General features: G+C 36.6%; 1 long non-coding RNA gene across 7 annotated transcripts; it reads left to right on the plus strand.

Moving 5' to 3' along the window:
* Positions 1–2,490: 2,490 nt before the first annotated feature.
* LOC116565188 lies at positions 2,491–101,234 on the plus strand. Of its 7 annotated transcripts, XR_004275309.1 has the most exons (11): positions 2,491–2,587; positions 4,989–5,048; positions 30,952–31,096; positions 31,702–31,810; positions 32,409–32,521; positions 33,193–33,370; positions 34,413–34,540; positions 67,289–67,493; positions 96,757–96,917; positions 97,016–97,266; positions 100,941–101,234. It is a non-coding gene; the product is annotated as an uncharacterized LOC116565188 (long non-coding RNA). The 7 variants fall into 7 exon arrangements; XR_004275308.1 differs by lacking the exon at positions 4,989–5,048; XR_004275320.1 differs by lacking the exons at positions 2,491–2,587; positions 4,989–5,048 and adding an exon at positions 34,951–35,011 and having other exon boundaries at positions 27,965–31,096.
* Positions 101,235–144,179: the final 42,945 nt, after the last annotated feature.

A 144,179-nucleotide genomic window follows, 5' to 3' on the forward strand; every position in this document is an offset into this window, starting at 1 on the left:
TGTATTCAAACATGTTAAGAGCTGAATATTTAAAATTTGTTTGGCACACCAAGCTTCGCTTTCTGAAGACAACAGAAGTGGGATAGAGATACCAAAAAGAAAAAAAACCATAAAAGATAATAACATCTGAATGGGGCCTGGATAATGCTCTAATTAAATGTTCTTACACCTAAGTCTTATCACATGCTTAGGAGTGAGAGCTTAGATGTCTCTTTCAAACTGCAACATTAGAGATAGTCGCCGGGGCCTTGCATGGAAGCTGTCACCTCCACTGTGATTCAGCTCTGTTCTATATGTGCATCTACCTATAATCTGTCCTACTTTCTTTCACCGAGTGGGCTTCTGCTATTTTGCTCTTAAGATAATAATGTGAAATAAGGTTGTCCTTTGACCTTACAAAGATATACATGTTCTTTAAAATGGGCTTGAAAATAATCAGGTCAACCCACTTAGAAGAAGCAGGCTACAAAATTCTCTTGTTTTGTGTTTGGCTTATAGGTTATGATGAATTTAGTCAGAAACCCCGTATACTTTTCTGGTCATTCAGGTAGGTTTTGACGTCCTTTCTTTTCTGAACATGATAGAAGCTCTCCCTGAGTGGAAACCACAAGGCAGCTTTTTCAGAAGTTATCAAGTTAAGCAATTTTTACTTCTGAAAGAGTTTCTAAAGCTTATATTAATTGCTCAATCCTAACTAAATTAGCATGACTTGAAATGTTTTCAAAATGCTGGGATTAGGACAAGAGACAGTATGAAAGGAGGTAACTGTATTTTTTAGGTTGTGTGTATGTGTGTGTGTGCGCACACGCGCAGAGCTTTGAAACATCGTGCAATCTCTTATAGTTTCTTTCCAAAAAATAAAGAATACAAACCCTAGATATTTAGAAGAAGCTGTTTGGCAGTGTGCAGATATGTTCTACATGTCTCATTACCATTAACAGCCATGCATGGCTAAACCTCCCCCTATTGCACTGAGGATTTACCCTCTGGCTTTGTCAAGTGATGCCTGAGTGTGGATTTTACAAAGGAGTTTCATAACCATTTTCTACACTATGCAGCACACCTACTATATCAGAATATGTTTCTTGGGTGAATGGTAACAATTAATGAGAACTGATATTTATTCAAAAAAAAATCAAAGAGCTTGTATATTAAGTGTTTTGGAGAAGGAGAGGTCCGTCTCTTATTTTAACTAAATGATAAGCTATTCTTCTTTTTGTTTTTCTATTCCTTGTCTTCTAGTATTGCTAAACAATCAAATGCAAGGTATTTTGTCTTGTTTCACTCCTTAAAAGAAAATCAATCAATTAATACACAAAGATAAAAGTTAGAAACCTACTGTAACCTATTAAGGTCCAGGAATTTAAAGAATGAAATGTACCTTCTTGGTCTCAGAATCCATCAGTAGACTGTAGAGTAAGTTATTTTTCTCTGACCTTCCCTAATTTTGTTTCACTGCCTTAGATATAATTTAGACACTGGTGCAGTACTGGGGCATGGGAAGTATTTGGGGGTGCTCGATAAAGCAGTGGGGTCTAAAAAAGCGACACCAAAAAGACTCTAGCCTCTAGGGAAATAGGTCTACTGGGATGGCTTTTTGTGTAGGTTTTCAATGTGCCACACCCCTTTGCAAAATGTTGGGACCCCTTTGGCTTCATTCACCTGGTTTGTGTTGTAGTATATATATTTACACTCAGGATGTTTTGAGCAACCCTTATTTCTTTCTTTTCAAATCGGCTGCACTGTTTGTCTTGAATATCAAGGTTTTCCCATACTCGCTAAGTCTTGCTCATGTAATCTAATGCTTCATTTCTTCCCAGAAAAATAAGATATTGCATCAAATTCAGCATTTCAATAATAGTAGCAAAAGTCCCTCTTTGTAAAAGATACAGGATTAGTTTCTGCTGTGAGTTTGTCTGTATCATCTCCATTTATTTCTCGGGGGTGATGAGAAGACCTTGCATTTGACCAAAAAGCACTAGTAAATAAGGAGTTAAAATGAAGGCAGGCTCGCTGGTTTGCTATCTGTCAGAGTCTGACTGGCTGGCTACATATCTGTCTCTGGAACAATAGGTACCTGTATTCTGCACGGACTGCTGGGCAGCACTAGCACTCTGGAGAAGGTCTGCCTCTGTCTGCACTTTCCTGGTGAGAATCCCCAATGACAGTTCCACTTTTCAGTGGAGGAGAACAAAATATCTGTCTACTCTCTTGATGAAGGACAGAGCTTTGATCATTTTTGTTCAGGCTTGACTTGGCCGGAGGTTTTAGGTTCTTAGTCTCAAGTCAGCAGTCTCTCTCTCTCTCTCTTTCTCTCTCTCTGAAAGACACACACACACAGACGCACACACACACACACAAGCACACACATACACAAGCGCAAATCCTCTCTCTTTCTCTCATTTCCTCTCTTAGGTTCTATGCAGGCAGATGAGTGTCACAGCTGTAACTGAGGCACAGAGCAGTACACAGTGTGGAGCCGATTGAGGCACAGAGCAGTACACAGTGTGGAGCCGATTTCCGTGATGGCGAGAGGGGGCATTGGAGGTGACAACAATAACAAGACCGTCCTTCGGACAAGTTTTAGGTAAGAAAATATTTATGCCCTGATTCTTGTATTTCTGCACCTTGTGTCTGCAACATTGAGATAGAAAGCGATTTTGGATAGGGAAATATTTTTGTGAGGATATCATCTGTGCTGTCACTCGCCTGCAAACCTGTGTTCTCGGGGCTTTGTGTTACTGGAATCGTCGGAGGTGAAGTGTGAACGGAGCTGAGTGGAAGGGTGAGCTGCTTTTTGTGTCTGTCTGGTGATATTCGGCATGCTGTTTAAATTTATATCTGGAAAAAATTCTATTTGATGATAGTTAGCAATGTTTTGTGCAACATAGAGCAGCATATGGCCATGCCGAATTCAAGGGATGCTCTTTCATTCTTAATTTGTAATTATTTTTACACTCAACTGTACTGAGGTCAGAGAGTTTCAAAAATTAATGAGATTCCCTGTGGAGTTCAAATAGTAAGATCTACATAAGCTGCCACAAAAAAAGATAAGATTATGATGGTATTTTTTCAACATAGATTTAACTGTCTTATTTGGAACATACTCCATTTGAAATATATATGAACTGTTTAATAGTTTATGGAAGCCTACAGGTTTGGGGGTATTTGTCCTAATTTTTTTAATGACCAGGAGAAATTGACTCAGAATTAGACTTTAGAGGATGAATACTTTGTGTAGAGAGATTACTAAAACTTAATAGACGTTATTGTTATGGCAATAGAGAATATCTCATACTTTCGAGGAAATGAGAAATAATGAATGAGTCGTACGCTACAAAGAAATCTGCAAATGTGTTTTCATTTTAAGTAATACAAAAAAAACACTCAGCAGATATTTAGGGTGAAACATTGCTGGCATGAACAAAGAAACAAGTGCACACATAGATGAGAATTCTTTGTCACAAAAATGAGTCCAGGGCATCGATTCAGGAGGTTAAGTGATTTTTATGTTCTCAGTGCCCCACAAAAGGGAGTCTACTGGGATGAGTCCAGACATTTAAAAATGTACCAAAAACTTTCATTTCCCACAATTTAAAAACATTGTTTATGTTCCTGATACAACACATTGTTTAAATGAGGGGGACCGAAAAGCAGTCTGAATATACAGTAATCGGGGCTAAAGATGGTTTTTATCCCCAGGTCCCCATTTACAAGACCCATTCGGAGCTTCCTGTGATATATTGTTATGTAAATACTGTTCAGCCAGGGAAAGCAGTACTATGGAGATTCAATTTACTTTGAAAGTTGTTCATTATAGCAGGGATGAATGTTATTTATTTGATGTGATTCAAAGGCTGGAAATGACTTTTTCATTGTGGCGCCTTTTGTAATGGGTGCAGGGTGATCTAATCTTTTTAATTTTGGCTTTCACACCAGTGGAGATGAAAAGAGATCTGAACTCATTTATCGGTTGCTAGGTCCTTCTGGAGGCCCAAGTCCTGTTCGTGGTTGCTATGGCCAGTCTGACCTCAATCTCCGTGGTTTTGGGGACTTAGCAGTCTTTTTTTATTGAGGAGCATGTACCTTGATTTATGTCCAAAATTGTGGCTGAACGTCTTTGTCTGCAAGTGATAAATGGTGCCGAGCAATTCATCAGTTCTTACAAGTAAACACTGCTGTCCCACTAAAAATATGTTTTGTTCTGAGTTAATGGTATGGAACAAGGCAGCCTCTACAAACAGCTATCTTTTATTGTGGAGGGGCCACTGAAACTTGGAGCAAAGTGGAGGAAATTGGCATTCATTTTCTTGTACATTAGCATTTCATTTGTGATTCCGATGATGCAGCTCTAGGTGGATTGCCTATGAAAGGGTGAGCCTTCCGTGTCCTTTACCTTCTCTCTAGTTGGGGTGCCTGTGAAACCGACAGGCTCTCTCCAAAAGCCTGGATTCTGCTGGGGGAGTAAGAAGTCAGGAGTAGTTTGTCTGATGATATTGGGCTCTGCTTTGCAATTGCCAAGCGCTAAGGCACAAGCTGGCAGATGTGCTGTGACTCTGCTGCGGGCGGCTCTGTTGCCTTCAGTCGCAGGCTGCTTCTTTGAGGGAAAGTTGTATCCAATATTAGTGACTCCCGGTAATATTCTGCTTGTGTGCTACTTAATGGTCTCTGGGCTTCCTTGCCTTCTAGAACCTTGTTAGAAAGGAGCTGTGGTGATTAACAGGCTGTGGAGCATACAGCCCTGCTTAGCAGATGAGCCCTGATACATTTCCCGTGTCCTTAAAAATGGCTAATTGATGGATGCTGCAGAAAACATCCACTCTGTTAATAAGATGGTGATGACAAAATAGGTATCAGGAAGGGCATTTATTGCTTATAAGCACCATCAGCTTCCTTCCAAGAGAGATTGTGGCTTTGTAGTAAAGAAGTTATTATTACTATTATTATTTTTAAGTAGTATCCTAATAGTTTTGTTCTAAATCGGCCAGCGCTGAATGTCTTCAGGAAAATGGGTTCCATGAGAAGTGACATCCTCCTCGAATCAAAAGGTAAAAATTCAACATTTTTAAAAGTGCAATTTTCAAACCATTTCATCTGCTTCTTACCAGTAGCATTGGAAAACTGCCCTCTAAATATAATTATTTAAAATTTGATTTTTTTAACATTAAAGGTTTAAAGAGAACAGCTTAGAGAATTTGATTGTTAGTCATTTTCTGAAGATTGGCCAGCTTTGGCAATAAAATGTGATCAGGTGCTTCCTATGTTTCCTTTCGATCTTGAAAATAAGCAGCTTTTTATTTCTTTAGAGAAAATGATCATTTGGAGATCAATAAAATTAATCTTTATTTTATGTGGATTTTATTCTAGAACTAGTAAATTAGGAACCAGGGTTAGGTGATGTCAAAAGGTCTCTTTTGGCTTGAAAATTCTTTACGAAGTACCAGTTTTCTGAAGGAACCAATAACCATGACTATATTATTGTAATTGCACTTATTCAACTAATGTTAAGTTTTCTTTAGTAGGGCATCAGCAACAGTTCCGTGCTTCGGTGTACAAATAATAATTGTGGCTTGAAGTAATTTCGAAATAATTAATTTTTGAAGGTATTAAAAAAAACCCTGATATGTTAGTGCTTTATTAATGCTGGGGTTTTATAGAGCTTAACTTGTGGCTCCTTTACTTGGGTTTCTTACTTCATGTCTTCTTGAAGGTAAAATTTTATATAAATGGCTAATTTCCCAAGAAATATTTAACTTTAGGTGTCCGGAGACAAACACTCTTCAGTATGTATCTATGTATGTATATGAACACATTTTAATATAAAATGTCTTATAAATTTCACATTGTGTTTTGCTTTGCTGCTATTTCAAAGGATTTAAGTGAATGGTGGATAGTGCTCAATTTCCTGAAATGATTAAATTCACTCTCTGAAGAATCTGGGGAGAAGGCCTGTAATGACATTTTGATGACTTTCATTTTAAGGTGTAATAGAAATCGAATAAAATGTTTTAATAGCTGTTCTCTAATATCTCGTTCCAAATACAATGTTTTTATTGCTCATTCTAGCTTACAATTTTCTGGTGATAATAATGTTGGCTGGTAATTGTTTTTGTGTAGAAATCATTTTATCCTTATGTAAAAGTTATTTCAGAAAAGTCTTTATGCATTTATCTCAGCTGAAGCAATTTGCATTGAACTCTTGAGATAAAACAGTGAGTATTTCCAGATTGCGCCTACTTTAATTTGACACTTCCTTAGGAGAATTAGGGGTGTCTTAAAGGGAAGAATATTTGATATGATAGTTGTGGTTTAAGGAGAAAAAACAAAGAGGCGTGCAAGTTAGAGAAAGCTAAGAAAAGAGAAGGAAAGAAGGAATAAAAACTATATGCGATTTTACCTTGCTTGGTTTTACTTTGTGTGCCAGATGTCATATATGTTTTAAAATTTAAAATTGGACTAAGAAATAAAAAATATATGTAAATATGCTGTTGTTATATCTTTCTTTATTAAATACGTAAGTACAGAGATATAAACTTAAAAAGATTACAGCTAATGTTACCAGGAACATCTTTGCACCTCAATTCTTTCGGGAGATGTACACAAGTAAAGTTAATCACATAGCTTTTAAAGACTCAAATCTTTTGGGAACTAAAGTTGTGACATATTAGATCAATTTTCATGTAAGTCAAAATGAAATTTTTACATCAATTTTTCTGTGCAAGTTACACAAAGCCAACAGCTTCCAGACTGCATTGTTCTAAATGCTAATTAGATAAATTTTTATATAATTTAACTTGATTATAGTGAATAGTCAGAATATAATACTGCTGAATTAACACACCATTAGTGCAATTTTTTATAAAAGTAGAATTAAGCTCTGACATCTGATTACATTATGCTCTACTGATATGTTTACTACATTTCTCCAATTTTGCTTTCTTTTTGTCATGTGTTCCCTTTTTAAATGTCAGTATTATAGACCAGCTAGTATAATACTTACTTATAGTTTCTTTCTGCCTACTATAATTCTGGCTTTGTCTGTGTGGTGTGCCATTATTCTTATCTGTCACCTAGAAAGTTGTATTGACTTTGAAGCTATTTATCTGACCCATTTGTCTGAATTTGGGTGAGGTGGGGGAAAGGCTAAAACTGGTTTCATTAGAAATTGTGTATGAAGTGCTAAAAGATTTGAGTTGGCCTTGGGATGTTTACAGGATTGATATTAGGATATGGATTTTCTTAGCAGTGGCCGGTTATGTGTGTAATTCAATAAAATATTTTCTTTAGTTCTCTTGGTTTATTTTCCACAAAACAGAGCATCATCTAGGAAATTTATTACAGAGAATGCACTGTCAGGGAGGGACCCTCTTAGATAGCCAGTAAAAATATCACTCCAAGTTAGTGTTCTATCTTGTTGGCATGGATACACAGTAAAGCTTTATCCACAGGTTTTATATTTAATAATCTTCATGATCCTACAGCAAATTTTAATTTGTATCGCTATCATTTGGATAGCCATTGTTTAAATGCTACCAGAATGATTTAAGAAAAAAAGTTATGCTAAAAAGCTTAATTACACACTCTAGCACTCACTAATAATTTATTCAGATTTTAAAATGTGAACATTGTATTTGCTTAATGGTGTTGATAATCTCTTTTTCAAGAGAAGGGCTATATAGACTCATTATGTCCCTGAATCCTTCTAAAGTTGCTAGACTTTATGATGCTAAAATACTATAGTGTATAGTGTACCAAACCTTTTGGCATCCTTAATAATATTTCCAAGCCATGCATTCATGCCCTTTATGTTACTTGTCATTATTTAAGCACAGTGTGCTTGTGATTTATAAGCTGTGAATTTCCTGTGTTTTCCTGACTATTGAGTTCATAGTTCAAATGCAGTTACTGAAGTATACTAGTCGGTTAGTAGTTTCCTTAGAGAGAGACAAGGTAGCACACAGTCATCTGGATCATATGGTATGTAGTTAGTTATCATGATCTCAAGTGTTTTAACATAGTTTACTGTAGAGATCTGAAAAAATACAGAATTTCCAGAACATATTTGAAGAAGGATTCAATTTGCTAGAAACTGGAAACGTGGAAGTCAAATGAAATATTTAAAAAAATCTCCTCCTATATGGATTTAAAAAGCATCCATTCACTCATTCATCAAATGTTTATTCAGTGCCTACCGTGTGCCAGACACTATTCTTGTGGCTCCTGATTTGTTACCATTAGTTCAGTATTTAATATATTTGCCTGATTTTGTAGATTATGGGAATCTTACTAGTGATTTATACATCATCAGTGCATCACACATCGCAATCCATATTATTTTGGAATGTCTATTTCTCTTTTCCACTCTTTAAATGGCTGAAAATATATTCTAGGCATATATACCAGTTTAGTAAAAGGGGAAAGATTTATACAATCTGAAGAGAAACCAGAGTATATATATACCAATTTAGAAGAAGATATTGGTAAAACAGTCAGAATGTGTTTCAGGACGTTTTCTTACTGATATGTATTTAGAAAGTCTAAATTCATCCCATTTTCCTTATTATTCAGGCCCACTCTGCAGCAGACACTAAATTGGTTTTATTGTTTTTATGCTTCCTTCCAATGCTTCCTGTATTATTTTAAGGGATTTCTATTCTAATTATGAATGGCTAACATTTACCTTCTATACGCAAGACAGTGTGCTAAGCCCTTTACCTTCATTTTCTAATTGAATCTTCTCAATCACTTTATGAGAGTGGTAGCATCATTACTCCTGTTTGTAGATAAAGAAACTAAGGTTTCAAGAACTTAAATAACTTCTTCAAGGTCACAGAGCTAATAAGCAGCTCCGATGACTTAAAATCTAGGTCCTTCAGGTGCCACTAACTTTTCTTGTTATTCACCAAATATTATTGAGCCTTTATAATCTCCTGGGCTTATTCAAGATGTTCAGAATAAAGCAGTGGATAGAACAGGCTTTAAAGCCCTGGACTTTATTGCCCAAGTCAATGCCCTTAGAATACAGGTGCCTCGTAACTACCTTGATGCTTTTATTATGTTATTTCCTTCTGCGTTCAGGGATTCCCCAGAGCCAATAGGATACAATTTTAAAATGTCAAACCTTTTTAGATCTCTTACCATTTGGGTTCAGTCTTGCTTTCCAACTATATCATTGGCTATTTCTAAATAGGAGTGTTCTGCACTGTAAGGCTGATTTTTCCTTGCTCCCACAAAGTTTGTCTTGCATTTTCTCTGGTCATTCCTGCACCTGAAATAATTTTGCCACTGCCTTCTTAAAGCCTTCCAACCTTCTCTGTCTGGGTCAAAGCCCGTGGCTCTCAGGAAGCCTGTCTTAGAAATAAAGTCTCAAGATTCTTTGATCTGCATTGGTTATTTGACACATGACATTTGCAAACCTAAAATGATTCGAGGCTAGATAATGCTCCACATTTTTTGTGTGCCTGTGTTTGTAGGTGTGCCCAGGAGACATACTGGTTAAGAGTTCAGGGAACCAGCAGTGAAATAAGAGAAGAATATAGAAAAGATAGGATCCAAAGACTTGGAAGTAAAAGCCCCCACTGCCTAGCACAGTGCCTGGCATAGAGTATGCAGCTGATACATTTTTAGGCCAGGAGAAGGAGAGGAGGGGAGAAGGGGAGAGAGGAGGAAGGGCATGACAACTGGAGGGAAGCTAGCAGGAAGAGAGAAAAACATACTCCAAAAATCACAACCTAAGGCCTTTAAAGACCTTTAAGTATTTATATTAGGGTTAGAGATCTCATTAAGGAATATATGGATATATGCACTACGTTTTTGCTTCTTCCTGGAATAGATTGCCACTTTTATCAACATTAATACATTTGATATAAAATGCACTTTCTGATGTTTCTAAGGGAAAGTCCAATTGTGCTGTGTTTGTGTATTTTTCGTCACAATTCAGGCCTACGGGGCTGTTAACTTCTAAGCTGATTTTGCTGTTTTACACTGTAGATGATTATTTTTCTATTTTCTGTGACATATTTCAGTATTACAAAAGTTGCTGACCACCTGCCACTCCACCAAAAAGAGCCATTTCTTTAACCATCATAAAGTTTTATTAGTTAATATCTCATGTTGCGTTTTTATTTTCATTAAAACCCTAATTCCACCTTCAAACTCCTAGTGCAAATCTTCTCTATCAATAAACAGCACTGTGGCTAGTTTTATTTAGATTTTTGCTTGATTATATGCAAAGGTGTAACCTTGACATCTTAAAAGAGATATGTGTCTATATTTCTATGAAGACTCAAACCAAGTTATTAGGATAGAAATTTTACTTCATAGAAAAATCCAGGTGGATATTTTAAAAAATCGGCTACTACATCTGACCTCTGCTATAAGGCTTACTGGCTGTAAGAGCCAGATTAACGTACATAGATATGAATATAGATAGGGATTCTTTCAAGGAGGTATTACTATTGCATAATATATATGTAGCACGTATTAGTTTTCTTGGGGGAAGCAGCAGAAAAGTTGCTTCTTAAACCAGTGAATGTAACAGGTTGTGTGTACCCTCTAACTTACGTGGGAGTAAGTTAGAGTCGGTCTCATTCTTTGGGAATTCCTACCTACTAGTGGAGATAAGTGAATGTAAAGCTTTCGCCATAAGACTTTGAGCTGTCTTGCTTTTAAGAAACAAGAAACATTTCCACAGTCTCTATTGTAGTAGTGGTAGTAGCTGAACAGCCCATGAGAGTTCCAGAAATGAACTGTGCTCCAAATGCTTATCACATGCTGTGTTGATGTCAGTAAAATGCAGGGGATGAGCTGGGCTCCCCTTTAACCCTAACTTTCTATGGTGCTTTCATTTTGACGCTAATTTCAGGCATGAACCTTGGCACTTAGCTACAGTGTGTAATTGTTGGTATCTCACTGCCACCTGGGTGCACAATGAGAGCAGCAAATGGAGAACAATATTTAGTCCCTGTGATTTGCCACAAGAACATACCACATGCAGTTGGAAAGGGAAATATTTAATCAGCCAGTTTTCTCAGTGTAGTCCCCATCAGTTGAAGATTTTTTTCCTCTGAATTAACGGCTTGTTTTGTCACTGTGAAGATAGATCCTTTGGCTTCCTTTTGAATTCATATTATACAAATTCAGGGACATTGCATATTAATTTAAAGATACAAGCATAAAGAAGATACTTTTATGCTAAATTCTTAGCTCACTTTGGTCAAAGGATTTTTTTAAAAAGCTCCTGGAGTCCTCTGTTTTGTTGGTTGGCTGTGGACTTAATATGTGAAAGGCTGAAAGTGACGCACGAATAATACCATTCCATTTTTAGGCATGTTGTATGATGATGCTGTTGATCTTTAAAAGAAATTCCATTTGGTGACATTTACAGAAATAGTTTCATGTTAGCAGCTTTTAATTTTAATTTAAAAAAATATTGAGAATGGCGTAGCTTTCAAGTGGTGAGGAAGTCATCTAGAAGGTATATATTTACGTAATGGAAACAGGAGACATACATTGTCTCTCATCAGATGTTGTGCTTATAGTCAATTCAGGGAAGCAGTTTGATAAGTAAGAGTATGGTATAGTGCAGAATTGCCAGTATAAACAGGCAGATCGCCTTAAAGACTGAGATCTATTTTATTTTAAGCCTGATGCTTTTAAAGTATTAGAAAGATCTGCATCCAGAGTCGAGTAGTCCTCACTTGAATCCTGCCGATTCAGTGTATTGCAGTCCAGTCTGCATCAATTCACTCAGTTACTTACTGATTGGATCTCTAATATTTATAAGCCTTTTAAACTCCTCCAGTCAATTATCCCTTTGGTAGTATTATTTTATTTTTCGGTTGGTTAACTACAATAAGACACATGGGTACATATGGCAAAGAATTTTTGGTTCTTTCCCGCAAAACAAAATATTTCAGAGTTCAGAATTTCTACATGGTTTGGAAACTTAACATTCAAAATGGGGTAAAAGTTGGTACAGTGTATAACCTTTCAGACTAAAATGGTATCTCTTTGATCCCAATAATCATAATTATTATAACTTTGGAAAGATTTTCAATCATTCATTCACTCAGTCATTCAATTGGCTTTTTTTCTTAATTATCTCATCTGAACAATGTTGCTAAGGGCACTGTGAAGGATTTTATAAAAGGAAAAAAATACAATCTTTCTCTCATCAACTGTAGTAGAATTGGAGAGAAAAGAAAACCTTGAAGAACTAATTGAATAATATAATGAAATTACTCTTAGCAATCATACTTTAGTAGTGTGAAGGGAAAAGCTATTTCCACACAGGTAGAAAGCAGTATTAGCAATCAAATCTAACCTTTAGGTTTAGAACATTGGTTCAGATTATTTGTTGTGAGAAGAATAATGAGAATATTCAGAACAAAGGCAAATTCTTGGAAATGGATTTTAGGATTTTCAATTGACTTCATCAGCAAAAACATAAGGTTTTCATTTTATAAAAACTTTAAAAAGTGTAACTACATCATGCTGTTAGTGATTAATTTAACTGTCTAAAACTTACAAATGTTTTACTTTATTGAAGATTTATAGTTAAATATGTGTATGTATATTGAAGGCTAGGGGCTTAGTGGATTTATTAGTGCCATTATTTAATTTTGCAATAGTCTTCCAAAGTTTGGAGAAGAATGTAAATTGAAATATTTTTAAAATAGCTTACATGATTGCTTGTGCCTATCTTTTGAAATATGTCAACTTCCTTACTATCTTGAGAAGATAGGCTAACACATTCTATGTGATGGAAAACTTTTCAAAGCTGTCTTTCACATCCCAGGATGTGTAAAGCCCTGCCCATAGCTTCATTCTCTGGCAGAAATATTATACCATTTACTCACATAGATAAAAACACTATTCCAAATAAAACCTAACATTAAGCAAAGCGCTTTGGTATTCGTTCAATTCTCGCTTTCTATCTCAAATATAGAAGTTTACGATTTTAAGGAAAAACAACGGTATGCATGTTCATTATCATTTTCCAGGAAAGCCAAAGATTAGCCAGCCGGAAAGAATTGGAAAACTTCACTTTAAAAGCCTTGACATTTTTGCCCTTAGTTACCTGTGTGTTGAAAAGCAAAGGCCTAGTAATGACTTAATTATTCTCTTCTTTTCTCTGGTGGAGTTTGTGTTTTATAGATGTAGAGAAAAGAGCCTTGACTATTTCTGCCTTTTCTGCCCAGGAAAGAGAAGAATTGGATAAAAAAGTACACATTCCTAGCAGACATTTCTTTTTGACACTGTATAGTACTCTGTGAGCCGGGGAAGACAGATGCCCTTTTACTGGGGGGAAGAGGGGATTGTAGCTAAGGACGAATTTTCCTGGAGATCCTATTATGTGAAGGGACTTAGACTAGAGGCATCATGGAGAAAATCATAAAGAAGGTTGCTTAATGAGACCCACTTGGAGAACAGACAGGAGCATTCCCTCCTGGATGCGGCCACTCTCAATTCTCAGCATCTTTGGGAAGCAAGGTTCACCATCCACTTGTCTAAACAGATAATGACAGCAGAGGTGCTACACATCTTCTCCCTGTGACTTGTGAATGCCTTTGGTGCTCCCAAATAAGGAACTCCTCTCACTGCTGTCTACTCTGAGCTGTATTTCATTTTGATAGCCATTTGCAGTAGACACCTTTGAACTCCATGCAATGTGAAAAGATATGGTTGAGAAATTCTTCAATAGGATTTCTTCTCCTTTCCCCCACCCTCTGAGTGATTTAGAACTTGAAGATTGTGTACTTAGAGACAGTATGTCTGACCTACCTTTTAAAATACACATTAAGACTCACATAATTTGAGGAAAAAAGAAACAACAACGACAAAATCTTGAGAAGGCCAAAGGATTGTACATTGGGGAAATATGGTCTATGATTAAATTTAAAAATCAGAAGAGGTGAAAGAAAATATGTGGAAAAAAATTAAGTTTTTATTGAATTACAGATTCAGCTATTCCCAGTTTCACTTTCATTTGCTGGATCACAATGATCATCATGTCCAATGTCTTCTTTAAATTTAAGTTTTAGTGTCTTCCCTCTAAAGTAAATATGTTTCAGAGTAGGCATACTCACTTTGTTTATTGCCAGTGGATGGTACACATCTTTGGTACATCTCCAGTGTACTCATGCATAATAATTTAAGTTTGACATAAATTTCTCATTGCCTTCTGTCTTTCCCCCAATAATGTAACCAAAGTATTTTGAGTGATGTTGCTTCTGAAAACAAATACAATTTCTTAGCTTTCATCTTGAAATATTTAAACGTGAAATCTAAATCAGCGCTACGTCAATGTCCAACAGAACAAAGTGATTTTCTTGCACCTCTGGTGAATCCATATCTTGTCAGTAATCAGTGAGTTTCTGCTTCTGAGGCACATTTTTATTTTTCTAGGCTACAATGATCAGTCATGGCTTCAGCCATTTTTACCTTGGAGTTTGTGCCCTGTGATTTGAGGGCCTTGAATGGCTTTTGATGGTCCAATATTCTAATATTTGAGCATATACTTTCAAGAGAGGGTTATTGGAATACAGGCCTCTATGTCTGCTGGCATTTGGAAGACCTTCTCAGCTGATGTTTCCTTTTCTTTTTCACTTTGGGGCCATAAGAGAAGCAGCAACATTTGTGGTAGGAAGAATACAGCATTTGGAATGAAACCAAATTAGATTAAAATTCCAGACCTACTATGACCTTGGACCAATTGCTTAGTATCTTCATAATACAGTCTATTCTGTAAAATAAGGATTATAACACTCACCTCAGTATCATTTTTTTTTGGATCATTTACCACGTCAGGCATCATTTTCACATAGACTATAAGGCAATCATTATGATCCTTCATACTTTACAAGTTACTATACAGAGGTTTAGAGAGGCTTAAAAAAAAAGGTACCAAGAACACACAGAGTTGTTAAGTAGTGGGTCCTCTTTTTGATTCTCTTATTTCAGTAGAATTTGTTTTTAGGAAAGGATTTGCAGGGTCCAGAGTTATGTACATAATAAATTTAGTTTCCAAAATGTGATTTAGTTTAAGCCCTTGAGTATAATATTGGAGAAATACTAAAATATTAGTACTTCAGTGTTAAAGCTGTAATTTCTATTTCATATTGCTGCATCACATACTGATACTGTCTGAGAGTGTGTTTTTAAGTGGCCGTGGAGGACTGTGTGCCATGAGAGCTGTTTTGTGCTTTTCTTTTTGAAGATGTTGATGGTGCTCTCATCTTGATGAGCACAACTCCTTTTCAGTAAAGATTCTGGATAAATGTCTGTTGCATGGAATTGAATGCTAGTCTACAAGGCAATTTTTATACCTTAGATGAAGAGTGGATGCCATTTGCAGAAGAGCTTGACATTCTCAGGGAGTCATTTTATAGCCTAAAAGAATTTTATATTTGTGATTGTATGACTCTTGATCAAGAATAAAAAAAGAGAATGATTTACTTGGAATTTAAAACTTTTGTTATACTGTGGCTTTATCTACTGCCCATTTGCAGGACACTGATAACTTCAGCTTCTTCTCCTACTTCATCTGCAGGCTCTTGAAGTCTGTGGGATGCCCAAGCGTGTATAGAAACACGGAAATAGCACAGTCCCTCTGGTTAAGAATAACATGTCAGTTTTCTTTTCTTGCTTTGTGTGCTCTCTGGAGCTCACCCATGCATGGTGTTCCAGTAGACTTCAAAGGCAAGTCTATGGTTGGATTAGCTCCACAGGACAGAGAGCAAGGTAAGAAATAGGCTTAGTGTTATCAAGGCCCACTGGGGAGCTGATAGAGCCAAGCTTTGTGGTTTCAAAACTGATTTGTTTATTCATGTCCTCATGGAAGAACAGGCAAATTTGCATAATACTTTCTGTTTTATTATTACCATTAAAATTTCTGCATTTTCAAAATGATGTCTGGACAGTACTCCAAAAGACTGATTTATAGCTGTAGAGTACCTTCACTTGAGGGATTTAAGATCTTAAAAAAAGAGATATAGATATAAATTTGGTATTAGAAAATACTGCTGAAGTCATAAAGGCATAAAATATTCAAATAATGGAGTAATTTTGGGTATTATAAAAGGAATGGAGGAAAGAATTGTGTGTACTTCAGAAATTGCAACTAAGGGATATTTGTTTTCCAGAGGTTGCCAACAAAGATGGACTTTTTATGGAATTCTAGAGCCAGTCATTACTGAAAGAAGGAAGGTGGAAGATTAAATAATTTAAAGACTCAGGACATACTTTAGGGGAAGGTTTAGAAATAAAATAGGAATGGTTAGATGATGAGGGTATGGAGATGACTTGACTGAGAAGAATATGGCAGACCAAAGAGGGTTAAGAGACAGAGTGGATGGGGTAGAGTGAGGTGCCCGCATGCGGTTTGAAGTTAACAATATAAAATATCAATGTGGAAACCTAAGGAGGAAGTAGATCTGATGAGGTGATGAGGTCTGTGGATAAGCAGTGGAAGCCACCCTAGCAATCCTGCTGAGTATTGAACATGGGCATTTTCATGAAGACAGGGAAGCTACAAATACAGATGAAGAGTCTTAATTTTCAGAAATCAAAAGACCAGATAAGAAAGGCCACAATAATCCAGGTGAGAGTGCAGCATATCCAGGACTGAGACCATAGATATGCCAAAAAGGAGGATAAATTTAATAGTTGTAAAAAATTACATTAAACAAAATAACAACAACACCAGCACAATTTAACACCATAAAAGGGGAATATTCAGAAACATTAAGGGCTAGAAAAAAATGGAAAACTGGTTGTAGGTTTTACTTCTCTTGTAGAAAAGCTACTCATAGAGCAGGATTGAGTAAGAATATGCAGGATCCCAGCAAATTTTTAAAATGGGACCAAACATACCTATTACATGGTTTTTCTTCTGTCTCTAGAATGAGGAAGAGAAAGGATAAGGCTATTTCTTTGCACTGTGATGTATTCCATTTTATCTTCAGGATTACAAGTGTGTGTTGCTTAAATTTATATAAAGCTAAAAAGCACTTTTTAATTGTCTAGTTCCCCACTGCCGGTTCTTTGAGGTCATTTTATTCAGCATTGTCTAGGGAGACATGGCAGGGAGAAATTGCAGTCTGTACAGAGTAAAGAAATCCGTAGACTTCGTACGACTTAATGTCAGATTGAATCTCAACAGTGGTTATGTCTTTCTAGTGAATAGAGCAGAAACATAAATGAATTATTTGTCTCCAGAAATTGTCTTTCTGACTTTGCTTTTGGAGACAGTGGCATATGTACCAAAGCTCGAACGATTCTGCTTTGATTTGTCATCAAACACTTGGTACTGAACTTTGAAAGGGAAGGAAAATATCATGTAATTCAAATGAGCTTTTCATTTGAAAACGAAAAGGATCTTTGTTTAGCTATTGTTCCTAATTATTATCAGCAGATATTTCTCTCCTAAGATCTACATCATAATTTTATGACCTGAGAGCTACTCAATATTTGCTTCAATATCTATAAAACATATTTTGATTTAATTTCCTACATCGTAGAAAGTATAACCAGATTATCTGTAGTCTTCTCTTAACTGGAAATTCTGGTAGAAGAGACCATCAAGTGGAAGCATCTCATTTCATTGTCTTAATGAAGGCTGGACTTGGAAAAATGACTTGTTTAAGGTTATACAGCTAGGTAGTGACAGAGCCAGGAAGATATCAAAGCTATTTATACCCAGGTGAGCCTCCTTTAGTTATGATGTACTGTCTCTTCTCCGCGTAGGAGATTCTGAACTGTAAACAAACACCAGTGAATATAGTTGGCATTCCCCAACAAATCAGGTATCAGTTTGGATGTTTCATAATGTGCCCGCACACCTATTACACAAGCATTATTATAAATAAAGTGTAAGCACTCTGAGAATGACTGACAGGGCTTAAGCAGGCATTGCAAAAGAGACTTTTAGTGAACACTAATTATTTAAGAAATCATCTTTTGTCTGATTTCTTTAGGAATTCTAACAAGAAAACAATACATCTGACCTATTTTATTTTGCTTGCTGTAAAGACTGCCATCTTAGAACCAGGGCAAAATGCTCCCAAAGTTTCTCAAATGGAAAAGAGAAGTAGAGCAGCCCCCAATAAAGCTGTGGTCTGGGTTCGTGCTTGGGCACCAATGCTTGGTGGCTCAAGTGCATCCTCATGTTTCTTTTGTCCCGAATCCCCTCTCCCTTGTCCTGTTAGCTCTCCATCATTATTCTGATCACGTTCCTTCCCATCTCATTCAAACCTCTTGAAAATTTGGTGTGTGTGTACTTTGGGTATCTCCTTGTCTTTGCTTTTTTTTTTTTTTTTTTTTTTGAGACAAGATCTCACTCTGTTGCCCAGCCTGGAGTTCAGTGGCACAGTCATAGCCTGCTGCAGCCTCAAACTCCTAGGCTCAGGCAATCTTCCCACCTCAGCTTCCCAAGTAGCTAGGACTAAAAGTATGCACCACTGTACTTGCCTAATTCTGTATTTTTTTAGAGATGGAGGTCTCTGTATGTTGCCCAGCTGTTCTCCAACTCTTGGCCTCAAGTGATCCTCCTGCCTTGGCTTCCCAAAGTGCTGAGATTATAGGCATGAGCCACTGTGCCCAGCCTTCTCTTTGTTTTACAACTCCTAGCATCTGCTTCGGCTCCTACCTTACTAGTGATGAACCAGTCATTCCTGAATTACTAAATCCAATGGACGTTTAAATTATTTCCTAGGTCTCCTTGTGCATTTGACCCTATTGATAGTTTCCTCCCTCTGAAAATTGCCCGTTCACCTGGCTTCCACCATACCATACCCTCAGAGTGATCCTCTAGTTATGCCTGCTCTGCCTCTTTCCTGGACTTCTCTTCTTCCTCTTCCACTGGGTTTATCCTTAGCCCATTGCTCTTGCCCTGTACACTTTTCCTCAGTACTCTCATCCACCATCACGGTTTGTAGCTACTCAGACATTTTATCTGTAGCCCAGTCTCTTGCCTGCAGTTCAGACTCAAATATCCACTGCTTGCCGTGTTCAACAGGCACCATCCAACCTCACATGTGCAAACTAACCTCATCATCATCCCCCTTAACCTGGTTTCTCATTCTATGCTTTCCGTCTCATTTTGTGGCACCGCTATCCACTCATTCATCCAAACTAGAAACTTAAGGATCATTTTTGGCTCTTATTTTTGCCCACTTTTTTTGTTTTTCCATATCAAACCCAGTACCAGGAACTGCTAATTTTTCCTGCTATATATTTTGTGAATCCATCTGCAAGGCTCATGATCAATACCGCTGTTGTAGTTCAGAACTACTGCTACTTGTGATGTTTCATCTCTTGCTTGGACATCTGCACCATGTAAATGACCTTTCTTCCACCAGTCTTGTCACCATGAAATCCACCTAACATACAACCCAAAGCAGACCTGCTGTGTGCAAGCTTAAAAATCCTCTAGCGTTTCCCCACTCTGCCAGATAAAGTACAAAATATTCCCCAGCTAAATTCTAGCCTTAAATCTGCTGCTTCCTCCCTCTTGCTAGTCTTATCTCTAACAATTTCCTGTCTTGCACTTTGCTTTCCAGCTACATGCAACAGCTTAGAATTCTACACATGAACCATGTTATTTCTTTGCAAGTACTGTCTACTTTGACTCTAAGTCTCTTTTCACTCTTCTTTCCTGGCTCACTCCTACTTATCCTTCAGTCAACAGAAGTGTGTCACCTCCTCCAAGAACCTTCCCCTTATATGTCCTGTCCCCAACCCCATCCCAACTATCCTTAGCCTTATCAATATCCCATACATAATCCAGTCATTATATTGATTATATCAGTATCCAATTTGTGTTAACCTGAGATACAGTTCATTGATAGCTGTTAGCAACTTATTTTCTTCAACTAAATTCAGACTACCTTGAATAAGAATTTGGCGCAGAACTGGAAAAATCTTTGTTCCACTGCTTATAATTGAGTCAACAATGCATTTATATATATATTTAGCTTTTAATTTTTTCCTTTCATTTCTTTTGAGGAAGAGCAAACAAGCCACAGATACAAGTATCTTTTATCTTTTCTTATGACATCCATACTTTATGTATATTCTACTTCAAAAAGAGGCTAAAATTAAGGAAGTTGAAGTTATTGGCTTGCGTGGAGCATCATAGTGTAAAAGTGTCACAAGAATCTGTTTTCTGTTTCCAGACCAATCCTCTTACTATTTTATTACCTTGTTTCTCTGTGATTGTTTTAAACATTTAAATGTCTATTTTATGTCAGCTTTATTCAGTCACATACTAAGAACACGGATTTCCCAGGGTGGCCAGTTACCATGCCAGAGAAAGGCTTTTAAAAGCTTTATTTATCCACATTTCAGATATATATTTTTTCATACCGAGAAATAGCATGCTGAGCTTTGCTGTCCCCAAAAATACTACACATGCTATTTTCTCAGGAAGAAGAATGAGGTTTATTTTTTGTTAATGAAATGCCAAACAAGCCTGGCCGATGTGCCAGGCAGAATTAAATTGGAGCATCTTTGGCAGTAGTCTTCATTGCTCCATCCGTGCAAACGTTTTGTGAAAATTTAGCTTAAGCATTGAAAAAAAATGTTTTGGCCAGATTCTTTTTAGAATAAAGATGGGACATTCAGAAATTTGGGCAGTACTCATGATAATATAAATATTTCCAAGACTGGCTAAATAAGCCCCATTATGATCTTACTCATTTGATTCAGGCTGTTCTTTCCACATCCATCTCAAAATTTCAGGCCTTGGCCAACACGAGTATGAATGTAGTGGAAAAGTTCAGATTTACAAACATTGTTTGTAAAGTCATTCTATTTTTAATTTACATTCTCTCAACCTATGTTATACAACACTGTTTATTCACTGTCTCTTTTTGTTCCTCCTAATATCAGAGAAGGAACAAACACACATGGCTTAAGGAATCCCTCTTGGACTCGCCCCAGAAACCAAAGTTTCCAAAAAGCACAAACCAAAATGGAAAACAGACAAAAAGTACATTCCAGATTTTAAGTACATTGTCCGGTTTTTATTACATTGGGGATTGGCAAACTTTTACTGAGCTAGTTTAGTGAGTATTTTAGTTTTTTTGTGGAGAATATGAGGTCTATTGTGAACACTCATCTCTTCTGTGGTAGCTCAAAAGCAGCCAGAGACGATACGTAAAGAGATGAGTGTAACTGTGTTCCAATAAAACTTTATTGACACAAACAGGCAGCAGCCTGGCACTGATCATGGTTTGCCAGCCCTCCATGTAGCTTCCCATTACTCCTCATTACTTTCATTAGTGACTTTTATGTTTTGATTTTTGACATCATGGAAATAAATATTAATGTTTTACTTCCATCACGAGTGAAATAGTAGGTTAGATTAAAGACAAATACAGGAGTTTCTCAAAGATTAGAAAAGATTGGTACTCTTTAAGATTTTTTTTCTCACATATTTATTTTTTTGGTGGTGGGGGGGTTAGTGCAGAGGAACCCAGAAACCTGTATGTTGCCCACCACCTATAGAAAATAGATGTTTTCTATTTTTGAAGTTGCTGCCCACGTAACTGTAAGTTTCCTGAGGGGAGCAAATAGATGAAAATTTGTCTTACACTCTGACTGTGACCAGGTGCATGGCTCATGGCACTGTCATTTTCAAATCAATGAATGAATGAAAGGGCACTATATGCTATTGTAAGTTTGATAATATTGTAGACAAAATATCAGACTTGAGTGTTTAGTTTCTTGGCACTTTGTGCTCTGTTATTCCAAAGGTTTCCAGATTAGTTGCATTAATAAAGGGCTAAAGAACTAGGCTGTTGATGATGGTGAAAGTGGGATGTGCTTTCACCTAAACCCATGTTCTGAAACAGCTACTCATGGAGATTTTCATGGTAAGCATGTATAGATAGGTTTTTAAAAAGTAGGGTACAATTTTTATTTCTGGTGCTTTAAATCTGTTCTGTTAAAAAGAAGAAGGAACATTCCTTTTGCAGTGAATGTGGGCTGAGAGCAAGATGGATTTACTAGTATTTTCTATTCCTTAGATTTGAGGTTAACATGGACATAATGTCCTGGATGAAGCTTTGGAAGTACTTGTGAAGAGTAAATGGCCGTAAGCCAGAAAAGATGCTATGTCCCTCAATTTAAAAATGTTAGTTTTACAGAACAATGTGACCAACAGAAATTAGTAGGCTCAATGATTTAAAAAACTTGTAACTATACTCAGTGTTCTCTATGTGGAAGTGCTATGACTTATAGCTCCTTAATTTCTTTAAAAGAATACTTATAAAGATAATAGCTATATTGAAATTTAAATATGAAAAGGAACTCTACCTCCTCCCTCCCCAATTCTACTTCTTTTCCCAGAAGAACTATTAATAGATTGATTTTTGTCATATTACACTTTTTCTGTAAGTACACTTGTCTATGTGTGTGTGTAAAATCCAAGTGAGACAATAGTATGCTTAATGTTCTACAAGTTGTTTTTTGACTTAATGTACGTAATGTACTATTCCATGCTAACAGATGTAAACCTCCTTCACGCTATTTATTACCGTACTGCCCTTTATATCACCATTTTATACTTTTCTTTCTTTCTTCCTTAAGCACTATAGACTGTGATGTGCTTATATTTTAAAGATACTTGTTAATTAAGGAGATGGAAACAGCTCTTCTTTCTGCGATGGGGAAATGAATATTTACCTTTATTAATCTAGTTCTAAGTGATTTATGAATGGTTGTCAATGGCATTGTAGAGTTTTATAGCCCTCTACCAAATGTGTCCTCAGTTCTTACAGTGATATATTTTTGCATAAATATGTGTGTCTATAGCAATACAACCCCATAGAGCTATGGCTGCACATGCATGCACACTCACAGATGCAGATTTATTTATTTCAAGAAGACAGTTCAGATGGCCATGCGCAGAAGTGGAGATTATTCTGACATGTATCTGCCTTTTGTGACAATGGCATCCTAACAGATATGGTGTGCAAATGCTGAGCTTTTAGAATATTCTACCATCCTACAATAATTGCTACATGCTTTTAGCCATATTAACAAGAGCATCTTTAGCTTCCTATGTGCCGAAACCTTTTTACTATTCAGAGACAGCTATTTTTAAAATTTCAGAATTTGCTTGCTGCCTTATTCTCTGCAAGATCTTCCCATCTATTTCAACTGTGTCAAACTATGATAAAAACAGAAGGAAACAAGGATAGACTATACATGTCACTCACGTTGGCTGAGAAATAAGCTGAGAGAGCAAGAATTAGTTGATGGAGGAATAAATGTATCATCATTTGAAAAAGAGCTCTTCCCTTTCAAGCTATATATAACCCTTCCATTGTAAACTGAGTAAGACTATTAATAGCGATAATTATAATAACACCTTAGACTTCTCTAGTGCCATATAATTTACAGAGTCTTCCTTAGCTTTTAATTCCTTTCATCTTTTTGACAGTCTCATCAATTAGTCAGCACAGAACTTATTATTTCCTCTCTATTTCCCCTTTTTGCAGTTACTTCTTGCTGCTCTTTCCGCACCTGGTGCATCAGGGTCAGAGATGTAGAAGAATTCCCAGCCTTGAACACTACCCACAAGGCATTATGTTTAAGCAACATGCTTGGTGATGTGGTAGAATGTGGAAATTTGTGCTGAGGTTAACATCCCCTTAGGAGAATACAAATCATCAAAAAGCTCAGGTCAGTTAACTTAGAATGATTGAAGTCATGCTACATTTTGGAAATAGAGACCTAGGACTATTAAAAATGGATAGCATGGATTAATTCCAAAGATTTATTCTCAGTTATACTATAGAGTCATTTGCATTCCATCCATTTCTCTAGTAAATTAGCCACTGATAATCATAATTATGACCCTTAGGTACGATAAGACAATGAAATGCCTCCTGAATTATTAAAAAGTGTTAATTTATGTCTACTCTATATGCAGTTTTTGAGTATTTTACTGCATTGCCACTTGCCGAAAATTGGTTGCCTGTATGTATGATAGATACATAAGATTAAATTTTACTCATAGTAATATTTCATTAGAAGAAAGGTCTATTTCTAGTGTTGAGTAAATATGGTTATATTACATATAGATTTCCTCTAGATTTCTGTTTGATATCCGTGATCTTGACTGACTTGCCCGTTAACTTTAGGTAATGACTTAAGAAAAATAATGCCAAGCATCTGCATGATGATGTATTATGAGCCAACATTGTCATATATATTATTTGATTTATTATATAAGCCCCCAAAGGCATTATTACCAACAGTTTATAAAATAAGCCTCAGGAAGCATAAGTGGTTTGCTCAAAGCCACATAGCTAATAAGTGGCAAAGAGGAGACACAATTCTACCTGTTCAAGTCAAGAACGTTTTCCACAAAGCCGCAGCCATCTTGGAAACTAGTCTCTCAGCATTTACGTCAGGGCGTTTCAGCAAGCCTTGGGCCTCTCCATACGTAAGCCCATCTGGTAGCGTGTCTTTCTAGAGCTTGTCAAAGCAGGTAATATCAGCCAACAAACCAGAGATCCAGAAACTTATAATCCTGATTATCTGTGCAAACAGATAATGTCTCCCATAATACATTGCATTCCATCAACTTGGAGAGAGGCATACAGAATGCATCCTTTTGTAGTGACTACTTTATTCTACAGTACAAGCAAGACCCATAAGTAAGAATAGTAAGCTTTGAAAGAAAATATAGGTATAGACATTCTCCACGTCCCTTGGATACAAAACAGGTTTTCCACCTTTGTTTGATAAAAAGAACAGGCAGTGCCCACTCTAAAGAGGCAATGTGACATAAGAAAGAACTCTGAATGGGCTTGATTATCACCTCCTGCTTTTTAAAAAAATTCTAATCGGAAATCTGTTTTTAAACAAGCTGCGCTAATGTGAATAAGTGACATAGAAAAGCCATTACCTTGAACATGCTCCTATGAAAAGTAGCACAAGAAGGTGAGGGCCATCTTTGAGGAAGACAGACCTTTGCCATTAATATTAAATAATTATCTGCAAGGAACAAATGATGTCTGAAGGTAGGGCTGATCTAGAGAAATTGGGAACACTGGGGCAGGTTTCAACTTTTTTGTGAGGTATTACTGATAATGTAAATTTCCAACCAGAATAAAGCTGATAACAAAGCAATACTACATTCATTTATTCTGGAATATTAAAGAGAAATGGCTTCTGTATATGTAAAGCCACTTATAATTATTTCTGACATGCTGAGTGTACTGGGGACAGGGAGAATAGAGGGTGATTGGGAGAAACGAATTTTTAATGGGATGTCAGTCTTCAAAGATTTGAATGAGTAGTCCCAGAAATGATCATTCTTTAAGTATGACACTGCCACTTAATAAACGAACAGAGAAAATATTGAAAGGAATTCTGTCAACATTCTGGAACGACTGTAATTTTGCACAATCAAGCAAAATGACAAGATCAAGCTTGATGTCATGCTATACGACTTGTAATTCTGTGAAATTATAAAACTTGCGAACAAAAGGGAATGAGAAATGTGTAGCATTGGCATGGGAGAGGCAGGGAGACAGGGAGCCTGAGATTCCAATTCTGTCCCCGCTGACCTTGCTGATATGCAAATTGTTTCATTATGTAAAAAATAGCAGGGGTGAAACGATCAAGGTTTCCTATGAAAAAAAATTTCCAGTTTCACCACAGAAAAGATAAGTTTTGCATTTGGAACGTCTGAGAGCATCTGAAGTGTTGTCTCATTAAAATTTATGATCATCGGAATTAATTCACATTCATTTCTTTAAGAGCCAAATCACCTGGGTTGGATTTGTATGTGCAATCATAAAAAAAAAGGATAATGAGAAATGATGGCAGGTCTATGGAGCGGCCAACGAGAGATACTAGGTAGATGTGATCTTTTTGAAACTTTCCGTTTGATATTTGGAGATTATTTGCTGGATTTCATATATGATATGAAATAAGGAGTATCCTTTCTAAAACTTAAATATCTAAATATCTTTAAAAGAGACCCAAACATGCAACAATTAAAAAAAAAATGAAACTGCCACAAGAAAATAAAATTTTTGTATTTTGTTCAGAAAATCTGAAAAACACATTTAATGAACCTCGAGCAGCTGGGGTGTGGGGGTGGGTCATAGAGTAGCAGCAGTAATAGCTGCAGCTAATAATGCTTGTTGAAGATACTGGAGATAACACTGTGACTGACACTGTGGTTAAGTAACTTAAAGATGCTCTCAGATAGGAAATCTGAACATCAGATAACTTCCCCACGTAGTTACTGCAACCGTCCATTCCCTTTGCTAGAGAAGGCTCATCCTCTCAGTGAAACCAGGTTGCCTTGTTCAGCTCCTGGCAGTCTTTGTTCTTCACATCCCCCTGGTTGTCTGTGCCAATAATTCACGGTTGAGGTTGCTGACATCTCTTGACTGTAGAAGTCATTTGTGTCTTTCCTTGTGTTTCCATTTTCCTTCTAATCATTTAATTGCTACGAAGAATTTGTTTCTACTCTAACACTTCAACCATCTCCTTCTACCTCCGCGGGTTTTAATTCTAAAACTGCTGCTCACTCTATGAGACTTTCGGCAGATGGCTGTCTCTGGGACATGCTCTCCTCATCCAGAAACCTGGAAGCTGATGACTGCTGAGATCCCATTTCAGAATGAGAATTTTCTGGCCGGGCGCGGTGGCTTACACATGTAATCCCAGCACTTTGGAAGGCTGAGGCGGGTGGATCACCTGAGGTTAAGAGTTCGAGATCAGCCTGACAACATGGCGAAACACAGTCTCTACTGAAAATACAAAAATTAGCCAGTGATGCATGTCTGTGATCCCAGCTACTCAGGAGGCTGAGGCAGGAGAATTGCTCGAACCTGGCAGGGAGACGTTGCAGTGCTGGGAGGTAGAGTTTGCAGTGGGGAGCCTGGGTGTGCGCAGTTAGGATTAACATTAAGACACATTGATTGTGCCTGGTTTTCAGTCTACTCTCTTTGTCCCAGATGAGGCAACACACCAGCTCCTGTTTTCAAAACTTTAATTCTTGACCAAGGCACTAGCTATATATCAAGGCTTCCTTTATTTCAGGATTGCCAAAGAATATCTGGTCCCCGAGGTACTGGGACATGAGGCAAATGTGTCTCTCTTTATTGCCAGCTTCTTGGGGACCAGCAAGAGGCTCTCAAGTTCCATGGTGACCAAACTGGAAAAAGACAGTTCGGTGCATCCTGGGAATATCCAGGTGAAAGAGTGAGATTTACCTAGAATAGGTTCTGGGCCTCTGGGGTTTTCAGGCTGTCTCTGGTGAAGGTGTCCATTTTAGAACTGAAGCAAAAAGGTTTCAATCCATTTTTTTAATTCTCTCGATAGCACTTACCGAATAGCTCTATGCAAGCTGGATGCTCAGTAATTAATTTTCTCCTAATCCCTGCATTACTTTTTCTTTGGGATGGACATTTCTATTTTATGTGCCGGAGTAGCCATTTCTCACTCACCCATGTGACCTCAAAGAGTTGGGACTTAAATATAAGCCTGAGCACTCAGATTATTGAGAAGTGTGAATTAAAAAATGGACAAGCTGAAGATAACGGACAATTTTACTGATGTTTAATTGCTCAATTGTTAAAATTGAATCACTGCCATCAAGGTCAATTTGACTTAAGTAACTCTGTCTAGAAATATGAATTATGATATAAAAACAAGGAAGCAATGCTTTTATGTTATTTAAAATCTTGCCATATAGAAAAAGCTACTTTCAGGCCAGCTGCAATGGCTTATACCTGCAATCCCAGCACTTTGGGAAGCTGAGGTGGGAAGATCATTTGAGTTGAAGAGTTTGAGACCAGCCTGGACAATACAGTGAGACCTCATCTCTACTAAAAATACAAAAAAATTAGCCAGGCATGGTGTCGTGCACCTGTAGTCCCAGCTACTGGGGAAGCTGAGGCAGGAGGATCACTTGAGCCCAGGAGATTAAGGCTGCAGTGAGCCGTGATCATGCCACTGCATGCCAGCCTGGACAACAGAGAGACCCTGTCACAAGAACAAAAAGGTTACTTTTAGCTTTTTAGGTGATAACATCATAAACTCTGATGACTTTTTAAGTGGTCCTGTCATAATTTGTAATTTGTCTATGTTCTTGAAAATAAGGGGAATAAAATTATTTGTGAAAATATGTCTCAGTGAATTTTTAAAGCCAAATTTTCCCTATGCTGAAAGAATTTCCTGTGAGAACAACAAATTTTTCGTAAATCTCTGTTAATACTTTCACACTACAAGGACAAATTTTAATTGTCAATGCTTAGTTGCAGCTGAAGGCTAGTCTATATAAACTAAATATAATAACAGAAGTTCATACTTATCAAATGCTCACTTATCATGCAGTGGGGTCAGCATTTCATATGGATTAATTTATTTAATCTTCACAATCTTAAACTATAGCATTATTTTCATTCTCATTTTATAGACAATAGAACTAAGACATAGAAAAATAGAACAACTTGTCCAACTTGGAATAGGTAGCATTAGGATTTGACCTCAGTAGGCCTGATCCCATGAGGTTACATTTAGGTACATACTCTATTATTCTTAGGCCCAAATTAAAAATTTTTATTTTTACAGTTCCTTTCTTATTTGATATTTTTCACATTTACAAATATCTTAAAATATAAGCTTTGAAAGGTGTAAAGGAAATCCTGAGTGAGTTTAGAAGAACGAGCCTGGTGGACAGAGTAGTTGAGAGAGTCAAGCTCTAGTTCCAGGCATGTTAATTCCATTCATATAGGAAGGAAATAACCAATGTCAAAATACCACGTTTTAATTTAAATGTCTGTGCGTAATGATATGCCAGCTTCATCACTGTGGCTAGGCCGAGCACATCACCATCTAAGAGAGTATAGACACTGGAGCCGGACTGCGCAGATTCAAATCCAGCTCTGCCATTTACTGACTACATGATCCAGGACAAGTAACTTGCTGTCTCTGTAATCCTGTTTCCTCATCTGTTAAATTGGGCTAATAGTATCTATCTTATAGGGTTGTTGGGGGATTAAATGAGTTTCTATACACAAAGCATTTAGGACAGTGCTTGGCACATAGTCAAGTACCATAAGGACGTTTGCTACTTTTATAATCCCCACCACCACCTCCACCACCATCATCATCATCATCAGCCGACTGAAACATTTTTGGCAACAATTATATTTATATTTATATTTAAACATTCTCAGTGTTTTCAGAAGATACAAAATTCAACTTATCTTAGATGGACTTTGCTACATAAGGCAATTAGAGCAACTAGATTTCTTTTGTTTTATAATTTGAGTGGTAATTTAAAAAACGAATCAGCCAGACATTGCCATGACTCCATCTGAAGTTGGGATTTTGCACCCACTAAAAAAGGATTTGATGTATAAATTGTATGAATGACTACCAACTGAAACAGAGTGACGAACACTTATCTTGAAAATCTGAAGCTGGGATTGGCAAAAAAAGAAAAATTATGAGCTACTCCCATCTGCAAAGTCCAAGTGATTAGGGAAACTGAATTTGTGTTTGACTTAACTACTTTATTTTGGGGAGATATTGATAGAGGTAAGCTCTGATAGATTCCCACACAGTTAAATCTTTACTTCTGCTTTCTTTGATGAATTAAAATGGATGCACTCTGAAGCCCTCTGAGAGCATTCACAGGGATGAGACAGGCTTTATTCCTCCAATACAATTTAGTCCAACTCTGCAGCTCACCTATGGGGAAGGCTGGCAAAATTCCAAAGGTGATTAGTGTTTGTTTCTATTATTTCACAGGGTGGTGTGTGTTTGGATGGATGAAAGGGAAAGCCTATAATTTCATGGCTGTCAGTAGAACATTTCTGCTAAACCACTTTTTATCTAAAACGTTCAAGATGGGTCAAGGGCACGGTACTATCACCAGAATCAAATGTACCTATAGATGTTACTAAATCTTCACTGAGCAAGCTGGAAAAATGAAATATTTTCTCCAGAAGGTTGATTACCTTTTAATCCGTTTTGTTGAGATTAAAATCATCTTTTTAATTACTTAAACTCTGTGAATTTCTCTCTGTAAATATAAGCATTGTGAGCTTAACCTGGACCAGTTAGGAAAAATATTTCATTTTAAAATTGTGCCACCACTGTCTTGTTTAGAAAGAATGACTTGGGTAAAACCAAATGTTGAGTTATCAAGTATTTCAATACCCATATTCATCATCTGCTGTAAGTATAGGCATCTTCGCATTCTTACAGATTCTTTGAATTACATTCTAAATGACTACCATGTAAATAGATTAGAACAACAATCATGTCATGCTATTTTGTTGTCATGGGTCATTTTAATCAATGTTCAGTAATTTCATTGCACTTGTGTAATTAGGTGAAGAAACTCCACCCGAGCGTCCATGGGTCAGCTATGTGGACTCTAGCTGCCAAAGGCGCTTCTCCTTCTGAACAGAGCGCTTTGCTCAGCCAGTGTAGACATGGCCTGATAAACAATGGAACTTCTCCCTTGAGAACTGGAGTTTGGATTGATCTAATTCTTTAACTCAAAAATATGCACAGGTTTGATGAGTGGTTAAAATGCCTGCCTTTTAGTAAAACAAGAGCTTAAATTGACAGTACTGTGAAGAATTCCGTAATTTATAATGAACTTGAAAGGCAGTAGCACTCACTGTTGCAAAAGCTAATCAAGGGACTATCAAATCGAAGTTTTCACATGAGCTTAAATACCTGTGGCAGGGAGGTTGTTCCTGCAGGTTTGTATCTGTCAGGTCTTAACACTAAACCTGTCACAGTGCAACATGGTCCTGTCACTTTTAACCAGGATGTCACATACATTGTGGGAAACACCCTGCTCCATATTTTTTTTTCTAGGATTTTACCAGGAAAAGCAAAGGTAAAAGAAAACATTTTTTTTCTTTTTTTTAACACTGCATTTTTATTTTGCAGATTCTCAGGATGATGGAGTGAGTGTTGGAGTAGGTTGCCAGCTGTAGTTACTCCACTCAGCGCAGAATGGCTGCGGGGAAATAGAATCAGACATGCCCAAAGAATCTGCTCAGGGTGAAACAAATACCTTTGAGGTTTAAATAAGGTGTGTAAAGAATATTGGAAACATGACTTCTTGTTGTTTTGTGTGTGTGTGTGTGTGTGTGTGTGTGTGTGTGTGTGTGTGTTTTGGACTACGTTTGTTGAGAAAAGAGAAAGGCTGCTGCTTTTTGCTTGTTTTTCCAACTATTTTAATGCTATAAAATACACCCCAAATTTAACCCATTCTCTCTTCTAGGATTTGATATGCCCTATTTACTCCCTTAAAGGTCCTGTATTTAATCAAAGCTTTAGATTTTAAAAGCATGATCCTAGTTTTGTATATCCAAAAAGATTTTTATTTTGGAGATACTTTGGGAATTGAACTCAGATAGGCTTTATCATTTTTCTAGTTCCTTAGGAGAATAAATGCTATTTGCAATATAGAAGTTAGGTGCCAGAAACCTAAGAAAGTTATATTCAAATTATTTTTACACATAGATGTTCACATCGCCTTCAAACAGTTGTTAAATGGCTCAGAAAAAAATCGAGCCAAGTCAACATTTTTTAAGAAAAGATAAACCACATTGCCTTACACGATGAGGTTGTGCTTAATAACCTATGCTTAATTCATTCAGAAACTACACAATTTTTGTTGCTATATTTTGTTAGAAAGGAAGGAGAGGCTGTTTCTACAGGTGTCATAGAAAAATCAATACTGAGCCACGGATTATTGGATCCCATAGAACCATCGAGACTTGGCAGTGAAATTCTTCCAAAGGTGAGTAGGAGCATTGATTTTCTTTCCCATGCCTGCAGAAATAAGACACAATGAACAGAGGCTAAATTTAGACTGGAAATAAGTCTGACTTGAAACTGTACTGTAAAAAAATTAGTGATACCTTTTCAAACAAATGAGAAAATGTAAGTAGAATTTGAACATATGTATTTTTCTTATTTATTTTCTTAGATTATTTTCTTTATTCTCTTGATTACTTTTGAAAAATAAACCCCCAAAATAAATGCCTTGACTGACATTTTATCGTAATTCAGATCCTATGATTTCTTTGTGAAATACTTGCATTAATGCAATACAAAAGAGTCTCCCTCTTAAACCTATAACCAAGAATGCAGCAACTGGTCAGTTTCTAAGAAATAGCATATTATTTTCATAATCACAATCACACTCAAAATATGAGCCCATCACTGACCTTCCTTATTTAAGCTATGTATTTTTCTAGTTAATTTGTGCTATAATGTTTAGACACAAATTTACTTGTTTACATATTTTACAGTTTCTTCTAGGTTTCTTAAAGTTAAAAAACTATACATAACGTATTGGTTGTTTGACTGCATTGCTTAGCATTCCATCCGTGCAGGCAGACGGTGTTCCTAGGTTTGGAAATATAAATCCCATGGGAAGTCAGCTGAAGAACATTTTATGCATCACTCATCCTGTTATGAGCCCTGTGCTGTTCCCTCTCTCTACAAGGTAAGAGATTTATTATGAGTTGGCTTCTGGAAGTAGAAAATGTTGCATGCTAATGGATCTTGCTTCCAAGTGGCTTCTGGAGCTCATATAGAAATTGCTTTATAAGCAAAAGAATAATTGGAACAATTCAAGTTACGCACACACGCATGTTCATCTGTCCCCAGGTAGTGTTTGGTTATTCTATCCTGGGATCTACATTCTATAATACCTTCCTCATGTGAAGTGAGATGGTAAATTGTTCATTTTTATAATGAATTTGAGGAGTAGAAGATTCAGGAAAATAATTTAGGTCTCAGTAGAAAATTGACAAATTACCGTCTTGCTTTGTCTGGAGATAGACACAATTTGAGTTTTAGTAATTTGTGGGATCAAAAATGGATTATAAGAAAGTTAAGCCTTGTGTAGTGACTCATATTTGGAATCCCAGCTACTTTGGAGGCTAAGGCGGGAGGACCACTTGAGCCCAGGAGTTTGAGATGGCAGTGAGCTATGATTGTGCCACTACACTCCGGCCTGGGTAGCAGAGACCGCATCCCTATAAATAAAATGACATAAAAAGATAGTTAAAATATAAAATGCTAGCAAGTTCACAGTATTATAAAAACCGTAGTATTGATTTTTGCTGGCCAGTCGAAAATTCTTACTTTTTTTTTCTTATTCTGAACTTTCAGACTGGCTGAAACAACAAGAGTTGTTTACATTTTGTACTGATCACCTAGTTAATACTCTGACTCTGATTAATACCAAAGACAGTGTTTTATAAAAGAGATTCTCTATTAGAAGGATGCTCCCGCATTATTAATAAAATCACAGGGAAAATGCAACATTTTGGATGTCACATCTGATAAGGTAAGATTTTATCATGTCCCATAAGATGTGATTTCATGTGATTTTACTTATGACTATCCCAGGCCCATGAAAGTTTTCATTTATCCATTTGATATAGAAATCTATAATATAAAACTTCATATACATTATTTAAACTGTGACCTAAAAGCCAGGCTACTGAATGTATTTTGTTTCTATGTAAGTCACATTATTTTTTACTGCTTTCCTCATCCTTTGCAGCTTAGAAAACTATAACTCAATACATCATGCAGTATATTTAAATTAAAATATAAATTGTATACATCATTATTCTTGGGGAGGGGTAATTGAGAAAGGCATGCTTCTCTGTAACCCTGGACAAAGTTTGACTTTTGATGTGTGAATTCTTAAATGTGCACAAACCAAAGACAATGGTATACATACTTTGACACGTTCTGAAGTTAAAAGAGGACATGAGGATTGTGTGATAAGTGGCAGCCTTGTGTCTACTATTGTAATGACATAATGTCTGCATAAGAAGAAAAAAAGTACAAAAAACAATGGCGAGATGATGGAGAAGCTGAACATAAGTAAAGGTACCTGCTGATGCAATATGAGAATAAAAATATCTAGCCCTCTGTGTATGCTGCATATACTGTAATCCATCAGAATGGAGGCACTGCCTTTGTGGTCCAAAAATATTAGTGTGTTCAACACTGCTACTTTGTATGTTTACATTAAAATCCCTCATAATATGTAAAATAAATTATCCACGTCTAAGCAATGTGATATAGTCATTCTCTGTTTGGGTTAAGCACATCTTATGACTTTCCTAAAGTGTCACAAAGCAAAGCATCTACCAGATAATTTGTGATTTGTAAAATATCATGACCCTCTGAGGGGAAGTGGTAATTAACGGAAGCCTAATTATCTTCCATGTGAAGAGGGCCTGGGATGCTGACTTTGGGGAATGCAGTGTCTTTGGCTCCTTAGCATTTTCTTGGATTGCTTTGTTGTCGTCCTTCTGGTTCTTTCTGGATCCATCTCTCTTTTGTTTCCATTTGAATCCTCTATTGTATTCCAGTTGGCAGTTAAAGAACAGAAACACAGCAATAAGACTGAGTGGCTACATTTTCCCAGTGCCACCAACTGGGAGTTAAGCTGACTAACATTTTGAAAGCCCAGCCCATTTCATTCACAGCAGGATGGCAGGTAAAAGCATTTCCGTATTAAAGTACACACTTTGTTTCTTCGGGTTCTTGGTCTAATTTCCCTTGTTTGCCAGTTGGGGGAGAAATGAAAGTACGTTGGGGATGAAATGCCTGGGGTATTTAATCAAATGCCCAGCAACTTCTGATTATAGGATGCAAAAATTTCACTTTTGAGGATTAACTATGGTGGATTTTTCAACCCAAATGGGTGTACTCTTCTATCCAGCATGTTATGGGGCTACTTTCTACCACTGCCAAAATAGAATGTAGTAGAAGAATTTCAGGTAGTTTTAATTATTAAAAATTAAATATGTGGGGTAAAATAATCCCATTAAATTTACATGTTTGTGAAGTACCTCAAACATATACGTGTGTTACACAATTTTACATGTCATTATTTGCTCCTACTAGAACAAGAAATTGAGAATGAGTTTCACAGTGTTCTGTTAATTTGATTACTGTGTCCTAAATGGTAAGTATAAACCTCCTTGTGTACTTTGTGAAGCTCACTTAATTAAGCAAATATTATAAAGCACATCACTGTGCTGATCCTTGACCTTTTGGCTTGTCACTCTCTTGTGTTGGATGTCTTTTTCTCCTGTGCATGCAAATGAAGTTTAGGGACAGAAGCAGTGAGGAAAAGCATTAGCCCTGCTCCCTGAATAGCAATGGACTGTGGAATTGTTTTTTGGAGGGGACTTCCCCTGGGAACAGTGAAATTGGGATGAATATTATCAGTTTGCATTGACACTGAATGCATTTTTAAGGAAGCTTAGATCACTCTCTAAGAGTCATCTTGGTTAGGTGAAGGCAATACATAGTTGCAGGAGGAAGACTAAAGTCCTAAGATGTGTCAGATGATGGTGATAATGTCATAACTCATTTTATGAATGAATCAAAAAGTTACTCAGCTAGTGCCTACATGCTCATATATTGAAAGAAATTTTACAAAGCCTTTTCTTTCCCTAAGTTAGAGTCTGCACATGCAGCATCTTACCATGGAATATAAGCCTGCTTTGTTTCGTTTCATATTCTGTGACCATCCTATAGATATTTCTTATCAGATTAGATCAACAGTTAAAAGAGAGTACAGTGGAAAAATAAAATAACTTTTTCAAAGTTTTAGCAGGAAAAATATGAATAATTAGAGGTGAATGCAGGTGCATGTCATGACTGTACCTAGAATCTTTTCAAGTCCTTGAGTCCCTGTCTCAGTAATTAGACGAATTCTGTAGCCAGTTTGGCCTTAAGCTGACAAGGATATTCTATTTATAAATGTCCTTTGGGGCCCATGAGGAATTTTGGATACTCATTTATTTTCTTAAGAGAGATTCAGGATCAATAAGTTCAAAATATTTCAAAGTTACCCTGCACTTCTCTGTTTAGCTGTAGCAGCACTGCCATGGATATAACCAAAATCATTCAGACACTGAACAGGGAAACTCCACCGCACTCTAGTGCACTAAATGACCCCCTCATTGTCTAATTACATGAAGCCTTATGTTTGTTTAGTGCTTTCTGGTTTTCAAAGCCCTTTCCTAAGATAGTCATGAATGCGGGTAAGATTTAGAGAGGTAGGGCACAAGGATGATTTGTCTTTTTGCATTTCTTTTTCTAACTTGTTAAATGAAAAATGCTAGAGAATAAAATGTGTTCTGTTTTTTAATCAAAGAAACCACACAATGTGAATCACAGCATAATTGTCAGGAGAAGGGGAAGGAGGCAGACACCCTTCAGCTACTGAGGTTTGTAGGTGTCCACTGGCTATGTTAATAAGCTTACAGCTCAAAAGAAGGCTGAGCCAATTCTCTCTAATGTGACATGAAGATAACAGATCCCTCAAACAGATTCATCTTTAAATATGAAGATCAAGGATCCATGGTTCAGGTCAAGTACCTGCACACACATATTCATTGAGCAGGCTAGTCCAAATTTTTCAACAAAATAACAAAATTAGGGGAGGGGTGAGAACAAGGACTCCTTGGGTCTAGGGGTGTTTCCCCAAGCAGGTTTCAAGCAAAACCATTTTTGATTAGAAGCTTTGTGATTTAGCTTAGAAATTCACCCTATTCTATTATGATTATTTTACTATTTTAAAAAGTTTTAATAGTAAGGGGCTTTGGCTTCCTTGCTGCAGGGATCTAGAATATTGATATATGTATGAATGTGAGTGATATGATGATAATACTAACACTTAAGTTTGGTGCACAAATGTGGTGGTTGAACCAGAATTGGACTGGTTCACATTCCTGCTCTACTGCTTAGTAGCTGTATAAACAGTTTCTAAACCCGCTTCTTAACTATAAAGTCAGGAAAGTCATCATACACACCCCCATAGAGTGGTTGTAAAGATTAAACAGGATAGAGAGTATAAAGCCTATGGTAAGAGGTTGATGAATCTTAGCAATGACCTTTAATACTGTTGTTATTCATTGCCTGTCTTTGTATGTATACACTTATCCTCCATACAAAATTTTTCTGTATAATGCATTATGATTAGAAAACTATTGCCTAAAATTTCCTAATAAAAATATTAGAGAATTGTGTCAGGTGATCATGATAACTACAGAAACCGGGAAAATCGTGAAAAGCCAGTATTTCCCATCAGCATTGCCAGCCTTTCTTGAGAAGGGGCACTCTCTCCTTATTTACCCTGCCTCTCTGGTTTCCTCTACTGCTAAGACCTCCTTTCAAGTAACGACCTGAAATTCCTCCACACAAAGATCTAGATAACTGAGAACATTTGAGATGCTGCCCTTGCGAAGGTAACTGACCTCTTATTAAGGGTCAAATACTAAGCCGATGAGGTTGCAGGCATCGGTAGCAGCTGGAGACATTTGTCTGACAGAATGATCTACCCCTGGCCTTCACGAACTGTCTTCAGAGTGGTAATGGTTAAGTGGGCCGATGGTTAAGGTTAGCTCTGTTGCTGAAGATGCCCGCTGGGGCTCTCTCTATGGGGTTTGTCTGACATCCTCAAAGGCTGCCTCTGTCTCTAAGCCTGGGCCATTTAGGAATGTCTGTCAGCTTTTTCGATTTTTTTTTTCCTTTTCTCCCATTTCTACCTATGGGTTTTGAATCTAGTTATACCTTAAACACAAGCTGTAATCCTTTGAACATTTTTTCCTAATATTCTTTATTTTTGGATGGACATCAATTGTTTTTTGTTTTCTACCCACATCCCATCCATATATCCATTCTTGGTTGGCCATCATATGTCTTTCACAGAGATCTGTATTCATAATTTAAAGTTTTTCACATATTTGACTATTTTTCTGAGACTTTCTTCTGAAATATTTTTTTTTTTCAGAATGTAACTTGCTTCACCTGTATTTTCTGTACCCGTATTTTGGGATTTGAAGGATTGGGTTCAAGTTTAAGATATACCTTCACTAGCAATGTATGCTTAGAAAACCATTTAATTTCTCAGCTGAGTTTATCAGTGAGGTGGAAATAGAATGCTCTGCCCATAGTATTGTAAAAATCAAGTCAGATCAAAGCATTTTATAAACTCTAAAATGATGTAGAGCTTTTTATGTCTTTTTTTTTTTTTTTTTTGAGACAGAGTCTCATTCTGTCACCCAGGCTGGAGTGCAATGGCACAATCTTGGCTCATTGCAGCGTCCACCTCCCAAGTTCAAGTGATTCTCCTGCCTCAGCCTCCTGAGTAGCTGGGATTCTAGGAGCTAGGCATGCACCACCACGCCTGGTTAATTTTTGCATTTTTGTAAAGATGAAGGTTCACCATGTTGGCCAGGCTGGTCTTGAACTCCTGGCCCTGGGTAATCTGCCCGCCTCCGCCTCCCAAAGTGCTGGGATTACAGGTGTGAGCATCGCACCCAGCCAATGTCTTCTTTTTACTCATTACAACTAGCCCCTTATGCATTTTTTTAAAGATGGGCATGAAGAGACATATTATGTTTAATAATTTGTGAAAGAAGAGATAGGATGATCTCTCTTTGACATTGTTCCCCATTACCTGAAATAGCTATCTGTGCATTCCTATGACATACCTGTCAATGGCCTTCTCCCAGCATTATATCATTCAACATAGAGACAGCAGAGAGGAGAATTTTCTCAGATGTAAATGTTAGAGAAGAAACATCCTCTGGTAAACAGAAGCAGCCTGCCCTGATGGGCCACATCCACAAACTGTTTCTCACGGGGTCCAGATTCTTTTTGAGAGCATCAGTATATGACATGGTCAGACTGAGTTGTTCCCAGTCAGTCAAAATTTTGGACTGAAATCAGGAGGCATGAGTGCTTCAGAATCCTCTACACAAATGAGGGATGATATAAGTTAATATTTATCAAGGGCCTACTATGCCTAAGACATTTTCAATAATAATGACTGCTGACTTGGGGTTTTTGCTAGACACTGCGTAGGCACTGAACTACATATTTTAACCAAGTTATCTGATCCTTAAACCACTGTGACACTGGGATTATTACATCCATTTCACAGTTCAGGAAACTGAGGGCCATTTGACACCAAAGCCAATATTTATTGGGTTTTCCTTAGGAAAATGCAAATATTGTGATATGCATTGTGCAGCTAGAGCCATTGGGACACAGAGTGTTTAAGTAACTTGTCCACATAGCTCTATGTGAAAGAGCTGAAATCCCATTCAGGTCGGCTCGGCCCTGAACATTCCACTGCACTAACTTGCTGAGTATTTCTAATTTTGGGAAGAATCTTTCTTTTTGTTTTCTTTTAATTAACAATCAACTATGGATTGGTGTTTTCATAAAATAATACAATTGAATTACTAGAAAAATAAAATTAAAACCCAGACATATAAAACAGAAACTCAATTTTTATTATTAGATTCAACAAACATAGAGTTACTCTGTCACCTTACTACAGGTGTTTCTAAATGATTGCTCACCATGTCTCTGCCTTTTTTGTGGTGGGCCAGTAACAAAACTGCTGGACTTAGCAGCCAGCCACAGACAAGGCTTTGAGGAGCACTTGTCTAGGACTGTGGAATATGACCTAGCTGAAGATAAGGCAGTTTCCTCATTCATCAGCAGAAGTCTTGTAGGCATGGATTTAATTTCAGTATTTACCAGTGAGGCCCTTGGATCATACCCAGGTAAGAAATAGACTAAAACATAGTTAAACGTTAAAAGTCATTGCCCTGACTTTTTGTGCTTTTTTATCTAGGGAAAGTTAAATGGCATGTCTTAACAATATGCCCACAGGAATTAAATTAATTTTGTATGGAGTGCATATTTGAAGGCTTACTGTCTTGTAACCTACAAAACCAAGAAATGTAGACCATTGTAAATTAGCTTATTTGATAAAGTAGAGATACTGCTGTATTGTAGGTATATTACTTTTTCTCCAGAGGACAGGCTCATTGTTGTGTTGATTAATTAACATTCTCAACCACTGTATCCAAGCAGGTTACAGAAATTAAAAGTTGCAGGATAACAAAGCCAGCAAAGCAAACATTTCTGGTTAGTTCCACAGTGACACTAGAGAAATGCTTGCCACCTGACTCTCTTTGCTGGGCAGAGCAAGTTAGGTCAGCATTGGTCCCCTTTTCAGCATTTGTGAAAGCAGATTTAGAATGGCCATGAAAAATAGCCAGTTAGTGTCATTAAGGGAAAACTGGGACCATAGCAGGTACCTATCTTCACCCCTCGAGAAATATCCACAGAAAATAGATGAGAGAACAAACCTTAATAAACAGACGATGTAAAAGTTGCTCTTTTTGTGCTTATTTGGCACTGGCATATGCCAGATTTCAAGGCAAAACTTAATTTATCCTGTTTCCTGGCCCACCCGCTCAAAGCACATTACTGTTGTTTAGAATGCCATGTTAACTCAGTATTAGTATAAGTTACGATTAATAATAATTGGACTTTAACTTCAAGGAAGAGGTACTAGATTAGAAGATCTGTTTGGACCAATCATTGCATTATATGTATCATAGTCACGTCAATGTAGGACTTTTTCTGCAATCAATGGAGGTAAAAATAATGGCAGAAAGTAGAAAAAATCCTCGTTTGTCCTATAATGGAGACTTTCTTGACCATTAAATTGGTGACCTTAGTGTCCTGAAGTTCAAATGAAACTCCTTCCTTCTTGTTTTAAACAATGCTCTGTCTTGGTGTCAAATCTGTTATTTAAATTTAATGTAATAATTCATGCATTGATTATTCATTGATGGAATGCCCACTTATATACCAGGTCCTGTGGGATTATTGCTAGATCTTGGAGATAAAACTATGAAGACTTGATTTTGCCTTCAAGACGTTTTCACCTTGGTTGTGGAGGCACACAGATGCAGAGATTGGTTTCGAACTTCCGGGGCTCAAACGATCCACCGTCAGCCTCCCACAGTGCTGGGATTCCAGACATGAGCCACCGTGGGGCCGCAATGAACGTAGAACTGACAAGCTCTGGCTGTCAAGTCAGGAAGTGCTTCACTAAGTAGTTGACATTTAGCCTAGATAAGGAAAAATAAATAAGAGTTCTAAATGTAGTAATGGTAAACACATATTAACATTTTTGTGCAATATGACTTCCTTGGGCTCTTTTTATTCATGACCAATTTTCTTGGGAGTCTTAGTCTCCCAGTAGAACGCCTGTTTTCATGGAATCCTTCATGTTGTTTTTCTGCTTCTCCACATCATGTTCCTTGTGTCTGGGCAATAGCTAAAAGTTAGTGTAGTTAAAAGCAAATTTTGTTTATGCTTTCCGTATTTCTCTACTGCCTGTCTTTACCATATTGATTGCCAACAGCTTCCTTCTAGTTTTAAAACCTTAGCATCTATTGATTATTTTAATTTCTTTTTCTCCTACACCAAAATTCATCAGGAATTAACAGGTTCCCAACTTTTAAATAGGACTTCAGTCATGCCTGCCAGGATCTGCAATACAAGACATACCTAAGATAGTATTTAATTTTTTAAAAACAAAAGCTTATATGGACTCAATTTTAGCTATGTGAACTTTGACCACATGGGGACTTTTGTTTGAAAAAATTAAAATGAGTAAATTATCTATAGGGAGATTAGAGAATTTTAAAAACACTCTCTTTCTATTATTATTATTATTTTAATTCCAGGGAAAAAAGGTGAGATGCTTATAAAAAATATTAGCACTTTGAGGACTAATGACTGTTACCATGCCCTACTAACCGGCAAACCAGACGAAGTCCACAGAGAAAAAAGATAATGTTTAACAATGGGAAAATTTCCCCAAGTGAGCCAAATAGGCCTCCTCGTGATGTTTAGCTGCAAATTAGACATTGGTGAATCCACTCAAACTTGGAGTCATTAACAGATGCCAACGCTATAGTAAATGTCAGGAAAGTGTGAAGGGAGCAAATCCCTGCATGCCTCCAGAAAGTGGAAAATGTCCATCTCACATCTTATTTTTGTACAGACACTCTTTCTATCCCTATCTAGAAAACTGAAGTTCAGACATGGATAATGACTAATGCATCTTAAGATGCTCACAGTCAGTGCTAGCTAAATATAAGTCACTATTCATTTATTAAGAGAGACCGATATAATTAAAAGTTTTTTTTTATTTTTTTTTCTGAGACAGAGTCAGTGTGTCACCCAGGCTGGAGAGCAATGGTGCCATCTCGGCTCACTGCAACCTCTACCTCCCAGGTTCAAGCAATTCTCAGCCTCCTGAGTAGCTGGGATTACAGACATGCACCACCACACCCTGCTAATTTTTGTATTTTTAGTAGAGATGGGGTTTTACCATGTTAGCTAGGTGAGTCTTGAACTCCTGGCCTCAAGTGATGGCTCACACTTGTAATCCCACCACTCTGGTAGGCCGAGGCGGGCAGATCACTTGAGTTTGGGAGTTGGAGACCAGCCTGGCCAACATGGCAAAACTCCATCTCTACTGAAAATACAAAAATTAGCTGAGCATGATGGCATATGCCTATAATCCCAGCTACTTAGGAGGCCGAGGCAAGAGAATTACTTGAGCCTGAGAGGCAGAGATTGCGGTGAGGAGAGATTGTGTCAGTGCACTCCAGCCTGGATGACAGATTGAGACTCCATCTACCAAGAAAAAAAAAAAAATGCACAAATGCACAACTTTAATGAATAGGTTTAATCTAAATCTTAAATACTAGGTTATCTAAAATACGTTTCTTATTTTATGTCAGTATTTTCATCATAATATTACAATACTGCCTTAAAAGCATTATTAACTCAGTAATCTTCATGTATAAAGAGTATGAAACCATAAAACCCCACCTTTTACTTTTTGGCTTTTGTATTACCAATAAAGAAGGATTCTAAGAATTGTATTTATTTTTGTGAACGTGAAGAAAAAAGGAGTCCCTAGAAAAATTAGATTTGCCTAAAGGAGTCACTTACATGTATTTTAAATATTTATTTACACTATATCTTGGCTATCCTAATGCATATGGTTTCAGACATCAATTTGTTTTATATCCAGGATATGAGGATAGGGAAAATGAGTGATTTCTCTTTATGCATTGCTCTACTGAGTTCTAGTTTTTGGACACAGAACATGACTCTTGGACTTTCTCTCTCTTATTAGAGAAGGAAATGGTAAGGGAAGTAATATAAGAAGGATTATCTTCCTAGAAACCTTGGTCACCCCTGTGAGTCTCTCATTTTAATCTTGGTGTTATGTTCATTTTTATTTCACTTTGCTAGTCATGGCTTATGAAATATTTTAATTGGAAAATACTCGATTCTTATTTTCTCTTTGGGATTTATACTTTGAAATAGTGAAATTTACTGTCTGATGTGCAAATTATTCAGAAGTGTCTAAAGAAAATCAATATAATGGTTTCTCTTAAGGCACTTGCCAGGACAATTAGAAAAATATTAATAGATAACTCATTATGCTTACAGAATCACACATGAGCATAAAAGTGGTTCTGATTTAAGAATGTCTGGGTAATCAATGATTAATGCCAGTCTTGTCAAATGAGTGGCTGCTTGAAAAGAATTTGGGTTTTGAAAGTTTAAGCAAAAATTGACAGCAGCATAGGGCTGTGTTTGGATCTCTTGCATGGTAGCACACTGGCAGATGCTTAGTTCTGACAACAAACACGAACAGGTTTACAGTGAAACTGAGTAACATTTGTCTTCTGCAGTAATGAATTCTCATTGTGAATCGCAAGTGGTTTCTTTCATGCAAATCATGAATATAAAATGGTGGCAATGCCATGCATTACATGTTTTACTCACTTCAGTCATTCTTACCCATTAACTAACAAAATGTATATAGTTGCTATTTCATATCAATAATGGGATCGATGGTACACAGGTGGCTTCTGTTTTACTAAGATCACTTTTATTTTTTATTTTTCTAGAGCTTTCAATGTAATTCAAAGACAATTTTAGAGCTCGGTTTAAGTTTTGACATCACTGCTATGACAGAGTTCTTAAAATGAATTTAAGATATCTACTTATAAGATTCTTATTACAAAAAAAATTTCAAAATTTCAATTTGTACATTTTCAGATGGGATAGAAAGAAAGTATGGTCAGATCTTATTACCTGAAAACCAGTTTATTGTCTTATACATTGCCAAGAGGATAAATATGCAATAAATGTAATACATGCAGATGTGAGCCATTTAAACTGTTTATTGACTTCTGTATAAATGAGGTCATTTAATTATTCTAAAACCCATATATTTTAATAAAAGTATTTGTTATAACTATTTTAAGTACATTTAATGATGCATTACACTTTTAATATATAAACCAGATAGGTAGACTGAAAAATATAAACATTTGTGACCACATTAGATTTTATATTATAGTATAATTAAAAGGCATTTATTAGCTATCAAGCTATCTTTTTAACTGTCCAAATTTATAACAATTAAAACTTTATAGAATGGCTCAAAACCCTACTTCTTTTATGATTGATTTACCTAATTCATAAAACTAATATGTATTTAATATGAGAGACATATTGAAATCAAAATAATGGTAAGGCTCTTTCCCTATGTGAAATTCCATCATTATTTTTCAGCGATTAATATAAAATATTTATCAAAAATATTTGTCAATGTGAACTGATAACCTCTTATATTCCAGGTACTGTGCTAGGCTCCAAGATAGAGGTGAATTAGATAAATTATCTGTCTTGATGTTGTCAAGTTGGGATGAGAGGAAAAAATCAATAAATTGCCAGACATAGAAGTAGAGAAAATTTAGTGTCAGTAAATCTCTATGGGGTAACTGGGAAATGTGTCACCTAAAAAATATGATATTTAAGCTGATTGCTGAAACATGCAGAATGAAGATATTAGGGGAATCCTTTTTTTTTTTTTTGAGAGTCTTGCTCTGTCACCCAGGCTATAGTGCAATGGCATGATCTCCACTCACTGCAACCTCCGCCTCCTGGGTTCAAGCAATTCTCCTGCCTCAGTCTCCCAAGTAGCTGGTATCACAGATGTGTGCCACCACTCCCGGCTAATTTTTTCTATTTTTAGTGGAGACAAGGTTTCACCATGTTGGCCAGGCTGGTCTTGAACTCCTGACCTCATGATCCGCCCACCTCAGCCTCCCAAAGTGCTGGAATTATAGGTGTGAGCCACTGTGCTGGGCCAGGGCATCACTCTAAGCACAGAAAATAACACCTGCAAAAGTATGCCACAGTTATGTGCGGAATTTCAATATGGAGAAGCTCTGAGTGTACATGTATATGAGGAAAAGAAGGTAAATAAGGAGTTAAAAAGATTGATGAGACCAGGTGGTGGTGATGAACTTTGAATGTAAGGCCTGGATTTTTAATTGTGTAGGGAATAGCTGACCAAGGTATATGGTTGCCTGTCTGCTTTCTAAACAGCTTTGTGATTTGAAATGCTGTGTTGTTATTGGGTCTTTTTTTTTTTTTTTTTTAAGATGGCTAACTCTGCCAACCATGGACAAATACTGGCATGAGAAGAAATAAGAGAGGAATTGATAGAAATATTTCATTATTTTCCAGCCCCCAAAATAATGAGGTAATTTTAGGCATAGTGATGAGAATGAAAAAGAGGCTAGATCCAATAAACATTTTTGAGTTAGTATCTGCAAATGTTAGTGACCAGCTGAATGAGATGGACAAAATTGGAGAAGTTAACGATGGCAGTGAATGTTCTGGTTGAATATATATAATAAATGGTAGTGCCACTATGACTTATACTGGATGTAGACCAATTTAATAAGGAAGGGGAGGGAGATAAATATTGTTTAAAATCCTCTAAGAAATCCTGGTGGAGATCACCAGAGGTTAGTAATATGAACATGGAACTCAAAAGGTTGGGAATGTTTCATTCATATTTAGTATGTCTTGAGACAGATGAGTGTTGAATGGAGGAGGCAGTATTTGTGTGGCTGTAGAACCAATTTTTTTCCCTCAACATCTAACCTCAACATCTTAACATCTAATGAATGAAAGCATGGAAGAACGCCACAGCTGGGCACTTGGCAAACCAGCTGACATTAAAAGGAGTTATAGAATGGAAGAGTGTGTCAAAGGAGACAAAAGAAAGCAAGAGACACTTAGAACAGAGTGACCCTATAGAAACCAAGGTGAAAATGGTTTTGAGCCAGAAGAAACTCTGTGGTATCAAATTTCACAAAGTTGCCAAGTAGCATAAAGACAGACTGAAGTAACATCAGGCTTTGGTTGGAAAAAATGTTTGTGATTATCTCAGAAAGAGTGAATTAGTGAGAATGTAAGTCATATTATAATGGATGAATTAATGAATATGACTTGAGGAAGTTCACAGTCAGCAGTGGGAAGGAGGGAAATAACATGTTATCTACAAGAAGTGGTATGATCAAAGGAAGTCATTTGAAAAAGTAAGAGAGTTGTTCTGAGAAAGTGAGACAGGAAAGATATTTGTAATGAAAGAAAGGAAAAGAAGAGAAACACTACCTAATGAAGCAACTCCTTGGGGAAGTGGAAGAGAGTATGAGCTAATGCTGTGGAGAGAAAAAGTATACTTCCCTCCCCCAAGATTGGAGGAAAGAAGCTAAGCGTGACTGTCAACTGGTAAAATGGGATTTTCTCCTCCAGGTATCTTTTATTCTTTAGGAAGGAGGAAGCAACGTGGTCACTTGAGAGTGGGCAAAAGGAGAATTGTAGAGATTGTAATAGCTGGTTTGAAGAGTAGGGCAGGGAGCTGAGCAGATGCAAGTGAAGATGCAGTGAGATGCCAAGTTAAGACTGGAAACTATCCCCTTATCCTGGCATCAGTCTGTCCAGGGCGTAATTTTTTTTTTTTTTTTTTTTTTAAGCATCGTTGAGTGGCTTGAGAGCAGGAGTAGAGGAAATCTATTGATTGATTTACTCAGATTAGGAGGTTAATTCAGGAGTTTAACAGAAGGACAGGAAGGCAAAATAGAAATGTCTGAAAATAGTAATGTAGTGGGGCAGAAACCAGACAGTCAAGAATTACAACGTTGCTTCTGCTTTTTACTACAATCTTGGAGGTTTAGAAAGAAAGGCTTAATTTATTCAGAGGCAGCTTTAAAAGAAGACAAATATTTAGACAGAAATCAACTTCTCTCTTTTCTAGATTCATCATTGTGGAAGACAGCATAAATGGAGGAAACCTAGACTCACTGGGTTAATTTTCTTGCGTTTTTATAGTAAAATGAGTTCTCAGAAAGTTCATCCTTTGACTAGGATTTTAACCAGGAGACTGTTGTTACTGTGTTCCAACAGCTGTCTGTGTTACTGCTTTCATTCTCCCTTGCATGCTAGTTAGCATGGAATACTAAAAGACTGACTTTTGGAAAGGGAGCACTATAAATTTATTTTTAAAGATTTCATCATAGGCATACGGCTGATAACTTGAGTTTCTCTGATCTCTTGATATCTTAAGTCAAACCTTTAATTTACTGTTATTGAAATTTGTTGAAGTGTGCCTTCAAGTATAAAAAGCTTTTTCATTAGTTTGTTGTGTGGGATATGGCATAGTGGACTATACACTGAACTTGCAAGCCAGGTTGTGCCCTCAGCCACTTAAGTCCAAACACGTCACTTTATATCTTAGGGCCTCAATGTAATTAGCATAAAATAACCCCTGTCCTCTGAAGTTGAGACTAAGTGCCTGCCATGTAGAAGAAATCGCCTTATAATAAAATTCCCTTAGGTGGACAACTACGTGGGTTCTACATTCTGTCCTTCCCTCTCTTTCCCCCTTTCTTTCCTTCCCCGACCCTTCTGCTCCCCTCTCATACTGAATAAAGTCAGAATATTCTGGAGACAAATATAAGATCAAACATCACCTCCTTATCCCTCACTCCAGTCCCCAGTGCAGGTGCCCTAAATTGATGGAGGTGTCCCTCTGTTTTCCTAGTGCAAATATGATTCATTCAATTACACAGCCAGTCAAAAATATTTATTGAATGCCTGTTGTGTGATAGGCAACTTTTTGGGTGATGGTGACATCAGGGAACCTAATTCTCTGTAATACTATTTTTATTTTACTGTGTTAAAATTTTATCCTAATTTTTATGACTTCCCCACTAGACTATAGCTACCTGGGGAAAATAATTGTGCCTTATTTCCTCAAATCGAAATGGTCTAGCACAGTGTTTGACGCACAGTGGGTGCTCAATAAAAGATTGTTGGATAAGTCAATTATTAGCGGATAGATTAATATACATGTACACTGATTTATACCCTGAGATTTATAAGAGAGGTATCTGCTATGTTTAATTCAAAGAAATACATTTAATTTACTTGTTCTGTGACCTTAGAAATGAAGCAAATGTAGGATTTTAGAGAAAGTTACAGTTAAATTTCTCTGATAAACAGTTTCTGAGGTGCCAAAAATAGATAGAGGCATAGAAAAATTATATTCATAAAAACCAGAGGGACAGGTTAAGCCCATAGAGAAAATAAGATCTTTGGTTTTCATTGTTAGATCTAATAAGTGATTTCCATGAGCCACTTATTCATTTTGTAATTGAGCAAGTAATAAAATGAATTGAGCATCCACACTTTGTTACAAATGAAAATGGACCATTTTGTGCTGTTATTTAATATGAAAGTAAATTTTCACGATAGTTTAAAAATTGATATATTGTGTGTTCATAATGCTATTATTCAAATAGGTGATTATCCAGTTTCTTGCAGTAGAATATTAGTTATTCTACTTGAAAGGAATATTTTCACCAAATTGGCAAATTCTTCACTTTATTGGTCAAAGTTGCTGTAATCTTTGATCACATAGGGAGTTACTTCCTCCAGCCCAGTATGTGAAAACAAACATTTGTCCTGCATGTTCACTCTATGTGACATCTACCAAAATAGTCAAAAATTTAAAGCAATTCAGCTAATCACTAGTCTATTTTGACCCTTTCCCACCAATCAAGTAGATAGGCTGAATGTTTTTCTCTGGTCACTTTTTTTTAAAGTTGAACTGAGTAGTTGATTTGTGATCGTGTAAACACAATTTATTCACATGGAGTCTGTGGTTGGGATCTTGTTTCTCCTCTCTGGAACCTTTTTATTACTTTCTACTTCATCAATTTCTGCAGCCATAGTTATGAAAATTCAAATTTGACTTAAATTTTGAAATTAAAATTTGTGTTATTTTTCTTTGAGACTGCAACAGAGGAGGGAAATTACCTCAGGGAAAATGTTTGTTTGGTGGATAACTGTAATAAACTGGGAAATTGTACTTCTCTCTCTTTTTTCTTTTTGAGATGGAGTCTTGCTCTGTCACCCAGGCTAGACTGTACTGGCACAATCTCTGTTCACTGCAACCTCCATCTCCCAGGTTCAAATGATTCTCCTGCCTCAGCCTCCCAGGTAGCTGGGACTATAGACATTGCCACCAGAAGTGGCTAATTTTTGTATTTTTAGTGGAGACGGAGTTTCACCATGTTGCCCAGTTTGGTCTCGAACTCCAGACCTCAAGTGATCCACCTGCCCAAAGTGCTGGGATTACAGGTGTGAGCCACTGCACCCAGCCTGTACTTCTCTTTATTTGAGCACATACAAATTACTCCAGAGGGTTTTTCTTTAGAAATTTGTTGCCAATTTTTCCTTCCATGTTATCTTCCAATTTCCTAAAAACAACTGCATGAGATAGTGAAAAGAATATAGGATTTGAATTCTTTGAGAGAGTCTTGCTCTGTCACCCAGGCTGGAGTGCAGCAGCACGATCTCGGCTCACTGCAACCTCCGCCTCCTGGGTTCAAGCAATTCTCTGCCCTAGTCTCCCAAGTAGCTGGGATGACAGGCACCTGCCACAACCCCCGGCTAATTTCTGTATTTTTAGTAGAGACGGGATTTTGCTATCTTGGCCAGGCTGAGTCTTGAACTCCTAACCTCGTGATCCATCCACCTCGGCCTCCCAAATTGCTGGAATTACAGGCGTGAGCCACTGCGCCTGGCCAAGATTTGAATTCTAAAGTAACTGATTTTGAATCCTGGGACTGGGAGTTACTTTTAGTGTGACCCACAGCAAGTTATTAATTTTACTATACATCGGTTGCCTTATGTAGGAAATAAGTACTATTTTGAAGAGTAAATGAAATAACTAATTACAGCAGGATTAAAAGTGGAATGTCTGACCGATAGAGAGATACTTACTTTGTAGTTGAAACTGTGGGGTATGACAATGCCAAAATGACTGAGTCCATTGTCTCACAGGCTAGCTAGGGCCATTACTTTACAGTTTAATTCAAAGAAATACATTTAATTAACTTGATTTGTTTTTATACATACATCTTTTATACACACACCTTCATGTGTATGCCTCTTGGTGTAGTTTTAGCTATTAGAAACACTTAATCTAAACCAAAAAGACAATATTTGATAGTTACAAAGCCCTATATGGTTTTTAGATTTAAAAAATCGGTTTCATGAATAGAGTATGGAAGGGTTCTGGCTCGTCAGAAATGCAAATAAGCAAATATCCAGCAGCTTTAATGGACTGATATATTCTTATATTCATTTGCTAAATATTTATTGGGTGCCTACTATGTACTTGATGTTGAGGATGGAGAGGGAGAGTCAACAAAACAGATCAGAACTTCTGCCTTCATCAAACTTCTATTTTAGTGTTAACCTATAAATTTAATCTGAAACAAATCTGATGAAGCCGTTGTGAGAGAGAAAGAGAAAGAGGAAATTAGCTCTTATATTACCCATATAGATGCAATTTCCAACTACAGTAAATTAGAACTGTAATGAGTTTTATTTTTATTTTGAAGACACCCATATTCTTATGTTTATTTTTGGTGAGGCAAATCAAAAGGGGTATTCATAAATTGGAGTGTCTTGGGAAGATAACACCATGAATTTTTCTGAAAATCATTGCTATGGTAAATGGTGTGCTATGGGAAATGGGTGAAGGAACTAGATAGGTTATGTCCAGAAAAGAAAAGGGTCAGGAAAAATGATAGCTGACCTCAAGCAGTGAGGAGCTGATTCAAAGGAAAGGCAACAGATGGAGTTTACATTGTTCACTGTAGGACTGGAAGTGAGGAGTGGCAGTTTCTTATAAGGTAGATATTAGCTCAACACAGACCTTTCCAATTAGAAGGGTTATTCTGTAAATAAGAGGTTGGCAAGGAGCAAGAGGTCGCCAGCTTTCTCTTTGCAGAAGGTAACTCAGCAGAAACTGGAAGCACAGTGGCAAGAGTCAAGTCTGTTTAGGAGATTGGCAAAGTGTGCTTTGGATTCTGTGACTCCGAAACACATTCTTGCTCTGTAGTTAATTACTGTAATAATTCATAGCCCAGGAAAGTTCACAGGCAACATATTTCCAGATGACAATGTCCCTGTGGGTTTCTGACCTTTAAGGTTTCCTAGAATTTTGCAACTCTATAATTATCTCTGTATCTGGAAAATTATATAGGAAAAGACAGTAAAGCTTTTCTTACTTGTCAACCATGTTCAAGAAATGTTTTCTGAGCATATGAATTTCACTTTTGTTTTTTAAAATAGTGATTGAAGATTTGCCTTTTTAAATACCACCCCCCCCAACTTCTTTTGGCCAGAATTGAAAATGACAGGTTATTCTAATGCCTGAATATTAATTTCTATGCCATATCTATATATTTCATTGGCCAAACTTCTATAAATTTTCTGGATTTTGATTAGTTTGTCCTGAACTGTTGACAAGCTAAATTTATCTAACAATTCATTGCATTAAATGCCTGTTCATTCTTGGAAGATATATTGATTTTTTTTTCTTAGCAAAGTGACAAATACCATTTTCATGACTGTAATAGAGATTGATTATGTTCTATGGAACACAGAGAAAGAGCTGATCTTAGTGAGACAAACTTGGGGCTTATAAAAGTGAAAAAATTACTTGAATTAATAATGAAGTTAATGAATTCATCTGTTGTGGATGAAATAGAAGTGCTTAGAGAAAAATGAAAAGTTCTGCTGCTACACAAAACACTGAATGATTAAGACCAGTTTCAGTACTTCGGAGGTGCTGATTTTGTGAAACCTTTTAAAAAGTTAATACTCATTGTTTTCAAAACTAAAGCTATGATATTGATCTCTGGCTTACCTAAGCATGCTGTATGATAGTAATTATATTGAAAGACATTTTTCGAGTAAGTTAGGACAAAAGTAAATCATGATCAATGAAAACTAAATTTGAACTATTAAGAAGTCTATGGGGAGCAGGCTATGTTTCTGATATGGTTTGTGCTTTAACATTTCACTAGTTTCCTTTTCACTCTTAACTCTTTATAGTTAGGCCTAAACTAAACCAAATGTTCATGTGCTTTTATTATTTTGCCTTGCTGCTCAGTATCACTTTCCTTATAACTTAAAAGGCATTATTACAAATCAAAAACCAAAAAAATCTACACATCTACCATAGTCTGAATGTATGTTTTAGAGAACAAATAGCAATAAGAAACAAAGGGACGTTGTTTCTTCTCTAAAAACATACATTCACCATAGACTGAATGTATGCTTTTAGAGAAGACCATATCTGAATGTATGTTTTTAGAGAACAAATAAAAATAAGAAGCACAGGGAAGTTTAAGATGTTGAAGTAAGTTGTGGCAGACCCCGAAAACGTTGCATGGGTAAAATACAAAATTACTTTTCTGAAAAATCTTTAAAACAGGGAAACTGGTTCATGTCCGTTTAAAGAACTTGCCAATTTCTTCGTCTTCTATCCCCATCACCTTAGCAGTATACCAAACACAGTATCAAGCACAGAGTAGGAGCTCAATAATAATTGTTAAGTGAATAAACAAATTTCCCCAAAGAAATAAAAATCATCATTGCAATCAATGTTTGTTGAGCTACTAATTTGTGCCATAGAACTTATGTATTTTATCTCTAATATTTGTAATGTTTACATGGTTACAGGGCGGTAAGTCCCAGGGGTGGGGTGAGAAGAAAAAAAAAGAGCATTTATGAAGCTGAATAATATTGAAATAGCTTCTGAAAATACATGTTTATGTATTTGGTATGATTATGAAGGAAAATGGCCATGCCTGAGGATTTGAGATTCACTGGATAATTTACTGTGGGTATTTTTCATCTGTGATTGTACTGTATTTTGAAGTAATGTGCTATTATTTTAAAATATTTTCCAATTGCTTCACATATATACTTTATCACTTCTATAAACTCTTTGTTAGTAATTTTTTTCTTTTTGGTCCTTCCTAGATGCTCTCTGTATCGTCTAACTTTGTATTCAAAGAGTTTCTAAAAATTGTATGTCATTCCTCTGATGAATATCCAGTTTTTAGAGATGTGTGATACAGAAACTATGTCAACAATAGTTGACTGTTTCTTTTTATCATATATCTTGAGAAATCCTTTATATCATTTTTTTGCCTTTTATTGAAATTGTAATTTTGCATTATGGAAAGAAAACTTTTGCTCAAGAACCTAATGTTTGCTCATATTCTCAGAGTTTGTATTACATGGCTTTGAAAGTAACTTCAATAAAACAACAGGTGTAGGTTATGCTAATTGCTATCCCATTTATAAAACACTGCAGTAAATAGTTTTCTTATCATTTCCTATCTGAATATCCTTGGAAAAGCTGAGCATCTCCCTGTAACATACATAGCCAGCAATGGATACATGTGTAACAGTGGTGCTATTAAATATTTGAAAACTTGATTCAATGTGTATTGAATATACATTTATAATTTGTAAATTTATAATTTACTTTTTTTCTTCATATTTCTTACAATTGGGAGTGAAGCTAGTTTAGAACAAATTGCTGAAAAATTGGTAAGTAAACCCTAAATCTAAATAAATCTACCTAACTGTATAGAAAAATTCAGTTCAAAGAACCTTTCTGACTCAAAAGATTTATGTTGGATTTGTGTTATTTTAGAAATACCTAATAGTATTATTATGAGTGGTATAGTCTTATGAAAGGTATGTAATGAATGATCAAGTATCACAATTATATAATTTAGCCTATAAGTTCTAGTATTATGTGTGTATATTTATCTCAGACTCTACTCTTTAAAGATTAGATATTATAAATACGAAGTTTCCTCCTATCAGATGGAAAGATTGATAGATGAATAAAAATGGAAAGCTTTGTGTAACATAGAAGTCAATACATACATCATTCACTTTTTCAAATGGTTTTTAAAGACTGTAATTTCACTTAATTTTGAGAATTAATCAAACAGAAAGGAAGCCAGCTTCTCCTTCATACCATCTTCAAGTGACACTATTTTCTGAAGTTATTTAAAATCCTGGGCAAGCATTTAACAGATTTTTCAAATACTATGTAATATTTTTAGCTACTTCAAAGTTAGATTTTAAGTTTATTGTTACAGAAGAGTTTTGCTCATTGTTAAAAAGATATGAGTGATACAGATGTGTAAAATACCCCATCTTCACTTCTTTTCCCATTCTCCAGATCTGCTAAAGTTTTTCTTTAAAGAAAAGCATACACATATACACATAGAAACATTGCTTTTTCCATTAAAAATTGGATTATTCTATATGTATTTTCCTATAATTTGCTTGTTCAAATCAATTATATATCTTGAACATTATCCCATAATAGGTTTTTCAGAATTTGAGGTAATAACTGCATAGTTTTCTATATTACACATGCACTTGATATAACTATGCCTTTGCTGATGTTCTTGTAAATTGTATTATACTTTTTTCTGTAAATTAATAATTATATGAACATCTATGTGTGTGTGTGTGTGTGTGTGTGTGTGTGTGTGTGTGTTAACTATTTATCAGTATGAGCTTCTGAGCTACTATAGTTAATTTTCTAAGCTAGACTATAGTCACTTTTTTACTGTTAAGGCGTATGTGCATTAAAATTTTTCTTACATATTGCCAGTTGTCCCTTGAAATGGTGTATCGATTTGAACTCCCATTAATAAGTGTTAATTGTCCTTTTCTCAGGATCTTCACTAGCACTGAATATTACTAAGTCTCTTAATTTTTAACAAATATTTCTGTATTTATGAATTATTTGTTAATTTTTCTAATAATTACCAAAAACTTATTTTTGATGAGATTTGGATTAAGGGCTTCTGTTTTTGAGACAATTGAGACTATTGATATTTATTTGGAGCAAAGATGAATATTATTACCATACACGTTGGTTAAAATTTAAAAATTCTCATTTGAATTTCTTGCCCACAGTTTCTTCCTGCTCTCTTAACCTTGCCTTCCCAAAGTTCTTTAGCACTATCCTTTAGTTCACTTCTCTCAAAATGCTTTAAAGGTTTCCCACAGTCTCACAGAAATTAAAAATAATATAATAATTTGTGCACTTGTTCAAAAATACTGTTTCCATGTCTCTTCTCTGAAGATTCAAATTCTCAGTGTCTGGATCGGTGTGATAACCTGAGTTTTCAGTAAGAACGTTAGGTGATTCTCAAGACTATCTTGATACAGATTGGAAGCAAAAGTGTAGCTTGTTTATGTAGTAGTCAAGGCTACTTGTAATTACTTTTGTTACCTTTTTAACTTGCTTGTGTCTCTATCCTCCAGCCAGATGGAATCATACATTCCCTCTCAAGCTCTCTCAGACTGGATTCTAGGCTATTCTGTGTCTGTTCTTTCCCTCTGGAAGACCAATTCCCTCCTTTCTACTTCTGTCTTTACTTTATCGAGTCCTAAATCAAATCCCACCTTTTGCATTTTTTAGAGAAAATGCCTTGTTCTGTCATCCAAGCTGGAGTGCACGGGTACAATCATGGCTCACTGCATTCTCAATCTCTGGGCTCAAGGATCCTCCTGCCTCAGCTTCCAGAGTAGCTGAGACTATAGGCACCTGCCACCATATCCAGCTAATTTTAAAAAAGGATGAGGTCTCACTTTGTTGCACAGGCTGATCTTGAACTCCTGGCCTCAAGCTATTGTCCTGCCTTGGCCTCCCGAAGTGTTGGGATTACAGGTATGAGCCACTGCACCCAGCCAAACCTCACCTCTTCAATGAAGAATTCTATATCTATATCCCTCAATGGTCAGCTTCTGTATCATATATCTTCATCATACATTTGGTACTTAAGGTTTAATATTGTTACTTATGGCTCATGTGTAATTCTTCTCTTTGTCCCTGGCAGTCCCTTATACGTAATGAACATCTTAAAAATGTATTGGCTGGTTGAGTGAGTGATAATGTAATTAGGCTATGAGGGAGCAAGTCAGAGTCTGTACATCAATCCCAGGAAATCACTTCTTGACATTTGGTGACTTGTTCTACTCCAGGGAGATTCCATTGCTGTCACTTCCAATTGGATATAGCTTGTTTTGGTGACTACAACAAAAGCTAATGCTCACCATTTGTTCGAGTTTATTAATTGTGTATTTGAATCAGTCTACATCAAGCACTTGACAAATTTATCCATACAAAGGTTAGAGTTTTAAAATTTTATTTAAAATCTAATGTTATACAGTCATATAATTTTTTCCCCAGTAAGCCTGTGTTCCCAAAGTCCCAGTTTGCTTAGCTTTTTTAAAGTAGTTCAGCTTCTTAAAAGAAAACAGTTTTGATGTTCAGAATCAGTTCCTATCAGTTGCTACATCATAACTTTTTGGTGAGATCATTAGAATAAATACATTTGTCACAGGCACAGAATCCTAAGTGCCTGTGCTATCTTCTTACTATATAGAACCAGGCTATATAATTTAGTTTAGCTTTAAGTATAATGTGGTAAAATTGAAATATACTTCATACTACTAAAAATGACAATATTCTGAGAATGGAAAAAAACTGGCATACATTTACAAATGTTATTCAAGATTGTCTCAAGAAAAGCACTATTCATTTGGAAAAAATAATTGATCATGAAGTACGCACATTGCAAATGCTATTTCAAGGAATAGGAAATTTTACACTATCTACTTCTCTTATTTTGAAAGTTAAGTACTTGGTAAAGTCACCTTGGAAAAATGGAGGTGATTTATTAATTTATTATTTGCCTGGACTGAAAATGTCTTGTCAACTAAAAAGATATCCATCAGATGTATATATTTCTTTCTCTTAAAGCTAACAATTTAGTACATTAGGAGAACGTCTTTGGCCATCCTGGTCTCCTGTAGGTTTGACTATGGAGGAGCAGGTGCGAGCTTCCAAAGTGTCTTTACAAGTGTCACAGTGGGGCTTCCCTCCCATGCCTCCGCAGGAGACAGCTCATCTGTTTAATCCTTATGTTTTAGTCAACCTTTCTTATTATGCAGACAGGGCTCTGAGGCTCAGCTGGATTTTTGACTCTTTGAATGAATTGATGGGGCTCTTTGATCTTAACTGTGTACTGCATCTGTTTCATCTTTCCTCTTAATGCAGTCTTCCATACTCCGATTTTAGCTGGTGCTCCTAAAATAAATTATAATTATACAAACAAATAAAAATTGCCATTATAAAACCGAGACACAAATCCACTTTTCATCTTGGCCTTTTTTTTTCTTTTTAGCGTGATAAACCTTCTCAAAAAATTTCCCAATTTTTAATTCTGTTGCTTTATAAGGGACTACCAGACTTTAGAGTATTTAATTATGTGCCTATGAGTGTGTATGTGTTTTGTAGGATCAGGTTTGCATAAAAAATGAGAACTGCCAATCTTTGCAATTTAGTCAATTGTATGATGGCATGATATCTTTTTAATAGACCATGTTGGAGCAAAAGGCGTACAACCTATGTAGAAAAATCTACCATGGAAACATAAAGATACTGCCGGGCAATGTTCCTCTATTTGATAGGAGTGAGATAGTCTGAGTTGCAGAGAAAAACCGAATAGAACAAATGCACACAGAGAATCCATTCTAGGTCATAGGGTGCTAAAATATCATCTTTCTCGAAACAAATCTTTAAAATGAAACATGTATATTCTTGTGTGAGGTGGGAGTGATGGAATATTGAGGGAACAGTGGAGGGATATTATTTGCTTACCCACCTGAAATCATGTAGTTATGATTAATTGAGCTGGAGAGTATCCATTTGATCTGAGTAATCTTTGATATTCCAATCTGATATTTTGGAGACTTGTATTAATTCTTTTTAATTCTCTAGAATCTTCATTTATCTTTAAGTATACCATGATCTTGTGATGATAATGTAATGTCAAAGCTGTCAGAATAATTTCAGCTGAGCAAAATACTGATGTATTCTAAGAGTCAAAAGCACTTGAGAGAGTTATGAAAAAGTCTCTCTCCAAGAGGAAGAATATTGTGATAGTGGCTTTTTGGTTTATTAAACATTTACTTTATCCATATATATATATATATATATATATATATACTAATAACCATTTATGAACTATCAGTATACATTTTTCCTTAGTTACACTGAGATATAAATTATAAAGAATTTGATTTCTAATCATAACTCTATAATACCGCTGTTTTAAAATATTCAGATAACTATTTTCCATTCAAAGTATCTCTCAAGCCCCCGCATAGTACTCAATTCTGAACTAGGGAGATTTTCATCACTATTTTTGTACTTCCCATATGGAATCTGAGAATAACTGTGCAGGAAGGAAATGTGAAAGGTTACTCAATTCTTCTTTAGGCAGAGCCTCTCTGAAACCCCCTAAAGATAATTTACCCCCCAGTATTCGGCTTATCTGTCTTAGCTACCAAGTGAAATGAGGCTTTATTTATTTATTTTCCCAGTTAAAACTTAAGTTCAAAAGAAAGGATCTGGCAATCAGCCAAGGACACATAGTTGGTTTCAGCGAGCATTTTATTTAGGTTACCTGACTTTATGTTTTAGTTTCTTATCTCACACCCTTGATTGCTGTGTTTCTTCTATTAAAGTGAAAGAAAAATGTCTACACTCTTAGTCTATGATAATTTTGTGCTACTTGAACTTGTGAAAATTATAATCTGGCCTCTTTTGCATAAAGTGGATCAACACACACCATTTTATTTCCATGCTTTCTTGTGATTTATAAGGTCCTAAAAGTTTCAACTTTGTTAAAACATGTCCCTTTGCTCCACTGATGTAACTCTCAGGTAAGTGCATGTTACTACCTGAGAATTTATTTAAAAGCTGCTTAATTGCTCCATGCACATTTCCTTGTATTCATCAATTCTGACCTATATCCATTCTTAACTTGCTTTCTTATTACTTCCTAATAATAACTGGGTGAGTAAATTTACCTCCATAATTCTTCTTAAATGTGAAAAGTGATTCTCTGACGTTGTTCTTCAGAAACAGTAGGAGAGAAGACACATTGGCTATATGGGTTAGATATAATTTCTAGAATTCTTCCTAAATGTGGAAAGTGATTCTCTTACATTGCTTTTCAGAAACAGCAGGAGAGAAAATGCATTGGCTGCATGGGTTGAGATATAGTTTCTAGCTATGGTCTGCCATTAAATGCCCTTGTACTCTCTGATCATGCCTTTTGCTTTATGCTTATACATGGCCTCACTTCCTGACCGTCTCCTATACCTATAAGCTTTCAGAGACTCAACCTTAGGTTCCACAAATTGCCCAAGGCTATGTTACTTTTAAACTCAGAAGTCTGAACAATCCATTAGTGGGTCATGAAATCAACTTAGTAGATCATAACCTAGGTTAAAAAAAGTAATAAAAAGATTAAAAATATGAATGCATTGCATGTTAGTAAGGGTATTGTTACATGAATATATTTTTTCAAATATATTTCAAGTATGTGTGTATGTGCTACTTGGTTGTATGATAAATATTTTCTTACCATAGACCTCAGTCAAAAAAGCCTGAAAAACAAAACACTGAGTTGGATCATATAGCCTCTAATAAGCTTTTGTGTGGATTATGGGCTTTAGAATTTAGAGGATTATTTTACCATATCCAAATTTGATTATTTTTTTCACCAATTATCCTCCAGAAAATCAAGGGCATTAGCTCACAGCAATAGGCAAATAATAATGGAAGCTTAGTAAATGCTTCCAGAATTGTTGTAAGCTAGCTGTATCAGCTTCCTAAAGGTAAAATATTCTTACTGATTGAACCATTTAGCTTTAGGTAGTTGTATAAGAAAGAGACACGAGCATTTAGTTGCACAAACGAAGCATACAGTTCACAGAAAAAGGATTGTGTTAATACCTTATTTTGTTGTTGGGCCAAGCAGAGTGAATATAAACTATGACTGTATACTTGTGTTATGACAAGAAAGGAAATAACAATTATTGCTCTTTTAAAATATCTCAAGATTAAAATCTTTGCCTTTCATGTAAAAACAGCTTTGTAAATGTGACCATTGTTTTTATTGGGAATAATATGTGGGGAATAGGGAGAGATTAGTCAATGGGGACAAAGTTATGGTTAGATAGGAAGAATAAGTTCAAGTGTTATGTTCGGTTAACAGCCTTGTATTGTATATTTCAAAATAGCTAGAAGAGAGCATTTTGAATGTTCTCATCTCAAAGAAATGACAGAGATATGAGTTGATGGATATGCTAAATACTAATTTGATTATTATACAATTTATACATGTATTAAAACATCAGACTGTACTCCATAATAGTTATTACGTGTGAATTAAAACAACAATTATGAAGAGTGATATAATTTTTTCCTTGCCTCTGTATCCACCAGAAGTTAACATAGGGATGAAGTTCTAATTGTACTACTATTGCACGCTTGCGTCTTATCTCATGACTGAGAAATATTTAAGTGCTGTTCAGCAAGGTAAGCATGAGAGAGAGAAGATAAAAATTCACATAACTATATGGTTGAATATCCATTGTGTTCTTTACAAAGTATGTCATTCTTTCTGTCACATCCATGGTGAAATATAACCTTGTTATTACACAACCACCAGCAGCAGCAGCAGCATTTGAGAGCTTAGCAGAAATGTAGAATGTCAAGCTCCATCCTGGACCTACTGAATCAAAATCTGCATTTTAGCAAGATCTCCAGGTGATATACACAATCATTAAAGTTTGAGAAGTCCTGGTATACAGGATAAGTCTTACCAATTGCTGTATAGACCTATGTTAATAACATTTGCTCTGGAAAAGAAAAATTAACCAATAGAAAGGGCCAGCAACTTTTCATACCCTAAATCTACGATTGACCACCTAATGATGTTTAAAATTACGATGCTGCCAATGACACTAATTCTGCTGTGGGTAACACCCATTATCAGGTGCTCCCAAGTGTTAGCCATTTTGTCTAATATGTCAACTTGTCAACTAACCTGTTTAATTATCATCTAGCTCCTGAGTTTTATGCTATATTACAGACAAGGCAGTTGAGGCAACAGCTTGTCTAGCATCACCACCTCCTTATAAATACAAGCATTCTGATTATTAGCATCAGGTATGCTTAAGGTAGAGCCTGTGACTGGGAGCTGAACCTTTTCAAAGTTAGACAGACTATTTGTTTCAGATAAGGAAAAACCATGACACTTGAAATATTCCTATGAATGTGTCCATTGAAATTTATTTAGATAATATTTGTAATGAGCAATATGTTCTTCAATTTGCCTATTTGAAAAAATAAGGAAATCCTTCTGTTTGAAGCCCATATCACATGTTCAGTCTATCAGATCACAATTTGTTACGTATTATGTGCCGTGTGTCAGCTTAAGCCCCACTGGAGGTTCTTAGCCCTGGACATTTTACTGACATCTAAAGGATGCCTTGAGAATGAGCTTCCTTTCTGAGGACAAATATTTGTATACTTGTAACATGGAGAAAGGACTCCTTACTTGAAGCGACTTTAGAATTGTACAGAACATAGAAATGCAGTTTGTCTCTCATGTGCTAAATTAAATCCTTTTAAAGGAAGACATCTTTTGAGAAAGGAGGTGCAGAAATATCAACATTTTGACATTTATTGGGTGACAAAAATCAGCTCATGCAACAAATGGTTTTGAAAATAGCATTGAAATGGGAATTGGAAGCAACAAGTAGTGAGGTCATGTTATGGTACAGAAAAGCAATGCTGTGTGTATTGCTGATCAACTAGGTAGACTTCAGCTGATGGATCATGTCCACTAGCACGGGAAAGGGAAGAATTTCTATAAATGAACTAGAATAGACTAATTGTACATTCAAGTAGGAATAATGAATGTTTAAAAATTATTAAATTGGTTACTGGTTTAAAAGGAGAGCTACATATATAACATAAATTCATGCAACTTCAAAGGGTATACTGTGGAAGGTAGTTCCTTTCCCTCTTCTGTCCCCAGACCCAAGCTTCCCTACTAACACAACCACTATGAGCAGCTCCTTGTATATTTTTCAGAAATATCCTCTAAATACCTCATAAAGAGATATGAAATATCCTCATAAATAAATATTATATGCCAAATCCTTGTTAAACAAAAGGATAGTATACCAGGGGTCCCTAATTCTTCCCTGGCCACAAACCAAAGCACATGTCTGTGGCCTATTAGGAACCAGGTCGCACAGCAGGAGGTGTGTGGCTGGCAAGTGAGAGGAGCTTCATCTGTGTTTTCAGACACTCCCAATCACTCGCATTACCACCTGAGCTTTGCCTCCTCTCAGATCAGCAGCGGCCTTGATTCCCGTAGGAGTGCAAACCCTGTTGTGAACCGTGTATGTGAAGGATCTGGGTTGCACGCTTCTTATGAGAATCTAATGCCTGATGATTTGTCACTGTCTCCCATCACCCTCAGATGGAACCATCTAGTTGCAGGAAAACAAGATCAGGGCTCCCACCGATTCTACATTATGGCGATTTGTATAATTATTTCATTATGTATTACAATGTAATAATAACAGATATAAAGTGCACAGTAAATGTAATGCACTTGAATCATCCTGAAACCATCCCCCACACCACTTCTGGTTCATGGAAAAATTGTCATCAATGAAATTGGTCCCTGGTGCCAAAAATGTTGGGGACTGCTGTAATATACAATACACATTGTTCTGCACCATTCTTCTTTCCCTTAAAATATATCATAGAAATAATTTCATATTGCTACTCCTACTTATACTTTATTCATTTTAATGGCTCCATGGCATTCCACAGTATAAATTTAACATATTTTATTTAACCAGTTAGCTTTGGTGACATTTTAGCTCAGTCTCAGTCTTTTGCTATCATAGAATAGTGCTGCAGCTAGGATCCTTGTCCATGTATTATCAAGTATATGTGACGATATATATGTCCAGGTCTTCACATTCAAAGTCGTGATTTATTTTTACTAAAACTGGGTAAGCAATGGGGAAAAAATAACCAAGTAGCATAGGAGGCATGGTAATAATAATAATTGAAAATAGTTTCTACTATATGGGAAGTAATTTATAAGTATACATTGAATTCTTATAAATCTGGAGACTATATTAATTACTATTATTATTGTCATCGTTATTACTGATTTAAGTGAGAAAGCTAGGATATGAATTCACCCAAGAAGCTTGGCTTTCGATCCCTTGCTCTTGTTTGCTAGACTGTTTCTTGGTGATTCTGTTGCTACTTTGGCAACGAGAGTGCATTTATTGGCTATCTGCCATGTGCTAAGCAGATGACATGTGTTAGTCACAGTCTTCATGACAGAACCATGAGATGTTGTTGTTGTTTAACAGTCTTAATAAGGTTTAGTATCTTGTCCAAAGTCCCAGAGCTAGCAAGCAAGGAGGTAGGAATGACCTGAAGGCAGGATGTCTGACTCTTGAGATTAAGGCACAACAGAGAAGGGAGTTTCAGGTATTGATTCAACATCTAGCAGGCTGGAAGACAGAAAGAAAACTAATCTACATATGAGACTTAATTAAACATATTGAAGTGATAAGAGGGATAGGAAGGGCTGTCACAAGGACCAATGAAAAACAGTTGGTGGCACAACAATAAAAGCATCTGTAGCGGAGAGGAAGGCTTAGTGGTCCCTGTGGATCCAGAATGGAGTCTTCAGGGGAAATGTTTCCAAATCTAGATTGCTTTGTTCTCACCAACTACTTCATCCATTAAAACATTCCACACCTGTACATTGTATTTATACCTTCAACAACTCATTGTGACATGGTACTTGCATGCCCTAGAGAAAGAACAGCCTTAGATGACTGCTCTGAGTTGGACTTTGTGGCCATAGGGAGCAAGTGCCCACATTAGAAAAAAGTAAGAGTGCCGAGAAAAATAGAGCACTGAGATTCTTCAAGGCAATGCCAATTTCTCCAGGTCAATTTCTTGTATTTTAATCTCTGTTTCCAGCAGTTGTGCATCTTTGTAGGTGTGCCATAAGCAGCCATTAAAAAAGGCAAAATTGTTAAGACCTACAGGTCTAGTAAAATTATAAGTCATGTAGATCTTATACAAAGTATAATTTTAACTGAAGTCTTCTATAGCTGTTGGTTATTATTATTGCTGTTATTATCTTATAAATCAATTTTAGTATTTAGACCAAGTTTCTGTGTTTGGCCTCTTAAGTTTTGAACACTGAATTTTCCTTGTTTCAGAATATCTTATTTAATGCAGTGAAGTTTTGGTAATATATAATAGAAAAAAATAAAAGGTGTAGCACAAATATGCCAGAATTATTTGTATGCTGGTTATAATAAAAATAATAACTAAGATATATAATGAGTGTTTCCTGTGAGTCAGATAATATGCAGTTTTATATACATTATGTAGTTTAATATTAAGAACCTGTCAGGTAAGTATTACAATTATTATTATTGTTCCCATTTTATAGATGGGGTCTTTTATTCTACATTTTGAGAGTAACAATTAGAATGGCACTAAAGCAAACTTTTGTAAAAGAAGAAAATATTTTCTAATTCTACAAAACATAGTTTCTAGTTTAACACTTCTCCGTCTTTCTTCAAATATACTCAGTAATCAATATGTGTACAATTTTGTATTCTGCTTTTTAAATTCAGTATAGTCATAAGAAGTTGGTTTTATCTGCCTTCCTTATTATCATATAATGACTGCCTATGATTAGTTGCCAAAATTTACTTATTAATTTCTTTTTTTGGAGACATTGTTTCCATTCTCTCTTATAGATATGATTGCAATGAAAAACTTTGTGTACTTAGCATATTTTATTCTCTGGGAATTTCCTAGGAAGATGTTCCCTCTAGCCAAAGAGCAAAGATCTTTCTGACTCATTCTAACTTCCTGAGTCAAAGTCATTTTCACAGGAACAAATAGTGAGCATTATTAATGCTTATTTTAAAATCTTAAAAGAAATGTCTACTTTGAACTCTTTAGGAATAAACTCTTTCCAGTATTTTAAAGATATAATTTTGAATAGATATGTTATTAATATATGGTAATCCATATAAAACCTAAAGAGTGAATTTTTGCATCATTTAACTTTAAAAGTAGGTGAATGGGCTGAGGAGGATGATATATGCAAGGTAAATATTTATTCTTCATTGACATGTATTTCCTGAGAAACTGCTCTTTGCCAGCCCATATAGTGGTTGCCAAGGCTATGATAATGGATGGGATACAAACAGCTCATCTCCAAATAGAACATCACTGAAAGTCATATCACGGATTCTTTGTCCTTGACATTGTGCCACAGCGTACTCTTGTCCTGACATTTCTGATTTCTTTGTTCTTTTGCTTGTATGGAATCGGACTCATTTCTTACTATCAGCCCAAAACATGAAGGATAAAGAGTATCTTACTCTCAAAAAGATATCTTTATCTATATAGATACATAATTTTTAAGAATTTCTAAAATCATGTTTTCTTTCTCCCATGCCAGCTCTGGTGGGACTTTAGAAACCCTTTTGTCTTCCCAGGATGAAAGTATCTTGCTTCATAGTTTTAGGAATCCCTAAATCGTCTCATCTTCATTGTAGGTATCTTAGGTTGTGTCTACATACATTTATCGGTTTATCTTTGCAGCGCTTTAAGCTAAACAGAGATTTTGGGTTCTCCATGGCAGGGAAGTCCTCATGTAAAAATAAAATGTAATTTAGGATGTGTATCATGAATTATTAATATAGTGCACCATAACTGCGTTTTCACAGATAGAGGTAAAACATTTTAGGTTGTGTTCAGGAGCCAAAAACACATAATTCTTAGGTAAAATCAACTTCAGAATTACATTTCAACTTTTCTATAAATTTCTCCATCCCAGAAAGACTTACTAATTTGTTGATAAATAGAACTTTATTACTGTATGATACACAATTCTCTTTCAAATTCTGCTGTGCAAACTTTTTATTTTGTTGATACTCAAACACTTCAGTGGTAATTCTTTAGTAAAAATTGCATCAAGGTAATGGCTTACCATGTAGATCAAGCCCTTTGCTGCTCCATTGGATGCTTTGCTCTGAAAAATACTGTTATAATATTTAGTAGGTATGTTTCTACTCATTACCTAATATATATTGAAATTTCAGTAAATTCATTATGCATGTGTTGTGTATATAGATCAACCAATACATACACACTTACATATGATTTCAGTAAACTGACTTTTTGAAGGAAAAATTTGTATTAATATAATGATATCTTCCCCAGCTTAAATTTGCATGTTATTTTTAGCTAACATGCCTAAATTAGTTTTCTCACATTATTATATAAAAATATGATTTGAACTTTTAGGAAAGATAAGTTTCAAGAATTGGATTTTATAGAGTACTTGTCTTCACAAAAAAGGGATAGATGGAGATAATTTCCTTTTTTAAAAAAAATTCATTTATTATACTTTAAGTCCTGGGGTACATGTTCAGAACATGCAGGTGTGTTACATAGGTATACACGTGCCGTGGTGGTTTGCTGCATCCATCACTCTGTCATCTACATTAGATATTTCTCCTAATGCTAATTTCATAATGTCAGAATACTGATTCCACAGGTTGACTTGGGCTACCTCATTGTGAAACTGGCTCTGCCAGATAACAGTCGACTCATGGGCATCACCAACATAGCACAGAGGTAGAGAAGAAAACATTAATACAAGGGCATCTGAAAAAGGAGCTTTGATCGATTTTTTAAAACTTTCCTTAAATTTCTAATATCCTGTAGCCTTAACATTGGGATTGAAGTCCTCCCTGTTGCAACTTAGCACATACCCTGCTGTCTGAACTCAAAACCCTAGGAACTACTGAGATTTGAATGTATTCTTGGTTCCAAATCAATCTTGTCACTCCTTGGAAAGCAATGCAAGATAATAAGTAGTATTCACCTGATTGCTTTCCTGCTCTGAGACAGCTGGTGACGCGTGTCTTCCTGATAACCATGAGTTTCAGATCTAAGGCAGGGATAAAGGGAAACTGGAAGCTCTCGGAATCTAAATGTGACAGTCGACGGCTGAGGAGAGGGTCAGAAGGAATAGAATCTGTGACACGTATGAGAAAGGAACAAAATTTATCTGCTCTGGTTGCAATGATTAGATGTCTCTTTGTCTGGCTTTCCTTACAGTGGGTGACTGATCGTACCCGCCAGCTGGCTAATGTCATAATTAACAAAGTTGCTACTACATCTGCAAAGTTTAATCGAAAAATTTGCCAGTGATACGATGGCATTGTCTCAGAGATCACAAGGGACATGGAGTCGACTTTTGCTCAAGGTGGAACGACAGAGCTGTGTAGGCAAGATGAGAAATTACGAACTTGTTCGGCCAAAGGTATGTTTCTTTCATAATTCCACATCCTAGGTTTTCTTACTAAGATTTTTGTTTGATGGTTCATGGTTTCCTTTTTTGTTTCTTGACCGAATTGAGTCAGAAGAAGATCCAGATGCTTTTTGGGCATTTACAGCATATTCTCTGAAAGCTTTTTATTTTTCCTAAATCTGTAAATTTATAATATAACTAAGCAGCTTTTGATGATGAAAATGGAATATAAGGCAATAGTTTGCTTGTTGGGTCTAGCTAATCTTTGTCAGTTTTCCGAATAAGTATTTGGTAACAGATATCAATGGTACATTTAGATTGTGTAGCATCGGATTTATTTTGCTCAACAATGTAAAAGCCGTTGCTCTGCATTATTCTATTGTGTCAACCTAGTTCTAGGACAGGAAAAAAAGCAAGTGTAGTTGTGGAATATGTAGAAATTCTATTTTAGTTTCAATATGTGCTCAAAGGAAGGCTAAGGTCTTGACTTTAAGTTGCACAAAGTAATTGGGGCTTTTTAAAACAACATTTATAAGGATGACTATCTCTTGAAATTATGTGCTATTCTCCACGGTCAGTCTGGTCATAGACTATTTACGTGCATTTTCTTTTTACCTTGATTTGCTTTGCTTGATTGAGTATTCAGGCTTTGAGGAGTCTCCCAAACCATAGCCTTCCTGTATTGCTAATTAATGAATGTGAATATTGATGAGGAAGGGCACACATGTCTGTGTATGTGGCTGTGCACTTAATCTAAGTACAAAGAAGGAGGAAGAGGTCTCAAAAAATATGCAGAAAGCAAGTTTGGGTTATTTATGCCATGTCACACCACTGTTACAGTACCTAGGCAATCAATTTACAATATAATTGGGGACATGCATTAAGGTTCTTTCCCTCCGTGGTCATCCGAGCCACTATATCACGGCAAAATGCAATAATTTGTCTTTTGCCTATTACTATTGTGGTTTGTGTTCACAGCAGTTTTTAAATGTCATGAAATAACATTTTGGAAACAAATTTCGCACAGCATGTATATTTTAATAAGCTCATTTAAAGTTTCTCATGGTTTTATTTCTAATCATGGGAGACTAGATATTATCAATATATTCATTTTAAAATTTGAAGATCACATTTTATATACTCAAATAAGAAATGAATCATTTTATGAGATTATGAATTTTAAAGCCTTTGGGTGTCCAGATAATTTTAAACACTGTTTATCAAAATTTTGGTGGAAATTTGACTTCACACATTTCTAGCCGTCGCTAAAATTTAATGACATTGATAAGAGAAACTGGAAGTGGAGATTTAAATCATTATTTTATTATATTCTGGACACAGTTTTTACAGGAGAATGTTATTCTTGTGATAACTTTGTTTCTCTTCTTTAACTTTGATTCCCTACCCCTAGCCCAATATCTGGCACATAATAGGCATTCAGTAGGTATTTATGATGAATAAATCAATGAATTTAAGTATTTCCACTGTTATTCAAAGATGGTTGACGTTTGCTTCCTTCAAATCTGTAACTTCTGTATGCAGCAAACATTGTGAATAGAAATAAGTAGATGAAAGGCACAATCACAGACAATAGGGAGGATTAAGTTCCTAAAATCATATATTGTTATTTTAATCTAAACCACCATAATATTTTGTGTAATTGAGATTTGGTATTGTCAGAAGTCTGTTGGAGTATTGAAGGTCTATGAGGATTAGAAAGTGCCCAGAAAGTGGTTCACAGCTGATGTCCCGTTTTTTTTTTTTTTTTTTGCTTGTTTGTTTGCTTTGTTTTTAAACAGGATTATCTCCTGAGATGTGTAGAAATGAACTGTTGTCAGAGTTTCAAAGGAATTAATGTTTTTTGGTAAAATGTGCTAATGTAAAGAGTTAGAAGATTAGTGACACATAAGGAAGGCAATGCGTTCTTTCGCATGGAAATAGGAATATAATAAATGTCCTGCAGGTGACTGGGGCTGTAGCAATTTTATTGAAGATTAAAGTTTGATTGACCTTTGTTAGGGTGATTCACCCTTCTGAAATTAAAAGCCAGAGCTGAATTATTCTGCTCAATTTAAATGCAAACATCGAGCAGGTCCTATGTCATTCAAATAATAATAAGAAGAAAACCTTCCTATTTTAATTCTCATTTTTGCACCTCTGAGTGGTATGCTGCTTTAGAGGGACCGTAGCTCTGACAAAGGCATCCTGGTGGCAGAAAATATACAATAACGTTATAGATAATTGGGAACATATAGGAAGAGTTCCAAGCACTACTCTCTGCATTTGAAACATCTTAAATCACCATCCCAACAAAAGCAGGGAGCATGAAGCCAATCTCTGCACACTGAAAATGCATGCTCCCAATAGAAAAACAACCTAGGGATGTCCTGAAGGGGTTAGGAGTAAGTGACAATGGCCTCTCTATTCTAATTTAGTGCCAACCGCTAACACTGCAGATCATATCCATGTTAAATCTACATGATGTCTCCTGAAAATGCGTGCTGTTTGGTACAGTTGCTTATGAAGCAATTTCTAAAAGTTGATTATTTCTGATGTCTGGAATTTCATTCTCCATGATCTCTGATAGTTTCTGAATGTATTCAGTACTTTCATTAAGTTCAAAAATGCTATAGGAGACGCTAACTAATTATTTGCAATGCCATTTAATGGTTTATTTTTATTTTTCTTTGTTACATTTTCTAAGCCTTTATGAGTAGTTGTGTATTCACATTGCTTCAAAAACTGTTTCCATTTTTCTTATCATATTAATTTTTTTTAGTTCTAAGTCAGTGAATATTTTTAGTTTTAGTTTCCATCATATAGTGAATGCGTCTTCCTTTTATGTGTCTGTGAACTATTAAAATGATAATAAAGGTTCTCTTCCTTCCACATGTAATTTATTTCTCTCTTTTCATCAAAGAATTCACTCTGAATCTGTCAAGGTAGAAAAGTCCAAGGCATTATAGTGTAAAAATTAAGAAGCCTGAGGTGCTATAGTTTATTTTTACGCAAGCTTTTCATGTATTCTTTTAACATCCTTCTGAAAGATAGGCTTCTACTCCAAGCCTGTGAAGAAAGTCAAAGATGAAAAACTTGTGATAGAGTGACTGAGATTATTCAGCGGGCAAAGTCACTCTGGCATCCTCCAGAGAGCTGAATAATACCTTGAAGCATATATTAATAATATGTTTAACTAAGATCTGTTTGCTGTACGGATAATTTCCTAATTCTTAATTGTGGGACAAGTATTCAACCATGAACTGTAAACAAATACGCTGTTCTGTACCTTGTCTGATAAAGTGTAGATTATCAGTTTTAGCTTCAGTACATTGAATTGTTAAACTTTAAAAAACTCAGTTGTTTCATGATAAGACTTGTTTTCTTGTTAAAGACAATTTTAACCTAAAAGATAAACATGACCACTAAATTATATCTCTAAAATATAAACACTATTAATTCTTCAGACATAATTTTATTATCTTCTTTAATTTGGATTAATCTTATTTTACCTCTTACCAGAACTAAATAAAAATAATCATCAGTATTAAAATTTGCTATAAATACAACATTCTCTAAAGTACAAAAAGCTAATGTGCTGAACTACATCCTTCTCTACACTGTCATTAACGATTCGCAGTCTTTTTATTCAAGAAAATCATGGGTTTGGAAAGTGAAATTCATATTGTCTCAGTGTAGAAAAAAGTGTTGGTGAAAGAGCAAAGGAAAATAAGATTATATTTTGCTAAATCCCAAATCCAGTAATTTATTTTGCTTCAGTGTTCTTCGAAGACATTTTATTTCTATATGTTGCATTTGTTTTCTATCAATCGATTTCTATCTAATCCACCCAGTCCCAGTCCTGACATTTTCTCTTATAGTTGTGAAATAACATTCTTTGTTATGAATAAGCCAAGATTAATCCATTTGATATTTCATAGACTGCATATTTTAGCTGGCATACTTCTGTTTAAAAAGCAGACTTTTAAAAAGTGACTAATGGTGTTATTTTATTGGTTATGCATTGTTTATGAGTCAGCAATTTAGTTAAATATTACAGAAATTTAGAGTAGATGTATTATGAGCAATTTTATTCTGCTAGACTAAGAAGAGATAGTATCAGATTCAAGAATTTTCTAGTTTTTTAAAATTATTCATGGTAAAAAAGTAGTCACATATGAATTTTCAAGATTATCCTCTTTAACAGACAATAATTTTAAAATAAAATATTTGATTGATAATGGCCAATGAAATTACTTCTTGTAATTTGTTTAATACAATAATAATAAATGCTCTAGAAACAATAAGTGTCCCATTGTTAACTTTCCAACTTAATTAGGAAGATTAGTTTTCTAGGGCTAGTTTTCAAGTGAGTTGAAAGGTGACCTAATATAGTGTGGTAGTCTATGGCCTATTTGATACAATCTATGCTATTTGTATTAAATTTATCATACTATCTCTATATATTACTTTGGAATCAGAAAACTTTGTAAAAAGATACTTTTATCTCAAGTGTCTTCAGCATTAGCATTTCTAGAGCCATCATTTACTAACCTTTATTCAGTTTCAACAAGCCTTTATTAAGTACCTACTATGTTTCAGGTACTCCCCCTAATCCAGTGAGGTGACCCTATGAGCCATGTATAAACAAGAAACTCACACTCAGATTGGTGAAGGTTTTATCTGAAGTCAGATAGCTAGCCAGTGGCACAGCCTGGTTTGGAAGCTGGTGACATAGCTCAAGCCTTTCCTTCACCAAAGCTGTCTTTGGGATAATCATAACATTCCACTTTGCTAAAACTTGACCATGAGAACAGGATTCTTTAAACCCTTTCCCCAGAAAAAGGAATTTACTAAAACTGAGGAACTACAAAGAGATAATTAATTCTCTACTGATTTCCTCTGGAGGAAGTAAGAGAAGAGGGGGTTTAGAGTGCTTTGAGCAATACACTGGTACACCCATGCAATGAACATTACTCAGTGGGCTCATTTCACAGAGAGAAGAAATTTTCCTCCCCAAATATTAATAGTTTAGTTCATTGAAAACCAATCATTAAGCTCTTTAAAAAATTGTCTTTACTCATGCCTGTAATCCCAGCACTTTGGGAGGCCAAGGTGGGCAGATCATGAGGTCAACAGATCGAGACCATCCTGGTCAACATGGTGAAACCCCATCTCTACTAAAAAAATACAAAAATTAGCTGGACGTGGTGGCACATGCCTGTAGTCCCAGCTACTCGGGAGGCTGAGGCAGGAGAATCGCTTGAACCCAGGAGGTGGAGGTTGCAGTGAGCTGAGGTTGTGCCACTGCACTCCAACCTAGCATCTGATGACAGCACAAGACTCTGTCTCAAAAAAAAAAAAAAATGTCTTTAAAATCTTTTGTTTACCTATCTTTTAAAATTCATAAATAATGTTGTTTAACAGAATCTTAAAGTCAGAGGCATCTGTCCTACCTCATATGGTTTCGTTGGTGTGAGCAGTTTGACAACCTGTTGATAAATGTGTCTCCATATTTTATAGTTCCTGCTCTTGAAACTGAGTATAAGTGTGTTGGATGTCTATGCTGTGAAGAATTGCCCAATTGTTTATGACAAATGCATTTAAAGAAATATGTGGAAAAATTATTTTTGATAAATACCAAAAAATAAATATAGAAGTACGGTATTGCTGCATTGTGGGAAAAAAAAGAGATCATGCAAAATAATTTTAGAAACATTTTTTCTCCTTTTCTGACTTATGAGAATAAAAGAATTAACCTGAGTTATGCAAAAAATAGACTTCTGCAAAATTTGGGATTGACAGTTGCAGTTGCATTTTCACTTAGTGATTTCATCACCCTTCTCATTGTTGATTCTCATTGTTGGTTTGTAAACTCTCCGAAGTTGACACAGAGAAGTGTGATCAGTCTAAATTCATCTCTATATTTATTTTCAGGGCCTAGAAGAGACCCTGATATGTGGTAGACACTGAGGAAGTGTTTGTTAACTTGGATTGAAAGTTACCATTAAGATAAAGCTAGGGACACTGAGCCCAGTACTCCATTATAAAGGCCTTGTGCTTACACTTAGAAATAAACTTAAGCTTCAAAGTCTGAAAGAGAAAAAAGAAGCAGGAATTTGTGAGTGTGTTTATTATATACAAATAATCTCCATCCTAGATAATTTGTTTGTTTTTGTTTGTTTGTTTTGTTTTTAGATGGAGTCTCACACTGTCACCCAGGCTGGAGTGCAGTGGTATAGTCTCAGCTCATTTGCAACCTCCATCTCCTGGGTTCAAGCAGTTCTCCCCCCTCAGCCTCCTGAGTAGCTGGGATTACAGGCACCCGCCATCATGCCCAGCTAATTTTTTTTTTTTTGTATTTTTGTAGAGACGGGGTTTCACCATGTTGGCCAGGCTGGTCTCGAACTCCTGGCCTCAGGTGATCCACCTGCCTCGGCCTCCCAAAGGGTAATTCTTGTATCTACTTCAGATGCTTTTTAAAATGATCCAGGTTTCTTTACTTTAGTTTTAACTTATGCCCCTAAATATCTCCCTAGCCAGAACTTGTTAGTCACTAGTTAGGCACTTACTACTTCACAACAATAAAATTAGTTTTTCTGAACTGATTAAAATATTTAATCAAAATGATCAGTTTGGTTTATGTTTGTAGAGAGAGAAGAAAAACAGCTTAGAGTCTTCATTCTGAAAATGAATGAAAAAGTAACTAAAGGGCATTGTGTAGAATCAGAGAAGTTGAAGAATATTTGCAGGAAAATAGATTGCTATTGTGATTCTAATTACAAATGAAAGTGTTTTGTAGCAGAGAAAATTAAAGCATGTAATAAAATGAAACATACTGAGAGAATCTTCCCGAAGAGCTGCTAGACAAGATGGAAGAGCAAGTTTGACCAGCATCCTTTCTAAGTATATAAATACTTGAGAATTCATTAACCATTTGAGTCCTGCTTGATGGTTAAACCCTTAGGCAGTTTTGAATCAACTTTACTATGTGGAAACATTGAGGAAAACATTTATGAAAACTATGATCCAATTTCTGGAAATATAGGCCAATTAAAGACTGAGATTTAATTTAGGAATTTTACTCTGCATGATGTATACATTAATGATGATTTTCTTGTCTCATTCTTTATCTTCACAAGCAAAAGGAGGTTTTTACTTATTGACATATTACTGAAGAATCTCGCTTTTTTTTGCAAAATTACACATTTTTTTGCATAAATGTGCCCAATTACCTGAATTCAGTTTTGATTAGCAGTGTTAATTGATGCAGCTGTGGATGGTATCTGTTTACCCAAATTACCATGTGCAAACAGCAATATGTCTGGAAGTGAATATGCTAAACTGAAAATACTAATTAGGTAAGACAGATTGTTATTCAAGTCACATCGTGGAGCTTTCTAATGAAAGCCTGGATGTGTCAGGGTTTCATGATATTCAGACAGAAATGTCTATATTATATATGATTTCTAAATTTAATTCATAAGAACAGATGGGATGTCAGCCAGAGTTCTTCTGCCTTATTCTGGTATTAATGTGAATATTTTGCTCAACTGGAGATATATTCATGTGTTTTTTTGTGGGAAACTCATCATGTGCTTTGACAATATGCCAGCCCTGTATATCCAGACACATCTATTTTTTGATCAATATATTCGAAGAATATATCCACCTACCATCCCAAAGATGAAGATGAATAAGCCATCTTGCAAGCTTAATCACATCAGCTGGTTAATTTAATAAAATTAAATAATAGAAAGGTTAGTTAAACAGGCAGCTTAACTGAATAATATTTTATGGATGTTTTCCTTTGCACACCCCAAAAATAATGATAAATGTTTGATCCTAGGATTCTTAAGAATCAGTGAGCAATTCACAGGACACAGAAAGGTGAATTATCATGGACTTCAGGTTGTTTTGGATCTTTAATCATTTAAAAATGGACAGCAAAACAGTGCTTATTTTCAAGTGCCCAGTTTTATAGTGTTAACAGCCATTTTTGTTTTTGGTTTCCATTACCTTTGTCTTAATGCATAACCTGCTTTGCTTAAAGTTATTCTTGAAAGAAAGCATTAACGTTTACTTTCTGCTGTAGCACTTAGAGCTCAGTAATGGCACTGTAAGTTAGAGGTATCTGAAGCTTAGAGTACAAATCCTGCACATCAGATAGTGAAGACATAATGGACCCATCTTTCCTCTCCTAAGAGGTGAAATAACTGTGCTTAATGCATAAAAGTCTCCTCTTCCCAAAGGCTGTGAAAATAAGGCCTCTTGACTCAACCTGAAGAGTTTAAGATCCCTATTAGATATTTTAAGATGCCACGAGCTAAATGGGGGTGATTTTCATGATGCAAATTTGAACATAATTATAGTTTGGCACATTTAATTTAGGTTTAAGTGAGAATTATAATTACCAAAAATTGAATTATTTCAATTATGCTAATTTCTATCCCCAAAGTTTTGTGTAATTTGGGTTCTCTAAAACAGGTTTAGATTCTGCAGAATTACAATTGGAGTCTAATACTAAAAATAAAAAATTTGTGAAAATGATTCAAAAATGATTCACAGCTAGTCACACCTTAGCTACCAAAATGTTGATGTACTGCTAACGGGCCCAGGAAAACTGGAGGGTCTGGAAATGGCTTAAATCAAAAATAGAAATAAAGGGCATTATGTGTTAACTGTTTGGGCCATTCGATTACCGTTTTCTACATCAATACCAATTTTAACATATTCTTGCTATTTGCTGTCTAATCAATGAAGCTAATTTCAGTATTTTAAAAATAAAATTTGTGTGCATTACAGTTATGATTATTTAATAGTACGCTTTCAGGAAAAAAAGAATAGTATAGTTACCTTCAGAATTATCTTGCCTTTGATTATCATTTAAAAGCATTAGGCCTTTCAAAGGTGCTTAATATAAAATTCCTTCATTCTTGAAGATGAAAATTTGGAAAGTTTCATTTTCCTATGGCTGATGGTAGCTTGGTAAATTCTCCATGGACAGTGCAAGAGTTCATTGTTACAGAACCAAAGTGTATGTGTATGTAAATGTATGTGCACATGTATTCATAAAATCACCTAACCACTGAATTCAGACACTAGAATCGCCAACCACTTTGATTTGTCAGGTATGTTTGCTGCTGACTTCACTAAGGCAACTGCTAAATAAACCTAAGACTGCTTTTACAGCACAAAGGAAGGAAATCATGTGGAGATTTGAACTTGTTTTGCGTAAGGCTCTTGACACACATGAGCATTTATACATTTTAACTTTAAAATGGGAAAACAGCTCAGTGATATCAAATCAGAAACAGGGTTACAGAATTTTATCAGACATTTCAATGAATTGTCTTTAGGCAAATCACCCAAACTCTGTGTGCAAATTAATTAATTTTAAGAATAAATATAGCTACCTTTCTGACTTATTAAGGATTTATCATTTGTGCCCAAGGTTCAATGGATCTGTAAATGAAGTGTATGAATCTTGTCTTTGAACTCTAATTGGCATGTGAGGGAGGCAGGTCTGACTGAGTTAAAGGCTGAAGGACTTAATCCTTTGAAGAAATTTTGATTTAGTTTTATTACTTCTAAGTGTTGCTAATATATTCTAAAATTAATTTGACTCTGACTGCTTGGTGTATCCTGATTTCCTTTCCAAGGGATAGACTGTAGGCCCCTTGAGGGAAATCTCCTCTTTTGTTGTTAACCTTCTGCCCAACCACAGCCACAGCTTTACCACGGAGTAGTGTACTAGTGTGCACACAGCAGGGATGCTTGAAGAGCTAATAGAGTGAACAGTGGCTACCATGAGTAAAAACCATGACCATTAACTCCATTTGTAATTGTCAATCACCTATATTTCATGATCAGTGTATTACCTGGCCCTAGGGTCCATAAACCCCCTGAAGACATTAAAAAAAATTTAAAGCTCTTGTTTTTGAAAAAGCTGTATATTTATGGTTGGCTTATTGTCCGGTCAAAAAAACTAACATGTCAGAAAGAATGGAATTCATTAGAACTTGCTCCCTGCTAAGTATAGCACATGAATTAATATATACTTGGATTAATGCAAATTTCAGACAAATGGGATTTGAATTGCTAAGCAAAGCTTTGTAGACAGGCAGATCTAAATTCAAATTTTACCTCTGTTATTTGCTAGCAGTGTGACTGTAAGGCATCTTCCTAGCTCTTTTGGGCCTTAGTTTACCCAACTGGAAAAGACAGAAACTAATACTTATTTATAGTCGTGTTATGAATGAACTATATAATGTATATAAATGCCTTCGCCCAATGCCTAGCATTGAGCTAACACTCAGTAAATAATAATTACTGCATGACGTACAGTAGCTCTGTTTTAGAAACCAACAGAGGCAATTAGGGAAGGTTTTAAAATCTGGCATTCATTAATTTACTTAAACTTTTATGCAGTAAAATTTCCTATCAGTGTGAGTGTATTTATAGATTAGACAGATAGATAGATAGACAGATAGATAGATAGATAGATACATAGATAGATATATACATAGATAGATACACAAGCCTATTTTGTCCCAGGTATATATGTATGTGTTTTGTATATATACATATATCATTTATGTAAGGACAAAACTAAATACCTGGCTTACTGAAAGTATATAGTATATACACTTTTGGCTTTCTTCTTTTCCAATGGTTTCTAATAGCTATACAACATTTCATAGCTCAAAAATAATTCTATACATATTATCGTATTTGATTTTCACAGCAGCAAGACAGGACAAGTGCTATTGCATTCATTTTTTTTAAAGTACACAGAGATGTTAAGTGATTTACCTGGTATTACTTCGGTGAAAACAGGAAAGATGAAGGTAGGAGAATACACTTGAAGTCTTTTTCCAGACTGTTTGGAAAAACAAGCTAATAATGCTATTTCTCCATGGAATATTGGCAAACAAAAATGTCTTAAATGAATAATACTACACTTAAGTTTAGATCGCAGAAGTGAGTATATTATGAAATCCAGATATTATCCAGGTTTGGAAAGGTGGTAGAATTAGTTTCTCCTCAGAAAACATTTATTAAGATACGCTGACTCACTGCATTGCTTACAACAGTTAAGCATTCTCATTTCCACTCTTATTAATAGGGCTTGTATGGGATGGAGTAGGTGAGTTAGCAAATCTGGGACCAGGAACCTAGGTCTCCATCAGGCTCAGACAAAAGCTGAGAGATCTAAACATGGGAAAACGTCTAGAGATTTCTTAAGAAATTAGCACATGGAGCCAGATTAAAAAAAAAAAAGAAGATTCTTCCTTTTTATAAGGGGTTAGTTGCAGAAAACAGAAAATGACCCAAGGAAGCCATTGGATTATAATATATTACTGATTCAACAATTATCTTACAAATACCAACTGTATGTAAGCTATTGAAAAGGTATCACAGGAACATAAAATGTACAAGGCACAATGTCTTCAAGGATCTTAAATACCTAGCCTTATTATATAATAATTACTATATGCGTATTGCAACAATGATATCATTAACTGATAAATTCTTTGTCTTTTAATTCTGAGGATATTAAGAAACACATTCATTCATGTTTCTTTCAAAAAGCATTTATTCCTTCTTGCACCAGGTAGTGGAATATGAATGTGAGCTTGGAAGTCAGAAGGCTTGAGTTTAGATCCTTGGTTTTCCACTGATGAGAGGTAGGGACAATTATATGAATGTTCAGCTTTTGTGTCTATAAAATTGAGTTGATCATAAGATTGATATGAGAATTATTATTTGTAAGATACTGTGTATGGCATACACAAGTACTACTACTATTATTATGCTTCTCCACTCAAGGGATATACAAGTAGTTGGTGAGTGAAATAAACACACCTAAAGCAACTAGGTAATTTTAATATGACATGGAAATAATTGCAACCTCACTTGGCCTGGACTCTACAGGTGCTGATGAATTTAGAAATAGGAAGGGGCTCCTGGAAAAAGAGAACATAAAACCAAAAATGATTTCTGTACCATGTGGTGTCTAGATCTAGCCATGTCTTCGTTCAATATTTGCAGCCTGATGAACATTTCCCTGGGGAGCACTGTGAATTTAGGAACCTACAACATCTGTGCAATTTAAACAGAACAAAAGCCCAAACCCCAAAACACATAGAATATGATTTTTTATTCAGTGTGGCTGAATAAGACCACATCCATCCCTGAGGCTTTGATTCATGAACTACATGGCCCTGATTGACATCAGGTTGTTGCCTTCTCAGATGCCACACATGGCAGAGTTTTGGTGTATTTAGACTTGTTCAGGATTCTTACATCCCGAAAGTCCAAATTAGATTTTTGTCATTAGCTTGTCAAGCTTCTCTTAAGTCCACTTAATGAGGTCTGCAATGGAATGTCTTTTATGTTCTGTGGGCTTTATGCTTTGTCTCAGCTACTCTCAACTGTGGCTGAGAAGTTAATGAAGTTACCACAGTGTTCATTTGAGGTCTGCTGCTTTTGAAAACACACCTCGTATGTGTTTGGGTATTTAAATTCTGTTTTCTAGCTTTTAGGGTTTATATCCTCGTGGTGCATTCAAGTGCTATGGAAATAAGACCAGATGGATGTGACAACCAGCCATTCGGGAAATTACATACACATTACATTTTAAAAAACCAGTGTACATATGTCTATCTGGATGTGCTCATATGCTGGATTATTTTTGTTGCATCCAAATGGTTGGGATTTCAGTGAAGCAGTTACTTAGAGTGTTAGCACAAGCATTCCTTCCAGGGGAAAAGTGGGGCCAGCACCAAGCCATTTTGTCAAAAAGGGTTGAATGTGGGCACCGAGTAAAGGTCATTCTGCATTTTTCTGCCTTCTTTTAGTTTTTTCCGTAGCTCTCACCACTGTAAGACTTCATACCATAAAGTTGTTCGTTATCCGTCATCCCTCTAGAAAGTAAATGCTGTAAAGACTGGAAATTTTTCTCCCCTCTTAAATACTTTAGTGTTTGACACATAATGAGCACTTTATATGTGATAATGAGTAAATTCACAATCACTGAGATAATGAAATCATATTTAATTCCCTTCCTTTTTTGCTGAAGCACGCATAACATGCAGGTTTTCTTTTGTCTCTTAAGTGATGTGCATATCACTATGAATAATGCTCCTGCTGTTGCCTAACATTTATATAATGTTTACTATATGCCAGACACTGTTCTCAGTACTTTACGTCTAATTCTGACAACGCTTGGAGGTGGAGGCTGCTATTTTTCCTTTTTTATGAATGGGAAAATGGAAGCACAAATCCTACCTGATAGAGCCAGGATTCAAACTCATCAATATGAACTTCTACATCTCATGTTGTTAAAATGTGGCTTCTGGGGTTTAAAAATAAGTCATCTCAGGAATGTAGTCATCATTTCAGTTAGCAGAAAAAAGCATCCTATAACTATGATCTCTTAGGTCTGTGCTATTCTTAAATATGCAATTCTGTTTAGCCCACTGGTACAAAGGTAATTATTCCCATTTTACTCTAAGAAATAGGAATCTGTAGAGGCATTCACTTTTCTTATTTTGTATGATATCTCTTCAGTGATTTGCCTACGTACTTGCCCTTCTATCAGAAAGAAAGAAGAAGAGGAAACTAGATGCTGTAAATAAACACTCCAGGTTTTTGTTTGGCTTGCAGGAGGAGACGGAGTTTCACTTTTGTTACCCCAGGCTGGAGTGCGATGGCACGATCTCGGCCCACTGCAACCTCCACCTCCTGGGTTCAGGCAATTCTCCTGCCTCAACCTCCTGCATAGCTGGGATTACAGGCACGCACCACCATGCCCAGCTAATGTTTTGTATTTTTAGTAGAGATGGGGTTTCACCATGTTGACCAGGATGGTCTCGATCTCTTGACCTCGTGATCCACCCGCCTCGGCCTCCCAAAGTGCTGGGATTACAGGCTTGAGCCACCGCGCCCGGCAACACTCCAGATTTTAATGCTAGTTAAAATACTGCATTAGCAAGACCAAAGCATATTGTCAAGCTAAATGGAAAAATTGGTATTGGAGATTTTATCTTGGCTTACTCATGGTTACTCAAGTTCATTCTTACTGATACAAATTGTGATAGAATAATCAGATTTAGATTTGAAGTTAAGACATATAATATAACTTTTAGTAACAATTGTGCCTTCCCAATTGGGTTTGATTAGCCTGATTGTAAAAATTAGTTTGTAAACCTCAGCAGAGAACTCACATGATAGTGTAGGCTTTGTCTTAGGTTAGTGCCGGAAAAAATGGAGAAGCTAAAGTGGAATTGTAAATTTTTTAAAAACTGGTGAAAATCACCTCTAGGCACATAGGTAATCGGAGTGGACAGTATGTACAATGTAATGGCTAAGTCTTCAGAAGAATGACACAATTTTCAGCACACATTTGTGTACTGGGGGAATCAAGTTCCATAGCCAGAGGTACCATATCTTCATTAGAATTGTAAATTATGTTCATTACCTATAAATTTCCTTGAAACCTTTCCTATTGTTTATCCACACAGCAATATTATTTTATCAATTCATTTCCCCACAACCTACTCCAGTCCAGATGCTCAAATCAATTTTCTTGTATCTCTTTTTTTCCTGAATTAATGTTCCATGAAATCCCATTAAAAAGTCACATGGCATTTTTGGGGTTTATATAATCCTATTAATACCTCCTATGTAATTTGTATTTATATGTTACATAATTTTGATATTACCTAATATGATAGAATATCAATTTCTGACCCCACTAACAGAATAATATAATTCATTTAAAATGCTTAGCAATATTAAGTACAGGGTAACACATTCCAATAAATGGCACCTATAACTTGTAAACATATTCAATACATTGGAAAAGAATTGAAGAGAATCATTTTTCACAATAACTTTTGGATGTGACCATGGTTTTTCCCATCCTGGGTCAGATCAGCAAGTGACATTTACATTAAATTACACTCTTGAACTTCAGACTCTCTCTAGCCTATTTTCTCATTTTTCCTTTCGTATACTATATTCTGAAGGCAACTGGTGCTTAACTAGCAACCATCATCATCACCATCGTTGTCACCATGATATCCATATCTCCCTAAAATAGTACCGACATTTATGGAGTAGTTTATAATGCACCTTTACATATAATTTCTTCTTTCCGCAATCCACAGTGGTTGAGATCAAGTATAGAGGAAACATCATGAAGCTAGTGAGGGATGGATTTAAAGTTGAGTCTGACTCTTTGATGTCCTTCACAATGATAAATAAGAGATTTGTGGGATTATTAATGTTGTGGATAATTTTGAATAAACTCTGCAGACAGGTCCCACTCTCACATAACAATTTTTTTTAACTAATCAGTCATCGAGCTTGACCTTAAGGAACGTGAATATTCTCTCCTTTAACTTCAGTTAGCATCTTTGGAAAGGGGCTCACAGTTTTTGGTTTCCAGTAACCCCCAAGCTCTTCTAGAAAGCAGAAATGCAAGCAGATAATCAGGGGACAGGGCTAGGGATATCTGCATTTTAATTTGGACTGTAACATGTCAAGGGCAGAAATATTGTAGGTCATGGGATAGTATGAGGAAAAAATCCTAGGGATGAGCAAGTTCTAGTAGTATTTCTAATACTGCAGGTTACCTATGACTCCACATAAATATGTCTAACAGCTTTAGAATGGAAGAAGAGATGGATAGGGCACACTTTTTACAAATTACTTGTGTCACTGGATGGGATGAGAAACAGGAATATGCCAGTTTCTTATTTAAACAAAAGTTCATCAAGTGACGTAAACACTCCATATAACAGGAAGGATTTATCTGCTGGTGCCATTTCGAGTGTTTAGTCATCACTGGCACAAACGAAAGTAGGAACTGGGACATAGGGAAGGAAAGTTCATATACTGGGGCCTTTCTGGGGGTGGAGGGTCAGGGATGGGATAGCATTAGGAGAAGTACCTAATGTAGATGACGGGTTGATGGGCGCAGCAAACCACCATGGCACATATATACCTATGTAACAAACCTGCATGTGTTCTGCACATGTACCCCAGAACTTAAAGTATAATTTAAAAAAAGAAAAAAAATAGGGTCCATGGGAAAAAAAAAAAGATGACTTAAGTAGAGCTGAAAGAGATATGCCTCAATCATTATTACCACCAACTGTTGTTGTTTTTTATGGTATATTCTAAATTTGGTTGTCATTATCCTTGAAGGGCTTATACCTGAGGTGCATTACAATTTTTTATGACTTTTAATTTTTCACTGTTACTGAGAATATTAGAAAAATACTACTTTTTTTTAAAATGGGAAGACCTAATCTTTCACATCTATGTTTTAAATTAAGGAAAGAGACTGGGTGTAGTGGCTCACGCCTGTAATCCCAAAACTTTGGGAGGGCAAGGAGGGTGGATCACTAGAGGTCAGGAGTTTGAGACCAGCCTGGTCAACATGGTGAAACTCCACCTCTACTAAAGATACAAAAATTAGCCAGGCATGATGGCATGCACCTCTAATCCCAGCTACTTGGGAGGCTGAGGCAGGAGAATTGCTTGAACCTGGAAGGTGGAGGTTGCAGTGAACCAAGATCTCACCACTGCACTCCAGCCTGGGTGACAGAGTAAGATCCCATCTCAAAAAATAATAATAAAAATAATAAATAAACCAAGGAAATTTTGATGCCAAAGTAAATTTTGTGACTATTTTATGGTGGTGGAAGGTAAAAAACGTTTCTTAATTGACAAATTAGGATTGTAATATTTATCATGTACAACATGATGTTTTGAAATATGTATGTATACATGTGAAGTTGTGGGGGGGTTCAATGAAGCTAATTCACATAGACATTACCTCACATACTTATCTTTTTGGTGTGTGGTGAGAACGCTTAAAATCTACTCTTTTAGTGATTTTTTAGGTATATAATTAACTATAGCCACCATGTTGTACAACAGGTCTCTTGGACTAATTCCTTCTATTTAACTGAAATTTTATATAATTTGCCCAACATCTCTCTAACCCCTCACACTCTCCAGCTCCTGGTAACCATCATTTTTCTCTATCTTTCTATGAGTTAAGCTTTTTTAGATTCCACATACAAATGAGATACGCAGTGTTTGTCTTTCTGTGCCTGGCTTATTTCACTTAACATGAAATAGCCAGGTATAGAAAGATTGAATTGGAAGTCAACTGGAGGATGACCTCCAGTTCAATCTATGTTGCTGCAAAGGACAGGATTTTATTCTTCTTTTTTTAAAATTTATTTATTTTACTTTAGGTGCATACTATATCTGGCATTTCTCCCTATGTTATCCCTCCCCACCCTCCCCTCTTCCTATTTTAATCTCTAAATAATAATAATATGTATACATAACATCTACACTGTGTATGTGTACCACATTTTCTTTATCCATTCATCCGTTGATGAATACAGGTTGATTCCTCATCTTGGCTATTGTGAATAATGCTGCAATGAACATGGGAATTCAGACATCTCTTTGACTCTTTGACATATTAATTTTATTTCCTTTGGACATATACCCAGTAGTGGGATTGCTGGATTATATTGTAGTTTTATGTTTAATATTTTGAGGAATCCTCACTGTTTTCCATAATAGCTATACTAATATACATTATAACCAATGATGTGAGAGGACTCCCCTTTCTACATATCCAAGACAACCCTTGATATCTTTCATCTTTCTGATAATAGCCACTATAACAGGTTGTGGTGATATCTGATTGTAATTTTAATTTGCATTTTTCTGATAATTAGTGATGTTGAGCCTCTTTTCATATACCTGTTGGCCATTCATCTGTCTTCTTTTGAGAAATGTCTATTTAGGTGCTTTGCTCAATTTTAAATCAGATTATTTATTTTCTGGCTACTGAGTTGTTTGAGTTCTTTATATATTTTGGATATTAGCTCCCTTATCACATGTATAGTTTGCAAATATTTTCTGCCATTCTGTAGGTTTTCTCTTCATTTTGTTGATTATTTCCTTTGCTGTGCACAAGCTTTTTAGTTTGATGTATTCATTTGTCTATTTTTGCTCTTGTTGCCTGTGTTTTGGGGGTCATATTTTAAAAAAAAATTATTACTAACACCAATGTCATGTAGCTTTTTCCTTATGTTTTTATCTATTATTTTTACATTTTCTGTTCTTACATTTAAATCTTTAATCTATTTTGAGTTGATTTTTGTATGTGGTTTGAAATAAGGGCCAACTTTCATTCTTTTCCATGTAGATATTCAGTTTTCTTAACATTTCTTAAAGAGACTGTTCTTTTCTCATTGTGTATTTTTGGCACCTCTGTCAAAACTAAATTGACCATAAATGGGTGAGTATATTTCTGGTCACTCTGTTCCATTGGTTTATGCATTTGTTTTTACGTTAGTACTTTGCTGCTTTGATTACTATAGCTTTGTAGTATCTTTTGAAGTCAGGTAGTTTGATGCTTCCAACCTTGTTCTTTTTGCTTAAGATTGCTTTGACTACTTAAATCTTTTGTGGTTCCATACAAATTTTAGGATTTTTTTTTACATTTCTGTAAAAAATGCCCTTGGAATTTTGATAGGGATTGCTTTCAATCTGTAGATCATGAATATTTTAACAATATTAATTCTTCCAGTCCATGAACATGGGCTATCTGTTTTAATTTCATTCATCAATGTCTTACATTTTTTAGTGTGTAGGTCTTTCACTTCCTTGGTTAAATTTATTCCCAAGTATTTTATTTAGAGTTATTATAAATGGGATTTAAAAAAATTTCTTTTTCAGATAGTTTATTGTTAGTTTATAGAAGTGCTGCTAATTTTTACATGTTAACTTTCTATCCTGCTGATTTAATCAACTTGTTTATTAGCATAACAGGTTTTTTTGTGAAATCTTTAGAGTTTGTTATAAATAAGATCATGTTGTCTGTAAACAGAGACAATTTTACTTTTTTCTTCCAATTTGGATGCAGAAAACATATTTTGATCACATAAAAAATAGATAAAAGTCTAGCAATTGAATGTTTAAAATAACTAATGGAGATTGACTTGAAAAGGTTTATTTTCATTTTATCCCTTGCAATAGATATTTTGTCAAGCTTTAACATACTCTAAGATCTGACAGCAGAAACTTTTGGAAGAATGACTTGAAAACATCAACAAAACAAAAAGATTTTAGAATTTGCAGGAAGTCTGGCCTGACTATTTTTTACTGTGCACCTTTGTGGTTTTGAACTCTGAGAGATACTATGGAACATATATGTCTGCATTATTATTAGCATTCAAACGAGGTTCCATAAGAAGTCAAAATCTCCTTAAGAGAACATTGGTAGAACTTCAAGTCCTTTATGGTTTTCAAAAAAAGAGTATGTTTTGCTGTACCAAATCACTGGCAGAGAGTTCAGAATATACATTTTGTATAGATATACAGTTGTTTAATTCATGAAACAGTATCTTTTTTTTGTAGCCAAAAGTGCCATTCTCAGAGGACATGTGGGCAATCAAAATATTCTCAAAGCCTGAAGGCCAAAGAAGAAGTAGCTTTTGGTTTATTTACTGGGGTATGTCTTTCTAAACATTGTTTTTAAAATTAGCCCCAAAGGGCAATAAACTAGGCCTTTCTTTGGCCTGAGTGAATAAGAAAGATGAGGATTACAGGACATTCAGCAAGAATGCCCTCCACATGATGTGTGTCTCAAGGTGTACACCCAATGAGGTAAGTTTAAACAGGAAAAAGTAAACATAGGATCATCACTCTGTTCATGCAGAGCAGTCAAAACTTTCTCAGCAACATGCTTTTCACAAACTCAATGAGGCAGCACGGGTGTCCAAGAAAATATATATAAAGATTTTTCTTTCTATAACACCACAATATGCTCTCTTACTATCTTGAGAGGTTGTACTAATTTAAATAGAAAAACTATTAATGGCATTCATGGTTCATTGTTTTAAAAAAAAAAAAAAAAAAAACAAGTTCCGTTTCATTTTCAACTAAACCTCCTTAGTCCTCTTGGTAATTAAATAACCAAGCCCTGACTTGTGTATACCATCAATGGGAAATTTAGAAAGGTAGATAAAGGAGAAAAAAATAAAAACAAAAAAAGAGAGACTATTGCACGTGTCTACCTGGCAGTGTCTCATAGAGGAAGCAAAAGAAAAATGCTTATTTTCCTGCTAATTATTTTTCTGTTTAAAGGAGGAAAACAATGGCATGAGGTGAAGGATAAATAGAGAATATCGATGTGGTAATAATGATCAAAACAAAACAGAACAATTGATTTGGGAGTTATTCCTCCATCTCTCTGGTCATTCCACTCTTTACTGAATAAGTGCATGCTGTTTGGCTTTCAGGTTAGGGTTGTCATGCGAGAAGTGTATGTTAATTTCATATTTTCGCATAACTTTCTTTTGGGGATAAGATTTTTGGTTTCTGCTGTTTATAATTCAAAAGCATCTATATGCTAATATGTTTTATGCTTATTATTTTCATGTTTGTCCCTTAGATTATGCTTCATATCACCCACCGGGGAGGATCATATCTCATAAAAACTTTCAAATTTGATTTTGAAAATTCAGAAAAATTTAAACCATGCAATCTCCCCACATAGGAAAGACTATGCTCTGGAGAGTTTTGTAATTTCCAGAAAATGGACGGGGATAACATTTGAGTTTTATGCTACCAAAATCCTCTTGAGAAGAACAGCTAGCTGCCCAGAATATTTAACATTATGACACTGCATCTAGTAATAGGTTGTAAGAAATTGCTAAATTATTACATTTAATCCAAAGAAGAGAAAGGCAAGGCTGTTTTCATTCTCCCCAGCCTCTGAGGTGTGTTATCTGCTTCGATTGCTGTAAATACTGTATTTTAATTGTATGGTATCCTTCTTTTGCATAATTTCTAGAAAGTTAATTTTAATGATACTAATGACTGAAGCTGAGTTTGTGCACAGAGGAAGAATCAGATAAAATAGAAATCTCATATAATAAGCTAGCTTGATGTTTTCTTCCAGAACTTTTATTACAGAGATTTTTTTTATAAAGTTATAATTTATTTTGAAAACAGATTGCTGTTTCAAAAAAAGTAAAGCTAGCTAATTAACCTGACATAAAATATTTCTTCAGGCATCGTCTGTTAAATAAATCAAGGCTTAAAAACGAATTCCTTGACACGAATTCCTAGGATTCCTAGGTTACTTGGAGGGTATTTTTCATTTCTCCCTTGATTGAGAATTGGACTCCTTTTGTTCCAAAGCTCTTCCGGGGTGTAAAGAAAGGGCATCATTTCATCTCCTCTGTATTGTTCTCTGCCCTGCTCTGTGCTTAAGCAAGGAGTCTGCAACACTGAGGAATTTGTGCTCCAGGTTTAAGTTCATTTTGTGTATCCGCTCCCTCTTTACTCATTCTCCTACCTTTCAGTAGCTGCACCTAAATCCCTTTCTATTTTGTTGTTGTTGCTGTTAAATGATTTCACTTTTAGACCTTAGCAGTGACTTCCTTCTGCAAGAAATTCAACACAGCTTACTGGTATTTCTCCTCTTGGCTCATTTTAGTGCCTCTTGAGCTACAAGACAGCTTTGTTAGTAGGAAGTTTGCTCTCAGAGTTGGAAGAAAGCTCTCCTTCTGAAAGGAGCCCTGACAAGCAAACTAGGCTCTCCTCCAGACAGAAGGGAGTAAGAATGAGCCTACAAAGGCAGGTGAAGACAGGTACCTGGACAACATGTGCTAGGCCAGCCTGCCAGCATTTCAACACTGATGGTCATAATCTCTTTGTAAATAAGAAAAATAGCTGGGGACACATTTTATGAATTTGTTAGAATAAATGATTGGTAAAATATTATTTTATCCAGTTGAAACATGGTTATATTTGGTACCTTTTGTTACAATAAAAGACCTATAATAGTTTATGTGCTAAAACCCTGTGACCCAACAGTTTTTTTCTTTTTATTCTACTTATTTCCCTCTGGTAATAACCAAAAAGCTGCACGTTTTACCTTTTAAAGTTGTGTTTAGAAAAGAATTCATTGAACTAACACATTTGGCTTAATGCAGCCCCAGCAGAGAAGAAATGGCCCCTTCTTGCTCATCTCAGAACATAACTCAAAAATAATTCAGATAGAAAAGTAATTTGTGTGCAGTTAGGCTCCAGAATTTGTGGGGTGCTGTTGAGCTATGCAGCCTGATTAAGGAGACTGTCAGGAGTGTGTTACTCTCTTCATGACCTAAGTTCCATGAGGGTGGGAAAGATGTCTATCAACAATTCTTAGCTCATAGCTCTAGAAGGTGGCCTCAGGTTGTGGACTTTTAGCAGATGTGTTGTCATGCCCCAGTCTAAATGAGCAGTGAACTTTGGCTTAACACAACTTCAGAAAATACTGTGTGATCTTCAACAGTTGACACTCCTGGTCTTGTAATGCCCCTGGAGCATGATGAATAGCTCGCGGCTTTGAAATAATAGAGACTTGAATCAAATAAGCCTGGGTTTGAGTCCCAGCATCAATACCTACTAGTTTTCTGACCTTGAGGAGATTGGACTCAGCCTTTCTAAGCCTCGTTCCTTGCATGAGTAATATTTAATTCAAAAAAAATCACATTTCCTTAAGTTGGCTGCAAGGACTAAAAATTAGTTGATGTATTTGCATAGCATAGTGTTCACACATAGTAAATGCTTACCTAATGGTGACTGTCTTTTCTTTTTCTTTCTTTCTTTTCTTTTCTTTTTTGTTGAGACAGAGTCTTACTCTGTCACCCAAGCTGGAGTTTAGTGGCACAATCTCAGCTCACTGCAACCTCTGCCTCCTGAGTTCAAGCAATTCTCCTGCCTCAGCCTCCCTAGTAGCTGGGATTATAGGCATGTGCCACTAGGCCTGGCTAACTTTTTATTTTTAGTAGAGATGGGGTTTTACTGTGTTGGTCAGGCTGGTCTTGAGCTCCTGACCTCAGGTGATCCACCTGCTTCAGACTCCCAAAGTGCTTGGATTACGGGCATGAGCCACCTCACCCAGCCAATGGTGACTGTTGCTATTATCATTATTGCTTTTAACAGTAATAATACTTCTAGGATTGTTATTATCATTATTAATCATATTAATGGTTATGCAGAAGGTTCAAACTTTTTTCCTACGGGTAACTTAAGTAGTAGAAATCAAAAGATGCATATATTAGATACTTTTCTGCCAATAAAACAGGGCTTACATGCGAACAATTTCTAGTTTTCAATGTGATTCACTGGAGACCTGTGTATCATCACAAAAGTTTCAGAAAACACTTTTCTTTTAATAAAAAAAGGTCTTAAGATAGTTCAAAAGGTGAAAATTTTAAAGATTCAGAAAATGTTATTACTTGTATCTCCAATATCAATTATTCAGGTGAGATAGAAATAAGAAGTCAATTAAAAGCTAGATATTTCTACCATCACTGCCAAGGATCTAGGTGTCTAGCTAATGATTTTGCTCTCCCTTTTTTTGGGTGCCTGATATTATGAAATGTTTTGTTATTGGCTGCTTATGTTGCTGGTAGTAGTGATTCTAGGATATAATTTAAAAATCATTAAATATTGTGAGAAATGGAACTGATCAGAATGAAGGTTTTCCATAAGAAAATACATCTTGCTGGTTGAAAAGCCCTAGTTAGCATCCAGGCCATCTTCGTTGGGCCAGAACATGATATGAAAGCATGCAGCTGGGTCTTAGGGCCGTTGAAAAGTTTTGGTCTTGCTGCTAAACAAAAGAAGAGTAAATAGGTTTGTATTTGCCTCTAAAGCATATGGCATTGCACAGAAGGAGAAGTCAGATGTTAATCAAACCTTTGCAGGATTGGAATGGATCATGCCATTCTGTACTAAAAAGTCAGCTTTGACTTTTAATTTCATGTCCCCCACAAAAGACCTGTAAACATATGTGCTAAAAGGTTCTTATTGCATCCAAGACTCATTTCAAGTAAACAGAAAAATCTTTTCTCTTTGTATTTGGAAGAACTCTAATGACAGTACAGCCTTTATTGAAATGTCTTGACTGTATATTGATATCTTTCATTTAGGGTTTACCCTTACCTCTGGATTTCCTTCTTTCATGAAGTCTTTCCCCTGAGGAAATGCTGACAGTAAATTAACATCCATGCTTTGGTGTATTTTATGGTGTTTCATTAAATATTCACACTTGAATTAAAATCCCACATCATCTACATTTCACATGTTTAGCATATAGTAGAGATTTTAAAAAATAGCAGTTAAAAGAAAGGAATCTCACTAGAATTATAGCCACAGTTTCCTAGATTTCATTTCCATTCTGTCAGTCCTCAATGAAGCTGGTATAATTTCCCTTCCAATGGGCGAGATTTGGAATTGTTCACAGTCACAAGTGAGAGAACAAAAGAAGAGAGATTTTCATTTATAAGATTGCCTTCTCTTATCTATTGGTCTTGCCTCCCAGACCGTCTGTCTGTCTCTGGAAAGCAAAGTCAATAAAAATGATTAGAGTTGGCATCTCACAAATGTACACTGTTAAACCATGAAGCAGTAATGCTGTGTAGGAAATATTTTTCTGACCTTTTCAAATTGCATCCAACTGTCTTGGGAATTTCTCAGTGACTAGAGATAATAAGGTTCAATCCATTTTACTGGCTGGCTTCAAATTTAGGTCCTCCGAAGCTCTAACTTATCTATGCTTTGCATCTTGGCCCCAGCATCCATTCAGCACAGAAATCCATGCATCTAATCTTTTTTCCCCCTTCTCAGGTTCTTGCTAAAGGATCACACTGTGGAATCTACAACCATGACGACTTTCCACTTATGGCCCCCTTGAAAAACAAAATATTAGGACGAGAAGATTAGTGGGCATGTTGTCTTTTGAGGAGCACTTGCTGAATTTAATTAGCTTTTAGATTTCATCCCATCTTACATCTCGGTTTTTACCTATATGATTTATGCCTCTGTAATATTTGTTCTGTAAAACTTTTTAAACTTAACCAAACCATGAGCGTTCTCTCGAATATTAAAGAGGCAAAAATAGGTGAATTTCTTTTATGTTAAATTAATTTTGCTTTTTCTTCTGTGAGTCCAAATGCACCAGACATACTCCCCTAGAAAGGAAGGGAGTCAGCCAAGTGTGACATGCTAAAAAGCAGCTGGGTGGCCTCTTCACCGTGTTCCCTGAAGGAGAACAGAAAACAGAAGCTGGGGACACATTTCTTGACCTCATGAAAGCGTTGGATGTCAGGAAGCCTTGACAAGAAATTAAAAAGCTTGTCTTACTTTTTATGTTTAGAGCATCTCCATGTTGACTATGATTCTGGGGAGATATCAGTGTTTCCTCATTTGTAGGACACACCAAATTCAATAGCATTCTCTGCTGTGTTGTTCTCATCCATTGCCTCTGTACTGCCTTCTGCAGAGGAGATTAGAATCTTGGCTGGAATTTCCTGTGGTCAGTGGAGCTTGGAGCCTCTTTCTGGCTTGGAAGGCATGTTCGTGGGCAAAGAGCCACCAAAAGGAATAAATCTTTTTGAAGTTAGCCTTTTAAGAGTTTGCATTTTCTTGTACACCAATTCTCAAGTTTGATTGTCATAAGATATTTTACTTTATAAAAATGAGATTATTTCAAACAACCCTATTTAGAAAATAGACTTCGGGAAAAGGAGGTGAAGGGCAGACGTTTTAATATTTACGACACTGTATTTTTTTTCCTGAAGAAACTGTATATTCATACCAAAGTTCATCTTCATAATATGGCTTGTCTTTTTCACTGAAAACAATGTGCTTAAAGTTTTTGGTCAAAGTTAAAATGGAATATACCAAGTTATGTTTAAGAATAAGCTGCTGTTTCATCATTTGAAATTTTATCTATCTTGATAATAGAGTCACAGTCCTAGATATTCTTTTATGACTTGGGTGTGGTTAGATGTCATTTTGTTTAGGAAAGATGGAGTATTTTGGCAGTTTTGCAGATCAGATTTACGTGATATTTGCCATGCAGCTTAATGTTTTTATCAATAGTCAGGGAAGAGTGAAGACTTTCAGGTGCAATAACTAAAGCTGTCTGTTTCTTGAGTGAAGATACAGTACACCTGAGAGGTTGTTAATTCAGATGTGTGTATGTCTGCACATATGTGTGCAGCCATGTGTGAGTGTGTATATTAACTTAAATTCAGGATTGGGAGGCAACAAGTCTGAAAACAGAGTCTAGTTTCTCCATGCGGATGCCACCTCTTAATAAAATGGAAATTTGGCTATAGCTATGAAAACCTTTCAGAACACAGAGTAGCTTAGCTGATTGAGTCTAATCATTACGCGTTTAGTGTCTCCTCTTTCTCATTTCTGAGATATATCATCTTTGCTTCAGAACCTGGAAGTAGAACAAAGTCCAAGTTTAGACTTTCCATTGCAAGCGTAAAGTGATTTGAATCTGGTAGAAGAACAAAGTCAAGTCATTCTGGAGGTCACTTTGTACTGAGGTTGTTTTGCTTTGCTGGGTATGCTTAGAGTTTGGAAGATGGCTGTGGAATGAATCAGGTAGAGAGGCACGAGGGGAATAGGTCACCTAATGACCAGTGCCAATAATAATAATGTCTGATTCTTATTGGATAACTACTATTTGCCGGGTGTATCACGGATAAATCACACAGCCTCACTTAGTCTTTACAGGAGCCCAATAAGACAGACACAATGATCTTCAACTTACAGGGAGAAAAAGTGAGGCTTAAAGAGGGAGATTGTGTGAAGAGAATTATTTTTATGTGGAAAGGAATGAAACAACCTATTCATTGTGATAATTGTTTTCTTTTTCCCTCCTCTACCCTTTTCTTCTCCTTTTTATCCTTTTCCTTCATCACCTCCTCCTCTTTCTTCTTACTTAGCTTCTCCTTCTCTCTAGTTCTCTTTTCTCAAACAGAGAGTGAAATGTGACCATGTTGTTAAAGCACTGTCCCATTGGGTCTTGGTCAACAAGGAACAGCCATTTTTTTCTCCTTCATCATGGAGCTGCTCTTATTAGGGCTACTTATTTAATTATTTTGAAAGTTTGATAAGGGCTGAGAGTTCTGGCTGGTGGTTTGTTTATCATCACATACCTTTTTTTTTTTTTAAATTAACTTAAAAGACTATCACAGGTGGCAGAGTATGGTGACTATATGCCATCCCTCATAAGCTCACATTCAAGTCTGCTTTCTATCTTTTATCTTTGTCAATGATTGTTCAGGGTTAAAAGGAAGAAAGAATGAATTGAGGATAGTAGATGTTCAAAGATATTTTTGTGAGTAACTTAGTAAAACCTGTTTCTATAAAAAGAATGTGTTACTGTATCAGGATATCTAGTAAATAAAATTTTTTTCAAATATACAACTGAGATTCTTTTTTCTATTTTCCTCACACATCAATATTACAAACATAAATTCCTGATTGGTAGAGCAGGCTCGTTTTAGTGACATTAGCTCAATGGAGATATCGATGCCCTGGGATTCAATTTCACTCTTACAGTGATGCCTAATATACTTCAATTTGTGTCTCAGGGAAGGGGCTTGGTGCTTGGTTATTTATTCTGGGTAAACTGGGCTTTTTGTGTTGCCATAGCATCACTTAGATTCCTGATACCGAGGCCAGCAACCTGATAAGCCCTCATTTGTTCCCACACGTAACAGAAGGATCGAAAATGGATTCAAATCTAAGCAGAGTGGTAGAATCTCAAAAGCTCTGTCACCAACACTCACTGCAAATATACTCTTTCTAGAGTGAGTGTTCTGAAAATGTGGTCTGCATCTCACTTGTGTTAAATATCCCCTTTAAAAAAAATTCACACATACACAAGGAAGGCGCATGGTTTCAGATGCAAATATTATTTCAAGGCTTCTCTCCTTCTCTCTCTCCCTCTCTGATACACCTTGGGTCTGGGGTCTTTCAAATGTGCATGTGATCTCAGTTTAGGGTTCATGAATGACTTTGTGTTTTGCACAAGGCCCCTTTGATTTCCACTCTCACCATTATTGGAAATAAACTCAAAATTGTATGAACAAACAAGAGGCAACTGTTCTGAAACTATCTGCCACACAGAGTTCATCTTCAACACTTTGCTTTCCATTATTGCTGAAGGAAGGGAAATGACAGCATTGGCTTTAAATCTGTAAATTTACTAGTGGGCACCTGTCTGTGCTTCTGTGAAATACTGGTAATCTCCACTTACTGTCCAGGCTGCAGCAGTATTTACTTTTCCTTAATTGGAACCCCACTGATATCCTGTGGGATTCCCCCCACTCTCCTCCCCTTGGCAAGGCAATATATCCATATAGACCTAGATCATAACCGCCATGGTCTATTTTAATATTATAGTCAGGAATATCAACACTGGGATCAAAATTAAACCAACCTCCAGTTTCCAGACTGCCTTTTGATATTATTAGGAACTCACCATTTTCTCAGTATTTATCTTTGAAGTTAAAAAAATGTCTGCAGAAGCTCAAATTGAAGACGCTTTATCACAGTGCTTCCTCTTCCGTTTTAATTCTTCATTTCATTGCTTCCAAAAGTGTAGGGATGACTGATTACATTGCCAACTATTATCCATAATGAACAAGCAAACAACAAATACAACTGGTTTGGGCACTCCATATAGAAATGTTATTTTAAAAATACCTTCATCCTTTCTGGGTCAACAAATATAGTAAGATGCCTGGAAAGCCTTAACTTTATTAAAGTTAAATTCATTAAAATTAAGTAAATCCCCTTTATCTTAACTTTTGGTGTCAAAACAGGATTTGTTACCTTGGACATCAGAGGGTTTCATTGTCTTTATTTATGGTTTCAGCATTTGCTTTTCCCATGTGCTATTTTTACTTTTGTCATTGAAGCTCATGAAGACTTAATCATTATCCCTCTAATTTTCCAGAAAAAAAAAAGTTGATTTATTGAACTGACTGCAGAAAAAGAAGAAGAAGAAGAAGATCAATCTGACATTGTAGGTTAATAGTAGGGAACAAAACACATTCATAATTAGAAGAGAAAAGGACTTTCCTTGTTCATTCCAGTTTATAATAAAAAGCCCCTCGCTAAAGTGTCTTAGAAAATAATGCATTCAGACTGAGTCGAATTACCGCCTAGCAGATTCTATTTATCTATAGCTTAAAAAGCAGCTGCGTTTTTGTAAAAAGCAATGAATGTGGCAGTCCTACTTAAAGGTAGAAGAAAAAGAACACCCCTTGTTTTGTAATAAGGGGATTTTCAATTTAAAAGAGAGAGCAAGCCTGTTGTGTGAAGTAGGGTTATTACATTCACTGTATTCTATCTCACCCACCAGGAGGCTAATAATGAAGGGGCCGGGAAGGAGGCCAGTGCTACCAGGGTTATCTCACAACCTCAGATGCTGGATAAGTCGAAGGAGCAGAATCGCTTTGGGATGACATTCAGAAAGGCTGGAGTGATTACTTGGAAGAGAAAAGCCTACCTATTCTTTCCAAGGTAAATAGTTCATTTCATCTGTCAGCTGCATGTTTCAATATACAAATATGTTTATATAAAGATATCTATAAAGTTTTCCTTTTATAAAATCATTTTAGGTTCAGGAATATTCCCTTGACGTGCTCATCCAATGGTCCAGTAATGAATTACTAGAGACCTGCCTTAGACAAAGAATGCACTTGGAGCCCCACCACACCTAAAGCCACGCTTTGAAGGATCTGCCAAGCTCACTTTTAATCATGAGAAAGAAATTACCCACACGGAGTCAGCAGAAAATGAGAAAGTAGAGCTCGTGCTGTGAATAATTCCAGCAAGTGCCAAGGGGCTAGTTGAGGAATGGCTTCATGAGGTGAATATCTTTAGCTTGTACTTAGGGTTTGGTTAGCGTATAATCATTTTCTCTTTTAGGAGCAATGACTGTCATACATGTATTTCCTAACTAAAGAGTGCTCAGAGCATTTGTCAGGATGTTGACAGATTTAATATCAGTCCTGCCCATGTTGTTATTTACTATGACTAATTTTACGTTTGCAAATATGCAAAAATCAATTTAGGTGGAAAGGCTCTCCTCTAAGTCAATGTCTGCTACTAGCTGTATGTATTTGTGTGTATTGCTGTGAGTGCACGTCCAGTAATTTATGTCTCTGTGTCTGTATGTGCCCTTGTTCTTGTCTTCTCTCTGTTGTGAACGCAGGTTGGGAGAATTAGCCAACCATTGGGTTCTCAGATGTGGTCCCAGGCTTTCATTTGATTTTTGGAACGGGAAAAAAAGAACGTGTCACATCATGATTAATGGTGAATCTGAATTTTCAATTCACATGAAAGGAGGAAGGGGAGGAGATATGAGTCAAGTGACAAGACTAACCTTTTCCCTTTGGGAGGAGCATGATTCAAATTAAACATCACTTTCAGTGTGAAATTAGTTTGAAGGCCTCTTTTTTTGTGTGCCTGGTTTAACTCCTTGGTGGCTGCTTTTTCAGAGAGGATTTCTTCCCTCCCAGCTCCGTTCCTGTAGCCCACAATTCCTCTTCCTTTGGTTTATTTTTCTAAAGATAAGGTCCAGGAAAAGAATATTTTACTATTTCAAAAGCTCCACTTCTCACAAAATAAGATTCTCCCTGAAACATGTTATTTCTTTGTCTCCCAAACTAATGTTTTAATACATTAAATCAATTTATCAATTAATCAGTAATCACATTCTTCTTTTTTAAAAGATAATTTTGCCAGGGAGGAGGAAGAAAGGAAGCAAGGGATCCTTTTGAAAGGCATTTTGAGTGCCCTCTGCTCAGTGCCAGTTTTTGCTGGCTGAGTGAGCCACAGAGGAAAAACAGCAATAAAAACCCCCAAGTTCTCTCCTGAGTCGCTAGTTTCCCACATAACTGAGTCACAGGATTGCCATGCCAACCTTCAGCAATGTTGGATTTCAGCAAGCATGTGTCTTCACACTTTAAAACTGCCCATCAGTATGGATCCAAAGGATGCAGGTCCAAATTTGTAGAAAGAATGCACTGCCTGAGAAAATGCAAAGCTGCCTTCCCATGTGTCCACATTCTTGATGCCACCATTTAAGCATCAGCAGGATTTGATATGTGATTGACTGTCTTTCTGGAGTTCGGTGGCTGGTGAAGAAAGGGAAAGCGTTGAGCTGGTTAAGAAACAGTATCATCCTTCTAGTGTATTTTTAAAAGGAAAATGTTAGGGCTCTTGAACCCCTTCCCTAATGGAAGGAGAGATGTGGTAGAGGAGCAGTGGGGGTTGGAGGGGCTCAGGGTGGGGAGAGCTGAGCCAGCTGGGGGAGGAGGTAGAGGTGGAGTCTAGGAGGTAGAAGGTGGAGGCAGATGAGCAGCTGTGTTTATTTTAAAACATATCATTTAACCCTCATCTAAAAACAAATTGGAGAGGTTTGGGAGTGCATTAATCTGGACCCAATTAGCATGTCTTTCTCCTTCAAAAGTGCAACCTGAGATTAATGAATATAAACTAGAGTTTCAGATGCAGTGCTTAAATCATTTGCATGTTTTCTGCATGATAATTGAATTTATGTATGCACTTCCTTTCATTTAACTATCTCCAGTCTCTTCCCTGTGATTCGCATAATCCAAGATGTCAGGTTAGTAACCTCTAGATGGAAATAGCTTGCCTAGCCTTTACTCCTATGGAGGAACTCAAGTTCTTGTTTCTTTTATTTGAATTTGAATAATGCATTTTTAAAAAAGCAGAGGGCAGTGCTTAATAGTCTGGAATGCTGTTTCAGGAGTTGGTAGGTAAGCACCTCAAGTTTATTTTTGAAAGGCCAGAAAAAAACCATTGGGATTTATGGCAGTGAGTTTTCAGTGGTACCAGAGAAATGAGTTTCAGCATGGCCACTTATAAGTGTTTTAATAATACCAAGAGCAATGTCACTTTAATGAAGCATGAAGAATGTTCTTGGTCTTTGGACCTGAGTTATTTAGATCACTGAGAGATTTCAGTGCATACTATTGTTTCTGGCATCGTTCTCGCTTTTGCAGATGGGTTGGGGGATCTATCTCTATAAAAGGCTGTAGGTGAGCAGTTAGCACTTGTGTGGTCCCTTAGTATGCTATACTTTTTAATTTCCTTTTTGTTATTTAGGTGTAGAGAAAGTTAACGCTTACATAGTCAAACAGGTACTAAGATCCCCACTCCCCACCTGCCCCCAAAAGAAAAGAATAAAAGCCAGCATGGGTATGTAAGAAAGCTATCTGGGGAAGAAATTGAAGCAAAAGGCTTGAAATAATTCCTCTGGTTTCAGTTTGCATCAGTGATTTGTCTGTCTTCTGTCTTTCCATATGTGTTTCCAAATTCAATGTCGAAGTGATGAGATTTTCTCCAGGAATTCTCCCCAGTGTCCTTTGTTTTTGGTGAATTCAATGGTTGAATGTCTCTGAGTGTCTCTTGGTGTTGTTTCCTGGTCCTTGTAGCTAAGAATGTCGTGGAAGGATAAAATCTTGTTAACTTGTGATGTCACAATTTAAGTGTGCTTCTTGTCACTTGTGTGTAGTTTAAAATGTTTCTTAATGTAGCATGAAATGATTGGTTAGCTTTGAAATGGTTGTGAAGTCATGTGAAGAAAATAAGTTTTGCATCCGACCAAGATAAATTCACTCTAGTGCTTTATGGCTTTTTATTCCTATGTGATAGTAATAAAGTCTCATGTAGGGATGGAAGCCATGAAATACATTGTGAAAAATCATCAACTAAGAAGGGGCCATCAGTATAGAGAACGTTAGCCTGTGGAGCTGTGAATGTGATGGAGACGTGATTTAGTGTATAGCTCTGCTACATGCTTGGTGTTCCTTTGAGTTTCTTTATCCTTCGATTTTGACAGCTAAGGAATTTAGGAGGATTCATATTCGTAATCATTGATTAACATGCACATTTGGGTTTGCACCTTTTTGTTTATCATACATTTTTCTCCTTTTTCTATTAATGAACGTGCTCTAGGGGAATTATTAATAGCCCACCAGTCTGATAGGCAGCATTTAATCCTTCTACGCCTTCTTTTGCCACCTGTTGAGGTCTTTCCTCTGAAACAAAGAAGAAATAGACAAATCAGACTTGTCCTCTTGGAAATGTGGTCCAGATTTCTCTACTCCCAAGCTCCAGAAAAAAAGGTATATATTGGATGGGCTAGATCAACACCTCCTGAGAGCCATAAATCTGCCCAGAGTTGTTTTCCATTTAAGAGTGTGGTGCATTGCGGAACACCTGATGTTGGAGGAAAGCAGGAGGGCTTTGGGCTGGAGTTGCATTCTCTCTGCCACGGCAACTATGTGATCTGGGGCAAATGATATAAACTCTATGAGCCTCTTTCCTTGCCTTTACAATGAAGAGAAATAATACCTACCTCGTAGGATTAAATGAAGTAATGCATACAGTGCCTAACAAAGTATTTGACATCCTATTTTTTAAAAGCTCATGGAATATTAGTTTTTCTTCCTTCCCCTTTCTGTTTTCTCCCCGTTCCCTTTCTTTCCCTCCTCTGCCCTCTCGTTCCTTCAGATGTTAACCTAAAACAGCACCTTGGATCTAAGCTGCACCTTTGAGAAAGAAAAGACTCCTTCAAGAATGTCTAGTTGTACCTCCTTTCCATATTTGGCCTAAATGCCTAGGTTGGGTCAATAGTTTAATTTTTGTATTGAACTGTTTAATGTTGACTATGGACCTATATTCACTTTTACTGTTTTCTGTATGTTTATTTTTGCTTGAATTGTTTTAATATTATTTGCCTCTACTCATTTTTATTGATTTTCTGTATTTTTTCAATGAAAATCATAATAAAAATTATTTTTGTTATCCTTTGTCTCTCTATTTCTTCTACAAGTAGGATTTTAGCCTGGATCTAGGCTGCCCCAGTAAGACAAATGATGCTGTTTTCTTAAAAACCACCCACTGTTAGTACCAAAAGAACTATATCCCCTCACTGCTCTCCACTCCTATTTGCCTATCTGTGTTTGGGGACATTTATCAATTTCGTTGTAGCTGTGATGCTCACTTATCTTTTAAATATATAAAAGTTAGAACCTGACTTTATCACTAAAGCCTGGGAATAATTGTCAGTAAAGAAAAGGACTTTGCTAGTAACAGAAAGTTTTTAAAATCACAGAATAATGTAAGTGTATTGCTATAAAAATAGAATGCAGTGAAAATCAATGACACCACATTTGTATCCAGAGTTATTTTATCATCATTGAATTTGTTCTTTAAATCTCATGCTTACCCCTATACCCCCAGGTCCTAGAAGTATCCCTGTTGGTAGAGCATTAAATATTTGTGAACAAATGAATGGCAAGAGAGGAGAGAAGGATGATGGGGGAGGGAGAGAGGAAGGAGAGCAATGAGAAGAATAAAGAAGCAAAGGGCCATATCACCGAAGGAAATATATTGTATATTTAGGAAAGCAGGACAGACATGTACATGCATGAGTGCACACACACGTGCACACACACACACACACACACACACACACACACACACACACACATAAAGGCCTACTGAAAGAATATGTAGAGTTGAAGTTAGGAGTTGATATTACTACACCACTCAAGATAAAATGTAATATGAGTGACATAGAAAAAATTACTGTAGGGACCTCATACCAAGAAAGTTTTCTAGAATCAGGGAAAGAAAAGATTAATGTCAGGACATAGATGGCCAAATTTCCATAGACAAGAATCAAGGATTTGAAAATTAATGTGTCAAGGAATTCATGAAAAGTTTGAGTGGTTCTTGGGAATTTTTCCAGCACACAAAGTATTCTACCCCGGAGAATAGATTTACTTCTAAATATCTTCACAAGTACCATTTGAAGCAGATAGTAGGTTTTAATGGACACACTTACTTAATTGTTAATTACTGCTGAGTCTCAGTGGGCTGCAATCAGCTATTACCCATATGGGATGAGATAAGTCTAAGCTTCCAGCATGCCTATGATTTCAGGAATGGCCATGCATTTGCCTGCTTTCCCCTTCCCTGTACCCTTACATGGTTGTATCTGAATTCCAATACTTGCTGCCTCTCTGAGGCAACTTGTGCAAAAGAAATGGTTGCCAAGAAGGGCTCAGCGGCTCCCAATAGCTCTGGATATTGATCCTGACACCAGATTCTGATTTTTTTTAAGGTATTGGCTGGCAGTAAATCTCACAGGGTATTCCTACGTAAGGTGCATATAAATATGTTGGCCAGTGGAGCAGAATGCTGTGATGAGAGGTGATCTCCCTCAGCAAGAGAATGAGTAAATCTCACAATCTTGCTATTGGTCTGGGCACAAGCAGGAGACACAAGGATCAGGAAAAAATGAGAGTGTGACAACGGGGCAGAGCCATCCTTCTCACGTTGCTTCACTCCATGCCCTTATGAGAAATTTCTCATCAGAGTTCTCACCGAAAACATTGTCTTAGTTATTGGAGGACAATATTCATGGGATCTGGGTTTGGGCAGCTTAAGAAAAAAACCATACATCGTCTTACATATTCAAATCCCAAAATGGTGCTATGGAGTTGGTAGGCCTCATAAGAAGGTGAAATAGAGAGTTTGGAAATCTTATCTCATTATTTGAGTGCTAACAGGGATACTGAATCCATGGTTCAAATAGCAAAGCCTGGTCTTTTTCATCACAATTTGGACCTCGCCAAGTAGGCATGTACACTGTGTTGCTCAGATGCAAATGAGCTCATGCTGGCACACACCTTCCCTCTTACCCATCTTTATCAGCAAAGTCACCCGCATCTGCAGTGAGGCATGACTGAGGGAGAAATAGAACTGCAGCTTGTGGTGAGGGTGGGGTATACGAGGAGAGCAGGACCCAGAACCTCAGTGAGCACCAAAGTGACCCTCTTGATCATGAACCTCAGGGTTTCCACTTCTAAACCAATTCCTGGAATCATATCTCTGTAAGGTAGCTACTCCAGAAAGGGTTTTCCAAGGCCCTGTTTTTATGGATTAGACTGTTCTTGGATTTGAAACACTGTTGGCCAAAAGGTGGAGCGGGATGGGGTTTGAGGAAAATCTCTCTTGATTCTATTAGATGGCCCTCGGAACCTTCCATAGAGACTTGGAAACATGATAATTCAGAGATGGAAGGCAGGGATACCAGGCCTTTTTACCTTTCTCTTCACCTTTATCCTTATTAAGAAGAATACAAAATAAATTGGTTGGTTCAAGGTAATCATGTTTGCCCTTACAGTTCATTGTTTCATTCCATTAGCTTTTTTCTCTTTCATCTGCTTAATTGGACATTTAAAAAATCTTTCCAGCCAAGAGATAACAAATATTCTGAGAGTGTGTTTTAGCAGGGAATACATAAGCAATTTATTGGTTGTCCAAAATTAGGTTACACAATGAGGGCTCAATAAATGTTGATGACTTAATTGCTTGCTTAATTAAGCTCAAAGTTCTTACAGTGACCCCCCAAGGCTCACATGGCCTGCATTCACCCCATCTTTCCAACCTCATCTCTTGCCACTCTTCCCATTGCTGATTTTAGGGTATTTCATAAATACACCAAATGTACTTCTACTTCAGGGCCTTTAAAATTTTTTCCTTGGCCAGGCATGATGGCTCACGCCTATAATCCTAGCACTTTGGGAGGCCGAGGCGGGTGGATCACTAGGGCAAGAGATCGAGACCCTCCTGGCCAACATGGTGAAACCCTGTCTCTACTAAAAATACAAAAATTAGCTGGGCATGGTGGCATGAGCCTGTAGTCCCGGCTACTCGGGAGGCTGAGGCAGGAGAATTGCTTGAACCCAGGAGGTGGAGGTTGTGGTGAGGCGAGATTGTGCCACTGCACTCCAGCCTGGGCAATAAGAGCGAAACTCTGTCTCAAAAAAAAAAAAAAATTGTTTCCCTGACCTAGAATACCCTTCCTGGATATTTACATGTCCACCAGCTCACTGACTCAAATCTCTGCTCCAAAGTCTCTGATCAATGAGCCTTGCCCTCACTGTGGCTATAAAACCACGTCTCCTCCTCTTCCATACTCCCACTGCCTTGTTTTTCTCCATAGCACTTTCCATCATCTGATATGCTACATATTTATCTGTTTCTTTTTTTGTTTATAGTCTTACCTCACTAGCTCCCAGGGGGCTGGAAGATAAATCTTCCTCTGTATTTACTACTTTTTCCTCGGTGCCTAGAATCATGTCTGCACATAGTAGACATTCAAATATCTGTTAAGTGAAGTAATACATATATGGCACTTCCTGACATTAATGTGTCAAGACACCACTATTATATGTAATGACAACAAAGAATCACATTTCTCACCCTGAGTTCACCATGCTCTAACCATTATCTTCTTGTAAGAGGCATAGTTTTGCTTTCCTGGTTTTCCCTCATAAATAATGCTGAGATGGATCTTTCTTTGCCCATCATCTTTTATCTCTATTCTTCCTTATAATAAATTCTTAGTAGTGAAGTTACCGAGTTAGAAATTAGTGGGCATTTTTGTGGCTCTTTATAAATATTACCAAATTGTTTTCCAGGAATGTACCAATCTACACTCCTAGCAGAAGTAAATGTCAGAAAATTTTTGTTTACCTTCTTTTTTTCATCAGCATTATGTTGTTTTGCACAAAGTTAACCAGATTTCCTTGCTGTCTCCATTCCTTTGTTCTCTTTGGGAGTGTCTATTAAAATGTGCTATTTAAATTTACTTTTTCAACTTTGATCTTACATTTCTAGAATGAAAGCATCATTTTAGAAATGGAAAGAAACCATAAGTTATATTTTTCAATCTCCCATTCTACATATGAGGAAATGGAGTTCATAGCTCATACTGCTGACCACTAGCCAGGGTAGGAGTGAGGGACACAAGACTTTGGTGACTCACGTCAGCACCTGAAAATATTTGAAAATCATGAGTCACCTAATCGAAATTATAGTACACAATGCTAACTCTTAAATACCAGTGTCTACCTGTTCCTGGTTATAATTAAGGTCAAAATGTCCACGAGAGTATCTCTAGATGTTGAGAGATTAGCTCTGTTTGTGGTGTGTATGATATAACTTTGAAGTTGCACTTCCTGTTCTACTTACTGTGTTAACTTGCTCCAGAATCTTTTGTTTATCTAAACCTCTTGCACAATCTAGCTCCTTCACATTTGTCTTTTTTTTTATTTTGTTTTGGTGAATTTCATAAAATTATAAGGCAACCAAGAAATGAACAGTATTTGTTAAATTTCTTTGAATAAAACTAAAACAATTAGTGTTCCTACTAAAGAGAAAGGCCTTGGGCTTTTCCAGAGCTATCAGCAAATTGCCATTTGGAGACTTTGTGGGAATGACGATTCACACCAGCATGTACATGTATATAAGCCTTTGGAGACATACCAACATCTATCTTCACAGATAAGCACATATAGTCTCTAATTTCTCTGTAGAGAAATATACATTAATGAAAAACTTAAAATTATATTTTGCCTTTCCTTTGAAATCTTCAAGACTAGTCCTGTGGTTTTCTACTGCATTAAAAAAGCCTTAACAAGACTTTTGTCAGATATGATGTTCTTACCTTACTCATGAATTTAATTGTTAGAGGAATGAATGCCATAGATCAAATGGTAGTTAATATCCATAGTAAACAAGAGCTGTTTATTCCCAGATTTTGAAGGGTGAATCGGTTAAGAGTTTAAATAGGATACTGTGTTCTGATAAAAATCAGTAATATATGAAAATATGTCTTATTCTTAACTGGTGACTACTCTAAATGCAGGATGTTTGAAATTTCTATTTATGGAGACTACACTATTATTTACAAATAGGTGGTAATGTCTCTAAAGAAATTGTAATAGCCTAGGTAAAGTAAACAGATGACTCAAAATGACAGGATAAATCAAAAGGGAATGATAATGAATAAATTGAATAGATGCTCACTATGGTTGTGTGTGTAGATGTGTACATATGATCATATCCATTTGTTTCAGGAGCACAAATTTATGTTAAATTCAAGGACAGAAAGGTATGTGGCTTAAAAGGAAATCAGGCTTTAAGCAAATACTGCATATGCTTTTGCAAATACTATTTTCACCTAAAATATATACTTCTTGGTTATGGCCCCCTCTTAGCCAGATTATAGAAACTAATTTCAGTCAATATTTTTCTCAGTTTTATCAAATACAAATTTTTAACCAATGAGACCCCCACCATCTGTAATCAGTTGTAGCCTCTCAAATCTAGAAAACAACTTTTTCTTTAAGATGTTTGTGGCTTTCCTGCCTCTCATTCCATTTCTGCACCATCTTCCTCTCTGAGATGCTTTGAAACTAAGAAGACAATAATCCACTAATAGCCTTTTAGACACCATATGTTTTACATAAATTTTCTTGATTAATTCTCTCAACTCGCTAGGAAGTTATTGCCCTCATTTTTTTTCTTCAGGATTTGGAAAGTAATGCTTTTAGAGATTGCAATTGCCTGGGATGTTTTTCAAAGTATTCTCATCATAACCCTGATGTCAGTCCTTAGACCCAGAACATGACTCAAATTAGGTGTGCCAATTATCAAGATACTGTCTCTCAGCTCCAAACTTACCTTCTATGCTTTGTGTAAGGGGATATAGTCAGATTGCTTCACTTCTACTTCTCATCAGAGGTTTGAGGTCAAACAGTGAGTGCTCATCACCTCTCGTATACATTCCCCTCTCCCTGTTGCCTCTGACCATTGATCCTGCCCAGTTGAGGGAAAGCTTGCAAGCCCTCTCAGCCCCTCCATTTCTCTCTGTCCATATTGCCAGCCTTTCCCCATATTCTTGGTAAAGATGAGAATGATGCTAGAACAGGTAGGGATTGCCCTATCTGGGCAAAAGCTTCTGAGCACCCGTGTAGTAGGTTTCCTGCCTCCCAGCAGGGAGCAAAGTGTCAAGGATCCCTAGGTCTCTGTGGGGAGGATTTTCAGACTTTCTCCACCGCCTATGCAGCAGCACAGGTGAGGAAGTCTTATAATCTAATTCTACTAGGGTGTTACATCAAAACCGAAGGGGAACTGAGGAAGTAGATATTTGAAAGAGGCTCAACCACCCTGTGGCAATCTACAGAAGCTTTTGATAATGAAACAGAACACGTTGCGTGCAATGGCGGCTGGGAAACAGGACAGTGGGATTATTAACACAGTGAGAGGGTCCTCCTCTGCTTCTGGCTAGATGTGTGGCCAAACTTACTCCTTTGAAGCCCAAGTTCCTCATTTTGCTTTTGCAAATGTTATCTTCATTTAAAATGTATACCTTTTGGTTATGGCCCCTTCTTGTTCAAATTATAGAAACTAATTTCAATAAATAGCTTTTTCACTTTTATCAAATCCAAATCCAAATTAACCCTCTAATTTGGGGGTGATTTCCATCCTTCCCATTTCAGGTTGTTTTGAAGCTCTGCTCAAGAGATACATAAGTAGGAATGCTTGAAAACCATAACAGCACTATGGAGACTATGAAGATATAATATCTCCAGCGTTATTAGATTAGAAGCTGACATGAAAAAGACAAAAATGTAGTTTCACTTGAAATGTAATGTGTTGATTTGAAATTTATTTGCTGATTGATGTCCCAAGTCCTGTGCCTGGGGCTAAGGATGTTGCCAAGAACAAAGCAGGCAGGGTCCCCAATGGGGACGAATGGCATGGTGGGGGTGACAGGGAAACAGACTGAGTGAGCGGTGAAAGTGGAATGAACGCTGTGAAATGGGATGCCCAGGGTTTAATGGATATATAGGGCAATTCCTTTGGGGGAATCAGAGAAGGTCTCCTGGAGAAGTGGAATGAACTCTGGTTTCAGAGGAAGGAGGCCACAATGATCAACACTAGAGAACATCATAAAACTAGAGAACACAGAGTTGACATTCTTCCAGTCTCCATATCCATATCTTAAATAAGGATTCAAAGTAGTTCCTCCTATTATTGTTTTACAGATATAAAAATGAAATTCAAATGAATTCTTAGGTTGAGGGTGATAACTTTTACACAGAACATTTTTCATTCTGATCCTCCTTGGCTAGCTGAGCAGGGCTCAGTATCTCCTGAACCATGGTTGAGAGATGAAACCCCATTTCTCTTGATGGGTATAAAAATAGAAGCCACACCTCTATCTTTGAGGGGATACAAACACATTTTCTATTTCTACATGAACAAACCGGGGGGTTTTCCTTAAAGGGTGAGGACAAGTCAACTCTAAAGCTTTTCAGTCTTTTTCCTCAATTTTCAGCTACTTTGCTAAATAAGTGTTCCCTCCCTTTATGTACAAAACTTCTTCAGGGAATTGTCATCATGTGTGACCTTGGAGAAGGCATTTAACCTCTCTATAGAGGAATGGTAATTCCACAGGATGTTTCTCATATGGTTGTTGTAGAGATTAAGTGAGGTACAGCTTAAAATAGCACCTGGAACGTAGTAAATGTTATACACGTGTAAGCTAATACTATTATGATTATAACCATCTTTATTTTTTTCCTCCTTGCTCTCAGTTCACTCAAATTTGCCTTATAACCCACGACTTATCTCTGTAAATAGCTGCTGCTAAGGTCACCAATCATCTCCGTGTAGCTAAATCTAATGAACTATTTAAATCCTCATTTACTGACTTCTCCGTAGCAATCTATCCTGCTGATCAGTGGCGTTACATATATATATTCTCTTTTGCGTCATTCTGGTCTCTATGACACAATAATTTTCTGTTTTTCTCTTATCTCTCTAGCTACAGCTTCTTAGCAGGTTTTTTCATTTTTTCCCAAATATTTAGTCTGAAGTTACTTAAGATTTGGGGTATTTTCCCAGGCCTAGATCTTTTCCTCTTCTCTCCCTGGGAAATCTCCTCCAGGTCCATGGAGTCAATAACTTCTTCCCCTGATGTCTTCTGAATTCCAAATCCATATATCTAAGTTCTTCTTGACATTGCCACTAGAATGCTTCAAAGGTATATCACTTACAACAAGTTCAAAACAGATTAGTTATCTTCTGCCCTAAACCTGGGCCTTCTACATGTTTTCCTATCTTAGCAGGTTATGCTGTTTGGGGAAAACAGAAGTCCAGGAATAATTCTTGAAATAATTTTGTAACCCATTTCTAATCTAATTGAAAGTCATATTGATTTTTATGTCTCTTCCATGTCTATTAAATCCATCTGTGTCTCTCTGTCCTTACCACCACTACCCAAGGTCAACATGCCAGAACTGCTGCCATGGCCTCCATTTCCAATGTGTTTTGAATCCTCTCTGGGCCTCCAGTCTCACAGTGTAGCCAGATTTAGCTCTTCAAATTCAAGTCTGACATGTTGACTTTCTTTCTTTCTTAAAACCCTTCAATGACTTGCCAGTTCTGTTAAAATAAAGGCCCAAGTCACCACCATGGCCCATCGGTGCTGCATGATTTCAGCCCTGTTTACTCCTCCAGTCTTATTCTTTGGACGCTGTACTCACCTTAGCATCTCTTGCTTCCTCAAACATGTTTATGCCTTCTCACCTCTTCCCACCCTCATAGCTGCCTTCACCTGGAAGCGTTTCCAGGCCCATTTCTTCACCTTTCTCTAGTTCACATCTGTTCAGCCTTCAGATTCTCCTCCCATTTATCACACTCCTAGCTTTCTAGCCCAGGTCATGTTCACCTGTTACTTATTCCCATCAAAGGATACTTCTTTCTCTCAGAGTATTTGACTTGCTTTCTAATCAATTATTCATTTGCATAATTCATCCATGTTTTTCTTCTCAACTATAATTGATACTCCATGAAAGCAGGAACTGTTTCTGGTTTGTTCCTATTTTCCTCTGACATTTATCAGAAGGCCTGGTACGTAGAAGGAACTCAATGTCTGTTGAATGATTGCTTGAATAATTTCTCCATCCTGGGGTAAGTTATCAGAATATTTCATGTTTATTTCAAAAACCTCAAATCACCTCCCAAGCACGATTTCACTACATAATTATTCAAATAAATAAATTTGAGGATTATAATTGAATTTTGGGCTGAAATATGGCAAGAATTCCTTTTTAATAGACATAGCCTCCTTATCAAAGCGAGACTCATTAAAGTAGAAGTTGGAAGAATTTGTGAAAACATCCTCAAATAAAGTATACAAGATTCAAATGGGAGCACAGCTGCAATTAATTTGAAACCTAAATTGCATTTTTGCATCAACAAAGTTATAGAAAAATGAGTCATGAAGTAATTGTTATTGTGACATAGCTCCATGCTACAGTTGAAGTACTTTGCACAGCTGTAATCTCAAACTACCTTGAGGTTTGCCACATTCTTTAATTTTCTGATTGATTAAATGGTTTATTTGACATTTTGGCAGATCGCAGAAATTGCTGAATAACAAAGCCTCCTTTCATTCTTCATTATTTGCTCTCTTTGAGTTTAATGCAAATCCTTTAGAAACAAAAGTATGATATTTCCTTTTTGTATAATTTTGTTTCAGCATTGTATTTTTACTGACAATAGTAGCAGTTCCTGCACAAAAACTTCACATTATTAACTTTGATATCACTCACTCTAATAAAACATAATGCATAATAAGATATGAAGTTCATACCACACTCAGACTTTTCGATTCTTGTCGTTTGTATAGAAGATTACATACTTTTATATATTCTTGTCTTTGGAACAGAAAATTAAAAAAACCTCACTTGTGATGGGAAATTTTTTCAATTTTGGCTGTCTTTGGGAAACTCGGTATTTCCAGATGGCTAGCTAAATGATGGTTTAGACAGTTTTGTACTTACTTGACTGGCCAAGGGATAGCTTTTGGTTCCAAGCTCATTTTCTCTACTCTGTTCAGTTAGCACTGATTATATAACGCATATTGCTTAGTTGGTCCTCATCCATTGGGACAACCTGCAGATCTCTGTTAACCACCAACATCTGACCTCTGACTTGCAGAAATTTCTTAGGTTAGCCTCGCTAATTAGATTCTCATACGTACTCAAGGAAAGAGGGTATTTGTTATGGTGTTGACTGACTAGAGAGGCTACCCTAACACGCATTCATTGAGTTTCTATTCAGTGATAGGGTCTTTGCTAGGCATAAGAGGTAGACACTGGAAGGACTCTGACTTCTCTCTAACGCAGGACGCTCAGGCTCAAGTGGGGAAAATAATTGTAATGCAGTGTGATAACTATTATATTAGAAGATTGAGCTATCCCCTACCCAGACTTGGCAAGCAAGGAAAGTCTTGTTAAGGAAGTCACATCTCAGCTGAGATTTGGAAGGTAAGTCGGAGAAAGCCTACTTCAGTAGGCTGAAGGAGGAATGTAGAGTTCAAGACAAAGCAGCAGCCTGTGGTACGCTTAGAAACATCATCCACCACCACAAGATACAAGATAGGTAATCAATTCCGTACATCAGAATCACAGGCTATAAAAGAGAAGATTCAAGTAGAAACCTGAAGGGTATGTTAAATAAATATGTTATATTTTATCTTGTGTGTAATAGAGAGCACTTAAGATTCAGAGACAGAGAGGACTGTGATCAGCTTTGCTTCTTGGAATGATCTCTCCAGCTGTAGGTGGAGAGAAAAAGATAAGATGGGGACAGAGAGATGCATTGGGAGTCTGACACAGTAATTCAGGAGAGAATTTATCAGGGCCCAAACTATAGTGGTAGCAACGGAGATGGACACTACAGGGGGCAGATTAGAAAGCCATTAAGGAGGACTGTTAGGAAGGAGCTTGCAGCCAATTGAACACAGGCAGGGAAGGAGGAGATAGAGTTGAGGGTATGCTTAGGTTTCTAGGGTTCCTGCATGGATGGCATTACATTCCATGAGATAATACGTTTCCTATTGGCAGTGCTAATTAAAAATAGCTGGGCACACTCCTGGATCCTGGATATTTTAAGTAGAAGAGATCCATAGCATTCTGTCACTGGAAACTTTCCTCTCTATGCAAGAGATTAAGGACTGTGGACTTTGTCTTCCACAGGGGGTCTTCAGCTAGGTGGCCCTTATGTTCTTATGCCCACTCTCCTCTCTGGATTTAGCTCTTTTATAGCACAGATCAGATGGTGCTGTAATTGTCTCCTAACTGTTTTCCCCACCAAACTGTGAGTACCTTTCGAGCAGAAACTGTGTTTTATAAATCGTTACTCAGGCATTCAGGAATTCAACAATGTATGCAGCATCCCTAATGTTTACTATGTGTCAGGCTCTACTTTATTGTGTACTAAGGACCTATGTGCCTGGCACATAGGAGACCCTCAAAAAATGTTTGATGAATTGAATTCATCCCAACATATGATTTAGTTGGCTACTATTTACTCAAAGATTTTCATTCTAATATGAGAAAATCTCAAAATGTAAGCTTTTGCAACATATTCAAATGTACTCTCCCCTTCAGTACAAGCTAAACTTTCTTCTTTACTCAGTGCCACTATTCAACTCCTGTCATAAAGGTATAAGTTTTTCTCCTGTCTTATCAGTCTCACGCTTTTCTGGATAGACTGCGTTTTGGTCGTAGTCAATATAGAGCACAATGATGTCTGCCATTTTTCCAGGACAATGGTGATTACCCATTGGTGCTTTGCAGTCAATTCAATCTGTGTTCAAATCCTGACCCTGTCGCTGGTTAGTGGGATGTCACATCTACTTTATTTCATTTGCAGAGAACTCATTTTCTCATCTTCATAAAAATGGGAATAATAATAGTACCCACATAGGATTGTGGTAAGAACCCCATAATTGACAGAATTTGCTAGATTTACCTACAGTGATTCTATTTATGGAAATGCTTTTCAACTTTCAGCATTTATTTAATGACACTTATTGATAACCTGTGACATATAAAACCTTGTAGCATGGAGGTTGCAAAGTTGCATACCTTAAATCTAGTAAAGGAGACAAAAGCATCTACTAAGTGCCACTGTCTGACCCATTGCTATTTCTCCATGTTGATTTTATTAAGTATTGCTTGTAGATCCCATCCCCAGAAATGATGATTGAATTGGCTTGGGTAGCTGGTGGTTTTTTAGGCACACCCTGGGTGGTTCTCTGTGTAGCACATTTCAGAATCACACACAGAAGAAACTCAATGAGGAAGAAATTACTTTTGGCTGAGACTCCTGAAAAAGGCTTCCTGTAGAAAGAGTTATCTTGAGGGATTGATATGACAATTTTTAAACATAACCATGCATGTACTTTTGCATTTTCTAAGATTTACTTTATAAAAATTTAAAAGACACTGCTAAAAGTAATTTTATTTTATTTTATTTTTGAGATGGAGTCTCGCTCTGTCACCCAGGCTGGAGTACAATGGTGCCATCTTAGCTCATTGCAACTTCCTCACTGCAACCTCTGCCTCCCAAGTTCAAGGTATTGTCTTGTTTCAGCCTCTCCAGTAGCTAGGACTACAGGCGCCTGCCACCACACCCAGCTCATTTTTGTATTTTTAGTAGAGATGAGTTTCACCATGTTGGTCAGGCTGGTCTCAAACCCCTGACCTCAAGCGATCTGCCCACCCCAGCCTCCCAAAGTGCTGGGATTAAAGGCGTGAGCCACCACGCCCAGCCTTAATTTTTATTTAACTTAATATACATCTAAATATTATCATTGCAACATGTAATCAGTATAAAACTAGTGAGATATATTATTTTTGCATACTGAATCTTCAAAAGCCAGTGTACATTTTACATTAACAGCATATCTTAATTTGAACTAGCCTCATTTTAAGTGCTCAATAAACCACACGTATCTGGTGGCTACCATGTTGGACAACATTGTTCTAGAAGGTATGATTTATACAAGACATAGTTGAGAATCAGAAATAGTCAATGCATTTTAATTATTGTTGTTTTTGTTGATATATTAGGTTGGTACAAAAGTAATTGCAGTTTTTGTGGTTTATTAAATGACCATTAGAAAGCACTGACAATTTTGATAAGAATATGGTTTAGCTGGAAAATGTTAGATGAGTTGAAAGAAAGGGCAGGTGGAGGTAAGAAGACATCAATTAGAAGTCAAAGGGAGTGGTCATCGTGGCATGGATTCCAGCCTAGGCAGAGGAGATGGGAAGGAAGGAAAAATGGGATAATGCCCACAAAGACATGGTGATCTATTTAATTCAGAATTGCAGTAGAGAAACAATAGAGTCAAAAATGACTTCTTGGTGTACCGGAAAGTCAAGAGAAGAGTTACTCTAGGGGTAGGAGTGATTATGTTCCGTTTTTATCACGTTGAAATTGAGATCAAGCAAGATGACTTCCTGATCCAAATGTCCAGCCAACAACTGGAAGTTTACCTATAGTGAAAGCTGAAACAGGAGAGTAGAGAACATAACGAAAGAGATCTGAAGGGAAATAAAAATCTTGTCTTTAGTTACCTAAAGAAGTGGTATTTGGGAAAATGAACAGTTTACCTGTACAACTCTGTAAGGCAAAAGTAGCACCAGTTGGCAAAGCTATATAGAGGAAGCATTTAACTGCATATGTAAATAAGTTATCTAATGCATTAATAATTGTCCATGCATAGAATAGATAGCCTCAATATGTAGTAAATCCCTTGGCCCTTTTTCAGAGCAAACATTTAGAAATTAAAAACACGTGTGAAATACAGGTCAAATGCCTTTCTTCTTTTCTAACTAGACTTTGCATTATTTCTGTGAGAGTGTATTTAACCCGAATCTTAAACATACAACACAACCTGAGTAGACTCTACTAAATTCTTTTATTCATAAGTTGCTGAGCTTGCTACCCTTCCATAGTTTAACCATTACGAGACAGATACTATTAGCTTCTTTGGATTAGTCCTTCCTCTGCTTGCTCTGGGTCTTTTGAGAGAAAGATTTTCTCATCATATGGTCCCTCTGCTGTCCAGCTAGGCCTCCATTTTCCTTTGCTTTCTTCTCTCTATTCTACCAATGGGAACTATTAAGAGAAAGTGTGTGCTTTGTCTTCTAAGAAGAGTTCATGACCTCTTTTACACCTCCTGCCTCTCTTTAGCTTGAATAAGAATCAATGAAAATAATAGTTATTCGACTATAAGGTTAAGTTGTGGTATGGTTTCGGTATGTGTGAAAAAAAATAAAATCTGAACCTGCACAAGGCTGCATGCTGTCTTCCTTTTTCCCTCTTTCTTCCTCTGCACCTCCATTCTTCCCTTTCCTCTTCTGCCTTTCCCTCTTCTGCCTTCTCTTTCCTTGAACCTTTGTCTTATTTTGCCTTGACACTGGAAGTGCTTACAGTAGGAAAGGGGTCTCAGTCTTGCTCCTGCTAGGGACAGGGATTTTTCCCTTCCACCTTTATCTTCTTGGAAAACAAGAAGGATTCTGGAGGGTTTGTGGGCATGCCAGATAACACTGTTTTTGTTTGTTTTTATTTTTATTTTTTTTTTGAGTCCCACTTCTATAGGTAAAGAAGTTGTGTGAGTTCATATAGCCCAGACTATTAATTAAAACATCCTTTATCAGAAGAGGGTACAAGGAAATAGCTAAGAGAATGAATATTGGACTCAAGCTACCAGATTCAGTCCTAATCTCACGAGCTCTATGTCCTGGATTAAAGTGCAAAAACTCTTTGTTTTTTTCCATTTATAACCTGTAAAATGGGGATGACGCATTATTTGTATATTAGTGTGGCTGCCACTGAGGATACAGCAGTAACAAAATAGATAATATCTCTGTTCCAGTCGAGCTTGCATTCTAGCAAAGATGAAAATCAAGTAAATACAAGTAGTGATAAAAACATAAAAGAAATACAAAACAAGGTAAAGGGGTAGAGAGTGATGAAAGGTGTACTCATTTTCATGAAATAATTAGCTAAAGCTTTTGTGGGGAGTAATGTTTTGGCAAAGGCCTCATATATAACTGGACAAAGCATATCCAAGATGAGGGAACAGTTGGTATAAGATGCTGATGAAGGAAGCTATTCTGTATCTTCAGGGAACAGCAAGGAGACCAGCATAACTGGAGTAGATGAAGAGACACAAATTATGGCAGGAGAATGAAGTCAGAGAAGTTGAGGGAGAACAGATTATTTATGGCCCAGAGTCTGTGGGATGAAGGTTGGATGGTGTTCTGAGTGAAATGAAAAGTCATTGGAGAGGAGTCAGATGATTACAAAGTATTTTGCCAATGCACTTAGTATTCTGTATAAAGCTATCATTTATGGAGATGATAGAAGATTGAGGGAGAAGCAGAAAGGGGAGATCCAGAATTTATAACCATACATATTAAATTTGAGATGACTATTACATTTTCAATTTGAAAAGTCAAGCAGGAAGTTGACTATATACATTTAGAGGAGGATTTGACTGCCACTGAAAGTCCATATGAGATGAGAACTGAGAACTGACCACTGAATTTGATAACAGAGAGGTCATTAGTTTCCTTGACAAGAATAGTTTAATGTTTTCATATTTCCATGGAAAGATGAAAACCTGACAGCAGGGAGCTATAAAGAGAATGTGAAGATGCTGCTTCTGGCTATAGTTGAGCTTGTATCAAACTAACCCCCTGCTGAAATAACTAGAAAAGCTGGATTTAAAAAAATCTATTTGAAGATATCTGAGAGATGCTAAGACTGACAGTACTAATTGGCCATGATCCAGAGAGAAAGAAAGGGCAATGAAGAAAACTCAGTAATTGTTGCTGGTTTCTTCCCCCCTATTTAATGCATTTCCTTATTTATAAGTGGTACCTAGAGTAAAGGCTGGGAGGCCAAGCAGAAAGTGACAGCCATGGAATTAAGAAGATGAGCAGGAAGATGGCCTAATAGGAACAGCTCTGGTCTGTAGCTCCCAGTGAGACCAACACAGAGGTGGATGATTTCTGCATTTCCAACTGAGGTACCCAGCTTATCTCATTGGGACTGGTTAGACAGAGGGTGAGCAGAAGCAGAGGGGGCATTGCCTCACCCAGGAAGCACAAGAGGTTGGGGAACTCCCTCCCCTAGCCAAAGGAAGCCATGAGGGACTGTGCCATGATGGACGGTGCTATCTGGCCCATGTACTACACGTTTCCCATGGTCTTCGCAACCCACAGACCAGGAGATTCCCTTGGGTGCCTACATCACAACAGATGCAGAAAGGCCTTTGATAAAATTTGACACTCCTTCATGCTAAAAACACTCAATAAACTAGGTATTGATGGAACAAATCTCAAAATAATAAGAACAATTTATGACAAACCCACAGCCAATATCATGATAAATGGGCAAGAGCTGAAAGCATTTTCTTTGAAAGCTAGCACAAGACAAATATGCCGTTTCTTACCAATCCTATTCAACATAGTACTGGAAGCTCTGGCCAGGGCAATCAGGCAAGAGAAAGAAATAAAGCCTATGCAAATACAAAGAGAAGAAGTCAAATTATCTCTGTTTGCAGATTACATGATTGTATATTTAGAAAAGCTCATCGTCTCAGCCCCAAAACTCCTTAAGCTGATAAGCAACTTCAGCAAAGTCTCTGGATACAAAATCAATGTACAAGCATTCCTATACACCAGTAATAGACAAGCAGAGAGCCAAATCACAAGCAAACTCCCATTCACAATTGCTACAAAGAGAATAAAATACTTAGGAATACAACCTATAAGGGATGTGAAGGACCTCTTCAAGGAGAACTACAAACTTCTGCTCAAGGAAATAAGAGAGGACACAAACAAATGGAAAAACATTCCATGCTCATGGATAGGAAGAATCAATAGTGTGAAAACGGCCATACTACCCAAAGTAATTTATAGATTCCATGCTATTCCCATTACACTACCATTGACTTTCTTTACAGAATTAGAAAAATCTATTTTAAATTTCATATGGAACCAAAAAAGAGCCCTCATAACCAAGACAATCCTAAGCAAAAAGAACAAAGCAGGAGGCATCATGCTACCTGACTTCAAACTATACTACAAGGCTACAGTAACCAAAACAACATGATACTGCTACCTAAACAGAGACATAGACCAATGGAACAGAACAGAGGGCTCAGAAATAACACCACACATCTACAACCATCTGATCTTTGACAAATCTGACAAAAACAAGCTATTCGAAAAGGATTCCCTATTTAATAAATGGTGTTCAGAATACTGGCTAGCCATATTGCAGAAAACTGAAACTGGAACCCTTCCTTATACCTTATACAAAAATTGACTGAAGATGGATTAAATACTTAAATGTAAGACCTAAAACCATAAAAACCCTAGAAGAAAACCTAGGCAATATCATTCAAGACATAGGCATGGACAAAGCCTCCATGACTAAAACACAAAAAGCAAACTCAACAAAAGCCAAAATAGACAAATGGGATCTAATTAAACTAAAGAGCTTCTGCTTAGCAAAGGAAACTATCATCAGAGCGTACAGACAACATACAGAATGGAAGAAAATTTTTGTAATCTCTCCATCTGACAAAGGGCTGAAATCCAGAATCTACAAGGAACTTAAACAAATGTACTAGAAAAAAACAAACACCACCACCAAAAAGTTGGTGAAGGATATAAACAGACACTTCTCAAAAGAAGACACTTATGTGGCCCACAAATATATGAAAACAAGCTCATCTTCACTGGTCATTAGAGAAATGTAAATCAACGAGATACCATCTCGCACCAGTTAGAATGGCAATCATTAAAAATTCAGGAAACAACAGATGCTGGAGAGGATGTGGAGAAATAGGAATGTTTTCACACTGTTGGTGGGCGTGTAAATTAGTTCAACCATTGTGGAGGACAGTGGGTGATTCCTCAACGATCTAGAACTAGAAATACCATTTGGCCCAGCAATCCCATTGCTGGGTATATATCCAAAGAATTATAAATCATTCTATTATAAAGACACATGCACACATATGTTTATTGAGGCTCTGTTCACAATAGCAAAGACTTGGAACCAATGCAAATGCCCATCAATGATAGACTGGTTAAAGAAAATGTGGCACATATATGCCATGGAATACCATGCAGCCATAAAAAAGAATGAGTTTATGTCTTTTGCAGGGACCTGGATGAAGCTGGAAACCATCATTCTCAGCAAACTAACAAAGGAACAGAGAGCTAAACACCACGTTCTCACTCATAAGTGGGAGTTGAACAATGAGAACATATGGGCACAGGGAGGGGAACATTATACACCAAGGTCTGTCAGGGGGTGTGAGGTAAGGGGAGGGAGAGTATTAGAAGAAATATCTAAAGTAGATAACGAGTTGCTGGGTGCAGAAACCATGACAGTACCTGTATGCCTATGTAACAAACTTACATGTTCTGCACATGTTTCCCAGAACTTAAAGTAAAATGATAATAATAATAAGATGACCACACTTATGGGCAGACTATCAGCTGTAGAGACAACAAATTAGAGGTAAGAGGACTGCTAAATGACTCAGGTCTTTACTTGAGCCCCATGAAGGGCTTTGCCTTAAGAACAAAACCATCCAGGAATAGATCTATTTTCTCAAAGAGTAAAATCCAGTGTCTATTCATGTCACAATGGAGTGACTGTCATCTAGAAGCAAAAATGAGTCCTCTGGAGTAAGCTGTCCAAGAGAACTTTCTATGATGATGGAGATGTTCTATATTTGTGCTGCTTAATGATGTAGCCACTAGCCACCTGTGGCAATTGACTACACAAAATGTGAATAGCGTGATGAAGGAATTATCCATTTTATTTAATTTTAGCCAATTTAAGTTGAAATAGCTCCCTATGCCTTGTTACCATTATATTGAATGGTGTAAATATGGGGGAAGATAATGTTACCCAGAACCACTATTTATCTTTATAATTTTGTATATATCATGTCTACTTCTAATAAAAAATTGCTAGCCATGTCAGAATACAAGAAAAAAATTACTAGGAGAACTAAAAAAAACCTATAATTAATATATTCAAAAACTTGATAAAAAGATGAATAATTTTAGAAGAAAACTTGTACTAGTATAATAGAAATAGATGGAAATTATAGCACAGAAAATCTAAAAACTTAGTAGATGTGAATTAGAAACAACTGATAAGAGAATTCGTAAACTATGAGACAGATCAATAGAAAATGCCTGGATAGAAGTACAGAAAAAAAGGATAACATAGAAAAGCATCCATCAGGAATATGAAACATAGTAAAAACTTATAGCATACAGGCAATTGAAGTGTCAGAAGAAAAGGAGAGAGAATGGAGAAACAATAAGCATTCAAGATGTAAGAAGTTTTCGAAATTGATGAAAGGCTTCAAACCAGATTCAAAAAACCTCAAATATTCCAAGTTAGATAAATGCAAGAAAACTACACCTCAGCACATCACAGAAAGACGACTGAAAATGAAAGACAAGAAGAGGTTCTTAAAACAGCCAGAGCATGGAAAATATTTACTGCCTTCAAAAGGAGCAACAATAGGAGTTTGGCTGACTTCTAAATGAAAGTGATGGAAGCAGGAAGACAATGGGGTATCTTTGAAGGGGTGAAACAAAACAATTGCCAAACTACAATTCTACACCTAAATGAACATATCTATTTAAAAGAAGGCCATATAATGTTTTTGCACAAAAATAAAGAGAGCAGACCTGCAAACATAGAAATACTAAAGAAAGTGTTTTAGGCAGATTTTTTTTTTAACAGAAGGATTTAGGCAGATCATTTTGATCCCAGATGAAAGACAAAAGACAGAAGAACGAAAATCACTAGAAAGGGTAAAATGTAAGCACTTCATATGAGACAATTTAATAGCTGGATGGTGAGTAGCCATAAGCTATGATGGTATATATTTCAGGATTTAAGATTCAAATGAATCCTATAATTCCTTTTTGCATAACATAGATCAGTTTCTGACCTAATTAAATTATAGCATCATATCTCTTACTACCCCGTAAGAAAATGGGATAAATCTATGAACGAGGCTGGATTGGTTATCAGGTTACCCCATAAACCTAAGAAACTGACATTATTAGAACAGGCATAGTTAGAAAAATGAAACATAACAGAGCAATGCATTGAAGACAACATAAATAAAAACAATTATTTTGTGTTGAACATCTGACCCTCTTCTTTCTCTATTACACTGGAAACTGCAGACATGAAAAAGATGTGCTAATTCTGAACATTTAATTGACCACAGTTTTGTTTTAAGATAATAGACTGGGCTATTGACTTAAGAGGAATCTTTATCCTGGTTTTCTTTTTTATATTAATTAAAACTACTTCACTTTTTGGAACTTGTCTTTAAGGGAAGGTTGTAGAGAAAAAAATATACATGATAATGAATTAAACACTTGAGATGGGAAGCTTACCTAGAAGTAAAATAGCAAAACTAGAAAGGACCTAAATATTATTAGGTTGGTGCAAATCTAATTGTGGGTTTGGCCATTGAAAGTAATGGCCCAAGCTGCAATTACTTGTGCACTAACCCAATATTTAGTACGGGGAGTTTTGGAGGTTTTAAAGGGGGATGGGTCTTCATATGGGGTGAGCACAAGGTAGGTGGGGGTCTTCTGATTTCTTTCTTCAGCTAGAGCTGACCTGTGTGTTCAATTACAATTCTATTTGAAGGAAAGTTCCACTGATTACACGGAGGGGAAAGAAATAACTCTGAAAATTAAATGGCAGCCACTGGTCTAGTCCAAACCACTCAATGAGGAAACCAGCTCAGAGAGACTAAAATAAACAGCAAAGCTTTACATTTCAATTTTGTGGAACTTCAAAACATTTTTTTTTTTTTTGTAATAAGCCCAAAGCTTTATTCAATTGAAGTACTCATGTGTGAAACCTTACATTAGTCAGGTTGAGAAAATTACCTGGATAATTTCACTGGCAAATATAGCAGTAAGCTGAAATGATTTAGCGTGGGACTAATGACACTTTATATCATTTTAAGTACAGTTAAACTTCTTAATTACAGACACTCTAGAGACTTAGAAAAATGGCTACAATTATGGCATGTCATTAATTCTAAGGAAACATAGCTTCCTGGGCAACACCTGCTAGGTACATACAGTTGCCAGGCTAATATGGAGTATTAGAAATTAATGATTTCCTTGCTTTCAAGCCACAGAGAAATTTCTGAAATTTCTATCTAACTTCACTAGTATCCACGGTGGTTCATTTCAATATGTTACATCTATATATTTACATTTCATAACTTTCAGAGGTTGAGAAAATTCATTGTAAGCATCATGTGTTTGCCATAGATAGGCAGAAAGTGATTCCCAGAACTGCACATTCTAAAAATGAACCTTTAAAAAGAAATAATATGTGCTCAATGCAAGATTATAGAATACAAAATAAAAGATGGCACCCTGCTCCCATATAACTTTTTCACTTCCAGCTACAAAAGTTGAGTAAACAATGATGTTCTTGTTACCACTTCATATATGTCGGATGGACTAAAGAACATTTATGTTCATTTCCTTCAGCTTTAATCAAATTATCCTTTGGCGTTAGCTATGAAAGCTTTCAGATCTTCTAGCCCTTGAAATTCAGGCAGAATTTCCCCTTCTTCAGCCACAAGAACTACAGAAGTATAAAAGGATAATTTCAGCCATACAACAACACATCCCTGTTCTTCACAATCAGTATGGTGATAAGAGTTAGCATTGATTATCCACTGCATGCCTGGTCATGTGTTTTACGCACATGATCCCAATATCATCTACCCAGCAAGCTGTAAATACTACAATTATACATGTTGCATTGATTCATAAACTTAGATACAGGGAACAAAAGAAATTGTCCAATATTGCAGAGTTTGTAGGGGCTAAGCTAAGCCTGGAGCATTAGTTTTTACTCCAAAATCTATGCCTGAAAGATATTTAACTCTAGTTGCAATACTATAACCAAGAAAAGGAGTATCTCACATTTGAATAATAACGCTTTTCAGCTTACAAAGCCTTTCATGTCACCTTGTTACATCTGACCCATAAAATTCTCTAGTGAGGCAGGAAAGTGAGGGGCATAAGATAATTACGTCCCTCATATGACAAATAAATTATAGCATATCCTATAGTGCATACATTTTTTTTTCTCCAAAGCCCAAGTTTTTTCCCCCACTAAGCCATACTTCTCCCCTGGACAGTAAAATAATACTAATAATATTAAAATAATGTAAACATGTGTCAAACGTGTACAATGTGCCAAAAGGCTTCTCTCCTCTATGCCATTATTTTTTGCTTGAACATCTTTGTATTTCTTTTAACATTTTATTGTCTACAGTAATGTTAATGGGCCCACAGTTGTCTCAGCTTTCAATTTGGAATTATCTTTCTATTATACACTGTCCCATATATTACAAACACTCAGGAGCCCTGTAGATCATTCCTTTATCCTTTTCTTGCTATTCTCAATATTACTAACCTAGTACAAGATCTCTTCATTTCACACCTGAATTACCACAGCTTCCTAATCAATCTTCTTGTCTCCTCCAATTTTATTTATCTTCTTGCTTCTATGCAATACTTTCCCTCAGCTGTAAGGTCTTGAGCAGAGTAACTTATCTTGTACATTCTCTTTCCTTCCCTGTAATTAAAGTGTTCGTGTAAGAAAAATGCCAACATTTCTTAAAATTCTGATATTCAGAGACTCCTATAGCACTCTTTTTACCAGATTACCCTGCTTCACCTTCCATAGCTCCCTATTACCTACATATTAAACTCCAATATTTTTAAAGAAAATAATCTTTTTCAATTTTGTCCAAATTTATTTTTCTAATAATTTCTTTCTTTCTTTTAATTGTCATTCATCCATAAATGGTAAGTTGGTTCCACGTTGCACACTACGTTTTTTCCACTCCCGTAAAAGTTATTTGCCCCAGAGCTTCACAACACTACTGTAAATAGAAGAATACACTCTGAAACAATAAAATAAGCATGTTTTCTTTCTTTATTTTATTTTTATAATTTTTTTTTTTTTGAGATGGAGTCTTGGTCTGTAGCTCAGGCTGGAGTGCAGTGGCATGATCTTGGTTCACTGCAACCTCTGCCTCCTGGGTCCCAGTTCAAGCAATTCTCCTGCCTCAGCCTCCTGAGTAGCTGGGATTATAGGCATGCACCACCATGCCCAGCTAATTTTTGTATTTTTAGTAGAGATAGGGTTTCACCATGTTGGTCAGTCTGGTCTTGAACTCCTGACCTTGTGATCTGTCCACCTTGGCCTCCCAAAGTGCTGGGATTACAGGCATGAGCCACCATGCCCGGCCATAAGCATGTTTAAAATATTTGAAGAAATAAAAAAGGAATAGAATCAATAATGGAAAAATAAGGCCTTATAAAAATGATACAGATTTGAAAAACAACCAAATAGTTTCATTTTAGAAAAATTAAATGGACAGATTAGCACATATACTAAAGGTAGCTGGTAAGAGAATCAGTAAACTGGAAGACTGATTCAGTGAAATCATCTCTGCTTTGCAGAGATGATAAAGCAAAAAATTTGAAGAGCATTTAAAAGTTGTGAAAGCAAGAATAAAAAATTGTAATGATAGCTGCATCAAGAGTTGTAAGGAATGAGAAAAGCAAAGAAGTGATTTCAAAGAAAAATGGCTAGAAATTTTTTTTGCTGTTTCTTAATGAAGGAGCACATCAACCCATAGACTGAAGAAGCACTGATTAGAAAGCTGTTACAGAAAATAAAAATAAACCTACCGCATAGATCCTAGTGAAACTGCAGAACATGAAATGCAAATAGAAATTATGACATGGAATAAGAGAAAAAGATAGATTACCTTCATAAGAGTGGATTCGAGTAACAGCAGACTTATCCATTATAAAAGGTGCTGTGATACAAAGGAACAGTATCTTCAGTCAAACTAAAATTTTATAATCTGCTAAATTCTCCTACTAGAATATGAACAAAAACATCTGTTTAGAAAATAATGAGATTATATAAAATCATGATCATCCCAGAAAAATCAAGAAACTGTCAATATAAATCTTACTTTTAAGGAGGGTATATGCTGCTAGAGAAGATGACACATTCACTTTCTCATTTCTTTTCACTAATTTATAATCTTATATTAGGACTATTAGCACAATTTTTTTCTCCACATTGTTTTTTGATCAACAAACTTAAAAATCAACCTTCATCAAACTACTTCATGCTCAAAAATGCTCAAAAGTTGGCTAAAATTATCTAAGCCAGGGGTCAGCAATCTTTTTCTCTAAATATTTTTAAAATTCTGTAAATATTCTAGGCTTTGTGTACCACATATGATTTTTCTTGCATATTCTTTTTTATTGATGTCTTTAACATCCTTTAAAAATGTCAAAACCATCATGTACAGCTTGTAAGCTATACAAAAACAGGCTATAGGCAAGATTTGCCTGGGCCATGTTTTTCTGACTTCTGATCTAAATCTGAACTTGTCACTCAGTGTCTACTCTTTGCAGGCTTTGTTTTAAACACAGTATTAAAGAAACATACTACTTATTCTGATGTATTTAATGGAATAAAATATGTTCACCACAAACAATAGAAGAGGAATATATGTATATAGACTTTCTGGATACCAGTTACTATAGGTTGACTGGGGAAGGGGAGCAGTTATTGACCAGGGAAATTTTAAAAAGTTTGCCCTTTAACAGGGTTGTGGTTTGGCTTTATAAGTCCATATTTTTCCTTGGAACTAAGTCCTTATACAGGAGACAACAAAAATTAATGGGGTTTTTCTCCTGAATGTGAACATTCAGTTTAATATTCACATTTTACGAATATCCTGAGTAGATCAAACACTAGTTTAATTGCCGGGGTTGCAAAGATGAATAAAACAGTCACTTTCTTGGAAGACCTCAAAATCTACAAAGAAGAGGAGGTAGGTGAGTTAGTCAAAGAATACATTTTAAATTCATGTTAACAGTTTCAAACTATTGTTTATTAAAAGGAGGTCTAAGGCAGAGTCTAGAGATTAATCTCGAACACTTACCATAAGCCACTTAAAAAGCAAAAACGAGACACTCTACCATACAAAAAAAAATACTTGGTTATGTAATGGCTCTGTTTTCCTTTGGGTATAATTTATTAGTTACACAAAAATTCAAAATGTATCGGTTGTTTCCTCCAGTTCTTATTTGTTCAGATACACCTTTATCCTCTTTTTATCAACCATTATGTTTGGGGAGGGTTTAGATTAAAAACTGTACTAAGCCACTCATGTTTTCTGCAGAGAATGTGGCTGTCTGTGGGTTGTGGTATGTGTGTACGTGTGTGAGCGCATGCGGTGGGTGGGAATGGGGATTGATATGCGTATTGCTGTTGGTAGAGGAATGAAAAGGTCTCCCTTAACAAACAAGAAAATTGCTTTGCTTTCTTGATCTTTTAAACAACCAAGAAATCCCCGTGAATTCTGTTCTGCTTCCAATCTTCAATTACATCCCTCAATCAAAACCCCAGTGCAATCACCTTCCAGCTCCCCACATAGCCAATGCTGCACAGCATAACTCCAGCCATCTCAGCACTGAAGCCACAGCATTAACAGAATGTATCAAGTTACTTGTGATACTTCATTCACTGTAATCAGAAAAAGAAATCAAGCAGGCACATTTATCATGGTGACCGCGGAGTTTGTAGGTGGGACAATCCGAAGGGAGAAGATACCTTTGATTAAGTTAAGACAAACTATAATGGATGAGAGTTCTGCTCAAGTCCAATAAATCAGCAGAGCCTTTCTAGGCTGGCAGACACAGGAATCATTGGTAAATTAACACTTGCTGGAGTTGCTAGGCTGATGCCTTTAAAGTGAATCCTGCCCAGATACCTCTACAGAGGAAAGCTGGGAAAGGAAGTCTAATAATCTTGAGAGGATATTTGTGATTGATGACTGCAAAATGTATTACCCATTGGACTTATTCAGAGCTGTGTTTTAATAAACCTCGGTCTCTTTTAATGGTGGGACATGGTGAAAAGTCGCTGGGCTCTGAGCTAACAGTCAGACCAATCGACTGAAATGGCAATGATATTGAAACCGTTTTGTACGTGGATCAGCATTTCCTCAAAGGAACTGGGAGTCAGAAGGTGTCATGTGAAATAAGAAAGTGGGAACCTTTTGTTTTTTGTTTCTGTGTCTATAAATTTTGGGACTCCCCCCACCTCCACCCACCCCACCCAGATTTCTGAAGCCATAAATAAAATATTAGAGTGTCTATTTCTTTTTCCTTAATAAGTGATTGCCCCAATGGTAGGACATTCCCTGCACAAAGAAAGCCACACTCTGGATTTATTAACTCTTAGCAAATGTTTGTTTGATGCTGAGTAATGAGGAGGTTTGCCAGTGCAGCAAGATAAAAGGCTTCTCCACTTTGTGTTTATCCTCTGGGTAATGAACAAACAAATTGGCGATTTTGTATTTTTCCTGTTGGAAATTCATAGGGTCACCTGGGGAAAACAGAGAAGGTTAACTGGCAGGAACACTTGCCTGTAAGCAGGGTGTCAGGAAAGAAAGGTCACAAATGGATGAAACATCCCAAACCGTAACCAGTGCAGCTGCAAATGCAGGGCCCGAGGAAAGGAAATTGCATTTAATGAAAGCAGAGCCTTGGGAATTGCACTGACGGGCATGCAGCGGATCTTGTATTTTCAGCATGCATATGTTGAAAAAAACTTTCAAAAAGCCCTTAGAACACTACCTCCCTTGCGAAAGCCCTTCACTTTTTGCTACCTTCTCTATGTCCTACTCTGTTGTGTTTTTTTCTGCCTTTTCCCTTTGTATTCTGTTTCTCCACCCACTTTTCCATTTTATTTCTCACTGCAGAGAAAAGCTACTTGCTAAGGGTCAAAGGGGGGCAGTAAAAGAGGCTTGAGGAAGCTGAAGCTATAGCCTCGGGGTGATTGATAATCTACGCAGAGTACACAGCTTCCGAACCTGCCTTCAACTTTGGTTGCCAACTTTTCTTAACGTGAAGCAAAACTCATTCTTTCTTTTCTTTGTTAGACACTGACTAATGAGGAACCAGAGAAATGGGATTTCCTGCAAGTTTGCAGAGTGTTTCAGTGGGATATTTTTCTGCAGAGGTACACTGGTAATTCTCTCTGAATGAACAAAACAGTTTGTTTAAGTATTCTGTTAAGGTAGAGGACAAAGCTGGGGTCATTTTCTGTCAACAATTTTATTTCTCTACCCTGGAAAAAAATCATCTTTCTTCATCCTGTTGGAAATCTTGATTCTGCTCCACAATGATGTAGATTGGTTGAAACTTGAAAACAAAAACAAAAACAAAAACAAAAAAGCTCTGCTAGATCAATTGCTTTTCCAGATTGGAAAATAATCATTTTCCTGATGATGAAGACAGACAGGTGATGTTTGTCACCAGAATAGAAAAACTGAAGGAAGAATGAGAGAAAAAAGTAAAAAGATGGAGGGGGAAGAGGGAAAGATTGGAAAGAGAAATGGAAATATGGTTACCCATAAACGATCAATCTATGAGAAGGAGGAAAATTGTAGAAGGGAGAGAAAGAAACTGGGAGAAATCCAACTGGGAAGAAATAAGGTTGGTATAAGAGATAATGGGCAAGGGTTGCAGGCAGTAAGTTAGTTCAGAAGAGGATAATGTTGGACTTCAATTATTCCCCTAGTTTTTCTGTCCTTTACAAGTGGAAAACTACAGGATTCTCACTGAGAAAACCTTCTCATTCTTTACCTGGGAGGAAAGGAAGACCAGAAAGCACTCAGAGGAAAAGGCATTGTGTGCATGTTACATCTCAACTTTGAGGATTTGGGGAAAGCCACGGGTGAAGTGGCTTGAAGTCCCCAAGTTGAAGGGAAGCATGGACGTCTGTCCAGTCTAACTTGTTCATTTTGCAGATGAGAAAATCAAGGTCCAGATTATCTGTCAGAGGGGCTCATCCAAAGTCAAGACAGCTTGTTAGAATGATGCAGGTGGGAGTGGAACCCAAATGATCTGCCTCTCTGTCATCTGACTTCCACAGCTGCTGCTAGAGCTGACCATTTATTTCTCATTGCAGGCGCCTGGTCCCTGACAGAGCTCTGGGCTTCTGCCAGCTGCTCCCCCCTCACAGCTCTGACACTAGAAACAATAGGGGATTACTAAAGGTTTCAAAGCAGGGGAGTAGTGTAACAAAACTGGATTGGCAGAGGATCGTTCTAGCAGCTGAGTGTGGTGAGCAGGTGGAGTATAAAGAAATCACAATACCATAAGGCCCTGATAAAATACCTGTGTGACCTTGAACAAACCCATTAATCTCTGAACCCAATTTTCTCATATATAAAATGATGGTGTTGGATGGTCCTATGGATGTCTAATGTTTTATGATTCTTATCTGCCCCTTTCTGCAGTCATGGTCATTAACGTTACTTAATTGTAGCAGCTGACAGGCTGTGGCATGCCTGTCATTTCTTGCATTCAGTGTTAGCCACGGGGGCCTTGAGGTAAATTGGCCGCTGCGCAAGCAAATTCCTGAAAATAGGCAACTCTATCGGCTTCCCAGAGCTTGGACCATAGAGTCCAAATCTGGAAAAGGTAGGAGCACACAAATGTCTGTTTAACTCTACTCTCTTTGATTAATGAATATTATTCAAGGCAATAGCCAAAAAATACAAAGAATTTACACAGCAAGAAATCTATACCAGTTTCCTCAGCCCCCAGCCAGCTAATAGGAGTAAAATCCTGGGGGTTCTGGCTGAAGTAGTTCAGTAACTAAATGAAGGCAAAGAAATAACAGTCAGCTAATTCTGTCACTGATGACATTGCCATTATGAAGAAAACCTAACTCCTTAATTGTTTCAAATCAGTTGCTTGCTTATTTTATGCTTTAAAAGGTGTCATTTTAAAGAAAAGGCCATCTCTTGCAGAATCTCTCCTTTAAAATCAGGTTGATAATAGCCCATTATGGAGAGAAAGGGGTCAATAATGAGAGTATGGAAATAGTTACCCCTTGTCATATATGAAGATAACAGAGTCCTCCAAATGAATAAAATGCTATAGAGAGAACATTGTTCTAATATTTTCAGAAATGTGTGTGTTTACTGTTCATAAAGCATTCTCTGAGGCTTGAGAAAAAGTTGCTTGCAAAAGCTAAATAAACAGACAGCTTCGGAATGTTGATTAAAGACAGGGAAACTAAACCAGGATTTGTTGTTGGATAATCCAATTTTATATTCACAACTGATGGAGGAACAGAAATGATGTCAAAGGAAATGGATTTGTCTAGAAGGAAGGACTAAGGAAGGATTAAACATCTATCTTCCCCCACCCCAGATACACAATAGTGTGTGTCTCTAATTCGCTGATCAGACTGAAGAAAAGCATGGGATTGGGAGGCGCCATCTTCATCTTTACTAGATTTTTTTTTTTTTGTAAGAGAAATTCACAAGTGAAATTGGAAATTAGCCATTGCACAACTAAGGCTTTTCTTTTTTCTTTTCCTTTTCTCTTTTTTTTTTTTTTTGAGACAGAGTCTTGCTCTGTCATCCAGGCTGGAGTACAGTGGCATGATCTTGGCTTACTACAACCTCTACCTCCCAGGTTTAAGCAATTCTCCTGCCTCAGCCTCCTGAGTAGCTTGGATTACAGGCACCCACCATCACATCCGGCTAATTTTTTGTATTTTTAGTAGATACAGGGTTTCACCATGTTGGACAGGCTGGTCTCAAACTCCTGACCTCATGATCTGCCTGCCTCGGCCTCCTAAAGTGCTGGGATTACAGGCGTGAGCCACCATGCCTGGCCTAAGGCTTTTATTTTCATGGTAACCATTCATTAGAGATTTCCATTTATCTTAATTAAGATGACCTCTGTTTGATTCCTTGATAAGACTTTTGTCTCAGGTACTATGCAACAATTTTCAAACAAGTCTAAATATCCAACAAGCATTAGCAGTATGGGAACCAACTCTGTCAAAAAAGCAACTCAAGATAGAAAATAAAGGAATAAAAAGAGACAAGTATTGGCTCTCTCAACAAATACTTACTTTGAACTTCTGTATGCCAAACACCACGCTATAAGTATATAGATCCCGGTTCTAGTTTTCAGAAGTTTCCTTTAAATACTGTATTGAGTAACATTACTTAACAAATGCTTTCATTCATAACTTATTGGAAGTTGTTTATTTGATTAATAGAGAAAAGTAATACATTTTTATTCTCTGTTTTAATTTCTGATAGTCTTATCACCATACATTTATGTATCTCTTTCTAACACAGTTTTTAAAAATGTCTCATGACTATGCAATTTTTAAATAAAGATACTAGCAACGTTACCTTTTAGTCATCTTTTCCCCTCCCTTTCCCATTTTTTTCACATTTCAGATCTAAAAGTACTTGTATTCTTTACTTTGTATTATAAAGGTTGATAGCATTTACGTTTTGTTCTCTAATTGTGATGAATCTTTATAATTTTTCATAAATGTTGAAAATATTTAAATGCATTTACATTATTGTGATTATGTAAATGTTTTGCTGCAGAACCAATGTAACACTCTGATTCCTTCTCTTCCTGTTTCACTAAAAAATAGAATGTTTTCCGAACCAAGGTCAAATGATTCTTTATTCTTACACCTCACCAAATTCTAATTTGTTTTATATTTAGGACACAATATGCTTGTTTGCTTTCTGGAGTTTTTAATTGTCTCTTGCCTTGAGAGAAGAAAAATTTAATTGATACTGTCCAGCTCTTAATCATTCTAACTACTTTTTGGTATCTATTCCCTTCTCCCTGAAGTCATGCTTATTGGATAGCCACTCTTTGTTCTACGTTCAGTCAATTCTTTTTTGGCCTGCTACACAACAGTAATCCTGATTGTTCTTTTCAGTGAACTCTTGGTTTAGTTCCTCCAGTTTTCCAGCTCTTAATCTCTGTTTCTCTGGAGTACATCCTTGGATAACTACTTTGAGATAAGGAGACAAACTTAGTGACTTCATTGTCTCAACCTTAACAGAGGTTAAGAGCTGGAAAATGTCTTCACTTTTCCAGTTCTTAACCTTTGTTTCACTGGAGTATATCCTTAAATAACAACTTTGAGATAAGGAGACAAACTTAGTGAGTCCTGACACATCTGAAAATAATGTGACTACTCATATTTGTATATTAGTTGGATTAGGTATAGAATTCTAGGTCAAATTAATTATCTCAGAATTTCAAAGGCCCTATTTTATCATTTTTTAGCATGTGTGACTGATGGTGAGAGGTTTGGTGATGACCTACTTTTATTATTCTGTAAATTACTTTTTTTTTTCTTGTTGGTAACTTTTGAGATTTCTTTATCTTTAGCGTGAGGACATTTTAGAAATTATAGAATGGTGTTTCTTGTTGTAGATTCTTATTCCAGTACTTGAAAAGCTCTTTTAAAGTAAAGATTCATCTCACTTCAGTGCTGGAAAGTTTCTTTGCTATTTCTTCATTTTCTTTTATTTGAAAATTTTTATTTACATATAATCTACTTAGAGAAAAATCCATGAGTCATAAGAGTATAATCTATTTTTTTCCACAAGCACTAAAGACAGGAAATGGGATGATTCCAGCACCCCAGAAACTTTCCTCCTGTTCTGTTCTGTTCTTTTCTGTTCTAATCACCCTGGCAAGGTAACCATTACCCTGACATCTAACAGGAAGGTTCAATTTTTCTGTTGTTTTCTTTTGTATAAATAGAATCAATTTTTGTTCTTGTTGTTGTTGTTGCTTTTACTAATTTTCTCCTGTTCACATTTTTCATCCTTCCCCTGGAACTCCTAGTCCTCAGGCATTGGAGCTTTGGGATTGATATTTTATTATCTGTTCTTTTGTATTTTACCTGTCTTTTTTAGCTATATGTACTGGGATTGATCCTCGTGTTATCTTCCATTATTTCATTTTTTTTGGCCATTTTGTTTATTAATTTCCATGTACTTGTTTTGCTCTCTGTTATTTTTTCACATCATCTATGTTATTGACGTAGATCTAGGTTGCTGTCACAATAGGCCTCAAAATATGGTGACTTAAATAATAGCAAACTCCATTTCGTTCACGTGTAACTGACATGAGATGGATGGAGTGATTGTGGTTCCTAAAGCCATTCAGGAACCCAAATTTCCTTCCATCTTTCACTGTGTCTGGTCATCACTTAAGGTGTCACTCTCATTTGCATGGTCAAAGCTGGGTCACAGCCACATCCATACGGAGAGGAAAAAAGAAGCTCCGGGACAATAGTTGCATGCATTGCTTCCTTTCACATTAAATAGAGTAGAACTGTCACATGTTACAACTAACTGTGAAGGAACATGAAAAATAGTCTAGCTGCATGTCATCAGGAAGAAGGGTAGAAATGTATTTAGGGAGGAAAACTAGAGCTCTGTTACACCATCCTGTATTTGTATTATTGATAAAATATCTTCTTCACTTTCTTGAAAAATAAGTAGGATCTTCTTTCTTTGTCTTTCTTTCTCTTTTTATTTCTCTTCTATTTTCTCCTGTCTCTCTCTTCCTTCTCTCTCCTTTCTCCCTTTCTTTCTGTCTCTATTTTCTGAATAATCCCTGTTTCCCCTGGCATCATATTTTTTGGACTATATTATTCCGTCACTTCAGACTGGGACTTTCCCTAAATGAATAATGAACTTTACCTGTCTATTTACAGGGTTAAGAATGAAGAAAGATGAATGTTGACTGAGAGAACTGTGTATACAGCTAGAAAATTGGCAGGAAGGCTCTTCCTCAGTGTGAGTGCACACAGCATTGTTATTATATAAGGGACTCCCAAGTTCAAGAATGGTGAGAATGATGAGTGTTTTTTCTCTGTAGCAATGACAGCCACAATAGCTATTTTAATTCTCTCCAGTTTTGTTCTTTGAAGGAGAACCCTATATGTGTGTGTATGTGTGTGTCAGGGAGGGGTGGTATTCTTTCCTTGTTTTGTATTGGACTTTGTAGCTAAACAACGCTATAGTAACAAACAACCCTCCAAATCCCAATGGTTTACAATAGCAAAGATTATCACAAGTCTACCATGCATTGGCTTATGTTCTGCTTCCTCTTGCTTTATTATCTGACATAGGCTAACAAAAACAGCTCTTCTCAGAGATATTGGCAGTGTTGTGGCAAAGGGAACAGACACATGGTGAACCATGTGCTGGCCCTTGACACTCCTGCTTGAAAGTGAAACACATCACTTCTGCTAATATTTGTTGCCAAAGAAATCACATGACCTTGAGCAAGTACAACAGGATGAGGCTACTTAACTCTTGCATTGGCAAGTGTAACACACACACACACACGGAACAAAAATATCTGTAACAGTAGTACAGACTCCTAAAGAGTTAAGTACTCACCCTCCATTTTTTAAATTGGGGCTAAGGGAGTAAGGGAATCGATTGACCTATGCATATAACCTTAAATCTGTTGCCTGCGTTCAATTTTATGGTTTCCTTTCACTTGCTCTATGGTTTCTAAATCAAGATCCTCCCAAAATCCTCCAATACTCTCCACTGTAGCCCCTGTTCCCTGCCCATGAGATAGGTATGTTTAGGCTGCAGCTTTTTAATCTTTTCTTAATCAGTGAGCACCCTTCTTTCTCTCTTCTAGAAATTGTTGAAATGTATTATCTGCTTATAATTCCTTTTTCTGTTTTCTTTATTACGAGAAGTTTATATGTTTTTAAATTCTTTTATTCTGATACGGATTTCAGAAAAAAAAAGCTTTTGTGTTCATTTGGCTGTATTAAAAGGAAGAAAAAACTGAAGATATACAAAAGAATTGCTGAAACACACACACACACACACACACACACACACATGCAGACACACGCAGACACCACGCACACACATACCTTATTTTCTTAAAAAAAAAAAACAAAACTCAAAAATTAAAAAAAAGGATCAGGAAAAATAGTAAGTGGTTAAAATCTTTGTTCTGTTTTTTCAAAAACAGGTTTAAATTTTATTTTATTTTTTATTTTTATTTTTTGGAATAGAGATGGGCTTTCACCATGTTGATCAGGCTGGTCTTGAACTCCTAATCTTGCGATCTGCCTGCCTCGGCCTCTCAAAGTGCTGGGATTAAAGGCATGAGCCAAGGTTTCAATTTTAAACATCGTTATTGACTCACTGCTATTAAAAACAAGACAAATATGTCTTTCTTCTCCTCTTTCCTATACAAACCCCTAATTTTTACTTAATTTGTTATTACATCAGGTTGCCAACAGTTATAACAATCATGTTTGATTCTATAATATTGTTCTCCATGCTTTAAAACCTTAATTTATGAATTTAAGCAGTCAGAGCTCATCACAACAACTTTTATCATGATTTCTTCACCTATGAATCGTTTATTTTAAGAAATCTTCAGGGGCTGAATGTAGTTATAAGCATTTTCTTTTTCAAAAAAGATTTAGGAAGAAATCCTATAATTTACTGAAATTTTGCCTGCTTGAATTTTTTTTTTATTATTATTTAAAGGAAAACTTGACTTCTTTTAAATTCTTACATGCAGTTTCTGCTTTTGGCTAAGATGAAATAATGAGGACCAGACTTCCTCTTCTGCCTAAAAGCACAAACAATTAAACAAAAAACAGGCAAAATATGTGAAACAGTGGTTTTCAAGATATTAGACATCAGACAACAAATGAGAGTGAGGCCATGAAACAAATAATGTGAGCCTTAAGATTGCCCCAGGTAACCTCACATAGAGGTCATTGCTTAGACAGGCAGAGTCTTAGCAGAGTCTGGCAGTCTCCTTGAAATGACCAGAAGAAGCTGGGGACACAGTGAACCCAAAGTGGCTAGAATCCACAGGGAAGAGTGCAGGAACAGAGAGAGAGAAAGAGAGAGAACAGAGTCGAGAGATCAGCAGATCAGGAAGATTCATCTCAGTCTTCAGCTGAGTACTTCTTATTAGTACGTGTATAAGGAAAAACCCTCCCAAAAGGTCAGAGGCAACATACCTGAAGATCTCTCAGAGTTAAGAACAGTTTCTGTCCTGATCATCCAGCTATGGATGAAATATTGAAAATCTTTATAATTCATTAGGCACTGGGTAGATTTCTCAAAAGGGTTTTGCACAGTAATAGGAAAAAAAAAAAAATCCTAAACTCTGCTCTGAATCAAGACTGATAAAGGTTAAAAATGAGGCCCAAAAGCTTCAAAAACCATTTTCAAACAACTTGGCCACAACTCATAACAAAGCTCAAGAATATTTATAGATATGCAAAAATGTACAACACTTGGCAAGGTAAAATTAAACAGCCTAGAATTCAATAAAAAGTATTAGTCACAAAAATAATCAGAAAAATGCAATCCATAATGAGAAGAAAAATTAGGTGACTAAAACCCAGCTACAAATGACACAGATGATAGAATTAAAAACAATCAATTGAAACCCACCTATAAAAAACACAGATGATAGAAATAAGTTCACTAAAATAGTTATTTAAACAGTATTCTGCATGTTCAAGAAGATAGAGGAATTATTTAGCATGTTATATAGAGGAAGATAGTTTTAAAAAGAGCCAATTGAATATTTAAAAAATGAAAACTACATTGTCTGAGATGAAAAATGCACTGGATTTGATCAATGGCATACTAGACATTGCAGAAAAAAGATTAGAGAACTTGAAAACAGCAATGGAAATCAGCCAACTTATTTATAGAGAAAAAAGACTGAAAAAAAGTGAACAGATATTCAATGACAAGAGATTTCTTTCCTTATTGTTTTAATCTTTTAAAAAATTAATTGACTGGTTAATACAAAAATAGTAACAGGGTATTGTGAAGCTCAAAACATATGCAGAAGTAAAATTTATGACAACAATAACACAAAGACTAGCAGAGGAGAAATGTAAGTACATTATTGTAAAGTTTCTGTAATATATGTAAAGCGATATAATATCAGTTGGAAGTAAACGGTAACAATAGGTGATCTCAGTAGCCCAAGTCAATTCAAGGCAATTGAATTCAAAAAAACTTTCTCACAAAGGAAATTCCAGGCCTAGAGGATTTTACTTGTGCTTTGTATAAAATATTTAAGGAATTAAATAATACCAATAGCATATCAACTTTTCCTTAAAGTTGAAGAAGATAGCATATTTCCAAATTCATTTTATGAGGCTAATATTATCCTGACACCAAACCAGACAAACATTACAAAAATAAAAAATAAAAAAAGAAAGCCCAAAAGTAATATATCCCATGAAGGATAGGTACAAAAATTCTTAACAAAACTTTAACAAACTGAATCCAACCAGTCGAGTTTAATGTAGCAACCCAAGATGGATTTAACATTCAAAATTAATGAATGTAATTCATCACACTAATAGACAAAAAAGAAAAGTCAAATGGCATATCAATTTATATAGGTAAAGCATTACATAAAATCCCACATCCATTCTTAATATAAATTTCAGCAAAGTAGAACTAGAAGAGAACTTCCTCAATCTGATAAAATCACTTCCCGTGGCTTCTGCATTCACTTGACCCAATGGATCATCACAAAATAGAGCTTAGAAATTGATGAGGGCACTTTCAATTTCAAGTGACAGAGATACTCCTCAAACTAGTTTAAATAGGGGGAGATGTATTGGTTTACGTAATTAAAAAGTCAAGGAATAGATTTAGCTTTAGGTATGGCTGGGTCCAGAGACTCAAAATATGACATATGGAATTGACTCATCTGCATCTCCTCCCTCTGCTCTCTTTTTGTTGATTAAATTGCTTCCGGCAGCAGTCTCAAACTTACACCTTACTTCTTTAGCTAACTCAGTGAAATAATGCCTCTTTCTCAAGAGTGGCAGCAAAATCCTGCAATGGACTCAGACTGTCTTGGTTTGAGTCAAGGGCTCACTTGCGAAATAATCACTGAGTCTGATTACCCATTTGGTTGTCTGAATAGTCCAGTTGGTCATTCTTGAGTCATATGTTCAATTTTGGAGCTGGGAAAATTGGATAAACCTCACGTAAACTGAGGGTCTGTGTATGATGAAGTGCTGGTGATGGGTAATTCTCAAAAGTATCTTGGGGTGTTTTTAAGAAAAAAAGGAAGGTATGCTAGGTAGGGAGAATAAACAATCAACAAGAAAACAAAACACCCTTTCCCACTCACACAAAAAGATATCTATTCTACTTTTAAAGTCTCTTTAAAGTCTAATTTTACAGATTGATATCTTAGAAGGGCAAACCTAGCCAAGAACATTCCTAGATACACTGAATTTTACTCTCTAATCATTTATGTATTTGCTGTCACTCTCCAAAAACTTGTTTTAAACTTCCATACTGCACACTTTACCGGGAAATGCCATAGCATAAAGAAACTCACTTCTTGGCTGTGGGTCACCCAACAAAGTATGTTCCATATATGCTCTGGACTGTAAATATCTTTGGCAAGAAAATAATGGAACTAACTGCCTTCATCATAAGTGAGAAGAGCCATGTGTAGCTTATGTCTGAAATAAAAAACCCAATGTACAACTTTCCAATAACAGATTTTCCCTAGCATTGGTGAGCCATGGGCAGTAACAAATGAAGCCTTTCAGGCTGTCTCCTGGTCCTTAGTTGTGTTCTGAGCTGAGAAGAGCTGCAGCTGAGAGTCGCGGAGGCAGCATGCCCAGTTAATCCTTAGTGCTTATGCCAAGACTGTCAACAAAGGGTCCCATTGTCATGGCACAGTGCGGCTAGGGGTGCTAGTATGCTAGGGAACTGGATGGAGACCACCAACTCATTGACTGAAACGCTTTCTCCCACACCCGCTCCAAAACGGAAATCAATGTCTGGCACTTAGCATTCATGAGCAGTCCAGCAATACCAATCTCAGTGTGCACATGCTTGTGAGGAAAAAGAAATGGATAAGCTAAGCAGACTCCACTTCCAAACCTCAGAGGGGTTGCAAACATCATTTTGAAAAATCGATTTGGTAAAATTATGGCTGGTCCTGGCTGCTGTTTAAATTGCATGCTGAGTTTGGTGATAATGCATCTGATTTTTTTTTCATGCATTAAAAAAAAAAAAAGAAGTGGAAAGAAAAAGGATGAGAATGAAGAATCTCTGAAATTTTCTTTTAAATTTTCAGCCTCAGCACTACTGTGCTGGCTCCTTCTCTTTATTCATTGCTAAAAGATTTCTCTTTCATGTTGGTGGTTATTCTCTTGAACCATTTCAGACAGTTTTCTGTTATTACTTTAATTCTCGGTAAGCTGTTGGCAATTGCTACCAAATTGCTTCATGGATCAATTCTTCCTTCATAGCCCATTAAATTTTGCTTTTTTTGTCCTGAGTAAGAAGTCGCAAACACATTTGGTTACATCTGGCCAGTGAGCCATAAGCCCCTTACTCCTCTTTAGAACTTACTGCAATAGACTCACATTAGGATTTCTGATTGCTCCATGTTTACGGTCTGTTGGGATTCACTGTTGTTATTGCTTGAATATGTAACCAGAAATAGATGTGAATATACAGGGTGTCCTTATACTTGTTAAATCCTGATAGTCATGTTGTAGTTTACAAAAAATGGCTACCTATTAGAACTCTTCCTTTATGGCAGATGTGCAATGTGACTTTGCAGATCCGCTTGCCAAGAAATCAGTCTCTTCCTCTACCCTTTAAATGTGGGTTGACCCTAAGCAGGACTTTCTGATGTTACGAAGAAAAAAAAGAAAAAAGAATAAATGTGGGTTGACCCCATGAGTTGCTTTGACCAACAGCATGTAGCAGGAATTACAACGTGCCAGTCTCAAGCCTGGATTTCAAGAAGCCACTTTGCATGCCACCACTCGCTCTCCTAGAATCCCTGCTTTCTCCAAGTGAGCAAGCCCAGCCTGGCCTGCTGGAAGGTGAGAAGCCATTTGGACGGGATCCATGGTGTCCCGGTCTACAAAAAAAGCCAGCTGACCTTGCAGCTGACTCCACACCCAGCTAAGCCCAGCTCAAATTACTGACCCCTAGAGCTAAGTAAATGGTTGTTTTAAGCCATTAAAATTTTGGGATGGTTTGTTATGCTACAAATATTAATTGATAGGATCCTTACTGTATTGTTTCTGATGATTCTTGCCATTACTACCTTATAAGTATCACCTTCTGGCTTCCGTTCTAAACTGAGAAATCCTTGCTGTATGCCTAGTTGGAAAATTAATGAAAATGAGGACCTATTACTATAGCATTTATGTCTACAATGGTGTCCTCTGTTTTAACTCCTCTGTTAAAAGACTGTGAACAGCCAGCTCCCTGTTGCTTTCTGAATAATGCTCAAATGTTTAAACTCAACATTTAAGGCCCTCCACAGTTTGATTTTAGCCTGGCCATTCAGTCTTGTATCTATCTCCCTCCATATAAGATTTTTTTTTCCAAACTATATGGACTACTCTACTTTTGCCAAATCACAATGCATCCCTACCTCCTAGACTTTGCTCCTACTGTTTCCCCGGCCTGGAATGACTGTCCCCTCATCACTGCATGAAAAATCACAGTCCATTTCAAATGCTACCTCCTTCTTGATGCTTTTCCAAAATATTCTAATCAGAAGGGATGATTTCTTCCTCCCTTGGAATGCTGTAAGACCCTGGTGTCTAACTCTTGGGAGTCACCAGAGGCATCCCTCTTGGATTCTCGGTGCTTTGCTCCCTGCGGTGTTCTGGTACGGGACATCACCTCTCCCATCCTCGTCAGAGGACTTCTGAGTGCTAAGCATGGGCCAGACTCTGCTGGGCCCTTTAGACATATTATCTTCATTACCCTATCAGATAACTGTCATTAATTTCAGTGTGTAAGTGATAAAAAATGGAGCTCAAAAACCTAAATAATTGATCTAAATTTCTCCAAATCATGGACAGCAGACGTGATAATGAATATGGTCTTTTGCTCAGCCTCTCAGATCTCCCTCACAGCCCCCTATGTGAGAACACACAGAATTTGGCAACTCAGTAACTTGGAGAAAATATTGTCAGGGCTCTGACTTTATATATTGGCTCACAGGGGAGTCAACTGAACGGACAATATAACTTCCTAATGGAAAGAGCTTACACTGGAGTGGTTGGTCAGCGACACTGCCTAGGCTGGGACTCATTTCTTCAACTTCCATTGCTTCATCAAGAATGTTCTGGGAGGGCATAGTAGCTGATGCCTGTCATCCCAGCACTTTAAGAGGCCATAGCAGGAGGATCACTTGAGCCAGGAGTTTGTGACCAGCCTGGGCAACATAGGAAGACCCTGTCTCTACAAAGACTTAAAAAAATAAAATTAGCCAGGCATGTGCTTGTAGTCCCACTACTTGGGAGACTGGGGTAGGAAGATTGCTTGAGCCCAGAAGGTCGAGACTGTGAGTGAGCTATGATCATGCCACTGCACTCCAGCCTGGGCAACAGAGCGAGACCCTGTCCCTAAAAGAAAAAAAAAAAAAAAAAGAATCTTCTGAAACATTTCATGAGCAATTAGTATCAGACAGTGGCTCACTGCTAAGATAGTTAATAAGTTATCCACTGATTTGCTGCTAATTTTCTGGGAACTAATAACTTTCTCCTCTTCGATTCATAATGAATTCCTCTTCCTTAGTCAAGCTTGTCCATAGGATTGACTGTGGGACATCCAAGAGGTTGGCCCTAACTGATCCTATTTCAATATGGCTGCTGCTGCTGGGCCCAGGTGCTACAGAGCAGGTCAGCAGCAGAGACTGTGAAGTGAGAGGGGAAAAGCATGGCTTTGCTGCTCAGGAGGTGCAGCCAAGCCTCTCTGCTTGGCCAGAATATTACCAGGGATTAGTTCATTCTTTCTTTAAGCCATAGACTGTGTTCTCACCAGGAAAGTGGAAATGTTTCCCTGTATTTGTGAGTGATTTCCTTCTTAAAATGGTAAAAAAAAAAAAATGGACTTAATAGGCATCATGTTTGAATGACATTGAAAGATGTCCTTGAGAACAGAAGGGTGTGGATTCCAGTTTTGAATGAGGGGAACGGTGAGGCCAACTTCACTGTGCCTTCAGTCTCAGGCACAGTAATCCTGCTGATAATTATCCTTCAATTAGGTCATGGGATTGTGCTTTCTTGACAGGCAGAGCTCACACATGGGGTCTTACATTAGAAGTGGTGGGCAGTTTGCTCTTGGACCAAGGTTCTTTAGGATGTAGGTTTTCTGATTACATCCATGTTCCAACTGAGGTTTCCTGGGTCTCTATCTCACATAGAGGTTCCTCCTTGCTAGAATGTTGGGTGCTGCCCTAGGACACAGTGTATGTGCCTTAAGGACCAGAGCAAGACTCCATTTCACCTGAAGAAATGGCTGGTCACTGAGAAAGCCTCTGGATTTATTACCTCCAAAGGGCAGTCTCTAATTTGGGAAATGGTGCTTTGTGCCAGGTTCCTTCCCCAGTCTCTTGAAAGTCTTGACCTCAGAGGAGTTGCTGCACACTGATGGCAAACATGCTCACAGTTCAATTGGATATAGCAGATACCGGTAGCTCTCTGAAGGCCTGGATGTGCTAGTCCCACAAAAGAATTGGGCTTGATTTCTATTCTCCAAAATCATTTCAAGGAGATGATATTAATGCACGGCATCAGAGAAAAAGAAAAAAAGAAAAAATAGAGAACTAAAGCTCCTAGTGCAAACTGCTTCTTGAGTTTCCCATGCTTCTCCTCCCTTGGGTTCCATTTGCTTCCTCTTTCTTGACTTTCTAGCTTCCAGTTCTAATATTGTAACAGCAGAGACAACAGCTAACGGTGTTTCTTTAGCACCTTCTTGCCAATTGCTGTGCTTTACACCGAACTAATAATCTGTCCTTTGAAAAAGCTGTTCCCAGAGGTTCATGATGGGACTCTTACTGCGTGTTCTATATAATAGGGGCACAGTAAATACTTACTGAGTGTAAGAATCATGACTATATAGAGGAAGTACATCAAAGTGGTTAAGGGCAGGTTCATTAGCATGCTCGAGTTTGAAGCTTGGCCCTGCTACTTACTTGCTGTGATATTTTGGGCAAATGTCTTTACCTCTCAAAGTCTCAGTATCTTCACTGTCAAATTAGGATGATAATACTACCTTACCTCAGGGTTGTTATGGATTAAGCAGTAATCGCAGCATGTTACATATATTAAGTACTCAATACATAATATTATTGTCATTGTTAAGATTGTTAGTGCCAAGCATTATACAAAATTTCTTATCTGCATTTTATGTTGACAATGTACAGTTGAAATACATATATGTATGCATACACACATATATGTACACATATATACACACACACATATATGTACATGCACACACATACACCGCCCCAGACACACATATGCACACATTCACATGGCCCAGAGTGTCTTTGGGTGCTGGAGTGGGCTGGAACTCCCAAGCTATAACATTTCCTACAGCACCTGAATATGTACACATATATAAGTGTAAACATTATATGTTCACAATGTGTAGCTGAAAAATGTATATACACACATATATGTGTACAGATATATGTGCACATGTGTGTATATGTGTTTATATATATACTTATTCTCCAGTGGAAAGTCAAGGCTCTGAGAGATAAAAAACTTGTTCAAGGTCATAGAAGGCACTGACTCGGAAGCCTCAACTCACAGCAAGGTAAAGAGGTGAGGAGAAAAAAGCTCTTTGTCAACTTATTTTTTTAAACACTGTGAAGTTTGCAAAAGGCTTATTATTCCAGAACAGGCAAAGGTTATTCTACACAGATCAAAGGGTCAATAAGTTTGGCTGCACTTGCAGCAGGATAATTTAGTTCAGAGCTATGTTGCCTCTGAAACCTCTTTGTGGAATGATAATATTATTTCCCATAAAATAGAATACGAGGGCTCTCATTTCCCTTCTGAATGAAACCCTGTTTTTCTCAGGCTACTTGTCATACCAGGAACCTGCAGTCAGGATATGATTTAGGGTCTCTTGGCAGTCTCAGGGTCTTATCCAAATTAGGGTCTTCAGCCCCTTCAGGTCTCCTGAGGTGGAGA

The sequence above is a fragment of the Sapajus apella genome, unplaced genomic scaffold (genome assembly GCF_009761245.1).
Source record: "Sapajus apella isolate SASKATOON/1434 unplaced genomic scaffold, GSC_monkey_1.0 scaffold2, whole genome shotgun sequence".
Classification (NCBI taxonomy): Eukaryota; Metazoa; Chordata; class Mammalia; order Primates; family Cebidae; genus Sapajus; species Sapajus apella.